Raw genomic sequence first — 135716 nt, 5'->3', positions numbered from 1 at the left:
ATATATATATATATATATATATATATATATATATATATATATATATATATATATATATATATATATATATATATATATATATATATATATATATATATATATATATATATATATATATATATATATATATATATATATATATATATATATATATATATATATATATATATATATATATATATATATATATATATATATATATATATATATATATATATATAAGCTCAGCAGAGTTAAGTTTATGTATTGTTACAAATTATCAATAAAGATGTTGGTTTTATATATATCTTTTTTCTCTCTCTCTCTCAGACAGACAGACAGACATCAGGGGAGAGAGAGAGAGAGAGAGAGAGAGAGAGAGAGAGAGAGAGAGAGAGAGAGAGAGAGAGAGAGAGAGAGAGAGAGAGAGAGAGGCAGGCAGGCAGACAGACAAATAGGCAGACAGACAGACAGACAGACAGACAGACAGAGAGAGAGAGAGAGAGAGAGAGAGAGAGAGAGAGAGAGAGAGAGAGAGAGAGAGAGAGAGAGAGAGAGAAGAGAGAGACAGTCAGACAGTCTATCTACTTCTACCTTTCCTTTTTGCTGAAAGTTTGCCTACATTCACCCTGTTCATAAAAAGGGTAACTGTTCTAATCTAACTACCGTCCTATAGCTTTACTCTTGCTTGTCTAAAGTTTTTTTAATTTATCCTCAAAACGAAGATTCGCAAACATCTGTCAGAGAGAGAGAGAGAGAGAGAGAGAGAGAGAGAGAGAGAGAGAGAGAGAGAGAGAGAGAGAGAGAGAGAGAGAGAGAGACAGTCAGACAGTCTATCGACTTCTACCTTTCCTTTTTGCTGAAAGTTTGCCTACATTCACCCTGTTCATAAAAAGGGTAACCGTTCTAATCTAACTACCGTCCTATAGCTTTACTCTCTTGCTTGTCTAAAGTTTTTTTAATTTATCCTCAAAACGAAGATTCGCAAACATCTGTCACTTCACAATCTTCTATCTAATCGCCAGTATGGCTCCCGTCAAGGTCGCTCTACTGGTGATATTCTGGCGTTCTTTACTGAGTCTCAGTCATCCTCTTTTAGAGATTTCGGTGAAACTTTAGCTGTCGCATTACACATATCAAAAACTTTTGATAGAGTTGGCACAAAGCTTTGATTTCAAAACTGGTCTCCTACGGTTTCTATCCTTCTCTGTGCCAGGTTATCTTAAGTTTCCAGTTGTGGTAGAGGGCCACTATTCTTCTAAATTTATTAACAGTGGTGTTCCTCAGGGTTCTGTCCTGTTACCCACTCTCTATTATTCATTAATGATCTTAACTAAACTTTTTGCCCTATCCACTCCTACGCTGATGATACCACCCTACATCTTTCCACGTTCTTCCAGAGACGACCAACCCTTCAGGAAGTCATCAGATCACGCAGGGACGTCACAGAACGGCTGACTTCTGATCTTTCTAAGATTTCTGATTGGGGCAGAGAAAACTTAAGTTTTGTTCAATGCCTCAAAAACTCAATTTCTCCATCTATAAACTCGATACAACCTTCCAGACAACTATCCCCTCTTCTTCAATGACACTCAACTGTCTCCCTCTTCTACACTGAATATACTTGGTCTGTCCTTTACTTATTATCTTAAATGAAAACTTAACATCTCATCTCTCGCTAAAGCAGCTTCTATGAAGTTAGGCATTCTGCTGCGTCTCCGCCAGTTTTTCTCGCCCCTCCAACTGCTAATTCTGTACCAGGGCCTTATCCGTCCTTGTATGAAGTACTCTTCGCATGTATGGGTGGGGTTCCACTCATACAGCTTTATAAGATAGGGTGGAATCAAGAGTTTTTCGTCTCATTAAATCCCCTCCTCTGACTCTCTTAAGCCTCTTTCTCACCGCCGAAATGTTGTATTTCTTTCTATTTTCATCGTTTATTTCATGCTAACTGCTATACTGATCTTGCTAACAACTTGTCTCTTCTCCTGCGGCCTCGCTGCACAAGGCCCTCTTCTTCCTCTCACCCCAATTCTGTCCAACTCTCTAATGCAAGAGATATCCTGTACTCTCAATCATTCATACCTTTCACTGGTAAACTCCCTTCCTGTTTCTGTATTTCCATCTTCCTTTGACTTGACTTCTGTTAATAGAGAGGTGTCGAGACATTTGTCCCTGAATTTTGGCTGACTCCCATGTCTTTTAGGGAACTGGCAACACAGTATTTTTTTTCTTTTTTCTCATATTATGTTGCCCTTGGCCAGCTATTCCTTCTGCATGAAAACACACACACACACACACACACACACACAGAGAGAGAGAGAGAGAGAGAGAGAGAGAGAGAGAGAGAGAGAGAGAGAGAGAGAGAGAGAGAGAGAGAGAGAGAGAGAGAGAGAGAGAGAGAGAGAGAGAGAGAGAGAGAGAGAGAGAGAGAGAGAGAGAGAGTCGGGGGAAGAAGAGATTAAGACTTTAGAGTTGTATCAAAATACTTTTAATTGGTTCGCCAGCAATCCATTTATTTTGACAAGACTTTTTTTTATCAACGAGTACTCCGGGAATTGTTAATTTAGAGGAAAAGTAATAGAAAACTAACATTACACACTATTTTCGTTTTTAATATACAAAGTAAAACAAAAAGCCCTTAAAAAAACCGAGTTGGCTTTAATAAAAACAATTAAATGGAGGCAACAAAGGCCATGCTAAAAAAAAAAATAAAGCAAAATAATGGCTTCCCCAAAAAATATAAAACAAAATAATGGCCTTCCCCCAAATTACAGCAAAATAATGTATCTCCCACAAAAAAAAATTAAAGCAAAATAATGGCTCTGCCTCCCCCCAAAAATAAAGCAAAACAATAGCTCCTCTCTGAAAAAAAAAAATAATTAAACAAAATAATGGCTCAATGGAAGGGATGTTTCATCTGCGCATGGGCAGTAGTCTGGAGACAGGATCTTGCACGGGGACAATATCTGTGCCTTATACCGGGAAACGAGGACGTGTATATTAGGACATTACCCAAAAAATAATAATACAGAAGCAAAATATCAGAAAAAAAAAATCGGTAAACGATATATTGAAAACAAAGTTATCAATGAAGTGGTATATCGAAATAATTCTAATACCATTAATACAGAAAATACCAAAGCTAAAATACCGGTATTTCGGTTCACCTATTTTCAATGCACATGCCTCAGAGGCAAGTAAGCTGCTGAACGCTGATGAGGGTGAGGTTGTGGTTTTGGTGTGCTATGGGATTAAAGGGTGGTTATGAGAAAAGAGAATAGCAGAGACGGGGGAAAAGAGGGGGAGTGAAAGGTAAAGAAGTAGTAAGCGGGGATGAGGGAGTGAGGGGGTTCTTAGTTGAAGTCATGAGTGGAGCCAGGTTAGCAAAGTCAGGAGTCTGGGGATTATATTAAAGGGACAGTCTCAGAGGCCCTTACAATATGATTTTGAAATTTCATCATCAGGCATGGTAAATGCAGTATATGGAGGAAATACACGGTTCACTCCTTAAAACCTCATAAGGATCAAGGAGGGTAAGCCAACAGAGAGGGTTTGTCGTATGCGTGACATCCCTCAGGCCGTTTGTTACTGACATTAGGGCCAGTCTTGCGTCTCATTGACACAGCACTCACATCGTAAGAAAAGGAAATGAAAAAGTGAGAGAGGTGGAGAAGAAGTGGGTGGAGGACAAAACTAGAGAAGAGGGAAAAACCAAGCAAAATTCTTCCGAGGCTTGGGAAGGGCTGAAGCTCTACCAGGGCCGTTTCTAGCTTTGTTGGGGGCCCTAGGCAAGATGCTGTTTGGGGGGGCCCTAGATTTCAATTTTTCGTCGAAGCCCCTGGGTGACTTAGGAAATTAAAATTTTCCAAGCTACCCGGGGGTCCCCCTGGTGGCTTGGGGGCCCTAAGCAATCGCCTTGTCCGCCTATAGCTAGAAACTGCCATGAGCTCCACACCAGCATTATGCACCAACCCCGACTCTAAAGCCTCCCCATGTCAACAACAGGCTTGGTTTTGTGGTGGAGGGAGGGGGTTATAAGATGGAGAATGAAACAATAACAGAGGAATAAAATTTGGGAGTGACGTTTTGAAGAATTATAACAGGAAAATCACATAGTAAGATAACAGATGAAATTCTGAACCTAATAAAGAATATAAGAAGTGCCTCTACTTATGTAGATGAAGATATGATGAGGAAAATAACTACTACAATGATATGCCCAAAATTAGAATATGCAGCAGTAATTTTGATCACCACTAAAGATAGATAATAGATTGAAGGACCAAGTATTAAAGACTGCAAAATTCAGATCAACTGTCACATGACTAGGCTATAAAGTTTTAATTTCTAGGATTAATAACATTAACAGGAAGGAAATTGACAAGATAAAGGAAACTCACTCTAAATTAAAATAATTTATTAATTAAGTGCCAAACTGAATAAATAAAAGAAAGAAACGTTAAAACTTGGTCTAAACTTTGGTATTCCAAACCTCAAACCTAAATTCACTGATCATTTTTGGCTCTTGAAAATTTAAGAAATACAGTCACTAGTGGTAAAAAAAAAAGAAAAAAATTCTAATAAGGGTATTGTGAAAATAACTTCAAAAATTAGGTCATAAGCTCATGAGAATTTCAACCACAAGGACTATAAAATAAGAACTCCAGCAAACAAAACTAGCTGCCTAAAAGAGTAACGATTGGAATATTATTATAACTATACCTGACAAGGGAAATGGATAGTCCTCTTAGACAGAGTTGAATATGTTAGTAAAACTGATGAAATTTTAAAAGACAAAACTAAATTTAAAATAATTAATGGTGATTGGCTCTAATATACGAGTATATTGTCCCTGGAAGATGAACTTCATAGAATTTTGAGAAAAATTAAAAACAAATTACCAGAAAATTCTTAAAATTGGGTTTTTGCATCTGGCTCAATCCAATGTGACCAATCCTTTGTTATTAACACCTTTAACTATAACTTGGCAAAATTCTTTGTTCCAATATTGTCACATTTATATCACTAATGAATATACAATCAGGAAGTCAGCCACTTTTGTTAAGGAGCTAATGAAACTTAAATTACCATCAGTCTTTTATATATGGCCAGTTTTGACATCAAATCCCTTTTCACTAATATACCCTTAACAGAGGTCATTAACATCTGCATGGAGAAGTGCAAAGATTCCTTACCTCATAATCTTAATGTTTCACAATTCAGATCATTATTGAACTTAGGTGTAAAATAATAGGTATTGATTTCTAATAACAAGCTGTACCAACAAGTTGATGGCATGGCAATGGGGTCCCCCCCTTGGTACTAATACTTCCTTCCTGTGTGCTAATAAAACCATCTGGCTATAAAACTGCCCAAAAGAATTTAAATCTATTGTTTATAGAAGGCATGTAGATGACTGCTTTTTGTATTTTTAAAGATAAATCGCACAAAGAAAAAATTCTCTCGGTTTCTTAATTCACAACATAGGAATATTAGCTTTACACTAGAGTTTGAAGAAAACAATTGCTTACCTTTTTTTAGGTGTGTTATTAAAAAGAGTAATTATGGTCTAGTCACAGATGTATACAGAAAAAAAAAGCTTTTACTGGCTTAGGACTTAATTTTACATCTTTTGTTCCTATTACATATAAGGTCAACTCTATTAAAACTATTATATACGGCCTTTTGTATATGTACTAGTACTTAGATCAATTTTGACAAAGAAAGGACACCAAAGACACCACGCATCACTTACCAGGCGAGCCATGGTTGATGCACAGAAGATAGGAGACTCACCAGGCAGACTAAAACACGGCACACTGAGTGGATAGGAAAGGCACTGAGATACACTTAACTTATTCATCGAAGTATAGAGAGAGAGAGAGAGAGAGAGAGAGAGAGAGAGAGAGAGAGAGAGAGAGAGAGAGAGAGAGGTGCTTCACGCAGCCACTTGAAGCTACCTCACTCCACCTGAGCACAGCACTTGTCACTCACTGTACATTGCACTTAAGGGTGTCCACGTCACTAACAGGGTATATACACAACAATGAATAGGTGAGAATGAATGGTTCTAGGTCTGAGCGGCGGGGATTTTCAGGTCGGGACTGAGCGTCCTGCAACGCTCAGTCCCCGACGCATTCTCTCATTCTCTGAGACTGAGACGCGCCAGCGTCTCAGAGAATGAGAGAGTAGCCACCTTACGAATTAAAAGCCTTAAATTCACTCGCTATATGATCAGAGTTGTTAACGAATTTTTCACTCCGGAAGTAGAGGGAGAACTTAACTGTACAGGAAAGTGCTTTCCAGTTATGTAATTTAGTAATTGCAATCAAAATACTGGCGACTGGAAATGCTTGAGCGTGAGAAACAGAGCCAGACAAGCTTCCCAGACCAGTCTATAGTTTCTCCTTTCGGCTGAACAGGTCAGTTGTACTCTCGGTCCGTAGGTTTTAACGTAAATTTTTATAAAAAATATATTTCATATATATATATATATATATATATATATATATATATATATATATATATATATATATATATATATATATATATATATATATATATATATATATATATATATATATATATATATATATATATATATATATATATATATATATATATATATATATATATATATATATATATATATATATATATATTGTTTATTGAGTGCAGTTTCTTCTTTTAGCTGAACAGATATGGCTACGCAGTCTGTGAGCCTGATCCATGTGTGTGCGCGCGCGGGCTTATGGTTAGGCTAGCCGCTAGCTATTACCAGTGTTGTCTTGCCTTGGCGTTGTTTTAAGACGGTGAAGGGGATTGTGTCACCATTTGTGTCTTGCCTTGGCGTTGTTTTAAGACGGTGAAGGGGATTGTGTCACCATTTGGTACACATCTCCAATAACAGTGTTTTCTTTTTTTGCTGTTTTTGCCTAAAGACGAGTGAAGTGGGATGCTTATGTGAGGGGAGTTACTGCAGCCCGTGACGCCACGAGTCAACATTGACTATAGTCTGGCCAGCCTTAATTTACGGCCGTGTGGGGGGGATCGGGCGAGCGTCTCTGTACAGTGATGCCACGTTTTCACTACTGTTGTTCTGTTATTACCCCCCCCACCCACCCACACACACGAAGCGATTTTAGAAGCGCGACTTGAGAAGCGCGATTCTGGGTTGACCCCACACACACAGCGACTGGTGTAGCGACAGCATACCCTCCCTCCCCCGCCATACCCCCAATCCCCGCTACTCTACCCACGTGGACTGCCCTCTCATTGGCCATAACACCCACCAATGACGCGGGAAGCTATTTCTATTTCATCTATTAATAATTCGGTATCAAAGCGGTCAGCAGATCCCTCCCAGCTGCGTTCCGTTGGAGGTTAGCACGCTGCCCCCCGCCCGCAACCCCCAACGGAACGCAAGGGAACGCGTATAGCCATATGGGTATGGTTGACAAGATGGCCGTCCAAGCTGGCTCTCCTCCTCCTCGCTCAAGAGCTCGCAGAAGACCCTCTGTTGGACGCTGCAGAGCTCCTCGTAGCACGAGAGGAGGAAATATTGCTGAGGCAAGAGGAAGAGGGAGAAGAGAGGCTGCCAAGGCAAGGAGAAGAGGGAGAGGATAGGCCGCCAAGTCCTGTGAGGGTCAAAGACTCTGGTCATTCATCTTGCTATGCGTGGTTGTGATGCATTCCTCCAAGCCGGATATTACCAGTTACCCCACACTCTCCCTCCCAGCTGCCCCGCGCTCTGACTCCACGTGGAGGAAAACTCTTTCTGATCGCTCATTGGCTCTAATCTCACCCCGTCCAGCCAATGAGATGCAAGTAGTGATGAAATCGCGGGAAGCTGTCGCCTCGTATGTGGGGCTTCATAGTAACATATGTAACACGAGTCGCTCGGTAATCGCGCTTCACCAAGGGATATCTCGAGTCGCGCTTCCAACCCAGCGAGTCGCGACCACGTCTGAAGGCTCCAATAGACTTGCATTGACTTTGGAGTCGCGCTTCTCAAGTCGCGCTTCTAAAATCGCTTCGTGTGTGGGGGGCTACTCTCTCTCTCTCTCTCTCTCTCTCTCTCTCTCCTTGATTCTTTAGTAAGTCATTTATAATTGTACACACACACACACACACACACACACACATATATATATATATATATATATATATATATATATATATATATATATATATATATATATATATATATATATATAAGTGAGTGGCACGAGGTCAGTCACGTCGCCACCAGCAATGTGTCAAGGCCACCAGCTGGGTGTGGAAGAGTTGCCGCTCGCAAGTGAATAATGCTTTTTTTTTTTCACTTAGGTATTGACATATACCTACTATTTTGTAAAAATAGAAACTACACATTAGCTTGGCTTATGAATTATGAATGTGATTATGCCTCACCCTTGAAATTACTGTAAAAGCCAGTAAATGTGACCATTTTATCTTATAATTATAGCAACTTCTCGTACTAAAAGGTTAGGCTATTTCATGGTGCAATAACTTTTTGTCTCGTTATTGTACCATGGGCTATTCGGCCTGGCCAGGCTGGGTTCATCAGTAATGCCGCCACTCACAGGACTTCTACTATTTTTTTTTTTTTTTTTACTTTGGATAATAGATTATTTCATTTTTCCATGTTCATTATCTTATATCTGTAACGCTGATATTATTACACACCCTAAACATACGCTAAGTACCATTATAAGTTACTACAGTTGATATCAGCAACACTGTTGAATATGTATGCCATGTTTGTATGGTACAATATAGTTTTTTTTTATGCATATGATGGTTACTGTTGATTCAGCCATCTATATACAGAAGTCGAAATTTTATACACCTGAATTGATGGTATTTGCGATGCCTTGTACACCAATAACTTCCATTTCACATCGCATTTTTTGGAAACGTGGCAGTGCTGTAGAGCTACCCTCGCCCCACCACAGCCGTAAATTAAGCCCGGTCAGACTATAGGCTGTGTTGTGATTTTTATGTAAGTTTTTTTTTTTTTTTTTGGAGTGGGACCGCGCGCGCTTTGTAGGCCCCAGGGTTGTCAAGCACAAGGGAATCGAATCCTGGCCACGGTCCGAAGTTATGAAGGGCATCCACTCGGGTAACGGTTCCCAAATGCTAAAACCAAAGTCCTCCTGACTCCTCTGTCAGGAGGTACCGTCCTAATCTTAATGTAACAGGAGAACCGGACGTAAACCGGAAAAAAAAAAAAAAAAAAATATATATATATATATATATATATATATATATATATATATATATATATATATATATATATATATATAAGTGTTAGCACCCTGTCCTGGTACCGCTGGCACCATCAATATGTTCTGGTGTGGTTGAAGAGAAACACCTGGGCCTTTCCCTGTGTTTATTGTAAGATACAAAGCGTATTGAAGCTTGGTAGACTTGGTAGCGAATAGCCGTGGAGGCTTGAGAAGTAGCCGGCAGCCAGAGCGAGACTTGTAGTCGGTAGCGGCTAGATGAAGCTTGTAGTAAGCGTGATGATGTAGAATTAGTCTACACAACTGGAGTGTGACTGTAGAACTAGACTGGCTGTGCAGGACAGTACCTATAACCAGTCAAAGAGAGAAGGCAAGTGGATTCCCAGGCAGAGCGTGATTCTGTCCCCGAACCTGCGTTGGGAACGACTGAATGCGGCGTCCCGTGGGGTGGCAGAGTAATACCCACGGTCGCAGTACATCATACGGTAGAACATTACATTACATTACTCCGCGTTAACAAGGTAGTGCCCATCATATGAGGCACCAACAGGAGAGCGGAACGAGGCGGAGAGGGGAGCAACCAGCGACGTGGTGACCTTTGACCCACGAGACAAGGGGGACACTCTTTTCCCAAACGCTCCCGCCTTGCCTCACCAAGCCTGCTACTCCAGACTACTCCAAAGATCACTTCTCTTGTCACAAAGGAGGAGACTTAAAAAACACAGGGTGATACCTAATAAAATTATATGGTTCCCCTTTGTCTAATTATCCGTCGTAGATTCTCGGTGAAGACATAATCGGCGCAGACATGCTCGGCGCAGACCAACAATAAAATCCCTCAAGAAGAAAAAAGTCTTTCCAAGTGACCGACAGTGATTTAATTAACATGTTAATTCACCCAACTGAAGTGATGAGTACAACATTTAGTGGTAAACCACAGACATATTAATTTTAACACTTGCAACGCAAACACTGTTAGAGTTTAGGTATCACCTAGCCATTTCAGCAGTGAGACGACGCCACGTGTGTATAAGTAAAACTAATTTAGTTGTTACTGGGGTAATATGTGCATAACAGAGTTATTAGTTTATCTTTCTTTTCTCAGTTGATCCCAGCAACTTTCGTGCAAGAATTAGTTATTCACTTCTTTATTGTATGGTTCTGGGTGAATAAAGATGAGTCTTCCTTTTTGTCTTTTTATCAACAAACTATATTTCTTATAAGGGCAACAATCTTGACACACGACCGCAGTAAACTCACTCTCTCAGTCACTCTGTCTTTCACTCACTTTCTCGATGTCACCGTTAGTGCTTCTCCCTTGTATGGCTTAAGTTTCTTTCGTGTGTCTGAGTGGAATGGTAGCCAGTGGAAATCTGACCTGCTAAATGAACAGTTTGTGCTCTTGCACCCTAAAGAGTCGACGTCATTAACACAGTAATGACGTCGATCGAAAGTAACGATCCAATCACGGAGCTTCCTAACTATGACGTACATTACCACCTACCAATGGGATGCTAATGCCTAACGAGCTGAATCAGCGGTAAGCTTTATCTGTGTGTACTAAACAAGACGGTTTTTTACGACTAGCGGGTGACGAAAGTGCCGACACTGCTCTGGAGTATAGAGATAGATTAAAGGAATTAAACATGTTTTCATTTGAGAGGAGATGTATAAGAGGGGATATGATAGAGTTATTTAAAATGTTCTCAGATACAAACTACATAGATGTGAGATCTTTCTTTACCTTAGAGGAGAGAAATAGGACTAGAAATCATGGCAGGAAGATTAGAAAGCAAGGGTCATAGGGTGGTAGACTTCTGGAATGCATTGCCAGAGAGAGTTGTAAATAGCACTAGTTTGACAATGTTTAAAAACATATTAGATAAGCACTTAAATTTATTAGATTTATAATTATGTATAGCGCTGCATGATAGTTTTTATAAGAAATTTACTATAGTTAAACAAGACATGATCCCCATGTATGGGGATCACAGATTGTAGAGGATTTCGCTGCAGGACTTAGCCCTGTTAATGGGCCAAATATTTAGAATTAGTATATAATGTATTGTGTACTTGTAAGTGTATCTTTAAGTACTGATGACGAGGTCGCTGTGCGACTGATACAGAATAACCTAGATGGGCCCTGGTGGCCCTTTGTTATCCTATTATTTATGTTATGTTATGTTATGTTATGTTATATATATATATATATATATATATATATATATATATATATATATATATATATATATATATATATATATTTTGTCACGGTGTGACTTTTTAGGAAGATACCCCCTTTAATTCTTTTGTCCAGCTCCGCTCTCCTTGGACCACGGTGAGAGTGGACAACTAGTAATTATGCGATATTGTACATTAGTTTAAATTCCTTTATATTCATTATTAGTTAATAAGAGTGTGTTTCTTTAGAATGTTGTGTGTTGTAGGTAAGGATGTTAGTGAGTATAAAGGACAAAATTATTTATATTTATAGCATTAAGTATGTATTTGTGGGACGATATGTTTTCCGACGAGGCGCTGGCAAGCCTTTAAAACAAGGTGTGCCCGTGACCTCGCAGAACCCAGATACAGGTGAATGTAGACTACCATTTCAAAAACAATACCTTCTTTCCATTCTGCTCTCCCCCATCACTCCAGTATGTGACAACTAATACCTTGCACTCCCCCCTTACAATTCTTCAGCCATGTAGTACTGCTTGCTTGTCCCTCCCACAGATCACTACCAATCACTGGCATGCTTGCCCCATACCACCCGCGGAACGCTGATGCTGACGGACAGAGGGCCGCTATTCCATTACGAGAGACTCCAGAGACGCAAAGCCAGACGGCGGCGATGCAGCACCCAGTGGACTGATGGCACTCCGGGACTGCCAGGACTGATGCCGCCCTGGACGACACCGACGGCATCCCAGTGCCGATTCCTTCTGTGCTGTCCCCCCTCAAGCCTCACGCCCTGAGTTGTTGGGACGCTGGCCTACGTCCCAGCAAGGGATACAGGACCACCGGGAAGCTGGCGAAACTCCCGGCAGTGGGGCTGAGCTTCAAGCACGCACAAATGGGGGGGCCTTGCCAGGATGGTGGCGCAGCCACGTCACAGAAGGTGGCCCTTAGAACCATCCACTACTCCACCAACTTCGACCATCCTCCTGCAGCCTAGCTGCAGGAAACATCACCAGCTGGACACAACAATGAAGACACTCACCAAGTGACCCCTACAAGGTGACAGTGAACTAGTGTAGAGAAACACTTTCAGACAACAGTGACACACCACCAAACACGTTATGTGTTTATCTGTGCAGATTGTGACACATTACATCATTATGTATATAGATTATATGTTATCAGTATCTATAAGATTAAGCACTTTTGTAATATTGTACTTATTTGCAATTTTGTGTATTGTAACCCTTGTAACCCTCCCAAGCCCTTCACTTTCTCACAGCAGTATGGGTGGTTTTCCTCCGGGAACTCCGGTTTCCACCCTTGACCCAACATATACTGCCCTGTGACACTCATTACTTTACAGCAGCAGGCCGGACCGCCCGGCAACTTTCTACTCCTACTGTATTTCTGTAATTCCCCTCCTTTTCCTTCCAGTGTACAGTACAGGTACACTCTACCCTCTTCCTTGTAATCCACCTTTACTAAATAAACTTTGTAACTTTGTAACCTCGCAGTCCTCGCTCTCTCGCTCGCTTGCCAGGGGTCAGGCAGGGTCACCAGGAGGAGGCCTGCTCTCCAGTTGGGAAAGGCCACGTGGGCCAATGGAAGACCACGTGGTGTGTGTGAGTTGTGGGCTAGAAGCCACAAAGGTATGTGTTGTGTTTTATAGCTAGTAATGGGTGTTTTTATGTGTTTTGTGCAATCTTTTCACTCGTTTGACTGGATTTTTACGTGTGTTTTTGTCAGTGTTTGTACTTGATTTTGTAATTGTTTTCAAGGGTTATATTTCTGGTGTGTCCGCATATTTTTTTCCCATTCGTATGTTTTTCCATGTTGTTGCGAGTTCGTTTTGAGTCGCGTTGGTTTAAGTTCCTTTGTTACTCAGTTTTTTTTTTTTTTGCACGTGGTTTGATTATATCTGACCACGTGGGTACGAGCTACGGAGAGTTGCGGGAGTGTTATCCAGGCTTAATTTGTTTCGCGTGATATTTTGTTTGTCCTTCTTTATTTGTAAATTGTAAATAGTAAGTTATGATTAGATTAAATAAATTATTATAAGTTTCCGTTGCCTTTGCTTCATTTCATGTGGTTATACTTTCTTTTCTGTGTCGTTCCCTGAACCTGGAATATATTAAATTTAGGGTGAAATAACCCATCAGAAATTTGGGGAACGTATATATATATATATATATATATATATATATATATATATATATATATATATATATATATATATATATATTGTGAGGGGCACCGTCTTAATCTCCTTTAATTTATTATTTCATTATGTGCCTATTATATGGCGGCCACCCAGTGCGGGCCCCTCGGGCTGTTTTGCTGAGCAGACAACCCACCTCCCTCTTCTCGCTTCTCGTTGCAAGCGGGAGTCAGAGCTGCCAGATGCAGGGAGATTTCCCTGTTTTAGGGAAATTTAGGTCTCATCAGGGAAACAGGGAAGAAAATTCAAAATGTTCCAAATTCTAGGGAAATTTTGACCAACGGACTCACACACCCTTCATCCGCAGTCCCCACCCTTGTCCTCCTCCCATCCTCTTCACCCGTCATCCGTACAATAATTATTTGTATTAATTTTTATCAATGATTTATTGTTTCCTTTCCTCTCAATTGAATTTCAATCCACTTCTGAGGTCTCTCTCGATCACTATATCCTTCCTCTACCGTTCACTCTACCTTCCCTCATCCCCAAACAGCGTCATGACTTGTACGAGACCCGTATACCGTCCCTTCCTTTCCTCCCTCGCCCTTGCTTGCTGAACCTGTATTCTACGAGACCGATAGAGACCCGTATTCACCCAAACAGTGTCATGACACGTATGAGATCCGTATATCGTCCCTCCTTCCTTCCCTCGCCCCTGCTTGATAGATATATATATATATATATATATATATATATATATATATATATATATATATATATATATATATATATACATATATACATATATACATATATATACACATATACATATATACACATATACATATATATATATATATATATATATATATATATACATATATACATATATACATATATATATATATATATATATATATATATATATATATATATATATATATATATATATATATATATATATATATATATATATATATATATATATATATATATATATATATATATATATATATATATATATATATATATATATATATATATATATATATATATATATATATATATATATATATATATATATATATATATATATATATATATATATATATATATATATATATATATATATATATATATATATATATATATATATATATATATATATATATATATATATATATATATATATATATATATATATATATATATATATATATATATATATATATATATATATATATATATATATATATATATATATATATATATATATATATATATATATACATATATATATATATATATATATATATATATATATATATATATATATATATATATATATATATATATATATATATATATATATATATATATATATATATATATATATATATATATATATATATATATATATATATATATATATATATATATATATATATATATATATATATATATATATATATATATATATATATATATATATATATATATATATATATATATATATATATATATATATATATATATATACACGAATGTGTATATGTATGTATATATATAAAAAATTACGATAGGAAATGCTGCGCTAAATAGGGAAATATTTTAGGCAAAACAGGGAACTTTTGGCAACTTGATCTGGCAGCACTGGCGGGACTCGGGAGTCAGTACCAAGGTAGTCTTCAGCGGAGGTGGACACGGACGCTCGTGGTTCTGGCACAGTAGAGCTACGTGTTGGCTGGGCTTCTCTAGGTACTCACTAGTCATCGGCCTGGGAGTTGTGCCCTCCTGTTTGAGTAGCTGGCTTGCTACTGGGTAGACCGTGGCTGTGTAGGACAACGGGCTTGTTGTTCTGAGAAAGTGTGGCGGTTGGCTGCATTTCCTGTGCGTTCGTCCACTCGTGGTGTGGCGACGAGAGACACGTTATTGTCTCGTCCTGTTTGTCGTTGTTGGTGGCCGTGGTCACCAGTGTGTTTGGTGGGCGGCTGTGTGCCCCACCATCTGTTGTGTAGTATCAGTAGTATACTGTTTATAGTACCAGCCAGTCTTCAGCGGAGGTAACACGTGCGCTCTGGGCACAGGAAGAGACGTGTGCTGGACTGTGTTAAGAGGTACTCAGTAGTCATTGGTCTGGGAGTTGTGCCCTCCTTGAGTAGCTGGCTTGCTACTGGGTAGACCGTGGCTGTAGAACAACGGGCTTGTTGTTCTGAGAAGTGTAGTTGGTTTGGCTGCATTTCTGTGCGTTCGTCCACTCGTGTGGCGACGCGGAGAGACGCGTTTGTCTCGTCCTGTTGTTTGTTGGTGGCTGTAGTCACCAGTGGGGTTTGGTGGGCGGCTGTGTGCCCCACCATCTTTGTATAGTTTCAGTAGTATACTGTATTGTAGTGGTAGTAGCCACGCACACTATTGAATGCTGAGAGGCTTCATGTCGGCCAGTGGTGCGTAGTTGTCGTCCGTCAGACTTGTCTGTGACGAGTATCTGGACTCCGTGTATAGCTGTTGTCACCCGTAGGTGGTGTCTGGGCTTGTGTGTACATCACCGGATGTGCTGTACACATCATATATTGTAGTAGTAGTAGGCTAGGGATGTCAGTCTGACAGGTGTTAGGAAGCACTTGTCGTAGTAGATAGTATAGTAATATACTGCGCGTGTTGTCCCAGTCTGTGATTTATCACAGTCTGTGGACAAGGCGTGTGGAGAGGCATTAATACTTCAGAGAAGTGGGTGGAATTGTCCTTGTGGGCGGTTTCTCTAGGGGTATTAAGGCCTCGCCCTGTTACACATAACATCTACCATTTATAAATTCTACTTGGTTGGGTACAGGAGGAGAAGGAGTTGCTGAGGAGATTCCCTTACAGTGGGAGAAATTATACACTGTTGGCGACCTTGAAAGAACCTGAGGGTTACGGCGGCTGTGAGTTATAGTAGTGGGGACTCTGTGGAGTGTTTTATAATCCCCACTGTACTGACCGTAACAAAGTTGGCGATTTTGCCAGAATAACACTCTAGTGAGCTGTAGCAGTTAACCGCAGCCGTGTGGCGTACGTAACATAAAGTGGCGACCTCGCCAGGATAAACCAAGTGCTTTTATAGTGGTGTAGTGTATTGTGTGGGGTATTATTACTTATATTATTTTATTGTTTGTGAGAACGAGTCCCTGTGAGCACCATGGAGAGAGTTACTGGCCTTTTCACCTCACCAGTGGAGGGTGAGGATGCGAGTGTGAGCCGGCGAGACTCACCACGTGGGTATGATGAGTCGTTGGCCGCGCGTGGGGTCAGTGAGGACGCACGTATGTCTCATGATAACGGACGTGGCGGTCCCAGTGAAGGTGATGTGGGATATATTAGCCCTGGCAGAAGTATCGGAAGCAGGAAGGCTCCCGACGATCTAGTCCAGCAAGCAGTATTGCTGATAGTGTCCAGTCAGCTGCCAGACTGGAGGAACTGCGATTGAAGCTGGAAATGAGGAAAATGGAGATAGAAGCAGAAGAGAGGCGAGAGTTGAAGAGATTAGCTGCTGTAGAGAGACGAGAGTCAAACAGACTAGCTAGAGAAGCGGAAGAAAGACGAGAAATTCAGAGACTAGCAGCAGAGAAGGAGGCTAGAGAGATGGAGATGATGAGATTGGAGATGGAGAAAGAAAGGGCAGATAAAGATAGAGAGTTGGAGAGAACTCGCCATGCTGTAAGTACGCCTGGAGTTGTTGGTAGTGTAGGAGGAGGAGAACAGAGTGTAGAGCGTACTTTAGTTCAAAGTCTCCAGCTAGTGCCTGAGTTTGATGAGGCTAAAGTGGCTGAATGGTTTGTTCGCTTCGAGAGGAAAGCCAAGGAGTTTGCTTGGTCTCGAGAGAGATGGGTAGGCTTGGTTGCGAATAAACTCAAGGGAAAAGCCTTGAAGTTTATGATAAAATGTCAGCTGATGATCTGGATGATTATGAGGAGTTTAAGGCTGACATCTTGCGGGCATATGAGCTGCGACCAGAAGCCTATCGCTTGCAATTCAGAGGAAAGAGGAAGCGAGCAAGTGACTCCTACCTCGAGTGTGCTCGTTCACTGGAGCAAGTGTTTGAGAGGTGGATTGCAAGCGAGGGTGTTGACTCTCTCGAGGCTTTGAAGGAGTTAGTAGTTATGGAGCAGTTCATTGATATTGCTGATAAGGAGCTGGTACCTCTGTTGAGGGAGAAGAGGTTTAGGACTTTGAAGGAGGCTGCTACATGGGCTGATGATTATGTGTTGGCCCACCGTCCTGTGCAGCAGCCTGGGAGTTGGAGTCGTAAGGAAGGTGGTCCTAAGGGAGGCCCAGGAGGTGGCAGTTCTTCCTCGGGCTCTCCAGGCCACTTTAGGCGATATACTGGATTCGGCAGTAAGATGGGTTTGGGAAAGCCCCAGGCCCCCACCCCTCCTTCTTCTGCGAAGGATGGGACGGCGGGGAAGGCGGCCCCTAGAACTCCCAAGTATGATTACCAGCCTACGTGCTATCACTGCCGAGGAAAAGGGCATTTTAAGTTCAATTGCCCAAAGTTAGTAACAGCTGAAACTCCCAAGTCCTCGCAGAAACCAGTTGCCTTGTTGGTGTGGCCTGACAAGTTCGTGGTGATGAGTTGACTGCTCCTTCAGGCTTTAGAAGTGAGAAGGCACGGCGTGTGCCTGAGTTGTGTTTGGAGGAGGGAGAGCAGGTTGGCCCACCTGTTCCTCCCCTGTTGCCTCGCCTGCACCTAAGGATAGTGAGCTTGACTGGTGCCGTCCTTTCCTGTGTGGAGGCACTGTCGAGATTGATGGCACAAAGTATCCCGTCACTGTACTGCGTGATACGGGAGCACAGCAGTCAGTGTGCCGAAATGTCACTGGTAGGAAGGTGACATCTAGCAAGGCAGTGTTGTGTCGTGGACTTAACACTGTGGAGGAGTTCGTGACGGCTGAGGTGACGCTGTCATGTCCTCTTGTCACTGCTACGGCTCAGGTAGCAGTGGCAGACGAACTGCCAGTCGCAGGAGTGGACTTCCTGCTTGGGAATGATTTGGCTGGTGGTCGTGTATGGATCCCAACCTCTGATGAGGATGAGGTTGCTGAAGAGTCTGGGCCAGTGGTGCAAGACTCTGTAAATGTTGTTACCCGCTCTCAGGCCCGCCGGGCTGAGAGAGAGCCTGTTACTACCCAGGAGGCTGCTAGCAGCCAGGTGGGATTGACTCCAGATGGGAGTAGCAGTGCTGATGTGGTGGAGCCAGTGTTGGGCTCACCATTGAGTTCTGGTGTAGAGGCTGACGGTGACGGCGTGGAGTCACTTGTTAATGCACCGGACTCGGCTTTGGGAGTTGTTGCTGAGAGTGAGGACGGAGTGTTGGGTGTAGCTGAGTTGTTTGATGGTTATCCTCACTCTGCAGAGCACTCCGGAGGAGCACTCGTGCTGAGTTGCTTCCTGGTGTGGAGGCTGAGGGCTCTGATGTTCAGCACAGGCCCCAGCATGATAAGTCAGGCAGTTTGTTGGAAGTTGGCGCCCAGGGTGGGAGACTTCCAGTTCTGCGGGGAGTTGGAAGTTTCTCCCCTGTGGAGCATCGTGGAGGCAGGGAGCGAGCTGTTCCCTTGCCTGGTGACTGCCTGGCTGGTGGTGATGATCCTTCTGAGGACTCACCGGATCACATGGCAGGAGCGGAGCAGCCTGGGCCAGCTCTCCGTCCTCGATGCCGTGTGGGACGTAGGGTTGCAGCGTTGCCTCAACCCCATGACCCTATAGTCCCCCTTTCTCTTACCCAGCTAGAGCCTGCAGAGCTCATTCGTAGGCAGCAGGAGGACCCGGCGTTGGCCTCCTTCTTTGCTCGAGTGGGTGAGGGAAGTGAGGAGTTGGAGGGCAGGGAGGAGTTTGTCTTGCATCAAGGGGTGTTGTGTCGTAGATGGCAGGAGAGTGACGGTGGTGAACTACTGCAAGTAGTTGTGCCGCATAAGCTGCGTGAGGCACTTGTGCTGTTGGCACATGAGGGGCCCATGGCTGGACACCTGGGCATCCGAAAGACCGTCGCTCGCCTGCGTCGCAATTTTTGGTGGCCCAGCATGTCTGGAGAAGTAGCCACGATTCTTAAGTGCTGCCACACTTGTCAAGTGGTGGGCAAGCCTAATCAGACACCCCCTGTGGCGCCACTCCACCCCATCCCTGCTGTTGATCCTCCCTTCACGAGGGTTTTGATTGATATAGTAGGTCCTCTGCCTACTACCAGGGCTGGTCACAAGTATTTGTTGACCATAATGGATGTTACCACGCGGTACCCTGAAGCAATTCCCTGAGAAGCACTCACTCTAAGGTGGTGCTGAAGGCTTTGTTAACCTTCTTTACACACTTTGGATTGCCAGCAGAGCTGCAGTCCGATCAGGGGACCAACTTTACTTCAAAGTTGTTTAAGGATACGATGACTGCGTGGGGGATCAAGCATATTGTGTCCAGTGCTTATCATCCGCAGTCTCAGGGAGCCCTGGAGAGACATCATCAAACTCTCAAGACCATGCTCAAGAGTTTCTGCATGGAGAGAGATAAGGATTGGGACGAGGGTGTCCCTTTGTCTTATTTGCGGTGAGAGAAGCGCCCACTGAGTCCTTGGGTTTCTCACCCAATCAGCTAGTGTTTGGACACCGAGTGGACCGCTCGACGTTGTTCGGGAGGCTTGGTGTCAGCCGTCGCCTGAGCGCCCTGTCTCACTGCTTAAGAGCCTCATGAGCAGTCGAGAGATTAGCCAAGGCATTAGAGGTGGCGCAGGCCCACCTGTGTAAGGCCCAGCAGAGTATGAAGGGGTATTATGACCGAAGGGCCGAGTATCGGAGTTTTGCCCCTGGAGATGAAGTGCTCGTGCTGTTACCACTTCAGGGCCAGCCGCTTGCTGCCCGCTATAGTGGCCCCTATGTTATAGAGAAGAAGGTAGGTGACCTCGACTACCTGGTGGTCACTCCTGACCGGCGCAAGAGGGCTCAGCTGTGTCACGTTAACATGCTGAAGCCCTATTTTCGTTCTACTAGCCAGAAGGGCTCTTTTAGTTCTGCCGTGCAAGAGGCATCTTCAGTTTTATTTTTCTGCCGGGAGGGAGAGGCTCCAGAAGTTATTGGGCCTGAACCTGTTGTTCCTACAGGGCAGTGGGAACGGAATAGCCTCCATCTCTTGAAAGAGAAGGTTGAACATTTAGGGGATCAGCAAGATGAGTTGCTTCGGCGGCTGAGGAAGTACTCCTCTGTGTTTAGCAGTGTCCCGGGCAGGACACAGTTGATAGAACACGATATTTATGTTGGGGACGAAAAGCCTGTCAAATGGCCCCCATACCGAGTGAGCCCAGGAGTACAATGTCATAGTAAGACATATAAGAGGAGCAGACAACGTTGTGGCCGATTGTCTGTCCCAGGGCCATTCCCTTTAATCAGTTCCATGCCTTTTAAAAAATTTTGTAAATGTTTTGTTTCCAAAATTTTTTCTTTTAAGGGAGGGCGTGTGAGGGGCACCGCATTATTTTCCGTTTATTTAATTATATTATATGCGTAGCCTATGGCCACCCCAGCGCGGGCCCCTCGGGCTGTTCTGTTGAGCAGACAACCCGCCCTCCTCTCCCTGTTTCTCGTTGTCTGGCGATCGCCTCAGTACCGAGTTAGCCTTTATATATATATATATATATATATATATATATATATATATATATATATATATATATATATATATATATATAAGCAATTTTTACATTATGTGATCTCTTCAGGAACATATCCCTCACATAAATCGATAAATACCTTTATAATGCCTATATGCAAAAAAGGAAAAATACAAGCCACAAAATTTGTAGACCAGTGTCACTGACCAATGTTGTGGGAAACTGTCTACAAAATTGTGATCAATTTAAAGTGGGTGGAATATCTGGAGGAAAATGAAATTACAAACAACTCTTAATTTGGTTTTAGAAAAAAGGAAGATGATGGGATAACAAATTTACTAAGTTTCTATACAAGAGTAATAGATGAGGAATAAGAAACAGGTGAAAGGGTCAACACAGTTTATTTAGATATCAAAAAGGCACTTGACAGAGTACCACATAAAAGACTTATGGAAGATAGAACACACAAGAGGAATATCTTACTTAAACTGGATGAAGGACTACTTAATAGAGAGAGAAAAATGAGGACTGTGGTAAGAGACATTTCACCAATTTCACCGTAACTAGTGGGATACCACAGGGATCAGTGATGCCACTAATAAGTGTTCCAAATATGTATATGTTAATGATATACATGAGGGCATGAGTAGCTACATATATTTGTTTGCAGATGAGGCAATATTTGTGAAAGTAGTAAAGAGCAATGAGAGCTGTGTGAAATTACAAAGAGATAGTGACAATTTGTGGAAGTGGAGCCAAAGTGGAAATTAGAGTTTATTGCTAAGAAATGCCATGTGATGGAAATATTTAGCTGACTAGAAATTAGTAGAAACAGAAATGTATTTTTCAGAAGCTATGAATTTCACTAATGGCTTCGAAAGTCACCAAAAATGCTAATTAACTGAAGAAAAATTTGTCTTGTTAATTATTGGTTATCAGATTTGTGGAACCAAACATGTAGCTTCTAAGGCATAGCAGAAAACCTTGGCAGCACTACTCCTTGTTGTCATGTACAGTAAAAGTCACAAATCTTGATCAATCTCATCTCAGTTTTTTTTTTGCATCTCAATTACACCAAAAAGAACTCATGATTCATACATATATCAATCAAATTACATACACAAATCTCAATTGCTGTCGTTTTCATCTGCTTACATTGTAACAAACATGGAACATGGTGATGCTATTTTTTCTATTGGTGTCCCACCTAACAGAAGCTTGCATTCTAAAATTGTGCTCTGTAAGCTTCAGGAAGGTTATGGAGGATTCTACAGTGCACTATATCAGGGTTATGATTTCACTCTAGACCTAAGGAAGCTCACATGTTATATTTGTACTTCCTACAGGGAGGACAAACCTCTCACAGGGCTCTGTGGCCTTGCTCCTTTTCTTGGGTACTTAAAACTTAATTTCTTTTCTGAATAATATCTACAGTGTCTCTGATTGACTGTCCCAAGCAAAGGAAGGGGTGGGGGTGGATGGTGGATGCGGGGGTTAACATCCCATGGAATGCAGCCATGCACTAGCCACCTGTCAGCTGTTCTAACCCAGCATGTGGTCAAGATCGTTTACCTGGATACCATTCACCATGTTTCCCATGGCCAATGGAAAAACCTGCAGGGGGGGGGGGGGTAAGAGCAAGAATGGAAGTTGAGGACCACAAGGTGTTGTGAAAAACTTTGAAATGAGAAACGAGATTATCATACAGGCAAAAGATTGAACAAATGCACAACAGAGAACTAAGATAAAGTTTTGTAAGTTCTGGAGTTTACTATATAAATTGTAATATTCATTGTGTGATACTTCAGGTGTAAGCCAGAAAGTTAACATAGTTGATAAAGGTTAGTTAGCAAGGCTTTGGTCCCAATTGCATTTTTACCCATAAGAAGTTAAATTCACATCTCAGTGTTTCAAATCTCGATCAGTGTTTTTGGTCACAATTATAATCAAGATTCAAGATTCTACGGTAGCTGAGTTTTTTTATTCAGATTATAGCACATTAATCACTCCTCTACAATGTGTGAAGTACAAATACTGCAAGCAGCATAAGGTCACATTGGCAGATTTTTTTGTATTTGAAGCTATGCCATTTGTAGAATGGTTTAAAGTTACCTATATGTCACCATGATACCCAAGTTCTAAGTGATTACACCAAAGATGCACTTTGGATGGTGTTATGGGCCCTAATATGGGTACCACTATAAATAAAATTGCCTGTGCTAATATTGGGCAGAAGCTGAACAACGCTTTTCACATGTTATGGCTATGTTATGGCTACAGCCCATAACATAAAATTTTTTTTTTTTTTTTTTTCATTTTTGAGAGCCATATTCAGATCAGATTTTTTTTTTTTTTCTTTTTTTATAGTTTTACTGCCAGATCAGATTTGAGGCATTCAACTGCTAGCAAATAGGAAAAAGGCAAAAAAAAAAAAAATCACATGACATTAACTAAAATATATCTAAGGTAGCACTTGCATCACTGTTCCTTGAAGCATCTCATTTTCATGTGGTTGAGTTTAATGTATTTTTTTTAATTCATAGAAAATGTCACAAAACATTGCATCAGACAGAAGTCTTAAATATCTGAAGTAAAAACAAAACTTTTGCTTTGCAGGATCTTGGGCATCCATCTGAGGAAAGGAAATCGGATGCTGGAGGAGGAATTCATTTATCCAGAAAAAAGGAAAAGTTCAGAAGTATGTTTGAGATTGGTTGCTTATAGATATTCTTTATTCAATAATTATATAGTACAGTATCTTGGATGCATTATTAAATCTTACAGATTCTTACAGATAACCTAGAAAAAAAAAGCAAAAATATGCCTGAGGATCCATTCTAGTATTTGCACTGCTGTATACATTCTCTGTGGTGGTGGTGGTGGTGAACTTGATCATTTTGATACATATTTTTAATTTCTGCTTTGTAATTAAGCTTTAACTCTTGGCTTCCCTATGCTTTGTCAAAAATTACTTTTAAATTTTACTATTGTTTAAGAATCAATTGCATACTAAGGCAATGCATTCCACTCATTTATCACTTACAGAAATAGTGTATTATCTTTTCAAGATGATACACTATTTCTGGTAGAGGCCAACATGGCCTCTACCAGCGCAATGGTGGTGGCAGCAAGGACGAAAGTGGGCGAGGGAAATGGGTGGAAAAACGGGAATTACAGCCTTTATATTATGTCATATTAGCTTTATTTGTTGTTTATTGGTCTGGTTTGTACATATGTTCCAATATGCGAAGGCAAACAATTTTATTTGAGCTCGAAAGATGGTATTTTAGGGGTCAAAAGAGAGACTTTGGCAATGACCAAAGACTGATTGAGGCATTTTTTAGGCAATTTATATGGTATAAAGAACTTGTGCTTGGCGAAATTCACATTTGGCGGTACTTTCGCCAGACTAATTAATTCGCTAAGTGCGGGGGCTTACTGTATACAGGGATTACGTAATTCAGAGGCAGACAAGGAAGCTCGTGTGAAAAACTTAGATCCTGAGTGGATGTTGCAGCCCCATATTTTCCATAGCTTATGTCAGCTTTATCCCATGTCTGAGGTTGATCTCTTTGCCACCCGAATTAACACTCAGTTATCTGATTATGTTTCGTAGAAGCCAGACCCATGTGCTATACATACTAATGCTATCACATTGACCTGTTCCAATAAGAAATTGTACATTTTTTCCCTTTCAGTATAATCTCCCAAGTTCTGCAGAAAATTCAGGAAGACAAGGTGACAGTCATGTTGATCCTACCTTTGTGGCCAACACAAGTCTGATTTCCAACAGCCCTCCACCTCTTAGCAGCAGGTCCTGTTCTCCTCCCTCAACATCCTCTAATGTTTCTGCAAAATCCAACCCTCGCACATCCTGGGGCCCAAGGGTTGGTCTTAACAGCAATGCTATTATCAGGGAATCCTTCACTAGTCAAGGCCTATCGTCAGACGTTGCCCATTTTTTGCTTAGTTCCTGGAGGGCAAGCACGAGGATTCAATATGGGCCTCACATAAAAATCTGGCTGTCTTTTTGCCTCGGCAGAGAAATTAATCCATTTCAGCCACCTTTAAATGTCCTCTTAGATTACCTCTTATCTGATTTTAAGAAGGAAACAGGCCAAACCTACAGCTCAGTGAATATAATACGGTAAGCTATTTCAGCAGTAGCAAGGATCAATCATCAGCCTGTGGGACAGCATCCCTTGGTTGTCAGATTTACTAAGGCAGTCTTCCAAGAAAAAACATCTTTTCCCTGATACTGTACCACCTGGGACCCTCACTTGGTCTTAGATTACATCGCAGGTCTTGGACCCAATGAGGAATTATCACTTATTGAGTTATCGAGGAAATTAACTATTCTAATGCTTCTACTCTCCGGTCAACATGGTCAAACTTTGCATTTATTAGACATTAGAAACACGACTGTCTCAGAGAGTCTCAAAGAGTCTCTTTCAGAATAGCTGACCCTCTAAAAACATCAAGGCTGGGTGACCATATTTCAGAATTAGTTTTTGTGGCTTATCCCACAGACAGGAGATTGTGTATAGTCATTTCCATTGTGAGTTACCTCGAGCGCATCTGCGCCCTCTGAGGGCCATTCACAGGCTTCTTCCTAACCATGAAACCTCCGATAAGGGTAGCCTCACAATATACTTTGCGTCGTTGGACGAAAGATATCATGCGATCTGCTGGCATTGACCTCAACATCTTCTCTCCTCACTCTACCAGGTCACCTTCAACCAATAAGGCATCCCTAAAACTCTCCCTGTCCACCATCATCTCCACTGTTGGGTGATCCCAGGAATCCACCTTTACCAGGTTCTACAAGCCACCTTCGACAATTTTCAAGAGCTATTTTTTCATAGCTCTGATTCTATGTACCATGATACCCCTTTGTGGGTTTTCTTGTTTCGTTTTGTTACTTTGGTTTTGTTTGGGGAAAATAGATTTTTACTCCTATTTTTCCTTATTCCTTTTCGCTGGCATAGTAGGTTTGAGGAACCACTCTAAAGCTCTCGTCTGCTACCGGTGACGTCAGTTAAATGGTCATGAAGTGAAATTGTACATTAAACAAATACTTACCAAGTGTGAAGTTTGATCTTGATTTCACGAACATTTAACTGCATCACTGAGGTAGTATACGCCCTCCCTGCCCATCCCTTTACTCTTGTGTCAATCTGTTTGGAACTATAACTTGTTTGCACACGCATATACTGGCTGCTTCCTCAAACTTATGCTCTGAAGGACTGACGTGCAACTGGAGATAAGAGCATCTCGTATACGTACTACCTCAGTGACGCAATTAAATGTTCGTGAAATCAAGATCAAACTTCACACTTGGTAAGTATTCGTTTAATCTACAATTGTTGTTTATAGACCTTAGTGAAGCTTCTCTTTATATATATTTCCGTTATGTAAACTCACCTGCATTAAAACGCTTCACATCAACAGACTATTCACTTCAAAGGACAACCTATCCACCCAATTAGTCCGTAGATGTGAGGTTCAATTGTACATGCACATTTGCTACACACACACACACACACACACACACACACACACACACACACACACACACACACGGCCCGGTAGCTCAGTGGTTAGGCGCTGGCTTCAAGCCAGATGACCGGGTTCGATTCCCGGCCGGGTGGAGATATTTGGGTGTGTCTCCTCACGTGTAGCCCTGTTCACCTAGCAGTGAGTAGGTACGGGATGTAAATCGAGGAGTTGTGACCTTGTTGTCCCAGTGTGTGGTGTGTGCCTGGTCTCAGATCTATCCCAAGATCGGAAATAATGAGCTCTGAGCTCGTTCCGTAAGGTAACGTCTGGCTGTCTCGTCAGAGACTGCAGCAGATCAAACAGTGAACACACACACACACACACACATAAATAAAGGGATTACGCAGAGGGAAATGGTAAAGGCACTAAAGGAAAATGAGTGTGGTGAGAGATATTGCTGAAAAGAAAAAATGTGTGATCATAATAGGATTGAGGGAAGAAACTAACAGGAACTGGCAGGACAGGAGGGATAAGAAAAATGACAGGATTAAGTCTTTACTGAACAAGATCTCTGTGGAAGAAGAGGACCTATATGCTGAGGTAGAAGAAAGTGTGAGATTGGGAGCTTTTGAGGAAGGCAAGAATAGACCATTAAAATTGAAATTAAAGTCTCAGGTGGCAGCGGAGGCCTTGTTGAGGAGGGCTTGGAAACTTAAGGACTCTGAGGAAACCAAAACAATTTACATAAGAAGAAATATGTCACAAGATGAGCAAATGAAAGTGAAGGAGCTTGTAACTGAAGTGAAGGAGAGGAATGACGAAAGAACAGAGGAGGAAAAGACCAAGTTTTTTGGGAGGATGAGAAATGGGAGGCTAAAGAAGTGGTGGATAAAACAGACGGAATAGACATTACATGGAAGAATGAGACTAGGAATGGAATAAAAGTGACTTACATGAACATAGACGGATTTCTGTCTAAAAGGCTAGAATGTATGGATTACCTAAGAAATAACAAACCGGACATAATGTGTGTAGTGGAAACAAAGCTAAGGCCCAAAATAAAGCTAGACTGGTTTGTTGTAAAACACTACAAAGTATGGAGAAATGATAGAAAAAATAAAGGAGGTGGTGGTATAATGGTTCTTACTAAGGAAGATCTGATAGTGAAGGAGGTGAACTATAGTAAGAGAAATGAGGAAGTGATAAGTATGCTTATAACAGATGGCAAGAGGGACATTAATATTATAACAGTATACATACCACCCAGAACCAGTGCTTGGGAATATGAACAGTACCAAATGGTGATGAGAAATACTCTAGACAGAATGAAGCAAGAACTCATCAGAAAGGATAGAGTGATGATAGTTGGAGACTTTAATTGCAAAGAAATAGTGTGGGAAGACTACGAAGTGGTGAACGGTGGTGAGTGGGCAGAAGAATTGTTAAAGGTAGCAACAACTTGATGACACAGTGGGTGAGATCACCAACAAGGTGCAGGGGACAAGATGTTGCAGCAAGGTTGGATTTGGTATTTACCAGGGCATCTCTAAAAGAGGAAATTGAACATGAATGTCCCTTGGGGAAAAGCGATCATGATGTCCTAAGCTTTGAGCTGGATACGGAATTAAGCACGAATAAGATTGTGGAACGCAGGAGGAAAAATTAAATTATACTAGGGCAAATTATAACCATATAAGGGAGTTCTTTAATGAAATTGACTGGTCCGTGGTATACCAGGAAAGGATATGCAATTGAAATACGATAAATTTATGGATTTGTATAACTCTGCTGTGAAAAGTTTGTGCCATATCACAGAAAGAGGACTTTAAATAATAAACAGTGGTTTAATAGAAATTGTGAAGAAGCAAAAAGAACAAAGAAAAGGCATGGAAGAAACTTAAGAAAAACAGTGATGTATTATCAAGAGAAGTTTACAAAACAGCAAGGAATAGATATGTTGAAGTAAGGAGAACAGCACAGAAGGAATATGAACAGAGGGTGGTGGAAAACTGTGATAGTGACCCAAAAATGTTTTACAAATTCATAAATGGAAAACTAAATATAAGGGAGGCAATAGAAAAGGTAAAAATGGGGAAGAAGTATATGAGGATGCTGGAGATATAGCTGAAATTTTGAACGACAACTTTTGCAAAGTGTTTACAAAGGAGGAGCATTTTATGGGAGGAAGGCCTACGGAAATAAGGCAAATGCAGGACATCATGGTTACTAAGGAAGATGTAAGGAAAATTATAAGCAATCTGGATATTAATAAATCAATGGGGCCTGATGGCATATCTGGGAGGTTGCTAAATGAATGTAAGATCAATTGTTGAACCCTGTATTTGATATTGTGGAAACCTCCATACGAACAGGATTAGTCCAGAAAGAGTGGAAAAGAGCTGACAATGTGCCTATATATAAGAATGGTAGTAGAATGGAACCGCTAAATTATAGACCAGTATCGTTGACTAGTATATTGTGCAAGGTATGTGAAGAAGTAATTAAAGCTAAGTGGAGTGAGTATCTAGAAAGTGAAAACATTCTGAGTGAAAGACAGTTTGGTTTCAGAAAAGGAAGATCGTGCGTATCCAATTTATTATGTTTTTATTCAAGAGTGACTGACATACAACAACATAGAGAGGGATGGGTGGATGCTATCTACCTGGACTTGAGAAAGGCCTTTGATAAAGTACCACACAATAGACTGATGTGGAAATTAAAGAAGATTGGAGGAGTAAATGATAAACTAGCAAAATGGATGGAAAATTACTTAATGGGAAGAGAAATGAGAAGTCTGAGTGGACGAAGGTAACCAGTGGAGTTCCACAAGGGTCAGTGCTTGGTCCCATCATGTTTTTGATTTATGTTAATGATATGCCAGTAGGAATTGACAGTTACATGAACATGTTTGCAGATGATACTAAAATTATGAGGAGAGTAAGGAATGTGGAAGGTTGTAGCAAGTTACAGGAAGATCTTGATAAAATATATGAGTGGAGTAAGGAGTGGCAGAAGGAATTTAATATAGACAAGACCCATGTTATGAAAATGGAAAGAAGTAGATACAGACCAAACTGGGATTACAGGCTGGGTGATGAGAAAATTAAAGAGACCAATGAGGAGAAAGACTTAGGAGTAACCGTGCAAAACACTTTGTCACCGGAGAAACACATTAACAAGATTTTTTGGAAAACATATAACATGCTTCAAAATATTGACCTTGCATTCCACTACCTAAATGAAGGAATGATGAAGAAGATATTATGTACCTTAATAAGATCCCAGTTAGAATATGCAGCTTGTGTCTGGTCACCGCATATGAAGAAAAATGTGAAAAAGGTAGATGGTACCAGGACTCAGGGAGTTAGACTATGAGGAAAGACTGAGGAAGCTGGGGCTGACCACATTAGAAGAGAGAAGAACAAGAGGAGACATGATAACTATGTATAAATTAGTAAACAAGATTGACATACTGGACAGAGAGTTGATAAAAGTGACCACAAGTAATCATCTCCAAGGACATGGAAAAAAGCTAATAAAATACATCTGTCTAAATGACGTGAGAAAAAACAGTTTCCCGCATCGTAGCATTGATAAGTGGAATCAACTGAGCAGTAATGTCGTTGATGCGGTGTGTGTTAATCAGATGAAAGAGAGATATGACAAGAATGGACAAGGAGACAGGACACAGAGAGCTTAGCTCGGGCCCTGTAATACACAAACAGGTAAATATAAATAGGTAAATACACACACACACACACACACACACACACACAAACACGGAGATTAAGCAAATGCACGACATCATGGTTACTAAAGAAGATATAAAGAAAATTATAAGTAACTTGGATATTAATAAATCAATGGGGACCTGATGGCATATCTGGGAGGTTGCTGAAAGAATGTAAAGATCAATTGTTGAATCCCATATTTGATATTGTGGAAACCTCCATACAAACAGGAATAGTTCTGAAAGAGTGGAAAAGAGCTGACATTGTGCCTATGTATAAGAATGGAAGTAAAATGGAACCGTTAAATTACAGACCAGTATCGTTGACTAGTATATTGTGCAAGGTATGTGAAGAAGTAATTAAAGCAAAGTGAGTGAGTGAGTGAGTATCTAGAAAGTGAAAACATCCTGTGTGAAAGGCAGTTTGGTTTCAGAAAAGGAAAATCGTGCGTATCCAATTTATTATGTTTTTATTCAAGAGTGACAGACATACTACAACATAGAGAGGGATGGGTGGATGCTATCTACCTGGACTTGAGAAAGGCCTTTGATAAAGTGCCAAACAATAGACTGATGTGGAAACTAAGGAAGATTGGGGGAGTAAGTGATAAACTAGCAAAATGGATGGAAAATTACTTAGTGGGAAGAGAAATGGGAACAGTGGTGAAAGGAAAGAAGTCAGAGTGGAAAAAGGTAACCAGTGGAGTTCCACAAGGGTCAGTGCTTGGTCCCATCATGTTTTTTTATTTATGTTAATGATATGCCAGTAGGAATAGACAGTTACATGAATATGTTCACGGACGATACTAAAATTATGAGGAGAGTAAAGAATGTTGAAGATTGTAACAAGTTACAGGAAGATCTTGATAAAATATATGAGTGGAATAAAGAGTGGCAGATGGAATTTAATATAAACAAGAGCCATGTTATGAAAATGGGAAGAAGAAGATACAGACCAAACAAGGATTACAGGCTGGGAGATGAGAAAATTGAAGAGACCAATGAGGAGAAAGACTTAGGAGTAACCGTGCAAAACACTCTGTCACTGGAAAAACATATAAACAAGATATTTGGAAAAACATATAATATGCTTCAAAATATTGGTCACTGGAGAAACATATAAACAAGATATTTGGAAAAACATATAATATGCTTCAAAATATTGGTCTTGCATTCCACTACCTAGATGAAGGAATGATGAAAAAGATACTATGCACTTTAATAAGACCTCAGTTAGAATATGCAGCTTGCGTCTGGTCACACATGAAGAAAAATGTGAAGAAGGTGGAAAGGGTACAGAGGCTGGCAACAAGGATGGTACCAGGATTCAAGGAGTTAGACTATGAAGAAAGACTGAGGGAGCTGGGACTGACCACATTAGAAGAGAGAAGAACAAGGGGTGACATGATAACTATATATAAATTGGTGAACAAGATTGATATATTGGACAGAGAATTGGTAAAGGTGACCACAAGTAATCATCTCCGAGGACATGGAAGAAAAACTAATAAAAGACATCTGTTTAAATGACGTGAGAAAATACAGTTTCCCGTATCATAGTATTGATAAGTGGAATAAACTGAGCAGTGATGCCGTTGACACGATGTGTGTCAATCAGATGAAAGAGAGATATGACAGGAGTAGACAAGGAGACAGGACACAGAGAGCTTAGCTTGGGCCCTGTAATACACAAATAGGTAAATACACACACACACACACACACACACACACACACACACACACACACACACACACCCTTGACTCAAACTTTAATGTGATATATTGCAACACCTACACCAACCTTGCAGTCCTTTTCTGGGGAAGGGACCATAAATGTTCCCAGATCAAACTGCTTTATTGATATTGATCCTAAATGTCTGACATCCTCATCAACTTTTTTTCATTAGATTCTGCAGCATTTATGGTCTGAGATTTAATTTTCATTCTGTAGAACATAGAATTTTTTAAGTAATATCCATTTTTATCTACATACTTACCCATAATTATTAATTATTGCTTAAACCCTCCACCCTACAGCAAAGTTACATAATGTCCATTAGCTCGCAAGAGAACAACGAAAGAAAAGAACTTGAGTTCCCCTTTCTGTTCTCTGAGAAAAGGTGCACAGATCGTTTTCTACAACCCCTCGGTACCAGCCAGCTTTCCCCCACAATTCATACTCTAAAAAGGTCAAAGAAGGGAGGGAGGAAGGGAACATGAATTATAATTAATAATTATGGGTAAGTATGTAGATAAAAATGGATTTTATTTAAAAAATCCTATTTGTTACTACACATACTATTACCCATAATTATTAATTATTGCTTAAAAACTGATTCCCAAGTATAGGAGGGAGGATGACCATTCCTTTAACCAGTCTGAAAAGATTCGAAAAGGAAAACAAAAACAGAACCACACTTGTGCAACTTACAATGAAGAGGTCAAGTCCTGGGAAGTGTAGCACTAGCCTCCATGTCCAAGGGGAAGTAAAAGGGAAAAGAAGCAGCCCATCCAACATCCCACCAGGAAGGTCAACTCCATGCTAGATACTAACACCTCTGTTATGCGTTCAGCACAAAGAGATGGGTCTCTGACACGGAAGCAATAATCATTCCAGGGAAAATCAGCATAATACCTCCTCGGGTCCCCCCAACTGGCAGAGGCAAAACGCCAGAGGCACCTTCGCTTTTGGGGATCCTGTGGAGGGATTGGAAAAATAGGACAAGATACAGAAATAGATTGTGATCGGAGGAGCCCAACGGAGATGAAAGGGTGACAGCATAAGCAGAAGGGTTAGAGGTGAGGAAGAGATCAAGAATGTTGGGCGTGTCTCCAAGACGGTCAGGAATACGAGTAGGGTGCTGCACCAATTGCTCTAGGTCATGGAGGATAGCAAAGTTGAAGGCTAGTTCACCAGGGTGGTCAGTGAAGGGAGAGAAAAGCCAAAGCTGGTGGTGAACATTGAAATCTCCAAGAATGGAAATCTCAGCGAAAGGGTAGAGGGACAGAATGTGCTCCACTTTAGAAGTTAAGTAGTCGAAGAAATTACTATAGTCAGAAGAGTTAGGGGAGAGATAAACAGCACAGATGAATTTAGTTTGAGAGTGACTGTTAAGTCATAGCCAGATGGTGAAAAATTCGGAAGACTCAAGAGCGTGGGCACGAGAGCAAGTTAAGTCATTGCGTACATAGACGCAACATCCAGCTTTGGAATGAAAATGAGAGTAGAGAAAGTAGGAGGGAACAGAGAAAGGGTTACTGTCAATTGCCTCAGACAGCTGTGTTTCGGTGAGGAAAAGTAGATGAGGTTTAGTAGAGGAGAGGTGGTGTTCCACAGATTGAAAATTAGATCTAAGACTGCGAATGTTGCAGAAGTTAATGTAGAAAAAGTTGAGGGAGGTGTCAAGGCATTTGTGGTCTTCAACAGGAGAGGTGTCCAACCTGGGGACATTTTTGGTCCCCTCCCCAGAGGGGGACTCCGAGGCATTGTTTATTTGGGGTCCCATTTTTCTTTTAAATTTTGATTTGGAGTGTGGTAAGTGCATGTAGTTTTGTGTGAAGAAGGAGAGCTGTCTTTAGAGGGTAGGCTGTGACTACCCCCTTGAGTTGTGAGACACAAGGGGAAACATTCAACGAGATCACAACTAGCTTTAATGGAAGGTTCACAGCACCTCCTGAACTAGTGCTATTAGATCTCAATTGGAGTAAGTGCCCTGGCACTGCTGAGGGTATGAGCTGTGCACCACCTTATTTAATTTTCGGCATGCATCATGTTTACACACACTGCGTTTCTGTCTGCGTTTTGCTTTCCATGAAGGAGGACACCCATACCCACCTGGCTGAGCTTCCTGCCTCTGCACAGGAGGATGTTTTGCTGATTCACGAGGATTTTCTTGGCGTTGCTGGCTATTCTGGCTCCCAGTCTTCCACAAGATCTTCTAGAAGAATTTGCTCAAGACCAGCATGCACATGGGTCTTGTATAGTCTCCTCCACAACCCTCATTTAGTTTGTGTTAGGTAATGGAATATATGCAGCCCAGGTAAGAAGTGTGATGAGTGTGCTAACTGGAGCTGTTATAAAGTGCGTGCCACATTTAAGTACCAGTGCAGTTTGGGTCACAAGAAGGTTGTCAATACTAAGTATAGGTGCAAGTCTGATGACCCACTGTTACAGCTTAATATCCCCAGGGACTTGGGCAGTTTGTCACCAAACACAGTGCCGCATCCTGTTCAGGAGGTTGGGGGACTCATGATCGTGAGTCTCCTTTGTTCTTTCCGATCTTCCCAGGGGCTTGGGGGTTTGGCTGTGGATGGTAGTGTCCTGTCCTAGGATGAGCTCACAGATGAAGATTCAGCTTCTTAGCAGGGCTGTAACCCTCCATTTGCTATTGATCCTTCTTTATTATTGAAATATTGGCAGGAGGAAGTGCTTGCTTCTGTTAATGATCTTGTTGCTTCTCAGTTAAGAGGTTTATGTAATTTTGTGTCACCCACTACTGACCCTCCTCTTTCAGCCCTGCCCTCATCCTCAGAGGGCAGTTCAGTGTCCCATCTACCCAGAGTCCTGATGCAAAAAGGTGTGTGCAATCACACAAAGTCAGGGAGGCAGGGGGGACCGTCCGGGGACTAGAGGTGCCTCGTAATCATTCACATCCCTGAAATGATGAAGCTAGGATGATCAAGAAGTCCCATCCCACCTCATTGGTGACCAAGGTGACCAGTAGTGACCAGGCCCATTCTCAGGACCAGTCGGTGGTGGAGGGGGACAAGGGGAACCTTCCCTGGGACCTTGGGTAAAGATGCAGCCTGGGGTGACAATTGGCACCTTGCCTCATACCCCCAGCTACAAGGTGGCATGCTCATGCTCCCCCACCCCCTCTTGGGCTGCCACCTCTTTCCTTTCAGCCAGCAAGGGCCCAGTGTCACATGATCCCCCTATGGCCACTGCCTTCTGTCTGAGAGCGGACAGTCCCACACTTGATTTAAGCTTCATGTCAGCCATGCTGCCTTTGTCTTCACTCTTGCAGCACCTCCCAGAGCCCACCAGATACATTCTGACAGCCATCTCTTCAGAAGGGATCTTTTCCTCCTCAATAGGGCAATCACCAGGCCCTGTTCGATTTACTCCGCCCTTTATATTCTGGGTGGCAGGGCTCAGGGGCCTCGTTGTCTCCAGGGCCTGACTCAGCATATCAGCTTGGAGAAGCAGGACTGGCCACCACCAGGACCAGAGGTGGGGTCAGTGAGGGGCACAAGTCCCCACCCTACACCACACCACCTCCGTGTTTGAGGATGCGATGGGCTAGAGGATCAACTTTGAACATCCTGTCACACTGGGTATTGACACCTCACTTGCACAAGGGGTTCCCATCCACCTTGATAGGGCATAGCCTGTCTGGTTCTTTATGGAGCAAACTAACAGGGTTTACTTGAAAGGAATGAAAAGAATCCCTCCCTGGTTGGCTATCCTTTGGGCAGATTTGCCAAGATCTACAACATGGCAGGTCAGGAGATGTATGGGAAGGCTGCCCTGGTTAACCCTAACCTCCACACTTAAACCCTGGTGTCCAAGAGACATATCACCCAGAAGTGGCCAAGATGGAGGAAGTGGAGGTCTAGGGATGCCCTCAACTAGCCCTTTTGGTGCTTGGGGGGGCCCTCCAACTGTTTGCTGTATGCAACCTGTTGCTTCCCCTGTTAGACCTGGAGGAACAGCTCTTTAAAGCCATTTATATGGCCCTAAATGGTGCCTACAAAGACTCTTCCTATGTTGTTGCCAACCTACAGGCCTGGAAGAGGGAGGTCTACCTGAGTCACCTCAAACCCACCTTCTCACAGGTGGAGAGGGGCATCTTTTGGAGGTCCTTATTTGCTCTCCATCCTTTTGGATGAAGACAAACTCCAGGAGGCTATCTATTCCTCTAAAAGTAATGCCAGTGTGGCTCTTTATGAGGCCTCAATCAGGGCTTTGGCACAACCTTGTCCCACCCTGGGCAGACCATTGGTGGAGCGAGATTCACAGCCTTCTTCCTCTATTACTGCAAGGCCCAATACCTCTACCACCCAAAGACTGACCCCATTTTCTCACCCAAAGGACTCCTGGGATGGGTCTTCCAGGTCCCTTTCTTTTCATCCCAGTGGCCCAGGGAGTGGACAGAAGAACAAGCCCTTTCGGAAGTGAAAACCTTTCCTACCCAGGGACAGTTGCAGGATGTCTGACCAAAGGTTGGAGGGGTGGCTCTGGATTGGGGCAGAGAAGTGGGTCCTTGATGTTCTGTGGGAAGGCTACAGAATCCCTTTCTCTGCCCTACTGCCTCTCATCAGCCACTTCAAGGACTTGAGAGACTATGCCCAGGATCTCTCAAAGGACAAGCCCTTTAGTTGGAGCTCCCGCAACTGAAGGACAAGGTACCATAGAGGAGGCACTTCCTTTCCCTGGTTTTCACAACTACATGTTTGTGGTTCCAAAGGCCTCCAGGGGCTTCAGGCTCATCGTCGATCTCTCTGTCTTCAACAACTATGTCATCACTACCAAGTTCAAGATGGAGACAGTCAGGACAATCATGCCTGCAATACATCAGAACAACTGGATGGTGTCTCTGGATCTGGAAGATGCCTACCTTCAGGTTCCTATCTACCCAGACAGCCCAGCCAGGACTTCCTGCATTTTTCTTGGGAGAGCATCCACTTTCAGTTTTAGGTGTATTCTGCTTCAGCCTCTCTACTGCCCTACAGGTCCACTTTCAGTTTTGGGTGCTCTGCTTCAGGCTCTCTACCACCCCACAGGTCTTTGCTTGTCTCATGGCTCCCATCTCTGCAGAGTTCCATCATCAGGGTTCCCACATCCTCCATTATCTGAACAATTGGTTGGTTCTGTCTTCATCAGCAGACAAAGCTCAAAGAACCACAGATTGTCCCTGCAACATGTGCTCCTCAGTAGGGATTTGTATAAATTAGGGAAAGTCCTTCCTGATACCAGAACAGAAGAACTTCTTTGGGATGGTGATTCACTCTCCTCTTTTGAAGGTTTTTCCAATGCAGGGGAGGATACAAGACCTGCAAGACACAATCATTTCCCTCCTCGGCTGCCAGTCCTCCCCTGCAAGGGACTGGATGAGACTTCTCGGACACGTGTCGTCCTTCATTCACCTAGTTCTGCAGTCGTGGAGGAGAATGTATCTTCTACATATCCAACTAAATCAGAAGTGGGACAGACAATCAGTGGCAGACAACTATCCTGTCAGCTAGGATACCAACAGCCAGAGAGACCTGGAATGGTGGCTGGAGACCCAGAACTTGGAGCAGGGTCAACCCCTCCAGTTGGCCATCCCAGACCTCCTTTACATAGATGCCTCGATTGATGGGTAGGGCACATCCCTCCTCCAGGACTCAGTGAGTGGCCTCTGGGAGAGCCAGGAGAGGCTTCACATCAGCATTTTGAAACTCAGGGTGTTGAGGTGTTGAGGGATTCTGTAGTTGCTTTCTTCTTCGACAACACCACGGGTCCTGCATACCTGAGCAGGGAAGGGGGTACTCGCTCCACCCTTCTCTACAACAAGGCAAGAGAGAAAGAGATCCTAGACTGAACAGACACTTATTCAGTGAAGATACTGATTCAGTTTGTGAGAGGTTCCAACAATGTGGTGGCAGACTCCCAAAGCAGACAATGCCAGGTCCTGTCCATGGAATGAACCCTACACATGGATATGTGCTGCCATTGTGGCAGGCTTGAGGTTACCTGACAGTGGATCTGTTTGCCACACACCTCAATTACAGGATTCTGAAGTTTGTGTCTCTTTTTTCAGGATCCCAAAGCCATAGCCACAGATGCTTTTCTGTGCAACTGGGACAGCCAGAATCTGTATGCCTTTCCTCCACTTCCTCTTATCAGGAAAGTACTCAGCAAGTTTTAGGCATCCAGGAACAAAAGATTCATCCTGGTAGCACTGTACTGGTCCCAGAAGGTTTCCAGACCTGTTGGAGGCATCACTGGAGCCACCCCAACACCTTCCACTCTGCCAGGACCTTCTGAGACAACCTCACTCCCACCAGTTCCATCTCAGTAACAATGCACATCAACTGACAGGGTGGAGAGTGTCAAGTGTTTTTGAGAAACATGGGCTTTTCTTCTAAGGTTGCACATTTCCTGGCACATGCCAAGAGGCCCTTCATTACTTTAAACTATCAGCACAAGTGAAAGGAATACAGGAAATGGTGCCAAGACAATGGGCATTCTATTTTCAGCCCCATAGTCCAGATAGTTTATTTGCATCAAGTTTGTCAACTTTCCTCCTCTTCTCTCAAGGGCTACAAGGCCATAGTTAACAGTGTTTCTGCAGTCAAGGGATTGGACCTTAACAATGATCTAGTTTTAAGGCAGAGAGGTACTTACGGGGATGTAGGCAGTGCTGCAGACTGAGTGATTCCCCGTGTCCTCTCTTCCCGGTTCCCTTTGTGGTCTCATTTATACAATTGAGCAGCTGCAGCCTGCCCTCTAAAGACAACTTCTACTACTTCCTACACTACACTACAACACCTTACACTTTTACACTCTCTTCAAATCAAAATTTAATAATGGCTTCACCACGCCCTGCCTCGGAGTCCTCTCTGGGAGGGGACCATAAATGTCCCCAGGTCGGACTGCCCTCTGCTGTCGACCTTGGGTGTCTTGACACTTCATCTAATACTTTCACTATCAATTTCTGCAACATTCGTGGCCTTCGTTCTAATTTTCAATCTGTGGAACACCACCTCTCCTCTACTAAACCTCATCTTCTCTTCCTAACCGAAACACAGTTGTCTGTGACTACTGACAGCAGCCCTTTTCTGTTCCCTCCTACTTGCTCTATCCTCATTTTCAATCCAAAGCTGGATGTTGCGCATACGTGCGTAACGACACCACTTGCTCTCGTGCCCACAATCTTGAATCTTCAGAATTTTCTACCATCTGGCTAAGACTTCAATGTCACTCTCTAACTAAATTCATCTGTGCTGTATACCTCTCACCTAATTCCTCTGACTATGTAAAATTCTTTGACTATTTGACTTCCAAGGTGGAGCACATCTTATCTCACTTTCCTTTGCTGAGATCTCCATTTTAGGGATTTCAATGTTCACCACCAGCTTTGGCTTTCATCTTCTTTCACTGACCAACCTGGTGAACAAACCTTCAACTTTGCTATCCTTCATGACCTAGAGCAGCTAGTGAAGTTCCCTACCCGTATTCCTGACCGCCTTGGAGACACGCCCAACATTCTTGATCTTTTCCTAACCTCCAACCCTTCTGCTTACTCTGTTAAACTTTCCTCTCCGTTGGGCTCCTCCGACCACAATCTAATTTCCGTTACCAGTTCTATCACTCCAGTGCAGCCTCAGGACCCGCCTAAGCGGAGGTGCTTCTGGCATTTTAACTCTGCTAAGTGGGAGGAACTAAGGCAGTACTATTCTGATTTCCTTGGGATGATTATTGTTTTCATGTCAGAGATCCTTCTCTTTGTGCCGAGCGCATAACAGAGGTGATTATCTCTGGCATGGAGCTATACATTCCTCATACTTTCTCTAACCCTAAAGCTAAAAAGCCTTGGTTTAACTCTGCTTGTTCTCGTGCTGTCAATGATAGAGAGGCGGCTCACAAACGGTTCCGTAGCCATCCAACTGCTGAAACTCATGCCCTATATATTTCTGCCCGTAATCATGCCAAATCTATTCTCCAACTTACTAAAACTCTTTCATCAATAGAAAATGTCAAAGTCTTTCCAATTCTAACTCCTCTCGAGATTTCTGGCATCTAGCCAATAATATCTCTAACAACTTTACTTCTTCGTCTTTCCCTCCTTTACTTCATCCAGATGGCTCTACAGCTGTCTCTTCTTTTTCTAAAGCTGAACTCTTCGCTCAAACCTTTGCTACCAACTCAACTTTGGATGATTCTGGGCATATTCCTCCTACTCCTCCACCCTCTGACTACTTCATCCCTAAAATTAAAATTCTTTATAAAGACGTTTTCCTGGCCCTCTCTGGCCTTGATTCTCGGAAGGCTTACGGTCCGGATGGAGTCCCTCCTGTTGTTCTCAAAACTGTGCTTCCGAACTCGCTCACTGCCTGGTCAAACTCTTTCATCTGTGTCTCTACTTCTATTTATCCTTCTTGCTGGAAGTTTGCTCACATTCAACCTGTCCCTAAAAAGGTGACCACTCCAATCCTTCTAACTACCGCCCTATAGCTTTGATTTCCTGCCTTTCTAAAGCCTTTGAGTCTATCCTTAATAGGAAGATAATGAGGCATCTATCAGCTCACAACCTTCTCTCTGATTGCCAGTATGGTTTCCGTAAAGGCAGATCTACTGGTGATCTTCTTACTTTCCTAACTGAATCTTGGTCATCCTCTTTAGGGACTTCGGTGAAACCTTTGCTGTCGGCCTTGACATATCGAAAGCCTTCGATAGAGTCTGGCACAAATCTTTAATTTCTAAACTACCCTCCTACGGATTCTATCCTTCTCTCTGTACCTTCATCTCCAGTTTCCTTTCCGATCGTTCTATTGCTGCTGTAGTAGACGGTCACTGTTCTTCCCTAAAACTATCAACAGTGGTGTTCCACAGGGTTCTGTCCTATCACCCACTCTCTTTCTATTATTCATCAATGATCTCCTAAATCTGACTCAATGCCCTATCCACTCCTATGCTGATGATACCACCCTGCATTATTCAACAGCGTTCAACAGACGCCCAACCCAACAACAATTAAATGACTCAAGGCGAGATGCTATAGGACGCCTAACTTCTGATCTTTCACTTGTTTCTGATTGGGGCAGAGAAAACCTGGTTTTGTTCAATGCCTCAAAACTCAATTTCTACAACTATCTACTCGACATAACCTTCCAGACAACTATCCTCTCTTCTTCAATAACACTCAACTTCCCTCTCCTCTACATTAAACACACTCGGTCTATCCTTCACTAAAAATCTAAACTGGAAATTTCACATCTCTACTCTTGCTAAATCAGCTTCCAAGAAGTTAGGTGTCCTATGGCGTCTTCGTCCATTTTCTCTCCTCCCAGCTGCTTGCTCTGTACAAGGGCCTTATCCGCCCGTGTATGGAGTATGGCTCTCATGTCTGGGGATCCACACACAGCTTTACTAAACAAGGTGGAATCTAAAGCTTTTCGTCTTATCAACTCTTCTCCTCTAACTGACTGTCTTGATTCTTTAAGTCACCGCCGCAATGTTGCATCTTTATCTGTCTTCTACCGCTGTTTTCATGCTGTCTGCTCTTCTGAACTTGCTAACTGCATGCCTTCCCCTCCTGCGGCCTCGCTGCACAAGACTCTCTACTTCTTCTCATCCCTATTCTGTCCATCTTCCTAATGCAAGAGTTAACCAGTATCTTCACTCCTTCATTCCCTACACTGGTAAACTCTGGAACTCTCTACCTGTGTCTGTATTTCCACCTGCCTATGACTTAAACTCTTTCAAAAGAGGAGTGTCAAGACACCTCTTACGTTAACTGGACCCTCCTTTTAGATTTTTTTTGTTTTTTCTCTTTCTACTTTCTTCTTAACAGGGCCTGGCAACCAGCGGGATTTTTTTTTCCAACACTTTGTTTGCCCTTGGCCAGTGCCCTTGTAATGTAAAAAAAAAAAATATTATCAGGTTGTGTTCCTCCCAGCCACACAGACCTACTAGGGATCTTATCCCCTCTTGGAACTTGGATGTTGTGCTTCACCACTTGACCAAGGCTCCTTTTGAACCTCTTAGACTCTCATCCATCAGAGACCTAACAAGGAAGACCCTCTATTCTCATTCTTGCAACAGCACAGAGGATAGGAGAGATCCAAGCCTTCCCACACAGGACTAGCTGTCAGGGCCAGGATCTTCTAGTCTACTATCTCCCAGAGTTTATTGCCAAGATGGATACAGAAGCCCACATTACTCCATGGGAATTCTTCTATTTGTGAGTCCTTCGCTTATCACCACCACCAAGTTACTGTATTTTTTGACCTGGAGAAGGCCTACGACACAGCTTGGTGTCATGGGATTTTATGTTCCTTGTTTAATTTTGGTCTCCGTGGCCACCTTCCTATTTTTATCCAGCAGTTTTTATCCAGACGTCTTTTACGGGTTCATGTGGGGAGTGTTCTCTCCGATGCTACAGCTTTAAATGACGGTGTCCCACAGGGAAGTATTCTTAGTGTTACGCTATTCGCAGTTGCTATAAATGGTGTTATAGATACTCTACCGGATGGCATTCACAGCTCTTTATATGTGGACAACTTTTGTATCTCTTTTGCTGCTGCTAGGATGTCACTGATTGAGCGAAAGCTCTAACTGGCAATAAATCGGGTGTCCAGTTGGGCCAACATAAACGGTTTTCGATTCACCACCTCAAAGACCGTGTCTATGCATTTTTGTCGAAATCGTGGTGTCCATCCAGATCCCAATTTGTATTTAGCCAATAGATGCATCTCGTGTGTGGAGGCCACTCGATATCTTGGCCTATTGTTTGACAGCTGTCTTACTTGGGTTCTACATTTCCGTTCTCTCAAAGCGTCTTGCAGGACGGCACTATCCCTTCTTCGCGTATTAAGTCACACCTCTTGGGGGACACTTTGCTGCTTCTTCACCGTACATTTATACTTCCAAAGCTGAAGTACAGCTGTGAGATTTATTCATCAGCAACGGATGCACGCCTACACACGCTTGGCCCCGTACACCATGCTGGGGTCCGCTTGGCTACGGGTGCATTTCGGACATCTCCAATACCTAGCCTTCTAGTGGATGCTGGTTTCTGGCCGCTCGACCTCTGGCGCCAGGCTTCGATGCTCCAGTGTTGGTTTCGCACCCACCGTCTTCCCGATTCTGTCCCTTGTATGTCATTGTTGCGGGACTCGCGTTCGCAGGTGTATGACACTCGACCGAGTCTACCTAAACCTTTTGGCCTTCGAGTGGCAAACCTGATGATGGATTTGTCCATCGACCCCACTCCTGTCTACTCTTTCCGGCTCCCACGAGTTGGTTATTGGCAGCTTCCGGTTGTTTCATTATGCCCTCTTGCCATAGATGGCAAGAAGGATTTTTTGCCAGCTCTGTCCCACATGGTTTTTAGAACACTTTTTTTTCCATTCTGATGATATCCCCATTTTTACTGATGGTTCCAAATCCGACGCAGCCGTTGGATTTAGTGTGGTTTTCCCCTCTTTTTATCGGTGTGGCAGACTTCCTTCGGTATCGTCCGTCTTTACTGTGGAGCTGTCTGCCATAGTTTTAGCTTTACGGATTATTTTTACTCTCCCGGTGTCGTCTTTTACAATTTTTAGTGACTGTCGCAGTGCTCTTACTGCTCTCTCTTGCACTGTCTCCTTTAACCCTTTGATTTTATCAGCCCTGGAGTGGCTATATCTTCTTACCCAACGAGGATATCGTGTTGGGTTCTGTTGGGTCCCTGGTCATGTTGGTGTTCCAGGGAATGAACACGCAGACCGCCTCACTAAAGAGGCAGCAAGTCGCGCTCCGTCTCCTTCCCCTGTTCCGTTTCGAGATATATTTCATGCAATTCATGTAGCGATTGCAGCACTTTAGCAGAGGAGATGGCTAACGGGGGTCGCAACCTTGAAAATGGGAGAGATTACTACTTCCATACTCCCCCAGTGGACTTACACCCATGTCCGGGATCCCCGTGCACAGACTTTATTGGCGCTACTTCGTGTAGGTCACACGTACCTTACACAAAGGTACCTCCTGACCAGGGACCCTCAACCTTACTGTGATGACTGCTTGGTGCCGCTTACGGTGCGGCACCTACTAGTGGAGTGTCCCAGTTTGACTGACTTGACACCGCTACCTCTACCGCTGTCGCGTAGAGATAGCGGTGTCTATTATATCTCAAAGGTCCTTGGACCAGAGTGTCTGGCCCAGGGCCATGATGTTTTTAAGTTTTTGGGAGAAGCTGGCCTTCTCCCAAACCTGTAAGTTTTATTTAATTATATGTATTTTAATGTTTTATTTATTTTTATTGTAGTTTTTTTAAATTTTGTTTTAGTTACTTTAAATTTTATTGTTTTTACCTGTTTTTAGTCACGTTATAATTTTTCTTTTAAACCTTTTTGTTTTCCATTAGGAATTTTAGTGGCGCCATATGACTTCCGCCGTTGCGGCGCCTAATTTTAAGTCCCCCCCCTTGGGAATTCTGTATTAAGAGTCTTGCATCTTTAGTGGGTTTAGAAGATGAGCAACTCTTTTGCCTTGTTTGGGCACTAAGTCACTACCTACACCTGACAGCTTCAGCTATGAGACTCAGAACTTGTTCCGCACCGTCCAGACCTTTGGTGAAAGTAATGATCTCCTTCCTCTGGGTTACCATTAAAGCAGCTAATGCTTCCATCCCTGACTTTACCTGTCTTGAGCTTAAGATTGGTGTACACAACATTTGTGGCATTATTACTTTCATGCTTATGCTGACCCCACCATCCTGGAGGACACATTCAGTCTTTGCTGACCATTACCTTCATGACATATTGAGAAAGGAGGGAGATATCTTCACCTTGATCCCGGTTGTTACAGCTGGCCACATAATCAACTGATGACTAACTATAGCTCACAATCCCTCAAAAAGGCCACCAGAGTAACACCTTCATGCTGGTGCAAGGGGTCAATAGCCAAGACTGAACACCTTTCTCGGGCTCAGCACTCTCAGACCGGTGTTTGCAAGCACTCCTAGGTTACTCATCAATGGTCACCTAGGGCTCTCTCTTTGTTTTTTGAGACACGAGGGTCACAGAACTCCTATGTACGTAGCTGCATTATCCAGTACCCTCTCTACTTCTCAACCTCAACGAAAGGTTAGTATCTCTACAATGGACAGTTATTTCACTCTCTACGCCTGGCATGTCATATTGACTCCCGCCTCTCTCAGTGTTGAAGTTTGCTAATTTTTTGTAGGAAAAACAGGTCTCTGTGATAGAAGTGTAATATTTAGAACTAAAATTAATTTCTTTGCTTACCTGTTTATCATACATAAAAATGTGCTTTCCCTTCTGCCCCTCAGTCTGATTCCATATGCAAGAATTTACTGAGTCAGCATACAGCTGATACCCTCAGCAGCACCAGGGCACTGTGCTGCCAGGTGTAGCATCAAGTGTGGATTTTTTTTTATCTTGGCAGAAGGAAGTAAGTAAAACAGTGGAACTGTTAATTTTTGTATGAAAAACAGATGTGAAGAAAATTTTTTTAGTTGTAAAAATTACATTTCTGTCTCAGATACCCATTTCTATGTGCTGAGCACATAATAGAGGTGTTTGGGATGAAATGGAAATGTACATTTAACACTCAATCAAAATTCTTGGTTTAACACAGCCAGGGGAAACCAGCAAAATGCAACAAAAATTGTGATAAAAAAAACAAAGCTCACTTATGTGCCAGTTCCCAAACAAGGTCAAAACTTTAAAATCTCCCTCTTAAATTACTTCAAGTCATAGGTAAGTAGAGGAAATGCAAAAGTAGGCAGGCAGTTCCAGAGTTTAGTACTGAAAGGGATGAATGATTGAGAGTACTGGTCAACTTTTGCTTTAGAGAAGTGGACAGAATAGAAGTGAAAGAAAAAAAATCTTGTTCAGCAAGGGCACAGGAGGAGAAGCATACAGCTGAAAAGATCAGAAGAGCAGTTGACATGAAAATAGTGTTAGAATTAACAAGAGATGCAACATTATGGCAGTGAGAAAGAGTCTGAAAACAGTTAGTCAGAGAAGAGTTGATTAGACAAAAAGCTTTTGATTTCACCCACTAAAACAACAGTATGAGTGAAACCAACCCTCACACATGTGAAGAATACTCCACACATGGATGGATAAGGCACCCGTAGAGTTAGTAGTTGGGGGGGGGGGGTGAAAAAAACTGGTAGTGACAACTCAGAATACCTAACTTCATAAAACCTGTTTTAGCTAGAGAAGAGATGCAAAGTTTCCAGTTGAGATTACAATTTTTTTTTTTTTTTTTTTTTTGTCAGAAGGAACACTGGCTAAGGGTAGAAAATTAAATTGAAAAAAAAGGCCCACTGAGGTGCTGGTCCCTATATAAGTTATATGAAAATACACTTGCAAAAGGACTCTGAGGATGGTATGTTTTTTTTTTTTTTTTTTTTTATCCTAAATTTTGCATGAAGAATGTATGTGTAGATAGATGCATGTAGTTTTGTGTGAAGGAAGAGAGTTGTCTTTAGAGGGCAGGTGGTGACTGCCCCCTTGTGTTGTGAGACACAAAGGAAAACATTCAGTGAGGTCACACCTGGCTTAATGGTAAGTTTTTCAGCACCCCCTGAACTAGTGCTGTTAGACCTCACAGAGAGTAATTATAACCTTGGTTGCCAAACATCTCACTTTTCTAACAAATTGCTTGCTGAACAAAATTTCAAGCTTAAAATTGCCCCAGTTGTCATACCATATCTCAGTTAGCAAACAATTAACAAGAATGTCTACTGTCAAACTAAATTGGCTGATTTTCTAGCCAAAACTTGGCCAAAATGTGGCTCAACTCAGCACACACAACATGCACCTCTGTACTGCAATCAGCTTTGATGAAGTCATTAGCCAATATGGTGTCCCAAACAAACTCTTGCAGAATCTTGCGACTACCAAGGCTTGCCAGACCAGCATAGCATCTTGGAAATAATTTTTTGTATGTTTCACATTTGTAGTAAAGTTCTTATTTTATGTTTTTCTTTGTATTGGTTGAACAGTAGAGCTATTTCCAAGATATCTTACTGATATGGCAGTCTCAGGAGTCAAGATTTCATGAGTTTCATGAGATGCTTGTTTGGGCTACTATATTGGTTAATGACATCATCATAGCTGATCACAGCACAGAGGTGCCTCACCTATTCCAGGACAGCTAGTGGTACATGATAAACGTCATCAAGATCAGCACATGATGTCTTTCTGTCAGACGCCATTACTAAAGCAACAACAATATTGTATTTATTCCAGCTGAGAGGTCCACAGATGCATTAGATAGATGATACATGCTGCAGGGAGCATGAGGTGTATGCTGAGTCATTCTCTCAAATGTATCCCTTGGTTCCAGGAATGGACTAATCTATTTTACATTTATTCTTATGATAAAAATGGTATTGGGTTTTTAACATTTCCATTCACAAATGGCCTTCAGAAATTAATGAAGTCTGAAAATTGAGGTTCTTCTGTATAAGTAAAGTAAACCAGAGACCATTGTTAGCCTTCACACCGTTAAGACGTCCTGCCCAGTGCTCTGACCACACAATGGACTCTGACGCTGTCAAAGTCTTACTTGAAGCTCAAGAGCAGGGGGGGTTGTGCCTAGCACACCTCAGGTGTGTGTGGTAGGTGACTCTCAGGTTAGGTACTTGATAGCACTTTCTGTGGGAAAGACAGGGATAAGAGGACGAACGTGTGTATGCCTGGTGCAGGTGTGAAGGCAGTGAGTGAGGAGGTGCAGAAGAGAGTTGGGGGGATGGAGAGGGAGGGTGTAGTAGTTTTGCACGTAGGTGGGAACGATGTCAGAGCAGATGGGTCAGAGGAGTTAGTGGCAAGATTTCGGGAAATGTTAGGCAAGATAAGGGAGAGTGGTAGGAGGTGTGTAGTGTCAGGAATCTTGCCTCGTGTGTATGTTAGCAGGGAATGGTTGTCTAGGGCCATTGGTGTGAATGATCAGGTAAAAGGGATGTGTAAGGATGTGGGTGTCAGCTTTGTGGATGTATGGGATAGGTTCTATGGGCGAAGGATTTGTATGCTAGGATGGTGTGCATCTGAGTAGGAAGGGTGTGGATGTGCTGAGTGGATGTCTGGATGGGGGAGTTGGGATGGAGTGTAGGGGGTGAGGTAGCAAATGCATTCCAGAAGAAAGATGCTAGACATAAATTAGATAGGATAAACAGAGATAGTGAAAAGATTAGGAAAGATTTCCAGGTGCAAATAGGAGAGAATAAGATTAGGATTCCAAATAAGGAGACAGCATCCCAAACTATTGTCTCTCTATTACTCTGTGGCCTCTCAAATTTGGATTCCTTAATAAAGGCCTCCTGGAATTTTTTGTTTAATAGTTCTGCCATACTTTTTGGGACTTCCACCATCCCGTTCTCTCCTTTTAACCTTTCTATTGTTTCTTTTTGCCTAATTTTTCCATTTACGAATCTATAGAACAATTTTGGTTGCTCCTTACATTTTTCGACAATGTCTTTTTGTATATTTCCAAAAATAAGTTATATTTGTCTTGCATTGTCTCTTGAGTTTTCCATCTCCTCCCAGTCTACGTTTTTAAAATAGTTCTTGAGATTCTCAATATCAGCCTTTCTGTAATTTAATCGGTCTTCTTTGTATGAATCGTCTCTATCTTCCTTTCCCTCTTCTATATCTATTTCTAATATTGCCTGGTCACTCTTTCCCAATGGGCACTTATATCTTATATCATCATTCATTTGTATACCCCTTGTAAAAACTAGGTCCAATCTCGCCGGCTCGTCGTTTCCTCTGAATCTTGTGCATTCCTTTACTCTCTGGTCCATCATATTGTCTATCATTAGGTTCAAGAATCTTTCTCCCCAGGCTTCTTCCCCCCATACCACTTTCATAATTTTCCCAGTCCACTTCTTTACAGTTGAAATCTCCTACTAATATCACTTTTGTCCTTTCTTTAACGATTCTCGTTAGACTCCTTATTGTGTCATCTATCATGTCTTTATATTCTTGATTGGTCCATGAATTTGTTTTTGGTGGCACATAGGTTACAATGATTGTTAACTTTTTTATTAATATGCATCTTAATATACAATACTTCTGCTTTTCCTTCCCCACATTCCATTTTGTTTATCACTATCTCCTTCCATAACATAATCATGACTCCTCCTCCTCCTTTACCCACTCTGTCTCTTCTCCATACATTATACCTATTATCCAAGTCTATTTTGATTGCCTTATTTAGTTTTGTTTCAGCCAGGCATACAGTATCTTGATTTTCTTTATGTAATATCTTAATTCTAGTTTACTTGATAAAACCCCGTCTATGTTCGTATACATCATTTTTAGTCTTTTGCCTTTATCATTTATAGTTAAACTTGTTCCACTTTTTTCTCTTCCTTCTCGTTTATATACCATTTCCTTATCCTGTCTCCTAGAATTCTCCAAAAAAATGCCTTCTTCTCCTCTTCTGACCTTTCATTATTCTTTTCCTTACTGCTGCTGCCAGTTCATTGTATCTCTTCCTTTCTTCCTCATTTCTATTTTTCTTTATATAGATATCCTTGCAGCCTTCTGTTTCTCTAAGTTTTGTTGTTCTATATAATATTTCTTCTGTTGCTGCTTGTGATTTTAGTAGTATTTTAATTGGTCTCGTTTTCCTTCTTGATATGGTCCCATTCTGTTTATTTCTTCTACTTCCTCTTCCAAGTTCTGCCTATCTTCGTCGTTTAGATTCTTCAGTAGGTCTTTGACTGATTTCATTTCTTCTTTTCTCTTTTTGGTCTATATTTTATATTTTTTCTTTTATTCCAAATACGACTACACTCTTCTTTTTTCTGCAATTTCTCTAACTAAATTTTCTTTTGTCTTGAGGACTCCTATCATTTTGTTTGTCATATTTTCTTCTTTTTCTTTAAGTTGTTCTTGAATCACCTCTTGAAAATCAGCCTTATCTTTCTTATCTTGGACTCTCCATGCTTGTACTTCTTTTTTAATCACGTTCTGTACTCTTTCCTCTTCCTTGTTTACTAGATCTTTCAGCTTCTCTTTTTCTTTCTCGGCTTTACAGAGTCCTTCTTCCATCTGCTTTTTGTAGTTAGCTACTTCCTTTTTAAGTTCTTCGTTTTCCGCTCTTAGCCTAGCTTCGTTTTCTTCCACTTTTTTTTTTATCCTTTCTCTCAGTTTTTTAAACTCTTTATCCTGTTCTTCATTCACTTTCATTTCCATATTCTCCTTTATCAATTTATTAGTTTATATTCAGTATTTAACACTCTCTTTAGTATTGAAGTAGTCGTCGTATCGAAGCCTTCGAATTTTTTTTTTTTTTTTTTTTTTTTTTTTTTTTTACGGTAAGGCCTATAGCACCTGTAGGCACATTTGAAGAGTGTATGGGAAGCGCTGTTCAGCTTTCGCCCATTAGTGGCGCAGGCAATTTTATTTATAGTGGTACCCATGTTAGGGCCCATATCACCGCCCAAGCTCATCTTAAGTGTAACCACCTAAAACCTGGGTATCATGGTGACATGTAGGTAACTTTAAACCACTCGACAAATGGCAAAGTGTTTTAAGGCTGTACGTGGTGGGATTTGAACCTACGCGTGGACGTCTGCCCGATCCCACGTTCACCACCTTATCACTATGCCACCGCCTCCATGCTACATGCTCACCCTCACCAGCAGTGAGATCTAATAGCACTAGTTCAGGAGGTGCTGTGAACCTTCCATTAAAGATAGTTGTGATCTCGTTGAATGTTTCCCTGTGTCTCACAACTCAAGGGGGTAGTCACAGCCTACCCTCTAAAAACAGCTCTCCTTCTTCACACAAAACTACATGCACTTACCACCACACATACACCCTTCACTCCAAATCAAAATTTAAAAGAAAAATGGGACCCAAAATAAACAACGCCTCGGAGTCCCCCTCTGGGGAGAGGACCAAAAATGTCCCCAGGTCGGACACCTCTCCTGTTGAAGACCACAAATGCCTTGACACCTCCCTCAACTTTTTCTACATTAACTTCTACAACATTTGCGGTCTTAGTGTATTTGAGTGTATTCATTAATGACCTTAACCAAACTTCTTGCCCTATCCACTCCTACGCTGATGATACCACCCTACATCTTTCCATGTTCTTTCAGAGACGTCCAACCCTTCAGGAAATTAACAGATCACACGGGGACGCCACGGAATGCCTGACTTCTGATCTTTCTAAAATTTCCGATTGGGGCAGAGAAAATCTAGTAGTTTTCAATGCCTCAAAAACTCAAATCCTCCATCTATCAACTCGAAACAACCTTCCAGACAACTATCCCCTCTTCTTCAATGACACTCAACTGTCTTCCTCTTCCACAGTGAATATCCTCGGTCTGTCCTTTGCTCATAATCTTAACTGGAAACTTCACATCTCATCTCTTGCTAAAACAGCTTCTATGAAGTTAGGTGTTCTGAGGTATCTCCGCCAGTTTTTCTCACACCTCCAACTGCTTACTCTGTATAAGGGCCTTATCCGTCCCTGTATGGAGTACTCTTCGCATGTTTGAGGGGGTTCCAGTCACACAGCTTTGCTTGATAGGGTGGAATCGAAAGCTCTTCGTCTCATCAACTCCCCTCCTCTGACTAACTGTCTTCAGTCTTTTTCTCACCGCCGAAATGTTGCATCCCTTTCTATATTTTATCGCTATTTTCATGGTAACTGTTCTACCGATCTTGCTAACTGCATGCCTCCCCTCCTCCTGCGGCCATGCTGTACAATGGTTTCTTCTTCCTCTCATCCCTATTCTGTCCAACTCTCTAATGCAAGAGTTAACCAGTACACTCAATCATTCATCCCTTTCACTGGTAAACTCTGGAACTCCCTCCCTGCATCTGTATTTCCAAATTCCTACAACTTGTCTTCTTTAAGAGGGAAGTATCGAGGCATTTGCTCCCCTGATTCTGGCTGACGGTTTTGGCACTTTTTCTACTCTTTGGAGAGGCAGCGCTCAAGTGGGCCTTTTTCTAACTTTCTTTTTTTTTTTGCCCTTGGCTGGCCCTCTTCCCTACGTAAAAAAAAAAAAAAAAAAAAAAAGCATATTCATCATCAGCTTTCATTCCTTCTCTAATCTCATGTCTGTATTTTCATGGAATCTCTTTTTCACTCATCATTCCTTAATAATTGAATGCATGAAAAAAAATGAGTCCACACTACCTACCCAGGCCACTGTAAAAACTGTACAACCGGTATGTAGTGAAGATCAGTTGATTGTCAGAAAGGCGCCAGTGCGTCCTTCCTCGACCGCGTCTCGTGTGTGTGTGTGTGTGTGTGTGTGTGTGTTTGTGTGTGTGTGTGTGTATTCACCTAGTTCTGTTCACCTAGTTGTAATTTTACAGGGCCTAGGTATCATACTCGTGTGGCCCCATCTCCATATCTACACACATCCAACTTTCCTTTAAAACTATGCACACTCCTCGCTGACACCACCTCCTCACTCAAACCATTCCACACTTCCACACATCTTTGTGGGAAACTATATTTCTTCACATCCTTCAAGCATATTCCCTTGGCTATCTTTTTACTATGCGATCTCGTAGTTCTATTTCAGTTTTCCTCTCTCAACATCATTTGCTCATTATCCACTTCATCCAGTCCGTTCAACAGTTTATAAACCTGTATTAAATCTCCTCTTTCTCTTCTTTGTTCCAAGGTAAGCAAATTCATTTCTTTTAATCTCTCCTCATAGGTCATTTCTGCCAATTCCGGAACCATTTTTGTTGCCATTCTCTGTAATCTCTCCAACTTCCTTATATGCTTCTTTTTATAAGGGGACCAAACCACTCCAGCATATTCCAATCTTGGTCTAATTACCGTACTAATTAATTTCTTCATCATATCTTTATCCATATAATGGAAGGCTAATCCAATATTTCTTATCAAATTATACGTTTCTCCAAACATCTTATCAATATGAGCCTCAAACTGCCCATGGTCTTGTATTATCACTCCCAAATCCTTTTCCTTTTCCACCTTTTTCAACACTACTTCTTCACCCATCTTATATGACCCTCTTGGCCGTCTTCCACTCTTCCCCATCTCCATCACATGACTTTTGCTCAGATTAAATTCCATTTCCCACCTCTTGCTCCACTCCCAAATCTTATCCAGATCTGCCTGTAAAATTTCACAATCTTCTTCACTCTTCACACACCTACACAACTTTGCATCATCCGCAAACAAATTAATATAACTGTTTACTCCTCTGGCATGTCATTAATATATACAAGGAAAAGTATTGGTGCCAGCACTGAGCCTTGTGGGACTCCACTCTCCACCACCAACCAGTCCGACTTTGCATCCCTTATTACTGTTCTCATCTCCTCCATCTCAAGTAGTTTTCCATCCACTTTAAAACTTTTCCTTTCAGTCCTCCATAAATCTCTAATTTCCATAGCAGTCTCATGTGAGGTACCTTGTCAAAAGCTTTCTTTAAATCCAAATATACACAGTCCATCCATCCCTCTCTCTTGTATTTTGTCAACCACTCTTGAATAAAAGCTCAGTAGATTTGTTACACATGACCTCCCTTTCCTAAAGCCAAATTGATGATCCGATAATAACTTATGATCCTCCAGGAACCGTATCCAATATTTCTTTATCACCCTCTCACAAATCTTACCGACCACACTTGTTAGAGACACAGGTCTATAGTTAAGAGGCTCTTCCTTACTGCCTCCCTTATAAATGGGCACCACTTCAGCTCTTTTCCACTCCACCGGTACTTCCCCTGTTTCTAATGAACACCTTATAATATCATATAATGGATCAATCAATTCTTCTCTACACTCCTTCAATAATTTTCCTGAAACTTCATCTGGTCCCATCGCTTTATCATCTTTAAGTTCCTCCAACATTTTATATAACTCCTTTTTAGGTATCTTAATGTCCTCCATGTGCACATTTCCTTGTACATTCTGAGGCCTTACAAACATTGTTTCTTTAGTAAATACTTGCTGAAACCTATTATTTAGCAATTCCGCTATATTCTTAGGGTCATCTACTATCCCTTGCTCTCCTTTTAACCTTTCAATGGACTCTCTTTTTAAGTTTACCATTTATGAACCTGTAAAACAATTTTGGATGTTCCTTACTCTTGTCTACAATATCTTTTCAAATTTTCTTTCTTCCTCCCTCCTTACCCTCACATACTCATTTCTCGCCACTCTATAATTCTCCTTGTTTAGTATATTCCTGCTCTTTTTCCATCTTTTCCAAGCCACATTTCTCTTTTCCTTAGCCTTAACACAAGTTGCATTAAACCAATCCTTTCTTCCTTCCTCTCTCGGTTTATACTTTGGTACAAATTTCATAACTCCTTCTTTATAATATTTCATAAAATCTCATTTTTTTTTTTGCACTTCTCTGATTTGTAACATCTCCTCCCAATCTAATTTTCTGAAATAATTTTTCAAACTTTCTGTGTCCATCTTTCTATAATTCAATCTACCACTCCTGTATGTCTCTCTCTCCTTCGCTGTGTTGTTGCTATCTGCATTTCCATAACCACATGATCACTCTTTCCCAAAGGACATTTGCATTGTATATCTCCACATAGGTACACTTCTCTTGTTAACACCAAATCCAGTCTAGCCGGTTCATCATCTCCTCTATATCTAGTATTTTCTTTCACCCTCTGTTCCATCATATTTTCCATCATTAGATTAAGAAATCTCTCTCCCATGCTTCCTCTCCAACACCACTTACTAGATTTTCCCAATCCACCTCCTTACAATTAAAATCTCCTACTAGTATCACCTTTCTTTTCCAGATAATACACTTTCCAAACTCTGTAAAGTATCCTTGATCATATTGTCGTATTCCTTAATGTCCAAGAATTTGTTTTAGGAGGTACATAGGTCACCATGATTATTAATTCTTTTCCATCACTTTTTATCCTTATGCTTATCACTTCTGCGTTGTTCTTCCCATACCAAACCTTATCCACATTTATTTATTTCTTCGTCATAATCATAACTCCTCCTCCACCTTTACTCTCTATCCTTTCTCCATATATTATATTTATTATCCAAATTTACCTTTGTTTTTCATGCAATTTTGTCTCAGTCAAACACACTATATCAGGCTTCTCCACCATCATATAGTCTTGCAATTCCAATCTACTTGACAGTATCCCATCTATATTAGTATACATTATGGTCCACCCACTGCTCCTCTAGGGTTTCTCCGCATTCCTTCTTTCCACATACCACTTTCTGACTCTCTCTCCTATAACTCTCCAAAAACTTTCTCTTTCCTCCTCAGACCGCTCATCATTTTTCCTTCTCGCCTCTTCCAACAATTCCTTATATCTTCTCCTCTCTTCCTCATTTCTATTCTTTCTCACAAACACCTCTTTACAACCTTCTATCTCTCTTAACTTTGATGTTCTATATAGGATATCCTCCAGATTGTTGTGACTTCAGTACTACTTTAATCGGTCTGCTCACTCCCTCCTTATATGGACCCAGTCTATGGATCTCTTCCACTTCTTCTTGTAGGTCTTTTTTTTCATTCATTTAGATTTTTTAACAGATCTCTTACCGTTTTTAATTCTTCCTTAATTCTCTTAGGCTTATATGTTATATTTTGTTCTTTCATCCCAAATATTAACACACTCTTCTTCTTTTCTGCTCTTTCTCTTATCAATGTTTCCTTATTCTTCATAACATTAACCAGTTCCTTAGACCTTTCTTTTTTGTCTTCCTTCAACTGATCTTTAATTATTTCTTGTAATCCAACCATCGCTGCTTCCCTCGACTCAGTCCATTGTGTTTTCTTTAGTTCCCATTCCCTTTCAAACCTTTCACTTTGCTCACTGATCATTTCCTTAAAGTCATCTTTCTCCTTTACTACTCTCTCCATTTTCTTCCTCCAACTGTCTCTTGTATTTCTCAACCTCCACTCTCAAGTGTGCATTCTCATCCACCAATCGTTTTTCATTTTCCTCCAGTCTCTTAACTCTTTCCTTTAAAGCCTTGTGGAATTCTCTATCCTGCTCCTCCTCACTCCTCTGAACTTTTAATTCCTTCACCAACTCCTCAAATCTCTTCTCCAACATTACCAGTCGACCTTGCATTGTTGCCCCTGTTGAAGATGGACTCATGCTTTGACTGGCCACTTTTGGTTTTGTTCCCTGGGCCTCATCGGCATATTTTGAATTTGGTAATTTATTTCTTACCGGTCTATCCATTTTTTTACTCTTCCTGGGAGCATGTGGGTGTGTGGTCACTGGGGGCCAGGCCTGGTAGCTACGTGTGTGTGGTGGGATGCGCCGGCAGCTGCTATGGCTGGCCCTTGTGCGGTTCCCGCTCCGTCGCTTGGAGTGCGGAGGTTCTCACACCTCCGACCACTCTCATGCACACGCCACCAGGCCACGCTCACTCTGCACACTCGCTCACTCGCTCCGGCCGTCCTTCAATACCAATAACGACCCTCTCCCAAGCACACTGCTCAGCTTGTGGAGTGCTAGTCAGATGCCACTCTGAGCAGGAGGCACATCCGCTCTCCATGGAGCGCGGAGTGAAAAATAATGGAATGCCAACAACATCTGGTGTTCCCAGGCGGTCACCCATCCAAGTACTCGGACCCCACGTTGCTTAACCGCTGATCGGACGAGAAGCGGTGTGTTCAACGTGGTGTGTGTTACCTAAATCCGTTCATCCAAATCAGGCCAAAACTGCTAGTTCTTCCCTGCCACGCCGCCACTGAACCTTCCTGACACTTAAATTTTCTTCAAGCTATAAACTTGTATATCTATTGAGTTAAGTGAAGAAAAATAAATGTACTTGAAGAAAATTTTTGTCAAGGTTTAGTCATCACTGCCAACCAACTCTTTCAGCCTATTCTTTATGAACACTATAGTTGTATTGTACAGGATTTGATTTCTCATAATGTCCTGTCTCCTTACCTCTATTTATCTAGTTTTTCTTTAAAGTTATGCACACTATGTGCTGTAACAATTCCATTATCCAATACATTCCATTTTTCCGCCGTTCTGTGTGGAAAACTGTATTTTCCAATATCCTTCACACACTGCCTGATCTTGATCTTCTTTTCATGTCCTCTTGTCCTTCCATCTTCTTCCGCCAACAGCACCGGGTCTTCTTTGTCTATTTTTTTCAATATAATTTACTATATTATACATTGTTATTAGATCCTCACATTCTCTTCTATCTTGTAAGGTTGGCAGTCCCATTTCCTTCAGTCGTTCTTCATATGTGAGGTTCTTTAATTTTGACACCATCTTAGTAGCAATCTTCTGTATCCTTTCCAATTTTCTTATATCCTTTTTAGAGCTCAGAGACCATACCATTGCTGCATATTCCAGCCTTGGGCGTATCATGCTTGTGATGATTTTTTTCATCATATCTTTATTCATGTAATGAAATGCCACTCTTATATTAGTCAACATCTTATATGATAGTCCAAATATCTTGCTTATGTGTTTATCAAGGCTCAGATTTTCTTTTATGATCACTCCAAGATCTTTTTCTTCCTCTAGTCTTCATTATTTGCTCCTCCCCCATCAAATAGTTCCATGCTGGTCTTCTCTTACTCTTTCTTAGTTCTATTATGTAGCATTTCTTGGCATTAAACTCCAATTTCCCTTCTTGCTCTATTCATAGATCTTGTTTAAATCTTCCTGCAATAGCATACAGTCCTCTCTTATTTTGATAACTCTTAGCAACTTTACATCATCAGCGAATAAATTTATATAACTGTTTATCCCAATGTGAATGTCGTTTACATAAACTTGAAACATAATGGGGGCTAACACTGACCCTTGTGGCACTCCGCTAGTTACTTTACCCCATGATGAGTATGTATCTCTAATCACAGTCTGTGTGTGTGTGTGTGTGTGTGTATTTACCTAGTTGTATTTACCTAGTTTTAGTTTTACAGAGCCTGGGCTTTATGCTCGTGTGGCCCCGTCTCCATATCTACACTTATCCAATCTTACTTTAAAAGTATGTACACTCGTTGCAGACACTACTTCTTCATCCAAACTGTTTCACGTCTCAATACATCTCTGCGGGAAACTATATTTTTTAATATCTCTCAGACATCTTCCTTTTCTCAGCTTTGTGTGTGTGTAATTCACTGTTTGTTTGATCTGCTGCAGTCTCTGACGAGACAGCCAGACGTTACCCTACGGAACGAGCTCAGAGCTCATTGTTTCCGATCTTCGGATAGGCCTGAGACCAGGCACACACCACACACCGGGACAACAAGGTCACAACTCCTCGATTTACATCCCGTACCTACTCACTGCTAGGTGAATAGGGCTACGTGAAAGGAGACACACCCAAATATCTCCACCCGGCCGGGAATCGAACCCCGGTCCTCTGGCTTGTGAAGCCAGCGCTCTAACCACTGAGCTACCAGGCCGTGTGTGTGTGTGTGTATTTACCTAATTGTATTTACCTAATTGTAACATACGGGAAAAGAGCTATGCTCGTGTTGTCCCGTCTCCATATCTATTAATGTCCAGCTTTTTCTTAAAATCATGAATATTCCTTGCGTTGACCACTTCCACGTCTAAACTATTCCATGCTTCCACCCTTCTATGAGGGAAGCTATATTTTTTCACATCTCTCCTATAAGTGGCCATTTTTAGTTTTTTCCCATGCCCTCTCGACATTCTTTCATTCTGTGTGTATTTACCTAATTGTATTTACCTAATTGTAACATACGGGAAAAGAGCTATGCTCGTGTTGTCCCGTCTCCATATCTATTAATGTCCAGCTTTTTCTTAAAATCATGAATATTCCTTGCATTGACCACTTCCATGTCTAAACTATTCCATGCTTCCACCCTTCTATGAGGGAAGCTATATTTTTTCACATCTCTCCTATAAGTGGCCATTTTTAGTTTTTCCCATGCCCTCTCGACATTCTTCCATTCCACATACACAGATCTTCCCTATCCATTTTTTCCATGCCAATCATCACTCTGTATATTGCTATCAGGTCTCCCCTTTCTCTTCTGTTTTCCAGGGTTGGAAGTTGCATTCTTTTCAGTCTGTCTTCATAAGTCAAATCTCTTAAGTCAGGCACCATTTTCGTTGCAGCCCTCTGTACTTTCTCTAGTTTCCTTATGTGTTTCTTTAAGTTCGAGCCCACTGTATTGTTGCATATTCAAGCCTCGGTCTTATCATTGCAGTAATTATTTTCTTCATCATTTCTTCATCTAGATATACGAACGCCACTCTTATGTTCCTCAATAAGTTCAATACTTCTCCAATTATTTTGTTTATATGTCTCTCTGGCGATAGGTCATTGGTAATTGTCACCCCAAGGTCTTTTTCTTCATGACTGGTTTTATGTCTTCATTTCCTATCTTGTACATACTCCTGATTCTTCTTTCACTCTTGCCAAACTCTATTTTCTTGCATTTTGTCGTGTTGAACTCCATTTGCCATGTACAGCTCCATTTCCATATTCTGTCCAAGTCTTCCTGGAGTAGTTCGCAATCTTTGTCACATCTCACTTTTCGTAACAATTTTGCATCGTCTGCAAATAGGCTCACATAACTGGACACCCCATCCACCATGTCATTTATGTAGACTGCGAACATTACTGGTGCCAACACTGATCCCTGTGGAACTCCACTCTCCACCAATCCCCATTCTGATGGTCTGTCCTTAATTATTGTTCTCATTTCTCTTCCTACCAAAAGTCTTCCATCCATTTTAGTAAACTGCCATGCACTCCTCCTACCATTTCAAGTTTCCAGATCAGTCTCTGGTGTGGTACCTTATCAAAGGCCTTTTTTAAATCCAGATATATTCCATCAGCCCAACCATCTCTTTCCTGTATTACATCTATCACCCTCGAATAGTAACATATCAGGTTTGTCGTGCATGAACGCCCTTTCCTAAAACCAAATTGACACTCACAAAGTATGTCATTTTTCTCCAAGAAGTCTGTCCATCTAGTCTTCACCACCCTCTCACACATCTTAGCTACCACACTTGTAAGTGACACTGGTCTATAGTTCAATGGGTCTCTCTTGTTACCTGATTTATAGATTGGGACAATGTTAGCTCTTTTCCAGTCTTGGGGCACTACGCCTTCCCTTAATGAGGCATCAATTACTTCACAAACTTTTTCTGCCAATTGCTCCTGCATTCTCTTAAAATCCATCCTGATACCCCATCAGGTCCCACAGCTTTTCTCACTTCTAAACTCCCCATCATGTTCTTGATCTCCTCCACCGTTACTTGAAACTCCTTCATAATCCCTTTCTGTTCCATTACCAGTGGTTTGTCAAAAGCAGTCTCCTTTGTGAATACCTTCCGAAAGCATCCATTCATAGCCTCTGCCATTTCCTGGGATCTTCACTGTATACTCCATTTACTTCTAAACTTTCAATACTTTCTCTATTTTTGATGTTGTTGTTCACATGTCTGTAAAAAAGCCTTGGTTGGTCTTTACATTTATCAATTATATCCTTTTCTTGTTTCTTTCTTTCTTCTCTTCTAATCAACACATATTCATTTCTTGCTCTTTTGTAACTTTCCCACTGCTTAATCCGTCTTTTCCTTCTCCACCTCTTCCATGCATCCTCTTTTCTTGTTCTAGCCTTTTCACATCTATCGTTAAACCAGTCCTGCTTTCCAACTTCTCTATGTTGTCTTATTGGTACAAATTTTTCTCACCTTCTTTGTATATTTTTATAAATTCCTTCCACTTTTCATTTGCTCCTTAGCACTCTTGAATTTCATCCAATTTGTCTCTTGAAAGAATTTCTTTAGGTTTCCAAAATCTGTCTTGGCATAATTCCATCTTCCCACTTTATATTCTTCATTTCTTCTAGATTTCTCTTCGTCTATCACCTTGAACTCCAAAACTGCATGATCACTCTTTGCTAAAGGGCACTCCACCCTCATCTCCTCAATGACCATTGGCTCTGTACTAAAGACCAAGTCCAGTCTTGACGATGCTCCCTCTCCTCCAAACCTAGTATCTTCTTTGACCCACTGAGTTAACACATTTTCCATTGCCAGTGTCAATAGTGTATTTCCCCATGTTGTCTCTGATCCTTCCATTGACCAGTCCTCCCAACACACCTCTTTACAATTAAAATCTCCCATCATTATAGTTCGTTCACAGCCACCCAACATTTCTTCCAGACATGTTCCTGTATCACTTATCATTTCTTCATATTCCTGTACTGACCATGCATTTGTCTTAGGTGGTACGTACACCACTATGTAGTGCCTCTTTTTCCTTCATTAGTTTCTGCTCTGATCTTTAGCACTTCTGCCTTTCCCATACCTTTTTCACTTGATCCACCTTTATATCTTTTTAACCAGCAACATCACTCCTCCTCCCATCTTACCTACTCTATTTCTTTTCCAAACGTTATATTTCCTTCTCCAACCTTCATCAGGTCTTCTCCTCTCTCAGTTTTGTTTCAGTAAGACCCACAATATCTGGGTTCTTGTCCCTCAAGTAATCGTTGAGTTCTAAAATCCCGATATCACTCCATTTATGTTGGAATACATTACATTTCGCTCATATGTAAGTTTCTTTAGTCCTTTCTTGCTGTACTTTTCTGGGTTATGAACCACTTCCTCAGTCTCATATCCAAGATTCTCCAGAAAAACTCTTTCTTCTCTTCTTCTGTCCTCTCTTCATTTTTTTCAAAGCCTCCTTTCTCAACTCATTTAACATTTCTCTTTCCTTTTCACCGAGATCTCTTCTCAACCAAATCTTCCTTGTTGTTTCCTGCTGGGCTAGCCTCCATGACTTCTCCACCAATTCATCTACATCCTTTTGTGACTTAAGTTTGATTCTTATTGGCCTCATACCTTCTCTTGTGAACTTTCCAATTCTATGGAAGTCCTCTATTTCTTGTACTAGGTCTTTTCCTCCTCTTGCACCACATTAATGATATTATTTATCACCTTTTTATGTTTTCTCTCTCTCCATTTTACTCGGTGTCTTATCCTCCTCCACACCAAATATCACCACACATCTCTTTTTGTCTACAGTTTCCCTCACCAATGTCTCATTTGACTTAATAACCTTCACCACTTTCTCAGCTATCTTCTCTTCTATGATCTGTTGATCTATAATTTCAGCAAGGCCCAAAGTTTTCTCCCTGACTCTTTGATTTCCTTTTCCAGACTTGCAACTTTGTAATTTACCTCCTTTCTTTCCACTTCCTGACTTTTTCCATTCAGCCTGCTTCTCCATCACTTTTCCTAGAGATTCTCCACATTTTCGCAATTCACTTTAATTAGCTTAACTTCCTCTTTCAGTGCTGCATTTTCCTTCTTCATATCGGCACAGTCTCTCTTTACATTGTCATAACTCGTTTCCAGGCCCTCATACTTTTCAAACAGTTTTTCAATTTTACCTTCTAACTCCAGAATTTTCTTCACATAAGTGCTCTTCTCCATTATTCCTTGAAACCCTGTGAAGTCTGATTCCTCTTTCGAGTTCACGGCCGCCATGTTGCGCAGACGTAAACAAACCAGCTGATGGCTCAAACGCAGGCTACAGTTTATATTTACCTTCACTGTGTGTGTGTGTGTGTGTGTGTTGCCTGCTGGTCACCCAGCTAGTCTTCCCCATTACGGAGCGAGCTCAGAGCTCATAGACCGATCTTCGGGTAGGACTGAGACCACATCAACACACAACACACCGGGAAAGCAAGGCCACAACCCCTCGAGTTACATCCCGTACCTATTTACTGCTAGGTGAACAGGGGCCACACATTAAGAGGCTTGCCCATTTGCCTCGCCGCTTACCAGGACTCGAACCCGGCTCTCTCGATTGTGAGTCAAGCGTGCTAACCACTACACTACGCGGTGTGTGTGTGTGTATTTACCTATTTGTGTATTACAGGGCCCGAGCTAAGCTCTCTGTGTCCTGTCTCCTTGTCCATTCCTGTCATACACCGCGTCAACAACATCACTGCTCAGTTTATTCCACTTATCAATGCTACGATGCGGGAAACTGTATTTTCTCACGTCATTTAGACAGATGTCCTTTATTAGCTTTTTTCCATGTCCTCGGAGATGATTACTTGTGGTCACCTTTATCAACTCTCTGTCCAGTATGTCAATCTTGTTCACCAATTTATACATAGTTATCATGTCTCCTCTTGTTCTTCTCTCTTCTAATGTGGTCAGCCCCAGCTTCCTCAGTCTTTCCTCATAGTCTAACTCCCTGAGTCCTGGTACCATCCTTGTTGCCAGCCTCTGTACCCTTTCTACCTTCTTCACATTTTTCTTCATATGCGGTGTAATTCACCACGGTCGCCTGCTGGTCACCCAGCCAGTCTTCCCCATTACGGAGCGAGCTCAGAGCTCATAGACCGATCTTCGGGTAGGGCTGAGACCACAACACACTCCACACACCGGGAAAGCGAGGCCACAACCCCTCGAGTTACATCCCATACCTATTTACTGCTAGGTGAACAGGGGCCACACATTAAGAGACTTGCCCAGTTGCCTCGCCGCGCCGGGACTCAAACCCGGCCCTCTCGATTGTGAGTGTGTGTGTGTGTGTGTGTGTGTGTGTGTGTATTTACCTAATTGTGTGTGTATTTACCTAATTGTAACATACGGGAAAAGAGCTATGCTCGTGTTGTCCCGTCTCCATATCTATTAATGTCCAGCTTTTTCTTAAAATCATGAATATTCCTTGCGTTGACCACTTCCACGTCTAAACTATTCCATGCTTCCACCCTTCTATGAGGAAGCTATATTTTTCACATCTCTCCTATAAGTGGCCATTTTAGTTTTTCCCATGCCCTCTCGACATTCTTTCATTCCACATACACAGATCTTCCCTATCCATTTTTTCCATGCCAATCATCACTCTGTATATTGCTATCAGGTCTCCCCTTTCTCTTCTGTTTTCCAGGGTCGGAAGTTGCATTCTTTTCAGTCTGTCTTCATAAGTCAAATCTCTTAAGTCAGGCACCATTTTTGTTGCAGCCCTCTGTACTTTCTCTAGTTTCCTTATGTGTTTCTTTAAGTTCGGAGCCCACTGTATTGTTGCATATTCAAGCCTCGGTCTTATCATTGCAGTAATTATTTTCTTCATCATTTCTTCATCTAAATATACGAACGCCACTCTTATGTTCCTCAATAAGTTCAATACTTCTCCAATTATTTTGTTTATATGTCTCTCTGGCGATAGGTCATTGGTAATTGTCACCCCAAGGTCTTTTTCTTCATGACTGGTTTTTATGTCTTCATTTCCTATCTTGTACATACTCCTGATTCTTCTTTCACTCTTGCCAAACTCTATTGTGTGTGTGTGTGTGTGTGTGTGTATTTACCTAATTGTATTGCACAGAGTTCGAGCAGGACACATTGTGTCCTGTCTCCATGTCTCCATTTATCTAATTTTTCGTTAAAGTTATGCACATTATGTGGTGTAGCAATTTCATTATTCAATGCATTCCACTATTCCACTGTTCTATGTGGAAAATGGTATTTTCCAATATCCTTCAAACATTGCCTCATCCTGATCTTTTCATGTCCTCTTGTCCTTCCATCTTCTGTCAACAGCATCAGGTCTTCTTTGTCTATCGTTTCAATATCAATTACTATCTTATACATTTTTATTAAGTCCCCATGTTCTCTTCTATCTTGTAAGGTTGGCAGTCCCATTTCCTTCAGTCGTTCTTCGTATGTTGAGGTCCTTTAATTCCAGGACCATCTTTGCAGTAATCTGTGTCCTTTCCAATTTTCTTATATCCTTTTATAGCTCAGAGATCACACCACTGCTGCATATTCCAGCCTTGGACGTACAGGCAACCCCCCTTAACAAACGGTTTACGTTCCTAAAAAAACGTTCGTTAAGCGAATTTTTGTTAAGCGAACCAATTATAACAAGTTTGACCCCTGACTTGAACTTCCATTGAGAGTAAACAAAGCGAGAGTGCATCATAGTAAAGTAAAAGGTTTAATGAAAGTAAAAATTACGAAGTTAAACATTTAGGCAGTTTAATTTAAGACTAAGTCATTATAATGTACACTAATGTATGTATGTACAGGCAATCCCCGCTTAACGAAGGTTCACACAACGAAATTTCGCCACAACAAAGGTTTCATTTTACTACCATCTGCTCGTTTACCGAACACCAAACTCGCTTTAACGAAGTTTTATCCAGGTAATTTTTTACAAGTTTGAAAGCCCCACCATATCACGCAAGCCGACAGGCCTTTGAATACACCAGCGCCTCTCGTGGACAACACACGCACCACTCACTCCCCTGTTCAAAATAATAACAGCGTCAGCAGCAACTCGTCTTCCCTCGCTCAACTTACCACCAAAACGCCCTGCAATGTTGCCTAGTGTTGCTAAGAAGACCAGGAAGCCTCTTACTCTCGAAGTGAAGCTGGATGTTATTCACAGACATGAGAGAGGTGAGAAAACTAATAGCATTGCTTGCCACCATCTTGACTCCATCTACTGTCTCTACTATTTTCAAGTCAGCAGACTCTATTAAGAAGGCTTGTAAGATCGTATCTTCCTTGCAAGGTAATAATAACCACCTGAACTCATGACTCTACAATGGATAAAATGGAAAGCCTTGTGGAAATGTGGTACATAAGTTTTGTATGTGATACAATGATGCGCCCTTTGTTTACATTCTACAGGTTGCCAGTTAGTGTCTTTTCCGTTTCACTCTCCCTCCCTTCATAAATCTAAGATCAACATTATAAAGTTACGTACATACATACATTAGTGTACATTATAATGACTTAAATTAAACTGCCTAAATGTTTAACTTCATAATTTTTACTTTCATTAAACCTTTCACTGTACTATGGTGCACTCTCACTTTGTTTATTCTCAATGGAAGTTCAAGTCAGGGGTAAAACTTGTTATAATCGGTTCACTTAATGAAATTTCACTAAAGGAAGGGTTTTTAGGAACGTAACCCCTTCATTAAGCGGGGATGCCTGTACGTAACTTTATAATGTTGATGATCTAAAATTTATGAAGGGAGGGAGATTGAAACGGGAAAGACATTAACCGCCAACTTGTGGAATGTAAACAAAGGACACATCTTTGTACTGCATACAAAACTTATGTACCACATTTCCACAAGGCTTTCCATTTTATCTATTGCAGAGTCACAAGTTCAGGTGGTTCCTTTAGCTTGCAAGGAAGATACAGTCTCACCAACCTTCTTAATAGAGTCTGCTGACTTGAAAATAGTAGAGACAGTAGATGGAGTCAAGCCATGGTGGCGAGCAATGCTATTAGTTTTCTCGCCTCTCTCGTGTCTGTGAATAATATCCAGCTTCACTTCGAGAGTAAGAGACTTCCTGGTCTTCTTAGCAACGCTAGGTGACATTGCAGGACATTTTGGTGGCATGTTGAGCGAGGGAAGACGAGCTGCTACTGACGCTGTTATTGTTTTGAACTAGGGGGAGTGAGTGGTGCGCGTTTTGTCCACCAGAAGTGCTGGTGTATTCAAAAGCCTGTCGGCTTGCATGATACAACGGGGCTTTCAAACTTGGAAAAAATTACCTGGATAAAATTTTGTTAAAGCGAGTTTGGTGTTCGTTAAACGAGCAAATGGTAGTAAAAGGAAACGTTCGTTGTAGCGAAATTTCATTGTGTGAACCTTCGTTAAGCTGGGATTGCCTGTATCATGCTTGTGATGATTTTTTTCATCATATCTTTATCCATATAATGAAATGCCACTCTTATATTAGTAAACATTTTATATGATAGTCCAAATATCTTGCTTATGTGTTTTTCAGGGCTCAAATTTTCTTGTATGATCACTCCCAGATCTTTTTCCTCTTTAGTCTTCATTATCTGTTCTACTGATCTTGCTAACTGCATGCCTCCCCTTCTCCTGCGGCCTCGCTGCACAAGGCTTTCTTCTTCCTCTCATCCCTATTCTGTCCAACTCCCTAATGCAAGAGTTAACCAATACTCTCAATTCTTCATCCCTTTCACTGGTAAACTCTGGAACTCCCTCCCTGCATCTGTATTTCCGAATTCCTACAACTTGTCTTCTTTTAAGAGGGAGGTATTGAGGCATTTGCTCCCCTAATTCTGGTTGATGGTTTTGGCACTTTCTACACTTTTTAGAGAGCCAGCACTCAAGTGGGCCATTTTTAACTTTCTTTTTTTTTTTTTGCCCTTGGCTGGCCATAACTTACAAAAAGATCTATGAAGGTTTTACAATTCCTGTCCAGACTCAAAAGATTAATATTAAAATCATCACTTAGTATACAAGTTTTTTCCTATTATTGACAAGTAATCAAGAATTCTTTCCAATGAATTTATGAATAAAGCAGTCACTGTTGGGTCAATGATAAAGAGTAAGAAAGAAAATTTTTCCTGAATAAATTTAACCTCAATACATAAAGTTTCAATTGAGTCATTCATAAAACACATTTCATTTATAACATGGCATTGTAGATCTTGCTTGGCATAAAAATAAACTCCTCCCCCATGATAATTTTTATTATTAGTAATAAATTGTAACCTGGCAACATCAATGATTTTTCAATACTATCAGACAGACAAGTTTAAAAAAATGACATAATTTCAATCGGACATTGTATAGAAGATATTACAGAATGCAAGATGAATTTTTAAAGGTTGGCAGGTATACTTACAATGTTATAAAAAAAAGAAACATAAATGATGATTTGATTCATTAAGTAATCAAATTCATTCTGGGTGTAGTATTCAATGGTGGATGTTGACATACATAAATACTGGTCAAGGTCAAGGTGTTCAAGAATATGTGTGTTTGTATCATCACTATTGTAATTATAGTTAATTTTGCTAAACACTTCAAAAGGTAATGCATTTGTATTATGAATATCATGATATAATAACTCTATGAGTTCAGTGTCATTAAAGTGTGAAAAGTGTACAGCCATTTTCATAATCTAGAATTAATCATATACATGTGCAATTACTCACATATGCACATACATATGCTCATATGCACACAGCTTTGCACACCTACATGCACATATGCACATACATACACATTTATATAGTATGTACATACACATGTACATTTAGACATAAGTACATGCACATATATAATCATATAAATGCATATAATAGAAATACATATGTACATTCCTATATGCATGTATACTTACAAACATACACAGATACATACATGCATGCATACATACGCAAGTACATGCATACAAACATACTTGCAACCAATGGACGCACATCATTATTGTATTTAAATTTAATATTATTAAAAAGTTTAAAGGGTAATGATATTGCAACACAACCCTCATGATATAACACACATTCATGCATATACATATGCAAAAGAAACAAAATGACGTACTAAAAGCCACATGCCAAGACTACGAAAACTCCTTAAGGAGCTTACAGGTTAAAGTGCAGGATGAGATTGTGGACTGGGTAGAAGGTGGATTAGGTAAAAACAAGCTGAAGGAACTATGAAATGAATGGAAGCAAGAACAGAAGGAAAAAGTTAAATTTTCGGAGGCTGTAGAGACAAATTCAGGAAAATACGAAAGTTGCTGTAATTGAAGTAATTAAAAAGAAAAGAAGACCTGGTGTGAAATACAATGGATAAGAGGAAAAGCTTTATGATTTTGGGGATGAAGGAAAAGAAAAATCCTAATAAATTCATGAGAGAATGTGAAGAGAGAGAACTGGCCAAAACTGTTATCAAACAAGTTCATGAGAGCACGCAAGAACTAGACAAGGAGGTGGAGGAAATCATCAGGCTAGGAAGATACAGTGAAGGGGGTAGGAGACCAATGAAGGTGAGAATGAGATCCCAAGTGGCAGTAGGTACAGGAAGTTATGGCTAGGAAAATGAAGCTGGCTGATGATAGTGAACACAAGGATACACAGATAAAAAGAGATATGAACCTAGAGGAGAGGGAGAAGGAGAAAGTGCTAAAAAGTGAAGCTAAAGAAAAAAAATGAGAAAAGGACAGAGATAGAAAAGAAGAATCTTTAATGGAGGGTTCTGGATATGAGACTAAAGAAGTGGTACCTATGGAAAAAAGAGGAAGTCATGTAGGAGACAAGAAATTAAGAGTGACTTATACTAATATACATGGGTTGTTATCATCCATGTTGGAGGTTAGGGATTATTTGAAAGTGAAAAAGCCAGATGTAATGTGCATTGTTGAAACAAAACTGAGAGAAGGGATCAATATCAACTATAAAGAGGAGGAATATAATACCTGGAGGAGAGACAGGAAGGATAAAGGGGGAGGAGGAGTGCCAATAATGGTTTGTGATAATATATGTGTGGAGGATGTGCAATATAGTGAGGACAAAGTGGAAGTAATGGGGAGTAACAATCAAAACAGAAGATTTAAAGAAGAGAAAAATTATAGTTACATATGTTCCACCAAAGACTAATACATGGGGAACAGAACATAAAGATATGCAGAGAGGTGATAAAGTGCCTAGATAACATAATAAGAAGAGATAGAAGAATACTTTTAGTTGGAGACTTTAACTGTAAAAAGTAAACAGCATTATTACTGGAAGTAATGGATAATGCAGGGCAGTGGAGCGAGAAAGTGTTACAGTTGACTATGGTTAATGCAATGGACCAGTGGGTAGAGGAGTCAACAAGGTACAGGGGGGAATAAGAACCATCGTTGCTTGACCTAGTTTTCAAAGAAACCAGAGCCCCCTCCAATCATACAATATCTTAGTTCAATGGGGAGAAGTGATCATGTGACATTAGAGATGTAAATTCGGTAGGAAGATCAGATAAGTTACAGAGATGACTATAAAGGAGAGAGATTAAATTATGCAAAAGCAGATTTTGAAAAATTAATGATCTATTCTGCAGATATTGAGTGGGGTAATATTATGTACAGAAAGACAGTACAAGGGAAATGTGAAATATTCTTACAGAAATATAATGAAGGAGTAAAATGATTTGTACCTATTTATAGAGTTAAGAAAAAAATATATGCTTGGTACAATGCTAGATGCAAACAAGCTAAAATGGCAAAAGATAAAGCGTGGAAGAAACTCATAAAAGAAAGAAATGAGTATAACAGAGAGCAGTACAAAGATGCCAGAAATGAATATATTAGAGTAAGGAGAGAGGAAGAAAGAAACTTTGAGAAAGATGTAGTGAATAAAAGCAAAGATGAATCCAAACTTTTCTACAAATTTATAAACGGCAAAACAAAGAATAAGGAAACCATTGAAAAAATAATTAAAGAAGGGAAGACCTACCAAACAGAGAAGGAAATGTGTGAAATAATGAATGAGGGCTTCAAAAATGGTATTCACTGCAGAAGATAACTTCACAGAACCTAATAGGACATGGGATTGCCAAGGATTACAGGAGATCGCAGTGCACAAAGAGGATATTGGAAGATTATTGGATAAATTAGAAGTCAGAAAAGCAATGGGGCTAGATGGTGTATCAGGCTAGGTGTTAAAAGAATGTAAAGAAAAATAGCGATAAAAGATAGAAAGGGATGCAACATTTCAGTGGTGAGAAAGAGGCTAAAGACAGTTAGTGAGAGGAGGGGAGTTGATGAGACAAAGCTTTCGATTCCACCCTATCAAGCAAAGCTGTGTGACTGGAATCCCCCCAAACATGCAAAGAGTACTCCATACAGGTACGGATAAGGCCCTTATACAGAGTAAGCAGTTGGAGGGGCGAGAAAAACTGGCGGAGACACCTCAAAACACCTAACTTCATAGAAGCTGTTTTAGCAAGAGATGAGATGTGAAGTTTCCAGTTAAAATTATGAGCAAAGGACAGACCGTGGATATTCATAGTGGAAGAGGAAGAGAGTTGAGTGTCATTGAAGAAGAGGGGATAGGTGTATGGAAGGTTGTGTCGAATTGAGTTTTTGAGGCATTGAATACTACTAGACTTTCTCTGCCCCAATCGGAAATCTTAGAAAGATCGGAAGTCAGGCATTCTGTGGCGTCCCCGCTTGATGTGTTGACTTCCTGAAGGGTTGGTCATCTCTAAAAGAACATGGAAAGATGTAGGGTGGTATCATTAGTATAGGAGTGGATAGGGCAAGAAGTTTGGTTGAGAAGGTCATTGATGAATAATAGAGAGTGGGTGACAGGACAGAACCCTGAGGAATACCACTATTAATAGGTTTAGGAGAAGAGCAGTAGCCGTCTACCACAGCAGCAATAGAGCGGTCGGAAAGGAAACTTGAGATAAAGTTAATGAAGTACATGAGACTTACCGTAGGTCAGTTGAAATGTGCTTCGGATTTTACGATGGAAACCACCACTGCTAGAAGGGAGCATTCACATGAGATATGCCATGTTGCCACGCACCAGCAGACTTCAAAGAAAGGAGAAGCACCCACATGCACAAGAAATACAGGTCAGCCAACCTCTTGACCGAACGAAGGGCAGGAGCGGAGGGCATGTGAATGCTCCCTTCTAGCAGTGGTGGTTTGCATCATAAAATCCGAAGCACATTTCAACTGACCTACGGTAAGTCATGTACTTCATTAATTTTCCTTCAGCAAACCACCTAACTGCTAGAGGGAGCACCACATGAGATTTTAAAGCCATGTGGGGGTTCTCCTTAACTAAATAAGCACATTCATCTCCAAATAGATATTCGGTAAAGAAAAGAACTGAGAAATTTAAACCCCAATTTCATTCTAAAGTGAAAAATCATCTTTATTACAAATAATACCAAATAATATATAAATGAATCACAACATAACCAACCTGGTTACAAATTATGAATTATGGAGATAACAGCAAAACTTAATTATGCAAGTTCAAGTACTGCCCTTTGAAAAGGATCTGTGACCTGGGAAATCTCCTTATTATAATGTCTAGCAAAGGTGGTCTCCTGCGTCCAACCTGCCTTTGCCACGATAGTGTGAATAGGTACATTTAGGGCTTTTGCCTTAGACACCGAGGCAGAGCGAACACTGCCAGCCGTGTGTTTTTTGGTATTGATACCACAATCCGTCAGCATAGTCTTTATCCACCTTGCCACAGTGTCCTTGGAAACACCACCATGTGGTTTAATGAAACTGATAAGGAGTTTCCCATGATCATGACCAGACTTCTTTCTCAAATTTTCAGTTCTCACAAGATATTCCTTCTAAGTTTGTACAACACAAAGTTGAGAATACCGATCATAAACAAAAAATTTTACCATTTGAACATTAAATTTTGGACGGCACTGTTTTAAGTTTCCTCCTAACCAAAGTGTGATACAAGAGTCATCTATGCAAGCCTCCTTACATAACAATAAATGTAAAGTTTGAACCCTTGCAGCTTGTGTCAAAGCCATCAGCATCACCAGCTTGAGAGTCAATTCCTTCAAAGAAAGTTCACTTAACAGGTCCATGGTCCGGAGCTTCATCAACACAGGCTGTACATCCCAGGTTTCTGCATATCTGGGGCAAGATAGTCTTAATTTAAATACACCATGCAAGAACCTGTTTATAAGTGGATGAGTCCCAGCTCTGCATCCCTCTAACATAATGCCTAGTGCAGACAGAGCTCTCCTGTCTGTGTTAACGTAGTCATATCACAACTTTCTGTGAAAAGTTTCTGACAAAATTCAAAGCATCAGCTACAGAGGGAGTAGTGGGATTGATGTGCCATCTATTACAAAATAGCGACCATCTGTTAATATGTGTTCTGTATTGGCGTGCAGTACCTGATCTCCACGAGGCCATGACAATGTCCGTACCCTCTCTAGATACGCCTCGCTCTCTGAGCTGATGCCTGACAAGAGACAAGCCATCAATTTGGTGTGTCGCAAGATTGGGTGTACCTCTTTTGACGATGGATGCTGCAAGACATTCACTTTCTGATTTATGGTCCACGGTTCGTTGACCAGCATCCGCATAAGGAGACTCATCCACGGTTGAGATGCCCAGAGAGGAACAATGAGCCACCCCTTCACTTTCTCTACCTTCATTTTCTGAAGACATCTAGTGATGAGAGAAAAGGGGGGGAAAATATAAATCAAGTCAAATTTAGCCCAATTTAGGGTAAAAGCATCAATATGTGCAGCCTCTAGGTCTGAATGCCAGGAACAGAAATAGTCCAACTGCTTATTAATTCTAAATACAAATAAGTCAATGGAAGGAGTCCCAAAGATTAAGCACAACTTGCTAAAAAATCTTAGAATTAAGCTGCCATTCATGCCAATCATTAAAGTTCCGTGACGCTGCATCTGCTAATACATTATTCCTACCCGGAATGTGAGCACAAGTAAGCCAGATCCCATTTGCAATACACCAGTTCCAAATATCAATGCAAATCACATTACACATAATAGACTTAGTTCCACCCATCTCATTAACATAGCTAGTTGCAGTGGTGTTATCGCACAACACTTTGACATGGCAGCCCTTTTAGGAAGTGTGCAAAGGATTGTAGGGTGAACAGGATGGCCTTAAGTTCTCGGGCATTAATGTGTAATTGTTGTCCCTCAGGCGTTCATTTTCCATTGGTAGAGTGTTCTAGAAAGCAACCACCCCAGCCTAAATCAGAAGCATCCGTAAAGATCTCAACATTTGCAGCTTCCCGGAAAATTGTTCTGTCCTGAGTACCTATTTCAGCAATCCACCAGTTCAGCTCATGTTTCATTGCATCTGAAATCACCATCCATTTGTCAAAATCTCCTTTTTGTGATTTTAATGCCTTAGTTTTTTCCCATTTCTAATGTCCTATAATGAAGTTTGCCCAATTCCACTGCTGGGATAGCAGCCACCAGTAGCCCAATCACACGTGCTACCTCTCTGATTTTCGCTTTGGTCTTACTTACCAAAGAAGAGCAATGTCTCACTATCTTCTCTACTCTGCGAGGGGGAAGGGTGACGTTCATGGCCACTGAATCTATGATGTTACCAAGATACTCAATACATGTGGTAGGTACCATGACAGACTTATCCACATTAATGCAGAAACCAACCGATTGGAGGAGCTCCACTGTGTCTTTCAAACAAGCATAACACCCCTCTACAGATTTACTACACATAAGCATGTCATCAATAAAAGAAGTGATGGTGTGGCCTTTGAACCGCAATGCTGAAAAAACTGGCTTCATAAGTTAAGTAAAAATACGAGGACCCTCTGAAACGCCATTAGCCAGACAAGTGAATTGATAAATTTTACCTGACCATTTGAAGCAAAGATATCTCTGTTGTTCTTCAGCAATTTTTACTGAGTAATAGGCATGCTTAAGGTCTACTGAAGCCATAAGATCACCTCTACAAACTAACCTGATCGCCTCTTCAAAATTTTCCATTTTAAAATGTTTGTATGCCATGAATTTGTTCAATTTTTCTAAATTGATCACCAATCTGTAACCCCCACTTGTTTTCTTCCTCAAGAAAACGGGTGAAATAATCTGGTGATCCTGTCTGTGAGTCTCTTTGATAACCTTTAGACTTAATAACTTCTCAATCTCCATACTCAAGATAACTTTTTCCTCCTCCCCAAATCTGTATTCTACTTCCTCAGAGAATAAATGTCCTATTTTATCTTCATCTATCTCAAGATGACAATGTTGAACAGTGTCTAGGATGAAGGGGTCACTGGTAAGTTTACACCACTCGTCAACAAACTTGTGAAGCTGCCCTGCTTCAAATTCTTGTCTTACCTGGATTACTGCCGGGGGTTGTTGAGTCCCCAGCCTCTCCAGTTTTTTGAAGATGAGTGTCCCCTTGGAGAAAAAGATTGCTGGTCCCCTCTGGTGCCAGCTTTGCGTTGCCCGTAAGGTTTAAACCGTGAAGACATTCCCCGTAAACCAGACTTGCCAAAGAAGCTCCGTTGCCTGGTTCCACCAAACTTCCCAAAACCTGGTGACCAATAATGGAAAGGCTTTTTGTTGGAGATTTTGTTCTTCAGCCTCTCAGCTTCATCAATCTGCTCGGCAGCCTGCAAAAGATCGTCCCCAAATAATAAACCTGTCATGGGTGCCTTATCATAACACAAGTGTGAGTACTTTTGATTAATCTCATGCTTGATGTGCCGCCTGGTTAGGTTAGTGCGGAGGTTGGCATTCCCCAGTATTGCCAAAGCGCCATTGAGCATAGCTACCTCCCAACCAATAACAGGGTTCCCGTCCTCCAAGGCCAACTTATCCAGCACAGATAGAGACTTAACGAGGATAGTGGCAGCTTTGATAATATCCTTACCTACCTCTTTGAGTCTGAAATCAGACTTCTTTGCCTCCGTGGACAGAGCATCCAACACCTGTGTGTTGCACTCCACGGAATCAGCCCCGGGCAATTGCTAGGCCGCTTGGTAACCTCAGCATCTAAAACGTCTTTATAGTCTTCTTCCATCATGCCGTGACCAAACAGGAGGTTCATCATGGCAGCAACAGGCTCCTCAAGCTCCTCAGCACACTCAACCGTGGGACCAAAAGATTTTGCCGCCTGTAGCAAAATACTGCCTGTTTGAGCCTCTTCTTGAATTTCTCCTTCCTCAGCACTCACATCCTGTTTGGACTCAGAAAAACCTCCCGCAGCACGGGGAGGAGGGGAAGCAGAGCGAGCATGTCCCACGCCTGAGTCTTTACCACAGCCAAAACCAGAGAAAGAAGGGCCAGGTTCCGAACTCACATGAGCAGCACTATCACTCGCCATGTTTTTATCACACTTAAGTTTGTTCACATCCTCCTGAAGGGCAGCCAAACCCCCCCAGCAGCAGGGTCAGTGGCAGCCGTGGGGGCAGCCCTCTTATGTGATGTGCCATTGGCCACGCTCTTGGATCCTGATGAAAGCCTCCGATCATTCTTCCACTTGGAAGAATAGCGGCCCCTAGTCTTGCTACCATCAGTAGAGACTTCGCTTTTGGGGATCCTGTGGAGGGATTGGAAAAATAGGACAAGATACAAAAATGAGATTGTGATCGGAGGAGCCCAACGGAGATGAAAGGGTGCCAGCATAAGCAGAATGGTTAGAGGTGAGGAAGAGATCAAGAATGTTGGGCGTGTCAGGAATACAAGTAGGGTGTTGCACCAGTTGCTCTAGGTCATGGAGGATAGCAAAGTTGAAGGCTAGTTCACCAGGGTTGTCAGTGAAGGGAGAGGAAAGCCAAAACTGGTGGTGAACATTGAAATCTCTAAGAATGGAATTCTCAGCAAAAGGGTAGAGGGACAGAATGTGCTCCACTTTAGAAGTTAAGTAGTCGAAGAATTTACTATAGTCTTGCATCAACAAACCCATCTGAGTATAATTAGTAATTCAGTTTCTGACTTTAGAAATATAAGGACTGGAGTTCCTCAAGGCTCAATATTAGGACCTTTATTATTTCTACTATATATCATTGACCTTGTTGAATCCTTTAAAATCTTAAAATTCACTCTTTTTTTGCAGATGACACCAATATTACTCATTCAGATACAGACATCAATAGTTTTGCAGAAACTGTTAACACTGAATTAAAACACATATCATCTTGGCTACTTTCTAACAAACTATCCTTAAACATTTAAAAAACTAAACATTATTTTTTTGTTGCAAATGATATTGAAATATTTATACATGACAAAAAATTGATAGAACTTCTACGATGAAGTACCTTGGTATATGTGTATAGACCATGAATTAACATGGAAAGACCACATAAACCATATTACAGGAAAAATCTCTAAATTTATCAGCATTATTTACAAAATTATGCATTTACTACCTAGAGAAACCCTAATCACATTATAGTACACACTTATCTATACATATATCCAATACTGTAACCTTGTTTGGGAGATGGCATTTAATAAAATTATCAACCCACCACTTATTATTCAAAAGCGAATTATTCGGATGATAGACGGTGTAGGATATTATGACCATACAGATCCATTATTTAAAGCACATAGTATTCTCAAAGTGTTGGATATTTATCACCTAAAAAGTTTTAAATTTATTCATAGTCAATTACAGGCAGATACTTTACATTCATTTATGTAGGCATCAAATATACACATTATAAACACCAGGTGCAGAGCACACATTAGACCCCCATTCACCATCCCCACAATTTGAGGCATAGCAGCGATTTGCAACATATTACAGTTGCATCAAATGGAATGCCTTACCTGATATCGTCAAACCACAACAAAACCTTGTTTAAAATTAAAGCTAAACAGTATATTTTGAACAGCTATCTTACATAAATTAGGAAACAATCTCTCTCTCTCTCTCTCTCTCTCTCTCTCTCTCTCTCTCTCTCTCTCTCTCTCTCTCTCTCTCTCTCTCTCTCTCTCTCTCTCTCTCTCTCTCTCTCTCTCTCTCTCTCTTAGTACCATATTAGATTCTTTACTGAGCAAACTTTTTTATATTCATATTAATATATGATTAATCCAATATAAAACATAAAATAAAATAAAATAAAACAGTATATGAAATATATCTGTATATGTTGCTCTGGAATATGAGTATATGAATGCTTGTGTGTGTATATGAGAACATAATTGTTTATGTACTGTTCTGTACCTGATACAGGCAACCCCCGCTTAACGAAGGGGTTACGTTCCAGAAAAACACTTCGTTAAGTGAACCAATTATAACATTTTTGACCCCTGACTTTTTTTTTTTCTTTTTTTATAGACTTGAACTTACATTGAGAGTAAACAAAGTGAGAATGCATCATAGTATAGTAAAAGGTTTAATGAAAGTAAAAATTATGAAGTTAAACATTTAAGCAGTTTAATTATGATGTACACTAATGTATCCATGTAAATAACTTTATGGCTGATGATCTTAAATTTATGAAGGGAGGGAGAGTCTTCTTCTTGGAGGTAGGTTGGGGCCATGCAGGCTATATGTCACAGCCTCTAGTGCCCCAAAAGTGCAGTATGCGGTGGCCTGCAGGTGACACTGAGACACAACAAGGAAGGGAGAGTGGAAAGACACTAGCCGGCAACTGTGGGATGTCAACAAACTGCACATCATTGTACCGCATACAAAACTTACATACCATTTAAGCATCTTATTTTACAACAAATTATAAGTAGTAGTGCAAATATTACTTACACATTCAGTCAGAATCTGATGAGTAGCTAGTGCTTATGACGTCTGGTGAGTCTTGGTCACGGGGGAATGAAGTGGACGCCACAGGAGAGGAGGGGGTGTATGACCTTAAAGAGATGGACTGAGCAATATCTCTTGAGAGTGACGGTGTTGGTGACACTGATGATTTGGTGGAAGGAGTGGATGGCCTGAAGTAAGACTCGATTGATGGTTGTGTAGCCTTGCGTCTTCGCAGCCAATATTTCTTTGTAACAACCGAGTGCTTTTTCTATCTCGTGGCCTGCAGTAGAACTCCTGGCATAATTTGGATCCACTTCTTTCAATGAATCAATGGCACTCTCTATTTTGCAAAAAAACTCTTGCAAAAAATTAATTGTTAGTACTTGTTCTTTCTCAGGTTCAGTCGTTTCCTGGTGGGCTTGCTCATTTAACATTTCCTCAAGTTCTTCGTTAGTCAGGGGTTACCTGTGGCTGTCCAACAACTCCTGAACATCATCTTCATCCACCTCCTCAAAGCCAGCACGGTGTGACAACTGAACAATGTCTTTACGGTGATGCTGACAGGGACGAATCCAGTAAAGTCAGCGACCACTTCAGGCCAAACTTTACTCCAGGCTGCATTCATAGTTTTGTTATCCACCTCATTCCATGCCGTTGTGATGTTATCAATCCCTTTCTTGATGTTACAATTCGGCCAGTATTGCTGGATGGTGACCTCAGGATTGCTGTCCAGTGCCTGCACCAGCTGAGCTATAGTGCATCACTGGTAATAGGCTTTAAAGGTGGTAATGACAGTCTGATCCATGGGCTGGATTAAGGATGTAGTATTTGGTGGCAAAAAAAGGACTTCTATGTTATCAGCCCAATCTTCCATGGCACGTGGGTGGCTTGGTGCATTATCAATGAGCATCAGGAATCGGTTAGCTATGTTATATGCTGCTGCATATTCCTTTAATGTTGGTGAGAGATACTCACTCACATAATCGTGGCAAAGGGACGAAGTGAGCCAGGCCTTCTTATTTGATTTCCAAATAACTGGAAGTTGTGCCTTTGTGAAGCCCTTCAGTGCCCTAGGGTTCTCTGACTGGTAAATAACGAGAGATTTCAGCTTTAGGTTGCCCTCAGCATTACCCCCGAGTGTGAGAGTTAGTTTATCCTTGGCTGTCTTAAATCCTGGAGCTTTCTTTTCTTCCTGGGAGATGAAGGTCTTTGATGACATTTTTTTCCAATACAGGCCAGTTTCATCTAGATTAATTACCTGTTTACTACAATAGCCACCACTAGAGATATGCTGCTTTAAGACAAACAGAAATGCATCAGCAGCAGGATGATCAGCACTGGCAGACTCACCTGTTATCTGTATGTTGTGTAAACCAGCTCACTTACGGAAACGATCAAACCACCCCTTGCTTGCACCAAAGGGAGTCTGCTTTTTCCTCCTCAGGTAATTGTGCTTGGACATCTTCCCAGAGTGAGTGTGCCTTGGCAGTGATGAGCACGGTAGATACAGCCATGCGGCGACGTACCTGGTCATTAATCCACATTTCCAAAAGACTTTCCATTTTCTCCATTGCAAAGTCACGAGTACAGGTGGTTCTTTTCGCTTGTAAGGAAATTAATGTCTCACCAGCCTTCTTAATAGAATCTGCTAACTTGAAAATTGTAGACACAGTAGATAGAGGTAAGCCATGGTGGCGAGCAAGGCTAGTAGTTTTCTCACCTCTCTCGTGTCTGTGAATTATATCGAGCTTCACTTCGAGAGTAAGAGATTTCCTTTTCTTCTTTGCAACGGTAGGTGGCATTGCAGGGCGTTTTGGTGGCATGTTGAGCGTGAGATGAGGAGCTGGTGCTGGACACTGTTATTGTTTTGAACCAAGAGCGGGGTAGGGAAGGCGAGTGAGAGTGGTGCACCTGTTGTCCACGAGAGGCGCTGGTGTATTCAAAAGCCTGTCAGCTTGCGTGATACGGCAGGGCTTTTAAACTTGGAAAAAATTACCTGGATAAAACTTTGTTAAAGCGAGTTTGGTGTTTGTTAAACGAGCAGATGGTAGTAAAATGAAACCTTCGTTGTAGCAAAATTTCGTTGTTTGAACCTTCGTTAAGCGGGGGTTGCCTGTATATGAAATTATCGTACTATAAGCATTAGTGGTAATGTAAGATACTCTGTTTGTGAGCATATGAAGTGCATGTCTAACTGTGTTTTACAGCTAAACTATCAAGTATAATTGTAAGATTAAACGAGTACTTACCAAGTATGAAGTTTGATTGTAATTTCACGAACATTCAACGACGTCACAGTGGTGTACAATGAGATGCCATGCTACCATTCCGCCATCAGTCACTTTAGAGAGGAGGTTTGAGGAAGCAGTTGCAAATTACCGCAAGGACCCTTTGCCCTAAAATGAGGATCACAAAACAGACAGGGTAGGGAGGGAGGGCATTGTACACCACTGTGATGTCATTGAATGTTTGTGAAATTATGATCAAGCTTCATACTTGGTAAGTACTCGTTTGATTTTACAATTTCACGTCACGAATTTCAACTGACGTCACAACGGTAGCCAACAAGAGCTTTAGAGAGGTTCCTCAAACCTACTAAAATACAAAATCCAGGGAAAAAACGAAATGCAATACCCAGAACGTTGGTAAGGAAATTACCAAAATAGCAAACATAAGACCCATCCCATGTATTTCAGGACAGTATCACAAAAAATCCCAAGAACCTTCCACAGGGTACAGAACAATTTTTGCCCCTAAGTTTATGCCACAACCAAGTACATATAGTGTATATATTTCTTGAACATTATGGGACCCAGTCTCCAGAAACTTACAGAAAAAAAAATTCTTTCCCCACTTCGCAAACCTAAGAAGGGGGGTTACAAACCCTTACAAAATTTAACATGAGAAAAGAACAAATGCATTACGACAAAACTGCCCTAGCAAACTGGACCTGCTGGGCAAGAGGCTTCTGATAGTGTCGGGTAAAAGTAGACTCCCTCGCCCATCCAATGGTGGAGACTACTGTAGCAAGAGGCAACATCCGGGCTGCTTTACTGGAAGAGGCTGATCTAGTAGAATGGGGAGAGAAGACAGTAATGTCAATGCCAGCAGCTCCCATCACGTCTCTCACCCAACGACGCATTGTATCCCGGGAAGCCAACCGAACTGGATGTCGTGTAGTCAGGAAAAAACCCGTAAGTGACCCACGGATGGAGCTAGTCCTATCTAGATAATACTTGATAGTGTCAACAACACACAAGCGGCTGTCATGTGGGTAGGCATCAAAAAACAAGCCTGACATGTGGACCCCAGGACAAGAAGTTTTTAATAAGTCTCCAATCCCAAAACCAACCCGAGACTCTTGTGACAGACACGTTTCTAAAATCTAGTAAATGTAAGGTCTGACTGCGGTGGCCTGACAACAAAAGCATAAGAATAACTAGTTTCCTTGACAACTGAAGAAGAGACAAGTCCACAGTAAGGCCAAGACCACAGATATAATCCAACACTACCAGAGGATCCCAAGTTGTATGGGAGCGAAGAAGAGAAGGTCTCTCTAAGAAAACTGCCTTCATAAACCGAGAGCCTAACGGATGTTGTCCTGCAGGATGACCATCAATAGTAACAATAGCAGAGATGGCTGAACGGATTGTATTCATGGAGCTGTATCCCCGACCTGTGCTGCGTTGATATTGTAACAAAAGGTGATTCAACAGGATACTCACAGGTGGCTGAAATGGATCAGTTTCCCTTCAGAGGCAAAACAACAACCAGCTGCTGATATGCGGCCTATATTGTGCCCTAGTACTAGTTCTCCAGGAACGAAGGAAAAACTGGGCAACCTCCTGTGAAAGGCCACGACGCATGAATGCTGCCCGGAGAGCACCATTGCTGTCAAAACCAACTTCCGAGCTCGAGGGTGTGTTAGAGTTGGTTGTTGAGGGAGAAACAGAGGACAGTGTGGAAGCAAAACTGGATCAGCTGCCAACAACTGAAGGGCCGTTGGAAACCACACTTGTGTCGGCCAGAGTGGAAGAATCATCAGAGCTGTTGCTTTGTCGTCCTGTAGTTTCCGGAGAACTCTGGAGACAATGCTGAAAGGTGGAAATGCATATAAGCTCCTACCACCCCAATCCAAGGTGAAGGCATTAATGCACATAGCAGATGGGTCTGGCTTCCAGGAGACATAGGCAGGCAATTTGAGCATTTAAGCGAGTGGCAAAAAGATCGATAGCTGGAGTATAAAAAGCTGACAAATTCTGTTAAAAATATCGGGTTGTAACATCCACTCACCATCCATCCTACTAACTCTGGACTCCACATCAGCTGTCACATTGTACAAACCCTGTATATGCTGTGCTGACAGGGTAATATTCCTAGATGCAGCCCACTCATAAATCTGCACTGTAAGGGCATGAAGATTAGGTCTTGTACTGCCACAACGATCTATACAAGCAACTGCAGTAGTGTTGTCAGAACGGAGTCGAATATGGGAGCCAGACCTATCCCTACACAGGGACTGCAAGCCCAACAGAATGGCCTTCAACTCTAGGATGTTTATATGATCCAGCTCCTCCTGGGCCCAGTGACCTCCAGTTGTGACGTGTTCCATTGAAGCGCCCCAACCAGTCAGACAGGCATCTGGAAACAACTCACAATCTGGGGAAGAAGAGAGGAGAGACTTCTCCTGAAGGTCTATATTGGCCACCCACCAAGCGACCAAATGTTGGGCATGACAATCCAAAGTAATAAACTTGTCAAAATCACCACAGGACCAGGCGAGACCCTGGTCTTGAATCAACTCCAGATACCTGTAATGGAGAGGAGCTAACTCTACTGCAGGTGCAGAGGCCACTGTCAAACCAATAAAAGATGATAAGTCCCGTAAAGTGACATTACCCTTAAGTAGCAGCAAGCCTTGTTCCTTGATGCGCTCTTTCCTACGAGATGTTAAGGTGGTAGTCATGGCAACAGAGTCCAACACCACACCAAGGAATGTAACCTCCTTTGTAGGCTCCAGAACCGACTTCCGCACATTGACAGTGAGACCCAGGGAATCAAAGAAATGCAAGGCATAGCTGACCTGAGCCTGTAAAATCTCTACTGATGAAGCAATGAAAAGAGTCATCCAAATAACATAACACGACCATCCCAAGGGATTGCAGGTAAGAAAAGACAGGTTTCATTAACTTTGTAAAAATGCGAGGGGCAGAAGATAACCCCTGTGGGAGGCAAGTAAATCTGTAATAACGAGAAAAGACAAGTTTCATTAACTTTGTAAAAATGCGAGGGGCAGAAGATAACCCCTGTGGGAGGCAAGTAAATCTGTAATAACGGCCCTTCCACATAAACTGTAGCCATTTCCTGTCTTCAGGCCTAACATAAATGGAGTAATAAGCATCCTTAAAATCCACTGTAACAAAGAAACAGTTAGGGTAAATTAAAGGTATGACATCCTTCAATGTATCCATCTTAAAATGTAAGTAAGGTGCATGAAAATTAAGGTATTTTAAATTTAGAATGACTCTTGCTGGGCCAACTGGCTTGATGATAGGAAAAACATTTAAAAAGAAACCATGAACATCAGGTAAACAAGGTTCCACAATTGACTGGATAAGGAAGTGATGTAAAGCATTGTCCAAAGCCCAGTCATCGGCTTGAGACAGGGTTAGAGGACGAGGAGGTACAGTCTGAATAGGCAAAGACACAAAATCAAGAAATTTCCCCCTCACCACATCATAAATCCAGGAATCTTGAGTCAGAAACCTCCACATGGACTCAGCAGAAATAATCTTACCTCCTCTAAAATTATCAGGAGTATTAACTAATTGTGGAATTGAGGAACTCACCAGAGGGGTTAGTGCTGGTGTAGCTTCGGCCTGTGCATCCCCCTCCCCTGGGGAACCAGATGTCTTGGAGGAAGGGCGGAAAGACGGCCGGCCCAGCCGACCTGCCTTGTGGATCTCCTCACACTTGCGGGTCACATCAAAGAGAGATAACTCCTGCTGACCCACCTCACACTCCCATTTGCAGAGATCGACCATGGCCGAGTCACGGACATGGATTCGGGCAACATCCTTCCGCAACTGGTTGAGGTAATTTACTGCTGAAGTAAGAAGGCGCAAACAATTATTAAGGCCATCTAAATAACACAACAAGCTCTTACCTTTCTTTTGTCCAATATCATTACCACACACAGCAATGGGAACTATTGCCTTTGTCAACAGGCAGTTAGTCTGGAAAAGCTTGGCATCTACCAGCCTTCCATTCACACTCATGGCCTTGGTTATAGCCGCGTTTGTCACAGGCATCGTGAGGTTCGGCACATTACTCGGGAGCTTAATCTTTGCACACGTTAACTTCACACTCTCAGACACAGGCCGTTGGCGAAGGCTGGCATTGAGGATAGTGGCCAAGCTGTTGGCCAGCGGCTCTCCCTTCTCCTCCTCGCCATGGAAGTGGCCAAAAAGGTCGCCCAAAGCCCTCAGAAAATCTTCATCCACATCATCGTCACGGGTGAGGTGGTCTAACCCGTCAAGAGGGTCTGGCTGGCTAGCAGGGGCATCCCCCACCTTGTCTTCAGAAGACGAGAGGGCATGAAAACCACTAAAGTCATTCCCAGTGTCCATAGATGCATCCGGCAGTGCCGGGGTCCTGTTCAGCTTTTCAATAAGGCCCGACACTAGGCTAGACAGCCTATCCATGGCAACTCTGTCCCCAAACACAGCAGACTCTGACGTGGCGCCTGCCGAGCTCGGCTCCAGGAGTGACGGTGGTGAAGCGCAAGGTGGAAGAGGAGTGGAATCATCCACTGAGCACCGCTTTCTTTTCTTGCCATCTGAAGACGACGAAAGGGAGGGGGATTGAGGAAGAGACTGCTCCGTGCCCGACATCACACTGCGCAATAAAAGAGACAGAGACAAGACGGTCATAATACACCATATGGCATCACCGTAAGGCGACATTAACCCCCGTACAAACTCCACACTGCTTGTCTATCAGAAATATGTAGTCCATCGATGTGCTTTTCACCCACAGTCAACTTAGGACTGTATAGGAGAAAGCTTACCTAGCGAGACGTTGCTTGGAGTAGAACGGAGCAGAAGCGGCTAGATGCATGACTGCGAGGAGGTAGCAACCGACTGACGGTGGAATGGTAGCATGGCATCTCGTTGGCTACCGCTGTGACGTCAGTTGAAATTCGTGACGTGAAATTGAGATTTTCATAGGGCCTGTAAAAAACGGCTTCATTTCACTTGCCCAGCCACTGTCAAAAAATCTTTATAATAACATACACTGTTGCTTTGTCATGGCAAAATAAACTGTTGAATTTGAAATTTGAATTTGAATATTCAGATTAGAAGATGGGGGACAGTGAAGTGTCATTGGAGAAGATGAGATAGGTGTCTGGAAGGTTGTGTTGAGTTGATAGATGGAGGAATTATAAGATCATCATAACTTGCCTTGGTAAGTGTGCAATGATCGTGGTTCCTCTTAGGCTGTGCTGTTCAACCATGAGTGGTCATGTGTGATTTACGGTGCGCCGATACCAAAGCCAGATTTCATCCGGAGTTGGAGACGAGATGAGATGATGTGGTGGATCGCATCACCAGAAAAACAACCACTCATAAAGCAAAACATTGAATTTAGGTTATCAAATAGTTGACAAGGGTTAATGACAATTAAAATTCTTCGTAATGATGTTTTCCATGCCCTTGCTGGCCTAAACCCTCAGAAGGCTTATGGTCCTTATGTGGTCCCTCCTATTGTTCTCAAAAATTGTGCTTTCTTGCTTGCACCTTGCCTAACTAAACTTTTTCAACTTTGTCTATCGATTTCTACCTTTCTTTCTTGCTGGAAGTTTGCCTACATTCAGCCTGTTCCTAAAAAGAGTGACCGTTCTAATCCCTCAGACTGCTTTAAACTCTTGCTTGTCTAAAGTTTTTTAATCTATCCTGAATGGGAAGATTCTCAAACATCTGTCACTTTGCAATCCTCTATCTGATCGCCAGTATGGCTTCTGTCAAGGTCGCTCTATTGGTGATCTTCTGGCTTTCCTTACTGAGTCTCGGTCATCCTCTTTTAGATATTTAGGTGAAACTTTTGCTGTCGCGTTAGACATATCAAAAACTTGTGATAGAGTCTGGCATAAAACTTTGATTTCAAAACTGCCCTCCTACGGCTTCTATCCTTCTTTCCGCAACTTTATCTCAAGTTTCCTATTCGACTGTTCTATTGCTGCTTTGGTAAATGGCCACTGTACTTTTCCTAAATCTATTAACAGTGGTATTCCTCAGGATTCTGTCCTATCACCCACTCTCTTTCTATTGTTGATTAATGACCTTCTTAACCAAACTTCTTGCCCTATCCACTCCTACACTGATGATACCACCCTACATCATTCCACGTCCTTTCAGAGATGACCAACCTTTCAGGAAGTAAACAGATCACACAGGTACACCACAGAACGCTTGACTTCTGATCTTTCTAAAATTTCCGATTAGGGCAGAAAAAATTTAATAGTTTTCAATGCTTCAAAAACTCAATTCCTCCATCTATCAGCTCAACACCACCTTCCAGACAACTATCCCCTCTTCTTCAATGACACTCAACTGTCTCCTTCTTCCACACTGAATATCCTCAGTCTGCCCTTTACTCATAATCTTAGCTGGAAACCTCACATATTATCTCTTGCTAAAACAGCTTCTATGAAGTTAGGCATTCTTCAACATCTCTGCCAGTTTTTCTCACCCCTCCAACTGCTAACTCATAACATAACATAACATAATATAAATAATAGGATAACAAAGGGCCACCAGGGCCCATCTAGGTTATCCTGTATCAGTCACACAGCGACCTCATCATCAGTACTTAAAGATACACTTACAAGTACACAATACATTATATACTAATTCTAAATATTCGGCCCATTAACAGGGCTAAGTCCTGCAGCGAATTCCTCTACAATCTGTGATCCCCATACATGGGGATCATGTCTTGTTTAACTATAGTAAATTTTTCATAAAAACTATCATGCAGCGCTATACATAATTATAAATCTAATAGATTTAAGTGCTTATCTAATCTGTTTTGAAACATTGTCAAACTAGTGCTATTTACAACCCTCCCTGGCAATGCATTCCAGAAGTCTACCACCCTATGACTAAAGAAATATTTTCTTATATCTAACCTGCAGCCTTGCTTTCTAATCTTTCTGCTATGATTTCTAGTCCTACTTCCCTCCTCTAAAGTAAAGAAGGATCTCACATCTATGTAGTTTGTATCTGAGAACATTTTAAATAACTCTATCATATCCCCTCTTATACATCTCCTCTCAAATGAAAACATGTTTAATTCCTTAAATCTATCTCTATACTCCAGGCACTTTAATGCTGGTATCATCCTAGTTGCTCTTCTCTGAACTGCTTCTAACATGTTGATATCCTGCCTATAATGGGGTGACCAGGCCTGTATGCAATACTCTAAATGGGGCCTAACATAGGAATTATATAAGCTACGCACCACTTCCTTAATTTTATAACTAACATTTCTATTTATAAAACCCAGGGTCCTATTTGCCCTATTTCTTGCTTCTAAACATTGCTTTGAAAATTTCATAGTCCTGTCTATCATTACTCTTAAATCCTTTCCTCCTCTACTGCCTCTAGCCAACATCCCTCCATCTCATAGCTAAAGTTTGTGTTGTCTTTACCTAAATGCATAACCTGACACTTTTTAGAATTAAACTCCATCTGCCACCTGTCTGCCCATGCTATCAGCCTGTCCAGGTTTCATTGTATTCTGTAATTGTCCTTTTCACCCTGTACTGCACATGCTATCTTAGTATCATCTGCAAACTTTGATACTTTGCTACTAATTCCTATATCTAAATCGTTAATGTACACCAAGAAAAGAAGAGGTCCTAGCACTGATCCTTGGGGTACCCCACTAACCACTTCCTTCCACTCAGACATTGCTCCATTTAATACTACTCTCTGTTTTCTATTAGAAAGCCATTCACTAATCCAATCAACTAACCTACCCCCTATCCCATGTAGTCTCAATTTGTACACTAGCCTCCTATGCGGTACCTTATCAAACGCGTTGCGTTTATATATAACATCTATGCTATTTCCATCATCTAACTCCTTGGTAATATATTCTAAGATATCGAGCAAATTTGTAAGACAGGACCTCCCTGATCTAAAGCCTTGTTGGGTATCTCTAATTAACCTATTCTCATTTAAATGCTCCCAAATACTACCCTGAATGATTTTCTCTAGTATCTTACATACTATACTAGTTAAACTGATCGGTCTATAATTATTCGCATCATCCTTCCTACCTTTTTTAAATATTGGTGTAACATTAGCTAATTTCCAGTCCTGAGATATCTCAGCAAACCTAAGTGATCTTTCAAAGATTAACTTATGTGCTTCAGAAATACTGTCTACACCCTCCTAAGTACTCTGGCATGTAGCTCATCAGGACCACTAGCTTTCCTATCGTCAATTTCAAGAATAAATTTCCTAATAATTCCCGGTTTTATATCAATATTTTCTAAAGCTCTTAAACTACTCGTTGCACTGTTTGTAACAGGATTTCTTATTCTTTCCCTAGTAAATACTGAAGAAAATTGTTCATTCAATAATTCTACTATGTCTACATTTTGATCCACTACTACACCATCTTTTCTGAGTGATCCTATCCTTATTTCTTTTATCACTGACCTTGTAATAACTATATATTTTTTTTGGATCTTTACTCCCAGCTCTAGCTAGTTTTATCTCTGCCTGCCTTTTACTTTTTTTTATAACCTTACTCAAATCATCCCTGACCTGTCTGTACCTAATCAAATCTACATCTTTCCCACTTTTCTGCAACTCTCTATATGCCCTCTTCTTTTCTCTGATCTGTCTACCAATCTCGTGAGTCCACCATAATGGCTTCCTGTTTCTCTGCCTTATATCTTTGTAAGGGATACACTGCATCACTATACCCTTTACTACAGGGGTTCTCAAACTTTTTAACTCGTCGACCCCCCAGTGAGACTTCAAAATTTTCATCGACCCCCTAGCTTTAAATTAAAGAAAAAAAAAAATACCAATGTCAAAAGCAATAGTAGTAGTAAGTAGTAGTAGTAGAAGTAGTAGTAGTAGTGGTAGTAGTAAGTAGTAGTAGTAGTAGTAGTAGTAGTAGTAGTAGTAGTTGACATGCAGTACGTATTATAAAATCGTTAAACACAGTATGAAAATATGTCGAAGTGTGCAGTATATGCAACAATTCTCAGTGCAACATACCTTTTCCTCCTTCAATGTTGACATCATTAATGTGAAGGATGTGCCTGATGGGCCTCAACAAGGATGCTGATTTTAGGTTGCAGGTTGGTGAGCTTCAGCCGTAGGTCGCCTCGTTCTTCCAAGCTTAGTCTATTCCTCTGCTTTGTTAAGACTGCATTTGCATGACTGAAACCAGCTTCAACCATGTATGAACTTGGGAAAGCAAGTAAAAGTGGCTCAACCACTGCACAAAGCTGAGGATATTTAGCAACGTTGTTCTCGTTGATCCAGAATTCACGGAGGCCTTTTCTTCTGAACAAGGCACTTGCTTCCAGGTCTACAGTCATGTCAATGAATTCTTCCTTCAAGTGTAATGGAATGTCTGCATTCCCTATCTCAACATCAAACGGTGTTAGGATCCATTCAGGCACATTCATTTTCTCCAGGTCTTCAAAGCGCACTTTAAAGTCTTCAATTAAATTCTCCAGATGAGTTATGTATGTTTCTAGGTCACCATCAGAAATTTTTCACTTTGTACCTGTTGTAAGTTTGAAAAATACTGAAAATCTCTACGGGCCAGTGAAGCTCTGAACAAGCCAAGCTTGCCTTGGAATCCCAGTAGAACTGTCCTGGCCTGAATGATGGTAACATCTTTACCCTGCAGGCATTTTTGTGTCTCATTAAATTTAGAATAGAGGTCTGCCAAATAGAAAAGGGCATTTTTGCATTTTTTCAACTCTTCACATAGAGATGAGTCCACGTCTGCCAGGAACTGAAGAGTTGAGCTGTACAAGTCAACAAGTCTTTGTAAGCTGTGACCTCTAGACAGCCACCTTACATCAGTGTGCAGGAGCAATTGGTTAAACATGTCATCATTCTCTTCGCACAGCAGTGCAAACAATCGCGAGTTAAGTGGATGTGCCTTGATTTTGTTAATTGCCCTGATGCACACTTTCAAGGCATCATGCAGTTCACCACTGAGTTTCTTGGCTACAAGATGTTGCCTGTGCAGTACACAGTGTACAGTACGTATATTAGGCACTTTTTCTTTGAGTAGGCTTGCAAATCCTCTGTACCGGCCAATCATTGCTGGTGCACCATCAGTAACCACTGCAGTAATATTACTGAGAGGTATGTTGTGCTTTTCAAAATACTGCTGCACACATCGTAAAATTGTTTCACCTTTGGCATCAGCTGTGAGATATTTAGCAAACAAAAATTCATCAATTATGTCCTTTTGACTTTGACTGTAATACCTCACATATGCCATGAGAAGATTAGAGCTGCCAAAAGTTGATTCATCAAGTTGTAGAGACAACTTACTATCCTGAAGTTCAGACACCAAGGTTTTCAACATTATCTGCCATTTCATCAATTCTTCTTTGCACTGTACTGTTACTTAATGGCAAATTTTTCAAAACAGAGCTAGAATCCTTCTTCATAACAGTTTCTATAACTTCTTTAATGGCTGGGATTATGAGTTCTTCACCAATAGTGTGTGCCTTTCCTTTCTTTGCTATCATGAGGGAGATGTTGTATGAGGCTTTTAAACCTCCTTCAGTATCAGCACTGGCGGGGGCTTTGAAAAAGGTCTTGATACTTGATCGACCCTTGAGTTTTCTTTCAGTGTCTTGAAATAGTCAAGGTCTTTGTGTTTCTTATCAGAGTGAACTCTTTCAAGGTGGTCCTTCATCTTTGCAGGTTTCATGGCATCATTACTGAAAGTCTTTTCACACAAGAGACATAATGGCATGGTGTCATTGCTTAATGAAGTAATGAATCCATATTTCAAATATTCCTGAGAATACTGGCGGCATTTCTTCTTAGCAGCTACATCAGCCATTATGTCTATTACACACAATTTTCAATGCGTCACAATAATCAATTCACGGACCAGTTACGGGAGCTAAGAGTACACTGAATGCGAGCAGCGAGACAGCGAGATGTGTGGGTGGGCGGGGTGGGAATACGCTCGCTCACTCAGTACAGGACAGAGACAGGAATGCTTCCTGTACGGACCCTGGTACGGGCAGTAGAGGTGCGAGACAAGGAAGATTGGTTGAATGTAGTGTTGCCAGCACTGCTAAAATTTCCTATTGTTTGAAATCAATAAATTATGTTTTTTTTTTATTTAATGGTGCCCGATATTCTTCAGATGTTTACAAATTATAATCTGGGATTTCTAGTCGGGGGCTTCAAAGGTCCCTTCGACTCCAGCAGTACCATTTACTGACTCTTCGATTATTCATCGACCCCCTTTCGACCCCCTGGATATTCATGGACCCCTTGGATGGTCCCATCGACCCCTGGGGGTCGATATCGACCACTTTGAGAACCCCTGCTTTACTACAACCTTAAAAATATCTCACATCTCCTGTGCAGTTTTATTTCCAAAACTATCTTCCCAGTTTACCTCTCCTAATAACTGACGTAACCTACCATAATTGCCTTTCTGATAGTTTGGAACTCTAGTCTTATTCACTATATTATCCCTACTGGAATTAATGATAAATCTAATTATATGATGGTCACTGTTTGCTAAAGTCTCTCCTATCTCAATTTCCTTTAAACAATGCTCAATATTTGTTAGTACTATGTCTATAACCTTCCTCCCCCTAGTAGGTTTATCTACCATCTGCACTAAATAGTTATCCTGAAAACTTTCCATAAACTTATTTTCACTAGCATCCTACCATCCTCTCCCAGTTTACTGACTTAAGATTAAAATCCCCTAAGATAATTGTCTGACTAGTACACCCCCTATTTATCTCATCTACCATAAGGTTGTCTACATCTGCTGACTGGTTAGGTGGTCTATAAAAACCTCTTACTCTAATAACCTTACTTTTGTTTACTCTAACATCCAGCCATAAGGACTCTACTCTGTTATATACCTTAATACTATTAACCTGACTGGAAATGAAGGATTTTTTTACATAAATAACTACTCCTCCACCTATCCTACCAATTCTCGGGTGTAAATACATGTGCAAGGGCATTATCTGTCCTTGTATGGAGTACTCTTCGCATGTTTGGGGGGATTCCACTCATACAGCTTTGTTTGATAGGGTGGAATCAAAAACTTTTTGTCTCATCAACCTTCCCTCTTCTGACTGACTGTTTTCAGCCTCTTTCTCACTACCAAAATGTTGCATCTTTTTCTATCTTTTATCATTATTTTCATGCTAACTGCTCTGTTGACCTTGCTAACTCCATGCCTCCCCTCCTCTTGCAGCCTCACTGCACAATGCTTTCTTCTTCCTCTCATCCCTACTCTGTCCAGCCCCCTAATACAAGAGTTAACCAGTATTCTCAATTATTCATGCCTTTTGCTGGTTAAACTCTGGAACTCTCTACCTTCTTCTGTATTTCCATCTTCCTACAACTTGACTTCCTTCAATAGAGAGGTATCAAGACATTTGTCCCAGGCTTTTAGCTAATTCTTTTAAATCTTTTAGGGAAACTGCAGTTCCAATGTTTTTTTGTTTTTGTTTTTTTTTTCTAATATTTTGTTGCCCTCAGCTGTTCTCCCTCTTGCCTTTTGCTGGTTAAACTCTGGAACTCTCTACCTTCTTCTGTATTTCCATCTTCCTACAACTTGACTTCCTTCAATAGAGAGGTATCAAGACATTTGTCCCAGGCTTTTAGCTAATTCTTTTAAATCTTTTAGGGAAACTGCAGTTCCAATGTTTTTTTGTTTTTGTTTTTTTTTTCTAATATTTTGTTGCCCTCGGCTGTTCTCCCTCTTGCACAAAAAAATATGTTATACCAGTTGCTGTAGATCATGGAGGATAGTAATGTTCTTGAATTTGAGAGAATTATTAATGACTAAGTTTTTAGATTAAATGAGTACTTACCAATTGTGATATTTGTTTGTAATTTCACAAACTTTCAAAACTGTCACTAAGGCATTAAATGAAATGCTTGTGATGCAAGCCACACACCAATCCTTCATAGACTAGATTTGAAGAGTTAGGCAGAATGTTATCCCAAACATTTGAGGGCCGGTAGGTTGGGCTTCCTCACTCAGGGCAAAGGTTTCCTAGTGGGTGGGCTTTGAGATAGGAGGTACCACAAAAAGTATCCCCTTTAACCCATAAATTCCCGTGAAAAGCCCACATGGTGTAAATAAAAAAATAAAAAAAAAACAAGCACAAAAAGAAAACTCAGGGTAGGGCAGGGGAGGGCATTTAATGCCTCAGTGACAGAGTTTTGAATGTTCCTAAGTCACAACAAAACATTACACTTAGTGAGTATTCATTTAATCTAACAATTTTACTTCACAATATTTAAAACTGACATTATTACCACAATCAATGAGAGCTTTAGAATGCTTCTATAAGAACATTGATAAAATTTTTAAGCATCAAAAGGCATTATGCTTCATAAGGAAAACAATAAAGTCTGCGTCCAAAAATCATTGTGTATTAAAAAAAGCCCAAACCACCAATACACCAACTAAAGAAAATCCACACCATTGTAAATGAGATACAGAATTATATGAAGTTCATAGTCTCTGTGACAAAACAAAAACTAACATCCTATGATAATACAGCATTAGTAAACTGTCCATGTTTGCCTAAAGACTTACTGTAGAATTAAGTGTGTAATCAATACCTGCAGCACTCATAAAACATACTCATCCCTCATATTGTTAGAGTGCCTTTTGAAATTATACTTTTAAAGTGGCATCTTAACATTTTATTATCTTTAAGGAAAACCAGTAGCTTCAAATGGATAAATCAAGGAAGACTCATGTTTAACAATCTGACTGTAGTTTTAGAAAAACACAGTTTTTTTTATTATGTATTTTCTTAACTATATGTACTTTTACACAATATAGAATTATTAAAAATATTCTATTCCAGAAAGGAGATGGGACCAGGTACTCCAGGTCAGGTCGTCTCACTAAGCCAAAATTCAAATTGGATGATTCCCTGAACCGAGCACTGTCTTTCAATGTGGAGACAGATATGCGGGTGCTGGTGATCCTGGAGGCCAGGAGGGATGGGGTAAGGACTTAAGAAGTGAAGTAAAACATTACATAGTGGAATAGAAGAATATAGCTTGTATATATGTAGTAGTCACTTATGTAAGGATATACTACATGCTTTCTTTTACTGTTAATTTTTCTTCCTATGTCTTTTTCATTAATTATTTTTTCTTTCCCTATGTTCTACCATTCTTTTCCTTCTTTTTATTAGTTGTGATGTGGACAAATATAGTGATAACAAGACAGCAACATCATTCTTTTAAGTCTCTCACTTGCCTTTTCTTAATGCATAGTACTATATACAAAAAATTTAGGGTCACAAAACTCAAGGTATTGAAAACATTGAAAAATACATATGTATTCTAACCACATATCCTAGAACTGTATGTGTATTTTGTTCTCACATTGAGTTTCATGCAATAATGCAAAGCTGTTGCACATCCTACACATCAATAACTGAATGAATGTGTTTCGTCCTTACCTCCAGCACAATATAAAAGTACACCACCACCATGTCTAGAACTATGTGAATATGTCTCATCTTCACATCTGGTATGATGCAGTGGTGCCTAGCTGTCACATCTACAAATGTATCAATGTGCTTTTATCTTCACATCCAATGTTAGGCAGTATTGCAGTGATAGGGTGCTGGCCTTTTGCACTTCAGGAAGCAGGTTTGGACCTGGATACATGCCACACGAGGTGATACAGGTGGACTTGTTATCTTCACTTGGTTCTGTCACTCCTCAGGATTTGGCCTCCCAGGCAGGCCAGGTTTTGCTGTTGGAGGGTCAACTTGCTGCCATGTTTGCCCATGGCTCTCCACTGCAGTCTGTGCTTTTTGATATCATTGCTTCTCAAGTAAATTCATGTCTTAATAATCTTGCTAAGCTTCCAGGAAGTTCATTGTCTCAGGCAGAGTGTCTGGCTAGCTCTAGACCAGTGGTTCTCAAACGTTTTCATGAGCGACCCTATTTGGAACATTTCATTCCTTCGCGACCCAGAGTAAAGTAAAGAGAAAGAAAATGTACAATGATTTATAGTTATATACACGAGCCTGCATGGGCCCACTGCCAGTCCAACATACGCGTTTGATACAGGAGTCATTCCTGTCAGAGACACCATTATGTGGTGCCCAGGAGGAGGGAGGTGGGGGGAAGATGAACATACATAACAAAAGTAATTTGTGGTTAAAGAAGAATAATTCAATTTAGTAACTGAAATACACTGAGACACTGAAAGCATGTTAATGTTCCTGTGTCCCTGCGACCCATCAAAATTGATCTCGCGACCCAACTTTGGGTCGCGACCCATAGTTTGAGAACCACTGCTCTAGACCAACCTCCCCAAAGCTCATGGCACCTAGCAGAATGCAAGAGGCACTCCTAGCTGAGGGAGCATGGGGAGGTAGCCTGGGACACAAGCCATTTAGTGTTTGCTCGGGTAAGTGTGCCAAGATGGCGGACGCTCCATCATTCACAAAACGGTCCCAGGCCGAGGTGGGGGGGAAGTGTGAAGCATGCCTCTCTGTCGCTTCCTTTGGCCTGGGACCCAGATGTGGATATAAGTGAAGTTCTTGGCCCACTAGCCCATCTTAGACCCTTTTTTTTGGATGAGGGTCTGACTGCTTGTGGCAATATGGAGTGTTAAGCACATCCAGCCACTCAGTCCAAGAGAGGTGGGGTGCAAGAGACAGCATCATGTCACCCCTCTCCCCCGTCCATGGCACCCAAATGGGGGAATTGGTAGATGGTAAACCCCCCTTAGCTGTGCATCGTCACCACTGTTTGGCTTTACAACAATCTTCACAACAACCTTAGCACCTCCACAGTGCGGGTTCGGTGCATGGCTCTCACTCCTCTTTCCGTGTTCCTTCCACCTCTTGTCCATCCATGTCTCTGGGTGGGTATTGGGAATCAGTCAGTGGGGAAAAGGAGGACAGTTCCTTGGGTTCAGACAACAGTCTTCCAGAGTCTTCCCCTGCCTTCACAGCCATGATGGACTTAATCTGTGAGAAGTTTCCAGAAGCTTGTGGTCCAGTGGTACAGGACTCCAGCCCCCTTCTCCCAGGCATGCAGAGGAGTGAGGTTTTTGCCACCACTCCTCGCTTAGTTGTGCACATCCCATAGATTTCATGATGTCTCAAGTCTTAGAGGTGTTGACATGTCCTCTAAGCCTTGGTTTGCCAAGTTTCCTGCTAGCTGATACTACAGAAGTTATAGGACTAGCATTGAGGAAGGGAAAAGCCTTCCTGCAAAGGTGAACTCTGATTTGGTTCAACACCTGACTGTGCGTGGTGACCTGCAGGTCTCGCTTTCTCAAAGGGAGATGATGCGCCTTGAGGAGGCTCTTCTTACCACTCAGGATGCACAGAAATTCCCGTTTTGGTTAATGGGTACCTTCTTTTCCCTCATGTCATCAGGTGAGTGCCCATCTGCTCATGGGTTCATGCTACATCAACTTACACACAGCATTCAATGAGCTATGGTGGACCAAGCCAGGATCACGGTCTTTGCTCTTGCCAACACAAGGGCAGTGAGGAGGGAGTCCTATCTCTCACATCTTCCACACTGGTTCAGTTTAGCTTCTAAGGCCCAGCTACGCCATTCAGACATGGACTTGGACCTGCTGCTCAACTCGGTTATTGTTGAGAAGGCCATGGGTCAAGTGCAGCAGGCGGCTTCGGTTTCACTCAATGAGGCAGCAGTCAAGGCTCTCATCAAAGTGAATCTTGCCCTCGTCCCGGTCCAACCGAACAACGGTTCTCCAAACTGCACTTCCACCCTCGCACTTTCCACAATTCCGGATGTCCGTCTTCAAGACAGTCAAAGAACCAGACATTTCAGAAATGACTCCCCTTCTTCAACTTCTACTCGACAGATTCCAAGCGAGGCAGGGATCTGGTGGAGGAAGCAAGAGCTCTTCTTAACAAGGGCGCAGTGGAGGAAGTTCCTTCTACACCTGGGATCTACAGTCGGTTGTTTGTGGTTCCCAAGGTGACGGGAGGTTTTCGTCCCATCATCAACTTCTCCTTCCTCAATCAACATATTATCACAACAAAGCTCAAGATGGAAACCATCTGCACGATTCTGGCTGCCATCTGCCAAAACAATTGAATGGTGTCCTTCCAACACATCCTCCAGGGCAAGACGGTGGGAGTGTTTGCAGACAATATCACGGCTCTGGCATATCTCTCTCACCACAGGGGCACTCACTTTTCGACACTCAATGACAAGGTGTAGCAGACATTGTGTTGGGTGGAGGAAAGAGCTATTTTTCTCAAGCCTCAGTTCATCAGTGGATCTCTCAGCCAAGAGTCACAGGTCATTTCCACAGAGTTGACTCTTCACCACAATGTATGTAGAGCCCTGTGGCGACTTTGGGGGATGCCTCTCATGGATCTCTTTGCCACCAGCCAGAACTTCAGGCTCCCTGCATTTGTCTCTCCATTCCCAGACCCCATGGCCATTGCCATGGATGCCTTTCTCTTCCCTTAGGACCACATGGATCTATACAACTTTCCACAGTTTCTGGCAATCAGGCAACTTTTGTCCAAGCTCCAGTTGTCACAGAGGACATCCATCATCCTCATTACACCATTCTGGCCACACAAGGAGTGGTTCCCATATCTGCTATAGGCTACCGTCGACACTCCCCGCCTCCTCTCGACACAGACAGACCTTCTGCGGCAGTCCCACTACCATCACTTCCACGCCTATCTCCACGTGTTTCAGCTGAGCATGTGGAAACCTGCCAGCGATTCCTCTGTTATCAAGGCTATTCCCGAAGATTTGTGAAGTTCCTGATGAGATCTCGATGACATTCAACCATTGTGAACTACCAATGTAAGTGGAACCATTACTATCAGTGGTGTCAACAAGAGGGGCACACTGCTTCAATACCCTCCAGTCAAAAATTTGCTAACTTCCTTCTCCACTTGTATAAGGACTGATATCTTTCACTATCAGTGGTGAAAGGATACAAGGCTATACTCAACATCTTCCACCTGAAAGGTTTTAACCTTTCTTCTCAACCTGTCTTACGGGAGGTCATTCACACCTGTGGGCAGGCCAATGCCCACAGTGCTCCCATGAAATGTGGATGTTGTCTTACAGCACCTTGTTGGTGCTCTCTTTAAGCCGTTAGACCAGTCCTCTCTCTGGTTCTTGACCCAGAAGACTCTCTTTCTTCTGGCTCTGGCAACAGCCAAGAGAGTTAGGGAAATTCAGGCTCTGTCCACTCAGGTTGTAGTTCAGGGCCATGATATGGTGCTGTCTTATCTTCCTGAATTTTGTGGCCAAGATGGAGACTCCATCTAATCCACTTCCCCAGGAGATTGTCCTGACAAGTCTTTCAAAGACTGTCTGCTCTGATGATGACGAACGGTTCCTCGGTCTCTGTGGTGGTACCTTCACAGGGTACGGTACCCATCTAGGCCTAGGCATCTTTTCCTCTCAGTCCGGAACCCCACTCGCCCTCTCTCCAAGACAGTTATCTCTTACTTCCTCCAGCAGTTGATATGGGCTGCTCATGAGATTTCCTTGATAATCTGGAACCTACACTCCAGATAAGAGCACACAACATGCAGAGTTTGGCAGCATCACTACTGTGGTCCACTAATAAGGCAGTGGCTGACATAATGGCAGTGGCCTGCTGGCGAATGCAGTCAGTTTTCATCCCTCACCACCTTAAGGCAGTCCACAGGCTCTAGGATGGGATCTTCTCCCTGGGACCTGTTGCGGCAGCTGGTAGCGTCATCCCTTAATGTCTGCTGCTTTGTGCCACACCCTTCTTCACTCTGAACCAGTTTGAGGATCATGGCATGGATCTATTGGGAGATGCTATACTGCCTAAATATGGGATTCTGCCTATAATAGAAGGAATAGGTCATATGTGAAACAAATGACATTTTTATAACTAAAGTGTATTTTTCACTTACCTGCTCCTTCAACACACACTCCCGCCCTTTCTCCCCATGCAATGCTTCTCTTCTGAGTTTTTTCTCAAGGTCATAGAGTAGTGGGGTGTGAAGATGGCTACCACAGGGAGGAATAGGAAAACAGCACATCGACTTGCACACAGGGGGGATTGATTTTTTAGTCATTGACAGATGCAAGGAGACAATGAGTTCATTGCCTATAGTAGGAGGAACAGGTAAGTAAAAAATACTTTTTAGTCATAAAAATGTCATTTATTCTTTCTTTGCACTTCCACTGTGAAATGTAGAATTAATCCTTAGTCTGCTTTATCCACAGGACAAATTCAACGCTACTATGCTAGAGAAGCTGGTATTCTATGACAGCTTTTCCTATGAGTTGCTGCACCAAATGGACATTAATATGCTTGTTGAAGGTGACATTGAGACCAACAGGCTGAGTGTCAGCATTGACCGAGATGTTCTCAACATTGTCTCACATAAGGGCACCCAACATACTGTCCTTTCATTCAGACTTAAAGAATGTTTTTCCAAAGATGAAGACAATGAGGAGTGTGTGGAAAGGAAAGGGATTTTAATAAAATCCAGTAGTCACAATTTCAAAACAAGAAAAACATTACCAGTGTCAAACGATGATGACTACAGAGGAGGAAGAAGGACCACACGAAGGGGACTAACCAAAAGGATGCGGAAAATTAGAAGTGGAAATAACAGGATGAGCAGCAAAAGGAGATCTTCAAAAAAGAGTTCCATTAATGAAAGTGACGATTCATCTGATTGGACTCCTTGAAATAATTGTAAATGAGAGATAAATTATACTAAATCATTTCCATTAGATATTGTAATTTTAACATTTACATGTAACTTTTTATACATTAATTCAGTTACACTTTATGTGATACGCAGCTAAGGACAAAGTGAGATGCAGCTTCCAGCAGGATTGGAACTTTAATGCTGAAAGTGCTTATAGAACAAAAGAAAATATGGATGTAGCTTCAAACTAAAATTAGCAAAAAAAAGATCAACAAATAGCAAATGGAGCAAGTGAAACAAATTGGTATAAAGAACATAGTATGATATTTTTCTTTATATTTTGAAAGAATAGATAAATAAATCTACATTCTCTCTCTCTCTCTCTCTCTCTCTCTCTCTCTCTCTCTCTCTCTCTCTCTCTCTCTCTCTCTCTCTCTCTCTCTCTCTCTCTCTCTCTCTCTCTCTCTCTCTCTCTCTCTCTCTCTCTCTCTCTATATATATATATATATATATATATATATATATATATATATATATATATATATATATATATATATATATATATATATATATATATATATATATATATATATATATATATATATATATATATATATATATATATATATATATATATATATATATATATATATATATATATATATATATATATATATATATATATATATATATATATATATATATATATATATATATATATATATATATATATATATATATATATATATATATATATATATATATATATATATATATATATATATATATATATATATATATATATATATATATATATATATATACCTACCAAAACAATAACTTACTCCCAGTGAGATCTAATAGCACTAGTTCAGGAGGTGCTGTGAACCTTCCATTAAAGATAGTTGTGATCTTGTTGAATGTTTCCCTTTGTGTCTCACAACTCAAGGGAGTAGTTACAGCCTACCCTCTAAAGACAGCTCTCCTTCTTCACACAAAACTACATGCACTTACCACACATACACCCTTCACTCCAAATAAAATTTTAAAAGAAAAATGGGACCCAAAATAAACAACGCCTCGGAGTCCCTCTGGGAGGGACCAAAAATGTCCCCAGGTCGGACACCTCTCCTGTTGAAGACCACAAATGCCTTGACACCTCCCTCAACTTTTTCTACATTAACTTCTGCAACATTCGCAGTCTTAGATCTAATTTTCAATCTGTGGAACACCACCTCTCCTCTACTAAACCTCATCTTCTTTTCCTCACCGAAACACAGCTATCTGAGGCAACTGACAGTAGCCCCTTCTCTGTTCCCTCCTACTTTCTCTATTCTCATTTTCATTCCAAAGCTGGATGTTGCATCTATGTATGCAACTACTTAACTTGCTCTCGTGCCCACGCTCTTGAGTCTTCTGAATTTTCCACCATCTGGCTACGACTTAACAGTCACTCTCAAACTAAATTCCTCTGTGCTGTTTATCTCTCCCCTAACTCTTCTGACTATAGTAATTTCTTCGACTACTTAACTTCTAAAGTGGAGCACATTCTGTCCCTCTACCCTTTTGCTGAGATTTCCATTCTTGGAGATTTCAGTGTTCACCACAAGCTTTGGCTTTCCTCTCCCTTCACTGACCACCCTGGTGAACTAGCCTTCAACTTTGCTATCCTCCATGACCTAGAGCAACTGGTGCAACACCCTGCTCGTATTCCTGACCATTTTGGAGATACATTCTTGATCTCTTCCTCACTTCTAACTCTTCTGCTTATGCTGTCACCCTTTCATCTATCCTGAATAGGAAGATTCTCAAACATCTGTCACTTCACAATCTTCTGTCTGATCGCCAGTATGGCTTCTGTCAAGGTCACTCTACTGGTGATCTTCTGGCTTTTCTTACTGAGTCTTGGTCATCATCTTTTAGAGATTTCGGTGAAACTTTTGCTGTTGCGTTAGCCATATCAAAAGCTTTTGATAAAGTCTGGCATAAAGCTTTGATTTCAAAACTGCCCTCCTACGGCTTCTATCCTTCTCTCTGCAACTTTATCTTAAGTTTCCTTTCTGACCGCTCTATTGCTGCTGTGGTAGACGGCTACTGTTCTTCTCCTAAACCTATTAATAGTGGTGTTCCTCAGGGTTCTGTCCTGTCACCCACTCTCTTTCAGTTATTCATTAATGACCTTCTTAACTAAACTTCTTGCTCTATCCACTCCTACGCTGATGATACCACCCTACATCTTTCCACATTTTTTCAGAGACGTCCAACCCTTCAGGAAATCAACAGATCACTCGGGGACGCCACGGAACACCTGACTTCCGATCTTTCTAAGATTTCCGATTGGGGCAGAGAAAATCTAGTAGTTTTCAATGCCTCAAAAACTCAATTCCTCCATCTATCAACTTGACACAACCTTCCAGACAACTATCCTCCCTTCTTCAATGACACTCAACTGTCTCCCTCTTCCACAATGAATATCCTCAGTCTGTCCTTTGCTCATAATCTTAACTGGAAACTTCACATCTCTTCTTTTGCTAAAACAGCTTCTATGAAATTAGGTGTTCTGAGGCCCCTCCAACTGCTTACTCTGTATAAGGGCCTTATCCGTCCCTGTATGGAGTACTCTTCGCATGTTTGGGGGGGTTCCAATCACACAGCTTTGCTTGATAGGGTGGAATGAAAAGCTCTTCGTCTCATCAACTCCCCTCCTCTGACTAACTGTCTTCAGTCTCTTTCTCACCGCCGAAATGTTGCATCCCTTTCTATATTTTATCGCTGTTTTCATTGTAACTGTTCTACTGATCTTGCTAACTGCATGCCTCCCCTCCTCCTGCAGCCTTGCTGCACAATGGTTTCTTCTTCCTCTCATCCCTATTCTGTCCAACTCTCTAATGCAAGAGTTAACCGTAGTACGCTCAATCATTCATCCCTTTCACTGGTAAACTCTGGAACTCCCTCCCTGCATCTGTATTTTCGAATTCCTACAACTTGTCTTCTTTTAAGAGGGAGGTATCGAGGCATTTGCTCCCCTAATTCTGGCTGACGGTTTAGGCACTTTTTGAAGTCTTTGGAGAGCCAGCGCTCAAGTGGGCCTTTTTCTAACTTTCTTTTCTTTTTGCCCTTGGCTGGCCCTCTTCCCTACATAAAAAAAAAAAAATAAATACAAAATAAAAAAAAAACACACACACACACACACACACACACACACTGTGCTTGGAGTGAGAACCGTCACTAGTACAAAAGGGCAACCAGAGCGAGTGAACGAGTGTACAGAGTGAACATAGCCTGGTGGAGTGTGCATAATAGCGATCTGAGGTGTTGGAGCCTCCGCGCTCCAGACGACGGCATGGGAAACAAACATGGGCCAGCCCTTTGCCAGCCATAAACAGCTGCCAATGCATCCCAACATACACACAAAGCTACCAAGCCTGGCCACACACCCACACACTCCCAGGAAGAATGAAATGAAATGGATAGACCTGTAAGAAATAAGTTACCAAATTCAAAATATGCCGATAAGGCCCAGGGAGCAAAACCAAAAGTAACCGTACAAAATATGAGTCCATCTTCAACAGGAGCAACAATGCAAGGAAGATTGGTTATGCTAGAGAAGAAATTTGAGGAGTTGGTGAAGGAATTAAAAGTTCAGAGGAGCGAGGAGGAGCAGGATAGAGAATTCCGCAAGGCTTTGAAGGAAAAAGTTAAGAGACTGGAGAAAAATGAAAAACGATTGGTGGATGAGAATGCACACTTGAGAGTGGAGGTTGAAAAATACAAGAGACGGTTGGAGGAGAAAATGGAGAAAGTTGTAAAGGAGAAAGATGACTTTAAGGAAATGATCAGTGAGCAAAGTGAAAGGTTTGAAAGGGAGTGGGAAATGAAGAAAACACAATGGACTGAGTCGAGGGAAGCTGAGATGGTTGGTTTACAAGAAATAATTAAAGATCAGTTGAATGAAGACAAAAAAGAAAGGTCTAAGGAACTGGTTAATGTTATGAAGAATAAGGAAACATTGATAAGAGAAATAGCAGAAAAGAAGAAGAGTGTATTAATATTTGAGACGAAAGAACAAAATATAACATATAAGCCTAAAAGAATTAAAGAAGAATTAAAAACAGTAAGAGATCTGTTCAAAAATCTAAATGATGAGGAAAAACAAGACCTACAAGAAGAAGTGGAAGAGATCCATAGACTGGGTCCATATAAGGAGGGAGTAAGGAGACCAATTAAAGTAGTACTGGAGTCACAACAATCAGTGGAGGACATTTTATATAGAACATCAAAATTAAGAGAGGTAGAAGGTTGTAAAGAGGTGTACGTAAGGAAAAATAGAAATGAGGAAGAGAGAAGATATAAAGAATTGTTGGAAGAGGCGAGAAGGAAAAATGATGTGCGGTCTGAAGAGGAAAAAGAAAACTTTTTTTGGAGAGTTATAGGAGAGAGAGTCAGAAAATGGTATGTGGAAAAAAGGAATGCGGAGGAACCCCTAGATGGAGCAGTGGGTGCACCATAATGTATACTAATATAGATGGGATACTGTCAAGTACATTGGAATTGCAAGACTATATGATGGTAGAGAAGCCTGATATAGTGTGTTTGACTGAGACAAAATTACATGAAAAAACAAAGGTAAATTTGGATAATAAATATAATATATGGAGAAAGGATAGAGAGGGTAAAGGTGGAGGAGGAGTTATGATTATGACGAAGAAGTAGATAAATGTGGATAAGGTTTGGTATGGGAAGAACAACGCAGAAGTGATAAGCATAAGGTTAAAAAGTGATGGAAAAGAATTAATAATCATGGTGACCTATGTACCTTCCAAAACAAATTCTTGGACATTAAGGGAATACGACAATATGATCAAGGATACTTTACAGAGTTTGGAAAGTGTATTAACTGAAAAAAGAAAGGTGATACCAGTAGGAGATTTTAATTGTAAAGAAGTGGATTGGGAAAATCTAGTAAGTGGTGTTAGAGAGGAAGCATGAGGATAGAGATTCCTTAATCTAATGATGGAAAATATGATGGAACAGAGGGTGAAAGAAAATACTAGATATAGAGGAGATGATGAACCGGCTAGACTGGATTTGGTGTTAACATGAGAAGTGTACCTATGTGGGGATAAACAATATAAATGTCCATTGGGGAAGAGTGATCATGTGGTTATGGAAATGTAGATGGCAATAACACAGCGAAGGAGAGATGAGACATACAGGAGTGGTACATTGAATTATAGAAAGATGGACACAGAAAATTTGAAAAATTATTTCAGAACATTAGATTGGGAGGAGATGTTACAAAGCAGAAAAGTGCAAAAAAAATATGAGAATTTTTTGAAATATTATAAAGAAGGAGTTATGAAATTTGTACCAAAGTATAAACCGAGAGAGGAAGGAAGAAAGGATTGGTTTAATGTAAATTGTGTTAAGGCTAAAGAAAAGAGAGATGTGGCTTGGAAAAGATGGAAAAAGAGCAGGAATATACTAAATAAGGAGAATTATAGAGTGGCAAGAAATGAGTATGTGAGGGTAAGGAGGGACGAAGAAAGAAAATTTGAAAAAGATATTGTAGACAAGAGTAAGGAACATCCAAAATTGTTTTACAGGTTCATAAATGGTAAACTTAAAAGAGAGAGTCCATTGAAAGATTAAAAGGAGAGCAAGGGATAGTAGATGACCCTAAGAATATCGGAATTGCTAAATAATAGGTTTCAACAAGTATTTACTAAAGAAACAATGTTTGTAAAGCCTCAGAATGTAGAAGGAAATGTGTACATGGATGACATTAAGATACCTAAAAAGGAGTTATATAAAATGTTGGAGGAACTTAAAGATGATAAAGCGATGGGACCAGATGAAGTTTCAGGCAAATTATTGAAAGAATGTAGAGAAAAATTGATAGATCCATTATATGATAATATAAGGTGCTCATTAGAAACCGGGGAAGTACCGGTAGAGTGGAAAAGAGCTGAAGTGGTGCCCATTTATAAGGGAGGCAGTAAAGAAGAGCCTCTTAACTATAGACCTGTGTCTTTAACAAGTGTGGTCGGTAAGATTTGTGAGAGGGTGATAAAGAAATATTGGATACGGTTCCTGGAGGATCATAAGTTATTATCGGATCATCAATTTGGCTTTAGGAAAGGGAGGTCAAGTGTAACAAATCTACTGAGCTTTTATTCAAGAGTGGATGACAAAATACAAGAGAGAGGATGGATGGACTGTGTATATTTGGATTTAAAAAGCTTTTGACAAGGTACCTCACATGAGACTGCTATGGAAATTAGAGATTTATGGAGGACTGAAGGAAAAGTGTTAAAGTGGATGGAAAACTACTTGAGATGGAGGAGATGAGAACGGTAATAAGGGATGCAAAGTCGGACTCGTTGGTGGTGGAGAGTGGAGTCCCACAAGGTTCAGTGCTGGCACCAATATTTTTCCTTGTCTATATTAATGATATGCCAGAGGGAGTAAACAGTTATATTAATTTGTTTGCGGATGATGCAAAGTTGTGTAGGTATGTGAAGAGTGAAGAAGATTGTGAAATTTTACAGGCAGATCTGGATAGGATTTGGGAGTGGAGCAAGAGGTGGGCGATGGAATTTAATCTGAGCAAAAGTCATGTAATGGAGATGGGGAAGAGTGGAAGACGGCCAAGAGGGTCATATAAGATGGGTGAAGAAGTAGTGTTGAAAAAGGTGGAAAAGGAAAATGATTTGGGAGTGATAATACAAGACCATGGGCAGTTTGAGGCTCATATTGACAAGATGTTTGGAGAAACATAATTTGATTAGAAATATTGGATTAGCTTTTCATTATATGGATAAAGATATGATGAAGAAATTAATTAGTACGGTAATTAGACCAAGATTGGAATATGCTGGGGTGGTTTGGTCCCCTTATAAAAAGAAGCATATAATGAAGTTGGAGAGATTGCAGAGAATGGCAACAAAAATGGTACCGGAATTGGCAGAAATGACCTATGAGGAGAGATTAAAAGAAATGAATTTGCTTACCTTGGAACAAAGAAGAGAAAGAGGGGATTTAATACAGGTTTATAAACTGTTGAACGGTTTGGATGAAGTGGATAATGAACAAATGATGTTGAGAGAGGAAAATTTAGATAGAACTACGAGATCGCATAGTAAAAAGATAGCCAAGGGAATATGCTTGAAGGATGTAAAGAAATATAGTTTCCCACAGAGATGTGTGGAGGTGTGGAATAGTTTGAGTGAGGAGGTGGTGTCAGCGAGGAGTGTGCATAGTTTTAAAGGAAAGTTGGATGTGTGTAGATATGGAGACGGGGCCACACAAGTGTGATACCCAGGCCCTGTAAAATTACAACTAGGTGAATACACACACACACACACACATATATATATATATATATATATATATATATATATATATATATATATATATATATATATATATATATATATATATATTGTTACGGCCCGCCCGTAACATACTCTACTACCATCACCTCCTCCGCTTGTTACCTCGTTCGCCACCTCTCCGCCTCCCCTTCCACGTCACCGTCTCGTGAACCTTCCATGCCACCGTTGCATGAACCCTCCACGTCACCGTTTCATGAAGCCCCGCTACTGTCCCGAAGTTGGATTCACGCGGCCCCATTCGACTCAACCGGAAGTGTTGAGCCAGCTCTTGGCATTCTGGAAAGCAAGTTGAGGTCCAGGCCTCAACCAGTGAACACAACGCCTCTTGGGTCTACCGTGGGATCAACCATCACCCAGCACTTCACCACTGCGACACCGCATAAGTATCACTTCCCCTCGTCCGTGTTTTCCACATTGCCTCTATATAGGATTAGGATTATTGTTAGGTATTAAGTTGAGTTCTTTATTGTTGTATTTGTTACTGTGTTATATGTATATGTGTATGTCATTTTCCTGTGTTTCATGTTATATATCTTTGTTTCATGTTTCATGTTATATCTATGTGTGTCAATATCATTATGGGTTATTAAAATAGCTTTTTAAAGTGCCCCCTTTGCATTTCCTCACCAGTTGAACCTGCAGTGTTTTTTTTTTATTGTTATTGTTCACCGGCTCCCCGATGCCAATCTTACCAGTTTAACTGGTGAACATAACAATTGGCTACCGTGGCAGGACTATTATAACCCATGTTCAGTGTTCCATTTTTCGAGTGACTTTTTTTTTCTGTGATTACATTATTTTTTTGTTTCTGTGGTGGTGTGACTTTGATGTGTTTTTTTTATGTGACTTACTCTGCGTGTGGTTTAAATTTACCTTTGTGCGATCAAGTAGCTCCTTTTGGGTTAAACGTGCTTCGTGACTTTCATTGGTATCGCATAGCAGAGGTAGAGCAGGAAACCAGGTAGAAAGGCGTGTTCACCGATAGCACTTATCTCTATTTTTTGCACATAGGCAGGTGTGTAATAAGTGTTATCCAAGTGTTGGGATCATCATATGTTCATGCGAACCCTCAATCCCCTCACTTCCGCGGATCATTTTTCTCGCTAGTTAGAATCGGCCATTTTAACTAGTCTCTCAGACTAATCCGCCTCCTTATCAATAACAAGTCTCAGTACAATTCGCTCCTCACTCTCAAGTCTCGTAACTAGAGTAATCCGGATCCCTCTTAATGCTGTAACACTCTAGTTTACCCCCTCATTAGTGATTGTAATCATAAAAGTTTACTTAAGTATAATCTAGGTAATTTCCAAGGTTGCCTTTATTATCACTCTGCCAAGTTCCTCACTTAAGTAATTCGCTTATCATTTTTTTTTTTTTTTTTTTTTGTGGTTTAACATTATTTAATATAGCTTCCGCTCAGTTTAACGTTGAAGATTTTTGTGCCGACCCTTCTCTGGGACAACTTAAAGATGCTAATATCAAGAAGGACCAATGGAAGACCATCGCTAAACATTTTGATGTTCCCATCACGTCTCAGATGACTAAAGAGGTCATTAAGAATGTAGTTGTTGAACATCTAGTGCAAGAAGGTCAGTTGCTAGGAAATGCCATAGAAGAGTTAACTCCCATGTCAGCCTCTACGAGGACTATAATACACAGTCCCCAGGAAGAACAGGATAAGAGTAGGATAAGTCAATGAGAAATTGAGAAGCTTAAACTAGAATACCGGATGCATGAAAAATAAATGCAACTACAGGCAGAAAAAGAAGATAAAGATAAAGAGAGAGAACTACGGGAAAAAAAAGAAGAGGGAGAATTTCAGTTACAACTTAGAAAGCAGGAGAAAGAAAGCTGCTCCGCTAGTTCCCCCTTTTGATGAATCTGATGTTGATGGGTCATTTCGTGCTTTTGAGAGCATTGCTAATAGGAATAAATGGCCCAAGGATCAGTGGGTGTCTCTCCTTGTCCCTAAGCTAGTAGGAAAAGCTTATAGGGTATACAACGGCCTTAGTGATGAGGTAGAATATGAAGAGATCAAAGATAACATTCTAGACGCCTACTCTATCACTTCTGATGGATACAGACAACAGTTCCGAAAGTATGTAAAACCAGACTCTCACACCTATGTTGAATTTGCTAGTGAGAAACTAAGACAATTTAAGAAATGGTTAGCCGCCCTTAACATTACCACCTTTTCGGAGTTGCTCAATCTAATGGTCCTGGAAGAATGGAAGAACAAGTTACCCTTTAATATTCTGAGGCATGTGGAAGAATGGGGAGAGAGTGATCTTATGTCTGCCGCTAAAGAGGCTGATGCGTTTGCTTTGTTGATGGGATCCCTGGGTAGTAGAGGTCGTGGTTCACTATCTAATGTTAGGTCCTCTTTTGGGGAAGGTTTTGGGGGCGCGAGTGGTAAGCCGACCAGATTCTCGCCAAATGCATATAATTCCCCCTGGTGTACATACTATAAGAAACCAGGACACACGATCCAAAAATGTAGACACCCAAATTGCAAGGGTTCTCAACGTCAGCTTTCTTTTGTGGCCCCTAAATCTAACACATTTGAGAACAAGAAACCAGTGGCCTTAGCTAACCCTGTCAACTCTCCTCTAGAACTTTATGACTCGTACATGTATCAAGGTAAAGTGTCCCTGACTGATGGTAAAGACAAGGCAATAAATGTCAAGGTTCTGCGTGATACAGGTGCTGCCCAATCCATCTTAAGGGAAGATGTCATCCCTAACATCAAACAGGCTTTCACTGGGGAGAAGGTGATCCTTACAGGTCTTGAATCACAGCTCTCCTATCCCTTGGCTAAAATTAGCTTACAGTGCCCTTTCATTTCAGGAGAGGTTGAGGTAGCCATTAAACCTGGTGAACTGCCAGTACCGGGGGTACATCTTGTACTGGGTAATGATCTTGCGGGTAACTTGGCTGTTCCAAACTTAATTGTTCTTGATTCTCCCTTAACAGAAAGTCCCACTAAGACCCTGGACGAAACATCCCCTCACTTCTTCCCAGTGTGTGCAGTCACCAGGTCTCAGTCCAAGTCCCCTGCCCTTTCACCACCTCCTCCACCAATGATTGCCTCTACTGACAACTTGTACAATAACATCATTTCAAAGGAGAATTTGATTAATGCTCAGGAACAGGATCTCACTTTGGCTAAGATCAGACATGTTGCCAGTGAGACAAAGGATATGTCTAAATTGCCTTGTTTTTATTATCAGGAAGGAGTCCTGATGCGTGCCTACAGACCTCCTGAACTGAAACAACTAGACACCTGGTCAGAAACACATCAAGTTGTCATCCCTTGTCTGTAAGACCAGCCATTATAGAACTAGCTCATGATGGATTGTCAGGTCATCTAGGCATCCAAAAAACCTACAAGAAGGCTCTTCAACATTTTTTTGGGCCAGGAATGAAAAAGGATGTGTCACACTATGTAAAACATGTCATATATGTCAAATTGTGGGTAAGCCTAACGAACGCCTTGTGCCAGCTCCTCTGACGCCTATTCCAGTTCAGATGGAGCCCTTCGAAAAGATCATTCTAGACTGCGTAGGGCCCTTACCCAAAACCAAACGAGGGAATCAGTATTTGTTAACCCTCATGGATCCCACTACCAGGTACCCTGAAGCATTCCCTCTTAAGAACATCACATCAAAGACCATTGTAAAACATCTAATACATTTTTTCACCTCGGTAGGAATTCCAAAACAAATTCAGTCTGACAAGGGTAGCAATTTCACTAGCAATTTTTTCCAACAGATAGTGAATGAGCTAAACATCGACCATGTTACCTCCTCGGCTTACCACCCCCAATCCCAAGGCTGTCTGGAGTGGTTTCACCAAACATTAAAATCCATGATGAAGAAGTATTGCTTGGAGCATCAAGGAGACTGGGATGAAAGTATTTCTTTCCTTCTCTTTGCTTTAAGAGAATCTCCTCAAGATTCTTTAGGTTACTCCCCTTTTGAATTACTCTATGGTAGACAGATCAGGGGGCCTCTCAAAATATTAAAGGATCAATGGTTTACTCAAAATACTCCTTCAAGCCCCAGTGTGTCTGACTACATCAGTAACCTTAAGAATAAAATCAGTGAAGTCAGATCTTTTGCTAAATCAAACTTCCTCAAATCTCAAACTAAAATGCAACAGAATTCTCTTCCCAAATCTGTCATGAGAAGTTTCAAACCAGGAGACAAGGTTTTACTTTTTCTCCCCACTCCAGGCAATGCTCTTCACAGTAAGTTCATGGGACCTTATGTTGTGGCTCAAAAACTAAGTCCATTAAATTATGTGGTCCACACTCCTGACCGTCGTAAGGATTCCCAACTAGTTCATATCAACCTAATGAAACCTTACCACTCCAGAGAACCAGAGGACGACTTGTCTCGCACTGTACCTGTATGTCTGGTAGGGAAGGAGTCTGGTCCTGTGCTCACCGAGGAAGAGTCCGACATCAAATTCCTCTTCTCGTCACCTAAAGGACGCCCCTCAAACAGCCAAATCATGTCCAACCTTGATGAGGTGTTTCTTACCTTAACACCTTCACAACAGTCTGATCTTAAAAAGTTATTGCTAGACTTTTCTGAAATCACAGGTGACCTTCCAGGAGTTTGTAATACTATCCAACATGACATAACATTAATATCTAATGACATCAAGCCCATAAGACAACCAGCCTATCGCATTTCACCCATTAAAAGAGACTTGATGAAAAAAGAGGTAGACTATCTGCTCTGTCATCACCTTGCAGAACCTAGTATATCTCCTGGGCTTCTCCTGCCTGTTAACATCTAAGCCAGATGGTAGTAGTCGATTTTGCACCGACTACAGGAAATTAAATAAAGTGACGGTGCCAGACTCCTACCCATTGCCCTTGATAGAGGACCTTATAGATAGTATAGGAGTAGCCAAATTTGTAACCACTATAGACTTACTTAAAGGTTACTACCAGATTCTCCTCTCGGACGAGGCCCGAATAATATCCGCCTTCATCACCCCCTTCGGACTATACCAATACACAGTGATGCCCTTCGGCTTGTCTAATGCTCCCGCCACCTTCCAGAGGGCTATAAATTACATCACCCAAGACTTGGAGAGAACATCTGCATATCTGGACGACCTGGTGGTGACTGCGGACAACTGGGCGACACATCTGACCCGTCTTCGGAGGCTGATGGGTCGGTTGCAGGAAGCCGGGCTTACAATCAATCTGGCCAAGTCCACCTTCGGGAAGTCTACGGTGGTCTACTTGGGACATTTGGTGGGGAACGGCAAGGTTCGCCCCAAGAGAGCCAACATGGAGGCCATCCTTGGCTTCCCTGTCCCTACCACCAGGAAAGCTCTCATGAAGTTCTTGGGGATGGCTGGTTTCTACAGATGCTTCTGTAAGAACTTCTCCACCCTGGCCGCCCCCCTGACGGACCTTATCAGCACTTCTGTCCCCTTCCACTGGACCCCAACCTGTGACCAAGCCTTCCAACACCTCAAGGCGTTTCTCTCCTCGGAACCAGTGGTCTGGATGCCGGACCACTCCCGCCCCTTCCATCTACAAGTGGACGCGAGTGGAGTTGGAGTGGGTGCTGTTCTACTACAAACAGACCCTACAAGCGGCATCCTCCATCCCATCGCCTATCACTCCACCAAGCTGAAGAAACATCAACTCAACTACTTCACCATTGAGAAGGAGGCTCTGGCACTCGTCCTGGCGTTCCAACGTTTTGAGTGCTACCTTCAACCTGGTCCTCAAACTACGAAGGTCTTCACCGATCACAATCCTCTGGCCTTCCTTCACGCCATGAAGAACCGAAACCAACGCATTCTTAGGTGGAAGTCCACAATATCAAGGGGATGGACAACATCATCGCCGACGCCTTATCAAGATCTCCCGTCTCACCTCCTTCATGAGCCCATTACGGAGGTCTTAGGGGGCAGGAAATGTTATGGCCCGCCCATAACATACTCTACTACCATCACCTCCTCCGCTTGTTACCTCGTTCGCCACCTCTCTGCCTCCCCTTCCACCTCACCGTCTCGTGAACCTTCCACGCCACCGTATCATGAACCCTCCACGTCACCGTTTCATGAAGCCCCGCTACTGTCCCGAAGTTGAATTCACGCGGCCCCATTCGACTCAACCGGAAGTGTTAACCCAGCTCTTGGCTTTCTGGAAAGCAAGTTGAGGTCCAGACCTCAACCAGTGAACACAACGCCTCTTGGGTCTACCGTGGGATCAACCATCACCCAGCACTTCACCACTGCGACACCGCATAAGTATCACTTCCCCTCGTCTATGTTTTCCACATTGCCTCTATATAGGATTAGGATTATTGTTAGGTATTAAGTTGGGTTCTTTATTGTTGTATTTATTACTGTGTTATATGTATATGTGTATGTCATTTTCCTGTGTTTCATGTTATATATCTGTGTTTCATGTTTCATGTTATATCTATGTGTGTCAATATCATTATGGGTTATTAAAATAGCTTTTTAAAGTGCCCCCTTTGCATTTCCTCACCAGTTGAACCTGCAGTGTTTTTTTATTGTTATTGTTCACTGGCTCCCCAATGCCAATCTTACCAGTTTAACCGGTGAAATAATATATATATATATATATATATATATATATATATATATATATATATATATATATATATATATATATATATATATATATATATATATATATATATATATATATATATATATATATATATATATATATATATATATATATATATATATATATATATATATATATATATATATATATATATATATATATATATATATATATATATATATATATATATATATATATATATATATATATATATATATATATATATATATATATATATATATATATATATATATATATATATATATATATATATATATATATATATATATATATATATATATATATATATATATATATATATATATATATATATATATATATATATATATATATATATATATGTGTGTGTGTGTGTGTGTGTGTATATATATGTGTATGTATGTGTGTGTGTGTATATGTATATATATATATATATATATATATATATATATATATATATGTATATATATATATATATATATATATATATATATATATATATATATATATATATATATATATATATATATATATATATATATATATATATATATATATATATATATATATATATATATATATATATATATATATATATATATATATATATATATATATATATATATATATATATATATATATATATATATATATATATATATATATATATATATATATATATATATATATATATATATATATATATATATATATATATATATATATATATATATATATATATATATATATATATATATATATATATATATATATATATATATATATATATATATATATATATATATATATATATATATATATATATATATATATACATATAATATCTCGGTTTACGCCAGAGTTACGTTCCTGAAACATGACGCAAGTCGATTTTGTACGTAACTTGAGTTTTCGTACATTTCAAAGCATATTATCGAGTTTTCAACCAATCATTGTTTATTGTCATTCAGGTAAGTTGAAAGTTATATTGTTATATTATTTACAACTATATAGGAATATGAAACACAAATTTGTTTTTGTTGTTGATTAGGGCCACGAACGCGAAGGACTGCAGGTTGCCGAGAGGGGTGCCCCTGAGGCCGCCAGGAGGGTGGGCAGGTCGAATGTTGTGACGCCCAGGGCATACAGCTGGGAGCGTAGTGCAGTGCGGTGGGAGTAGAAGCATGGGCAGTGGGGCAGGAAATGCAATAGGAAAGGGCAATAGGGATCAGCAGACAGGCGCAGATGGTGCAAGTGAGCTACGAGTGTCGTGTGGCCCAGGCGAGGCTCCGGAGTTGTTATTGTTGTGATGAGTGCACGAACCTTTAAGGTCGTCAAACTCCCCGTTGTCATGGTAATGGGCTTCCCATTTTCTTCTTCACTCCCTCACACACAGCTGCTGCCTCCCTTCTCATGTCTTTAATTACATCCTCTTTTTCTTGTAGCGTAATGGTTTTCTTTTTCTTAGCATCACTGCTGTCACTAAGGAGTTTTCTCTTTGGTGCCATTGAGCAAGATACTAAGAACTTGAGTCAGTAAATGCAGAAGTAGGATAACACTCTGGCCAGGGGCGACGGTGTGGTGGAACTGAGGCAGGGTGTTAGTGCATTCAAGCGTGGCGAGGCGGTGTGACGGGTAACCACCAACAATAACAATAAATCCCGCGCTTTACGATTTATAAATTTTCAATTTTTTTAATCTTAAATTGCCTTATAGTGGACTAACGTAACTATGAGTTTGACGTAGCTCGAGACCGACGTAACCTGGGACTTAACTGTATATATATATATATATATATATATATATATATATATATATATATATATATATATATATATATATATATATATATATATATATATATACAGTATACAGTCAATGGCTATCACAACTTCAGCTATCGCGTTTTATTGCTGTCACACACCCATGAAAAGCTGCTAAAATCTCATTATTGCAACCTCAGATGCCTGCTATCATGCACCCAGCCATCTGAGCACTCATTGGCCAAAACCGCCTTCCCACCAAGATGAAACACAGTCTCTGAGTGCTAGGCCTCCCCACTAGACAGTGATAGCCAGATTCTACCATTTTTTGTGCTCACAATGGCCACCAACCCTCCATGCCGTCCTCCTACCATCGCCGAACATAAACCAATGAGACAAGACAGAACCCTAGCTGTGAAATGTTGTTTATGAATGTAAATACAATGAGTTGATGTAATTTTTTTTTTTATGTTATAACCTTGACACGTTTTAATTGGTACCAATGGATTATACAGTAATAAAAAAAAAAAAAGGTAAAAATGAGGGATATTAGGAGTAAAATTTGTGGTTGCAGCACCAATAACAATTTTCACCATTAGTTGTTCAATTCGGCTATCGCGTTTTCGGCTATGGCACGACTAATTCGGCCTCAAATGGGGGCAATAGCCGAGGGTTAAGTGTATATATACATATATATATATATATATATATATATATATATATATATATATATATATATATATATATATATATATATATATATATATATATATATATATATATATATATATATATATATATATATATATATATATATATATATATATATATATATATATATATATATATATATATATATATATATATATATATATATATATATATATATATATATATATATATATATATATATATATATATATATATATATATATATATATATATATATATATATATATATATATATATATATAATGTATACAAACACACAAACTCACACACACACACACACGGGACATCGTCGATGGCGGATGTGGTCGCTGAGCTCCAGAGCAATCATCTCTAATTCTACAGTTACCATTGCCTAAGAGTAACCAAGGTGGGAAAGGAGCTGGTAATGTTTGTCCCGTCTCCATATAGTCATGTTAACTGTTGATTAGCAAAATAATGTCTAGGGAAGGTAAATATAAACTGTAGCCTGCGTTTGAGCCATCAGCTGGTTTGTTTACATCTGCGCAACATGGCGGCCGTGAACTCGAAAGATGAATCAGACTTCACAGGATTTCAAGGAATAATGGAGAAGAGCGCTTATGTGAAGAAAATTCTGGAGTTGGAAGGTAAAATTGAAAAACTGTTTGAAAAGTATGGGGCCTGGAAACGAGTTATGACAATGTAATGAAAGAGTGTGCCGATATGAAGAAGGAAAATGAAGCACTGAAAGAGGAAGTTAAGCTAATTAAAGTGAATTGCGAAAAATGTGGAGAATCTCTAGGAAAAGTGATGGAGAAGCAGGCTGAATGGAAAAAAGTCAGGAAGTGGAAAGAAAGGAGGTAAATTACAAAGTTGCAAGTCTGGAAAAGGAAATCAAAGAGTCTGGGGAGAAAACTTTGGGCCTTGCTGAAATTATAGATCAACAGATCATAGAAGAGAAGATTGCTGAGAAAGTGGTGAAGGTTATTAAATCAAATGAGACATTGGTGAGGGAAACTGTAGACAAAAAGAGATGTGTGGTGATATTTGGTGTGGAGGAGGATAAGACACCGAGTAAAATGGAGAGAGAAAAACATAAAAAGGTGATAAATAATATCATTAATGTGGTGCAGGAGGAGGAAAAGACCTAGTACAAGAAATAGAGGACTTCCATAGAATTGGAAAGTTCACAAGAGAAGGTATGAGGCCAATAAGAATCAAACTTAAGTCACAAAAGGATGTAGATGAATTGGTGGAGAAGTCATGGAGGCTAGCCCAGCAGGAAACAACAAGGAAGATTTGGTTGAGAAGAGATCTCGGTGAAAAGGAAAGAGAAATGTTAAATGAGTTGAGAAAGGAGGCTTTGAAAAAAATGAAGAGAGGACAGAAGAGGAGAAGAAAGAGTTTTTCTGGAGAATCTTGGATATGAGACTGAGGAAGTGGTTCATAACCCAGAAAAGTACAGCAAGAAAGGACTAAAGAAACTTACGTATGAGCGGAATGTAATGTATTCCAACATAAATGGAGTGATATCGGGATTTTAGAACTCAACGATTACTTGAGGGACAAGAACCCAGATATTGTGGGTCTTACTGAAACAAAACTGAGAGAGGAGAAGACCTGATGATGGTTGGAGAAGGAAATATAATGTTTGGAAAAGAAATAGAGTAGGTAAGATGGGAGGAGGAGTGATGTTGCTGGTTAAAAAGATATAAAGGTGGATCAAGTGAAAGAAGGTATGGGAAAGGCAGAAGTGCTAAAGATCAGAGCAGAAACTAATGAAGGAAAAAGAGGCACTACATAGTGGTGTACGTACCACCTAAGACAAATGCATGGTCAGTACAGGAATATGAAGAAATGATAAGTGATACAGGAACATGTCTGGAAGAAATGTTGGGTGGCTGTGAACGAACTATAATGATGGGAGATTTTAATTGTAAAGAGGTGTGTTGGGAGGACTGGTCAATGGAAGGATCAGAGACAACATGGGGAAATACACTATTGACACTGGCAATGGAAAATGTGTTAACTCAGTGGGTCAAAGAAGATACTAGGTTTGGAGGAGAGGGAGCATCGTCAAGACTGGACTTGGTCTTTAGTACAGAGCCAATGGTCATTGAGGAGATGAGGGTGGAGTGCCCTTTAGCAAAGAGTGATCATGCAGTTTTGGAGTTCAAGGTGATAGATGAAGAGAAATCTAGAAGAAATGAAGAATATAAAGTGGGAAGATGGAATTATGCCAAGACAGATTTTGGAAACCTAAAGAAATTCTTTCAAGAGACAAATTGGATGAAATTCAAGAGTGCTAAGGAGCAAATGAAAAGTGGAAGGAATTTATAAAATATACAAAGAAGGTGAGAAAAATTTGTACCAATAAGACAACATAGAGAAGTTGGAAAGCAGGACTGGTTTAACGATAGATGTGAAAAGGCTAGAACAAGAAAAGAGGATGCATGGAAGAGGTGGAGAAGGAAAAGACGGATTAAGCAGTGGGAAAGTTACAAAAGAGCAAGAAATGAATATGTGTTGATTAGAAGAGAAGAAAGAAAGAAACAAGAAAAGGATATAATTGATAAATGTAAAGACCAACCAAGGCTTTTTACAGACATGTGAACAACAACATCAAAAATAGAGAAAGTATTGAAAGTTTAGAAGTAAATGGAGTATGCAGTGAAGATCCCAGGAAATGGCAGAGGCTATGAATGGATGCTTTCGGAAGGTATTCACAAAGGAGACTGCTTTTGACAAACCACTGGTAATGGAACAGAAAGGGATTATGAAGGAGTTTCAAGTAACTGTGGAGGAGATCAAGAATATGATGGGGAGTTTAGAAGTGAGAAAAGCTGTGGGACCTGATGGGGTATCAGGATGGATTTTAAGAGAATGCAGGAGCAACTGGCAGAAAAAGTTTGTGAAGTAATTGATGCCTCATTAAGGGAAGGTGTAGTGCCCCAAGACTGGAAAAGAGCTAACATTGTCCCAATCTATAAATCAGGTAACAAGAGAGACCCATTGAACTATAGACCAGTGTCACTTACAAGTGTGGTAGCTAAGATGTGTGAGAGGGTGGTGAAGAATAGATGGACAGACTTCTTGGAGAAAAATGACATACTTTGTGAGTGTCAATTTGGTTTTAGAAAAGGGCGTTCATGCACGACAAACCTGATATGTTACTATTCGAGGGTGATAGATGTAATACAGGAAAGAGATGGTTGGGCTGATGGAATATATCTGGATTTAAAAAAGGCCTTTGATAAGGTACCACACCGGAGACTGATCTGGAAACTTGAAATGGTAGGAGGAGTGCATGGCAGTTTACTAAAATGGATGGAAGACTTTTGGTAGGAAGAGAAATGAGAACAATAATTAAGGACAGACCATCAGAATGGGGCTTGGTGGAGAGTGGAGTTCCACAGGGATCAGTGTTGGCACCAGTAATGTTCGCGGTCTACATAAATGACATGGTGGATGGGGTGTCCAGTTATGTGAGCCTATTTGCAGACGATGCAAAATTGTTAAGAAAAGTGAGATGTGACAAAGATTGCGAACTACTCCAGGAAGACTTGGACAGAATATGGAAATGGAGCTGTACATGGCAAATGGAGTTCAACACGACAAAATGCAAGAAAATAGAGTTTGGCAAGAGTGAAAGAAGAATCAGGAGTATGTACAAGATAGGAAATGAAGACATAAAACCAGTCATGAAGAAAAAGACCTTGGGGTGACAATTACCAATGACCTATCGCCAGAGAGACATATAAACAAAATAATTGGAGAAGTATTGAACTTATTGAGGAACATAAGAGTGGCGTTCGTATATTTAGATGAAGAAATGATGAAGAAAATAATTACTGCAATGATAAGACCGAGGCTTGAATATGCAACAATACAGTGGGCTCGAACTTAAAGAAACACATAAGGAAACTAGAGAAAGTACAGAGGGCTGCAACAAAAATGGTGCCTGACTTAAGAGATTTGACTTATGAAGACAGACTGAAAAGAATGCAACTTCCGACCCTGGAAAACAGAAGAGAAAGGGAGACCTGATAGCAATATACAGAGTGATGATTGGCATGGAAAAATGGATAGGGAAGATCTGTGTATGTGGAATGAAAGAATGTCGAGAGGGCATGGGAAAAAACTAAAATGGCCACTTATAGGAGAGATGTGAAAAATATAGCTTCCCTCATAGAAGGGTGGAAGCATGGAATAGTTTAGACGTGGAAGTGGTCAACGCAAGGAATATTCATGATTTTAAGAAAAAGCTGGACATTAATAGATATGGAGACGGGACAACACGAGCATAGCTCTTTTCCGTATGTTACAATTAGGTAAATACAATTAGGTAAATACACACACACACAGCTCAGTGGTTAGAGCGCTGGCTTCACAAGCCAGAGGACCGGGGTTCGATTCTGCCAGGTGGAGATATTTGGGTGTGTGTCCTTTCACGTAGCCCCTGTTCACCTAGCAGTGAGTAGGTAGGATGTAAATCAAGGAGTTGTGACATTGTTGTCTCGGTGTGTGTGTGTGCCTGGTCTCAGGCCTATCCGAAGATCGGAAATAATGAGCTCTGAGCTCGTTCCATGGGGTAACGTCTGGCTGTCTCGTCAGAGACTGCAGCAGATCAAACAGTGAAACACACACACACACATATATATATATATATATATATATATATATATATATATATATATATATATATATATATATAAAATAATATATATATATATATATATATATATATATATATATATATATATATATATATATATATATATATATATATATATATATATATATATAAATATATATATATATATATATATATATATATATATATATATATATATATATAGAGAGAGAGAGAGAGAGAGAGAGAGAGAGAGAGAGAGAGAGAGAGAGAGAGATTCTATGAAATGCTGCACTTAACTGTTATAGACTCCTGTTGAACCACATGTATCAGATGGAATTGTTACCCACTTACTGTTGCCACCTCTGCTCTGTGATATTGTCACTACTGTTTGGGTGTATAGATGATGTAACTTCCAGGGTGTAGATGATGGCAGCAATGTTTGGTGACCCACTTACTGTTGAAGATCCTCTGATGATGATGAATGGTCATAGTTTAATTATCAGCTTGCTGTTGAAGGTTTGATGAGGATGGATGGTAGCTATGATAAAAATGGGTAGCTAGTTGCAGATATTAAGTGCAAATAAATGAACACATAAAAACATTGATCACCTTATAATGATGATACAATTTTTTTTTTTTTTTTAGTAGGAAAGAGGGAAAGGGCCAGGGCCAAAAAAAAAAAAAAAAAAAAAAAAATGAAAAAGCATCAGCCAAAATTAGGGAGCAAATGCCTCAATACTTCCTTCTTAAAAGAATAAAGTCATAGAAAATCGGAAATACAGATGCAGGGAGGGAGTTCCAGAGTTTACCAGTGAAAGGGATGAATGATTGTGAGTACTGCTTAACTCTTGCATTAGATAGTTGAATAGAATAAGGATGAAAGGAAGAAAAAAGCCTTGTGCAGCGAGGCTGCAGGAAGAGGGGAGGCATGCAGTTAGCAAGATCAGTAGAACAGTTACCATGAAAATAGTGATAAAAGATAGAAAGAGATGCAACATTTCAGTGGTGAGAAAGAGGCTGAAGACAGTTAGTCAGAGGAGGGGAGTTGATAAGATGAAAAGCTTTTGATTCCAACCTATTTAGTAAAACTATGTGACTGGAAACCCCCAAACATGCGAAGAGTACTCCATATAAGGGCGGATAAGACCCTTATACAGAGTAAGCAGTTGGAGGGACGAGAAAAATTGGCAGAGATGCCTCAGAACGTCTAACCTCATAGAAGCTGTTTTAGCAAGAGATGAGATGTGAAGTTTGCAGTTAAGATTATGAGTAAAGGACAGACCGAGGATATTCATTGTGGAAGAGGGAGACAATTGAGTGTCATTGAAGAAGAGGGGATAGTTGTCTGGAAGGTTGTGTCGAGTTAATAGATGGAGGAATTGAATTTTTGAGACATTGAAAACTACTAGATTTTCTCTGCCCTAATGAAATAATGAAATATCTTAGATAGATCGGAAGTCAGACGTTCTGTGGTGTACCTGTGTGATCTGTTGACTTCCTGAAGGGTTGGTCGTCTCTGAAAGGAAGTGGAAAGTATGGTGGTATCATCAGTGTAGGAGTGGATAGGACAAGAAGTTTGGTTAAGGTCATTAATGAATAACAGAAGAGAGTGGGTGACAGGACAGAACCCTGAGGAACTCCACTATTAATAGATTTAGGAGAAGAACAGTGGCCGTCTACCACAGCAGCAATAGAACGATCAGAAAGGAAACTTGAGATGAAGTAGCAGAGAGAAGGATAGAAGCTGTAGGAGGGCAGTTTTGAAATCAAAGCTCTATGCCAGACTATCAAAAGATTTTGATATGACTAACGCTACAGCAAAAGTTTCACCGAAATCTCTAAAAGAGGATGACCAAGACTCAGTAAGGAAAGCCAGTAGATAACCAGTAGAGCGAGTTTTGACAGAAACCATACTGGCGATCAGATAGAAGATTGTGAAGTGACAGATGTTTGAGAATCTTCCTATTCATTATAGATTAAAAAACTTTACACAAGCAAGAGATTAAAGCTATAGGATGGTAGCTTGAGAGATTGGAACAGTTTCCCTTTATAGGAACAGGCTGAATGTAGGCAAACTTCCAGCAAGAAGGAGAGGTAGAAGTCAGTAGACAAAGTTGAAAGAGTTTGGCCGGGCAAGGTACAAGCACAGAAGCACAGTTTTTGAGAACAATAGGAGGGAGCCGATCAGGACCATAAGCCTTCTGAGGGTTTAGGCCAGCAAGGGCATGGAAAACATCACTATGAAGAATTTTGATTGTAGATATGAAATAGTCAGAGGGAGGAGGAGAGGGAGGGACAAGCCCAGAATCATCGAAGGTGGAGTTGTGAGCAAAGGTTTGAGAAGAGTTCAGCTTTAGAGACAGAAGAGATGGCAGTGGTGCCATCAGGATGAAATTAAGGAGGAAAAGATGAAGAAGTGAAGTTATTGGAGATGCCATAGGCTAGATGCCAGAAGTCTAGAGGGGAGTTTGAGTTTGAAAGATTTTGACATTTTCTATTTGTGAAGGAGTATTTGGCAAGTTGAAGAACAGACTTGGCATGACTCTAGGCAGAGATATAAAGTGCGTGAGATTCAGGAGATGGAAGGCTCAAGTATCTTTTGTGGCAACCTCTCTATCATGTATAGCACAAGAACAGGATGTGTTAAACCAAGGTTTAGAAGGTTTAGGTTGAGAAAAAAGAATGGGGATGCCAAACACTCTCACCTAGGGTTGTAAAGGGTGGGAAAGTTTCCGGGAAAATGGAAATTTTCCAGGGAATCTTTCCGGGAATTTTCAGGGCCCGGGAATTTTGGGAGTTTTCAGGAATATTCACATTTTTCACAACTTTTTCTGTATATTGATAAGTAAAGCAATTTTAGGTAATATACTTATTAATTAGATACAGTTAAGCATTGAAAAAAATGTATTTCAGTACAATTACAATACCTACAAGGTTGGTGTCACTGACCACTGTCAAAACTTCAAAAGCTTGCTTTGAGTTACGCAAATTCTTGGTAGGATTTAGTAATATATTTACTTCCCGATTAAGCTGTAGTTTTGTATTACTATATTACACTTTTTAATGACCTAATATTATCCCTATGTGTGTATGCATATTGTAATGAGACAATCTCTAAGAAAGTCTGTAGAAAATAAGTGTCTTCAACTCCAGTTAGCAACTTAGTACAGTACATCATGTTTCAAAAGCAACTTGGTGGAAAGGGCTCTGCAGCTCAGAACCAGTGTCATCAATAGCAAGTATTCTCTCACAGATAGCCAACATCCGCTTGTCAGAAAGAAACTGGTCTATGTATGGAAATACACACACAAAGCTGCGAAACAGGCTTACCAATGATCGAGTTGAAAAGTTGGTGGCCATTGTCTAATCTCAAACTGTTTGAAGATGACATAGGCGAGATAATTTAACCATCTGCAAGTGAAATGGATTCAGACAGTGAAGTGATGGAAGATTCAGTGTTATCTGATTCAGAGGAAGCATAAGTTACCAAATAACAAAGTGAGAAATAAATATAGTGAAAAATTGAGACAATCTGTTTTGAACTTGTATGGCATAGCCAGTGATTATTAATGATAAGTTTTGCTTTCTTATTCTGCTTACATATTACTTTAAGGTACCAGTTTTGAGTAAAATTTTAGTTTACAAACAAGGTTTTCAGCTTACATACTGAATAAATACACATTTTGAAATAAGATTATTTATTTAAAGCTTAGGAAGTTATATTTGGATTGAAAATTTGAAATAGACATTTTCTTTACACATGACTTTTAATTTCTCAGAAATAAAGATCTTTTCTTTTATAATTTTAAAGTTCAAAACCTTCTGAAAGTTGAAAATTCAAATATTAAAATTTAATAAATTTAAAATGAAAGTTTGAGTTCAAAATTAGAATTTTACAAATAACAAGATAACAGAGGTGAGATCTCATCTGTTATGTTCTACAAAGAGATGGGTCTCTGACACAGAAGCAGTAATCATTAGGAAAATCAGCATAATATCCTCAGGTCCCCCCAACTGACAGAGGCAAAATGCATTTGCTTTGGGGATCCTGTGAAGGGATTGGAGAAATAGGACAAGATACAGAAATGAGATTGTGATCGGAGGAGCCCAATGGAGATGAAAGGGTGACAGCACAAGCAGAAGGATTAGAGGTGAGAAAGAGATTAAGAAAGTTGGGTGTGTCTCCAAGACAGTCAGGAATACAAGTAGGATTGTTTTTTGTTTTGATCAATTTATTACACCATAGGGTGGCAGACTTTGTACATGTACAAACAGCAGTCTTAATTACAAGGTACTCGTGCCTCGCAGGGCACACAGAGAACAAAGGCCAAATACAGGAAAGATTAATACCCACCAAAGTGTGGATGTCAAGTAAGTATAACATCTAAAGTGTCTCCTGATACAAGGAGTTTACAAGTTTCCACAAGTGAAAGTCCCTGTGGTATGAGATCTGCAATGAGTGGACATTTTAAACAATAGTGTTCAAGGTTGTTAGCATTAACTTAACCTAACCTAACCTAACCTAATACGAGTAGGATGTTGCACCAGTTGCTCTAGGTCATGGAGGGTAGCAAAGTTGAAGGCTAGTTCACCAGGGAAAGCCAAAGCAGGTGGTGAACATGTAAGATATTCAATATTACACAGTAAACACATTGTGATCTTAAGAGCCATGACAAATTGACTCCTTTAGTGATGAATCCTGATTTGAATGGAATGACGATGTTAATGACTCTTTCTCTGAAATTAACTGATTTCTCACCAGATCTAACAGCAAAACTTTTCTATATTATATTTTTTGTTGTTCATAGTCTGAAATCTTCAGAATCTTCCTCAGTAAACAACTTAGCTTCTAACTGAAGTGGTCTGATAGTTACTTCATTTATCTCTTAAAGATTATATTACCCTCTGTAATTTACCTAGGGTTAATTAGTCACTGCTAATGAACTCATTACATTTTTTTATATTTTCTGTTACCCAATCTTGCTCTGCCATAAAGGACATAACATTTTCTCAAGCATGTGTGGATATAATTTTACATCGTTTTTAAATAACTGGTTATTTAAAAAAAATGCTTGCTATCCCACCTATTGGTTATGGCTTGTTTTGCCATGCACTGCCAGTTTTAAAAGAAAATAATAGTATACACTAAACTCAAAGGAAATATAAAAAGAAATAATATAAATGGAAATAGTACAATGTAAATAACAAAAAATTTGAGTATTATAGTGAAAAATACCATAACACTGAAAATATATATATATATCACCATACAGGTACAGCACACCTATTGCAGGACTGATTAGCACACACAATAATCCCTTATAGATATATACAGAGGAACCCTGCATAATGAATGGGTTAGGTTCCAAAATAAGTGTTCATTATGTGAAAATTCATTGTATGGGGTCCTAGGATGAGTAAAAAAAAAATTCTTAAATAAAAAAAATATAATAAAAAAAAATTGAACGCATCGAATTCGGATGCAGCAGTGGATGGTGGTGGTGGTGATTCAGCGGCGTTTTCAAATTCACCCAAAATTTCCCAAATAAAAATTTTGTTATAGTGGGGTTTGGTGTTCCTTATGTAATTCAAGGATAATAAAACAAAACATTCGTAGTGAAAATTCTTTGTGTAAACATTAGATTAGGGGTGTGTGTGTGATATATATATATATATATATATATATATATATATATATATATATATATATATATATATATATATATATATATATATATATATATATATATATACTGTACACACACACACACACACACACACACACAGAAAGGGATTATGAAGGAGTTTCAAGTAACTGTGGAGGAGATCAAGAATATGATGGGGAGTCTAGAAGTGAGAAAAGCTGTGGGACCTGATGGGGTATCAGGATGGATTTTAAGAGAATGCAGGGAGCAACTGGCAGAAAAAGTTTGTGAAGTAATTGATGCCTCATTAAGGGAAGGTGTAGTGCCCCAAGACTGGAAAAGAGCTAACATTGTCCCAATTTATAAATCAGGTAACAAGAGAGACCCATTGAACTATAGACCAGTGTCACTTACAAGTGTGGTAGCTAAGATGTGTGAGAGGGTGGTAAAGAATAGATGGACAGACTTCTTGGAGAAAAATGACATACTTTGTGAGTGTCAATTTGGTTTTAGAAAAGGGCGTTCATGCACGACAAACCTGGTATGTTACTATTCGAGGGTGATAGATGTAATACAGGAAAGAGATGGTTGGGCTGATGGAATATATCTGGATTTAAAAAAGGCCTTTGATAAGGTACCACACCGGAGACTGATCTGGAAACTTGAAATGGTAGGAGGAGTGCATGGCAGTTTACTAAAATGGATGGAAGACTTTTTGGTAGGAAGAGAAATGAGAACAATAATTAAGGACAGACCATCAGAATGGGGCTTGGTGGAGAGTGGAGTTCCACAGGATCAGTGTTGGCACCAGTAATGTTTGCGGTCTACATAAATGACATGGTGGATGGGGTGTCCAGTTATGTGAGCCTATTTGCAGACGATGCAAAATTGTTAAGAAAAGTGAGATGTGACAAAGATTGCGAACTACTCCAGGAAGACTTGGACAGAATATGGAAATGGAGCTGTACATGGCAAATGGAGTTCAACACGACAAAATGCAAGAAATTAGAGTGAAAGAAGAATCAGGAGTATGTACAAGATAGGAAATGAAGACATCAAAACCAGTCATGAAGAAAAAGACCTTGGGGTGACAATTACCAATGACCTATCGCCAGAGAGACATATAAACAAAATAATTGGAGAAGTATTGAACTTATTGAGGAACATAAGAGTGGCGTTCGTATATTTAGATGAAGAAATGATGAAGAAAATAATTACTGCAATGATAAGACCAAGGCTTGAATATGCAACAATACAGTGGGCTCGAACTTAAAGAAACACATAAGGAAACTAGAGAAAGTACAGAGGGCTGCAACAAAAATGGTGCCTGACTTAAGAGATTTGACTTATGAAGACAGACTGAACAGAATGCAACTTCCGACCCTGGAAAACAGAAGAGAAAGGGAGACCTGATAGCAATATACAGAGTGATGATTGGCATGGAAAAATGGATAGGGAAGATCTGTGTATGTGGAATGAAAGTGTCGAGAGGGCATGGGAAAAAAACTAAAATGGCCACTTATAGGAGAGATGTGAAAAAATATAGCTTCCCTCATAGAAGGGTGGAAGCATGGAATAGTTTAGACATGGAAGTGGTCAACGCAAGGAATATTCATGATTTTAAGAAAAAGCTGGACATTAGTAGATATGGAGACGGGACATTACGAGCATAGCTCCTTTCCCGTATGTTACAATTAGGTAAATACAATTAGGTAAATACACACAGGTGGAGGAGGAGTTATGATTATGACGAAGAAAGAAATAAATGTGGATAAGGTTTGGTATGGGAAGAACAACGCAGAAGTGATAAGCATAAGGATAAAAAGTGATGGAAAAGAATTAATAATCATGGTGACCTATGTACCTCCTAAAACAAATTCTTGGACATTAAGGGAATACGACAATATGATCAAGGATACTTTACAGAGTTTGGAAAGTGTATTATCTGGAAAAGAAAGGTGATACTAGTAGGAGATTTAATTGTAAGGAGGTGGATTGGGAAAATCTAGTAAGTGGTGTTGGAGAAGAAGCATGGGGAGAGATTTCTTAATCTAATGATGGAAAATATGATGGAACAGAGGGTGAAGGAAAATACTAGATATAGAGGAGATGATGAACCGGCTAGACTGGATTTGGTGTTAACAAGAGAAGTGTACCTATGTGGAGATATACAATACAAGTGTCCTTTGGGAAAGAGTGATCATGTGGTTATGGAAATGCAGATAGCAACAACACAGCGAAGGAAGGACGAGACATACAGGAGTGGTAGATTGAATTATAGAAAGATGGACACAGAAAGTTTGAAAAATTATTTCAGAAAATTAGATTGGGAGGAGATGTTACAAATCAGAGAAGTGCAAAAGAAATATGAGATTTTTATGAAATATTATAAAGAAGGAGTTATGAAATTTGTACCAAAGTATAAACCAAGAGAGGAAGGAAGAAAGGATTGGTTTAATGCAACTTGTGTTAAGGCTAAGGAAAAGAGAGATGTGGCTTGGAAAAGATGGAAAAAGAGCAGGAATATACTAAATAAGGAGAATTATAGAGTGGCAAGAAATGAGTATGTGAGGGTAAGGAGGAGGAAGAAAGAAAATTTGAAAAGATATTGTAGACAAGAGTAAGGAACATCCAAAATTGTTTTACAGGTTCATAAATGGTAAACTTAAAAGAGAGAGTCCATTGAAAGATTAAAAGGAGAGCAAGGGATAGTAGATGACCCTAAGAATATAGCGGAATTGCTAAATAATAGGTTTCAGCAAGTATTTACTAAAGAAACAATGTTTGTAAAACCACAGAATGTACAAGGAAATGTGCACATGGATGACATTAAGATACCTAAAAGGAGTTATATAAAATGTTGGAGGAACTTAAAGATGATAAAGCGATGGGACCAGATGAAGTTTCAGGAAAATTATTGAAGGAGTGTAGAGAAGAATTGATTGATCCATTATATGATATTATAAGGTGCTCATTAGAAACAGGGAAGTACCAGTAGAGTGGAAGAGAGCTGAAGTGGTGCCCATTTATAAGGGAGGCAGTAAGGAAGAGCCTCTTAACTATAGACCTGTGTCTCTAACAAGTGTGGTCGGTAAGATTTGTGAGAGGGTGATAAAGAAATATTGGATACGGTTCCTGGAGGATCATAAGTTATTATCGGATCATCAATTTGGCTTTAGGAAAGGGAGGTCATGTGTAACAAATCTACTGAGCTTTTATTCAAGAGTGGTTGACAAAATACAAGAGAGAGAGGATGGATGGACTGTGTATATTTGGATTTAAAGAAAGCTTTTGACAAGGTACCTCACATGAGACTGTTATGGAAATTAGAGATTTATGGAGGACTGAAAGGAAAAGTGTTAAAGTGGATGGAAAACTACTTGAGATGGAGGGAGATGAGAACGGTAATAAGGGATGCAAAGTCGGACTGGTTGGTGGTGGAGAGTGGAGTCCCACAAGGCTCAGTGCTGGCACCAATACTTTTCCTTGTATATATTAATGACATGCCAGAGGAGTAAACAGTTATATTAATTTGTTTGCGGATGATGCGAAGTTGTGTAGGTGTGTGAAGAGTGAAGAAGATTGTGAAATTTTACAGGCAGATCTGGATAAGATTTGGGAGTGGAGCAAGAGGTGGCAAATGGAATTTAATCTGAGCAAAAGTCATGTGATGGAGATGGGAAGAGTGGAAGACGGCCAAGAGGGTCATATAAGATGGGTGAAGAAGTAGTGTTGAAAAAGGTGGAAAAGGAAAAGGATTTGGGAGTGATAATACAAGACCATGGGCAGTTTGAGGCTCATATTGATAAGATGTTTGGAGAAACGTATAATTTGATAAAAATATTGGATTAGCCTTCCATTATATGGATAAAGATATGATGAAGAAATTAATTAGTATGGTAATTAGACCAAGATTGGAATATGCTGGAGTGGTTTGGTCCCCTTATAAAAAGAAGCATATAAGGAAGTTGGAGAGATTGCAGAGAATGGCAACAAAAATGGTTCCGGAATTGGCAGAAATGACCTATGAGGAGAGATTAAAAGAAATGAATTTGCTTACCTTGGAACAAAGAAGAGAAAGAGGAGATTTAATACAGGTTTATAAACTGTTGAATGGACTGGATGAAGTGGATAATGAGCAAATGATGTTGAGAGAGGAAAACTTAAATAGAACTACAAGATCGCATAGTAAAAAGATAGCCAAGGAATATGCTTGAAGGATGTGAAAAATATAGTTTCCCACAAAGATGTGTGGAGGTGTGGAATGGTTTGAGTGAGGAGGTGGTGTCAGCAAGGAGTGTGCATAGTTTTAAAGGAAAGTTGGATGTGTGTAGATATGGAGACGGGGCCACACGAGTATGATACCCAGGCCCTGTAAAATTACAACTAGGTGAATACAACTAGGTGAATACACACACACACACACACACACACACACACACACACAGGCACACCCCGCGTAACGAACGTTTACACAAAGAATTTTTGCCACAACGAATGTTTTGTTTATATATATATATATATATATATATATATATATATATATATATATATATATATATATATATTATTTCTATCACAGACATCTGTTTTTCATACAAAAAACTAGCAGTTCCACTGTTTCACTTACTTTCGTCCTCCGAGATTTCAAAAATTCCCGCCTGGCGCTACACCTGCCAGTGCGGTGCCCAGTGCTGCCGATGGAATCGGCTGCGCTGCTCCTCAGTTAATTTTCGGTGCACATCGTGTACACACGCACTGCGCTTCCGTTCCTGTTTTGCTTCTTGAACTTTTCAAGTGTTTTCTCTGCCGTTTTTTTCCTGTTTTCATGGCGGAGGAACTTAATGGGCAACATACTTGTCCAGAGCAACCTGCTGCTGCTCGGGAGAGTGGTTTGCTGACGGATATGGCTGCATCCACGCCTGGTTCTTCCGGCTCTCAGTCATCATCTAAGTCAGCTAGATGGGTTTGCTCAAGACCAGACTGCACCAGGGTCTTGGGCAGTTTCCTCCAGGATCCTCATTCTGTTTGTGTTAATTGCAGGGATATCTGCAACCCAGGTAAGAGGTGTGGTGAGTGTTCCACTTGGAGCAGTGATAAAGTCCTCGCTGCCTATAAGTACCAGTGTGGTTTGAGGCGCAGGAGGTGTCCCAAGGCAAAACATTCACATAGTTCTGTTGCCCAACCTTTTTATAATGTCTCCTGTGACGTAGGCACATCGCAGTTTGTTAAGGCACCTCCTTCTGTTCAGGGGACAAGGGATTCACCAGCTGCCTCTGTTTTGTCGAAGCAGGATTTGGGTGCCTCAACATCCCCAGGGCCTGGCAGGGCACAACACGACTCAGAGAGGCATGACGGAATCCCAACATGCCTGGAGAGTGATGGGCATGAGTTCCCGCCTTATGCCCCGTCCATGTACCATCATATGGTGAACTACATTGGCTCAGTGTTTGAGGATGCAGTGGGTCAGCAGATTGACCTGGAACGTCCAGTCGCCCAGGGTACCAGCACCACACCTACAAAAAAGGGACCCATCCTCCTTGGATGGGCATGTCCTGTCAGATTTTTCATGGTGCAAGCCAATAGTGCTTATTTGAAGGTAAATGAGAAGAAACCAACCTCAGTTGGCTATCCTTTGGGCAGGTTTGTTAAGGTTTACAGTGTGACAGGTCATGAGGTTTATGGGAAAGCTGCCTTGGTTAACCCTAGCCTCCACACCGCCCTACACCCTAGTGCCAGAGAGCCTCGCACCCTCCATGAACACCCAGAGGTGGCCAGGATGGAGAGGGTGGTCGCCAGGTCTAAAGATGCCGTAAACTACTCTTTTTGTGCTTAGGGGCCATGTATCTTTTGGCGGCTCGCAACCTCCCTGCACACCTATTAGACCTGGAGGAGCAGCTTTTTAAAGCTGTATGTGTGGCGCTTAATGACACTTGCAGGGACTCGACTTGCATCTTTGCCAACTTGTGGGCCTGGAGGAGGGAGGCTTACCTTGGCTGCCTCAGACCCTCCTTCTCGCAGGTCAAAAAGGGCATCCTTTGGAGGTCTTCCATTTTACCCTCTCCTTTTTGATGAGGACCAACTTCAGGAGGCGCTCCAGTCCTTGAAGAGCAATGCTGATTTGACGCTCCATAAGGCTGTACTCAGAGCTCATGCACAGCCACGTCCTGCCCCAGGCACGCCTTTAGTGGAGTGTGGTCCCTGGCCTTCTACCACCATGGCTGTAAGGCCCTCTGCCGCTCCCGCACGAAGACCACCCATCGCCGCTCCTGCCAGGGATTCCGAGGTAGGATTTTGCGGTTCTCACTCTTCTCGTCCCGGTGGGCAAGGAGGGGGATGGAAGGACAAGCCCTTTCAGAAGTGACAACCTTCCTCACCAGGAGTAAGTTGCGGGCTGTCTAGCTCACAGGTGGGAGGAGTGGCTCAAGGTAGGGGCAGAGACGTGGATTCTCGACGTTCGAAGGGAAAGCTACAGGATTCCTTTCTCTGCCCCCCCCACCACTCACAACCCACTTCAAGGAACCCAGAGGTTATGCCCCAGGATCACTCAAAGGACAAGCACTTCGGTTGGAGATCCAACAACTAAAGGCCAAGGATGCCGTAGAGGAAGCACCCCCTACCCCGGGTTTTTATAGTCACATGTTTGTCATTCCGAAGGCCTCAGGAGGTTTCCGTCCCATCATCAACCTCTCCATCCTAAACAAGTACATCGTCACCAAGTTCAAGATGGAGACGGTCAGGACCATCATGTTTGCAATACGACAGGATGACTGGATGGTGTCTCTCAATCTGAAGGACGCCTATCTCCAGGTGCCCGTCCATCCAGACAGCCGGTGTTTCCTGCCCTTTACCTGGGAGGGCTGCCACTTACAATTCCAAGTCCTTTGCTTCGGCCTCTATACTGCCCCACAAATCTTCACTTGACTCATGGCTCCTATCTCAGTGGAGTTCCATCGTCAGGGCTTCCGCATCCTCCGGTATCTGGACGACTGGTTAGTCCTAGCTTTGTCAGCATACAAGGCTCGAAGAGCCACAGCTTGTCTCATCAACATCTGTTCAGGTTTGGGGATTCGCATAAATTGGGAAAAGTCCTTGACTACAGAACAGAAGACCTTCCTCAGGATGCTGATTCGCTCTCCTCCTTTGAGGGTTTTCCCGACGCAACCTACAGAATACAATTCGTTCCTTCCTCAGTTGTCCGTCCCCACCTGCAAAGGACTGGTTGCGACTTCTCGGGCACGTGTCCTCTCTCATTCGTCTAGTACTGGGATCGAGGAGGAGAATGTGCCTTGTTCAGATTCTGCTGAACCAGCAGTGGGACAGACAGTCGAGGACAGACAACCATCCTGTCCGTTGGGCCCCCAGCAGTCATCGGGACCTGGAGTGGTGGCTGGAGGACCAGAACTTGGCACAGAGTCGATCCTTCCTCTTTGTATATGCTTCGAACGAAGAGTGGAGGGCTTTTCTCATTCAGGACTCTGTGAGTGGCCTCTGGGACAGCTGAGAGAAATCTCTCCATATCAACGTCTTGGAACTCAGGGCAATTCGCCTGGGGCTCCAACACTTTGTGGACGTGCTGCGGAATTCTGTTGTTACTGTTTTCTTCAACGACACCACGGCACTCGCATAGCTGAGCAAAGAGGGAGGTACCCACTCCACCCTCCTCAACAACGAGGCTTGGGAGATCTTAGACTGGGCAGAGGTTCATTCGGTGGGAATTATGACCCAGTTTGTAAGGGGCTCCGACAACGTGGTAGCCGACTGCCTCAGCAGGCAACACCAGATTCTGTCCACAGAGTGGACATTTTACATGGACATGTGCCGTCAGTTGTGGCGGGTATGGGGCTACCCGACTGTCGATCTCTTTGCCACACATCTCAACTACAGGATCCCAAACTTTGTCTCTCCATTTCAGGATCCCAAAGCAATTGCCACAGATGCCTTTCTTTACAACTGGGACAACCAAGACCTATATGCCTTCCCTCCTTTTCCTCTCATCAGGAAGGTGCTAAACAAATTTTGGGCTTCCAGCAACACCAGGCTCATCCTGATTGTGCCATTCTGGCCCCAAAGAGAGTGGTTTCCAGACCTGTTGGAGGCATCACAAGAAACACCCTGATGCCTTCCGCTTCGGCGGGACCTCTTTACTCAGCCCCACACCCACAAGTTCCACCGCGGTCTCCATGGGCTTCAGCTGACAGGTGACAGGGTGGAGACTGTCAAGCGATACTTGAGATACAGAGGCTTCTCTTCTAAGGTGGCACAGTTCTTGGTACATGATAAGAGACCTTTTACTTCTTTAAACTATCAGCACAAGTGGAAGAGGTACAAGAAATGGTGCAAGGACAACAGGCATACTGTTTCCCACCTGACAGTCCAGAAATTTGCAGATTTTGCACAAGGTTTGTCATCTTTTCACCTCTGTTATCAAGGGCTACAAGGCCATGCTTAACAGCATTCTGGCAATTAGAGGGTTGGACCTCAACAACGACCAGGTGCTGAGGCTTATTATCAGAGCCTGCTCTTCCCAGCCACAGAGGCCTACCAGGGATCTTAGACCTTCCTGGAACTTGGATGTGGTTTTTTGCTACTTAACTAAGGCTCCTTTTGAACCTCTGCAGCTCTCGTCTACCAGAGACCTGACTAGGAAGACTTTTTCTGCTTGCTCTCACTACAGCACAGTGGGTAGGAGAGATCCAAGCACTCTCTCACAAGATGAGCTGGCAGGGACAGGATTTGCTGGTCTCTTATCTTCCTGAGTTTATTGCCAAGACAGATATGGGCGCCCACAGTACAGTAATACTCCGCTTAACGAACGTTCGTCTAACGAATTTCTGGTTTAACATACTTTATAAAGTTA

The 135716-nt window shown here is 40.9% G+C and overlaps 1 protein-coding gene across 1 annotated transcript; it reads left to right on the top strand.

The window, feature by feature from the left end:
- The first annotated feature begins 23817 nt into the window (after nt 1–23817).
- Nucleotides 23818–100490, top strand: LOC123500438. Its single transcript, XM_045249157.1, has 3 exons — nt 23818–23894; nt 94281–94424; nt 99661–100490. Exons 1-3 carry the CDS (start codon nt 23847–23849, stop codon nt 100129–100131), a joined length of 663 nt encoding a protein of 220 aa, XP_045105092.1. The 5' UTR covers nt 23818–23846; the 3' UTR covers nt 100132–100490.
- The last annotated feature ends 35226 nt before the right edge of the window (nt 100491–135716 follow it).

Source organism: Portunus trituberculatus, unplaced genomic scaffold, assembly GCF_017591435.1.
Source record: "Portunus trituberculatus isolate SZX2019 unplaced genomic scaffold, ASM1759143v1 PGA_scaffold_238__1_contigs__length_215716, whole genome shotgun sequence".
Taxonomy (NCBI): Eukaryota; Metazoa; Arthropoda; class Malacostraca; order Decapoda; family Portunidae; genus Portunus; species Portunus trituberculatus.
This window is presented reverse-complemented; position numbering and strand designations above follow the sequence as displayed.

What these genes read in the sequence shown, in the direction of transcription:
- LOC123500438 (XM_045249157.1), top strand. Translation starts at nt 23,847, where the DNA reads ATGCTGGAGGAGGAATTCATTTATCCAGAAAAAAGGAAAAGTTCAGAA. An exon ending in AAAAAAGGAAAAGTTCAGAA is followed by an intron (nt 23,895 to 94,280) that starts GTATGTTTGAGA and finishes ATTCTATTCCAG; the next exon opens with AAAGGAGATGGGACCAGGTA. An exon ending in TGGAGGCCAGGAGGGATGGG is followed by an intron (nt 94,425 to 99,660) that starts GTAAGGACTTAA and finishes CTTTATCCACAG; the next exon opens with GACAAATTCAACGCTACTAT.